Source organism: Cricetulus griseus (genome assembly GCF_003668045.3).
Source record: "Cricetulus griseus strain 17A/GY chromosome 1 unlocalized genomic scaffold, alternate assembly CriGri-PICRH-1.0 chr1_0, whole genome shotgun sequence".
Taxonomy (NCBI): Eukaryota; Metazoa; Chordata; class Mammalia; order Rodentia; family Cricetidae; genus Cricetulus; species Cricetulus griseus.
Genome location: NW_023276806.1, coordinates 256,298,179 through 256,442,014, shown reverse-complemented (window position 1 = coordinate 256,442,014; position 143,836 = coordinate 256,298,179). Strand labels below are relative to the sequence as shown.

The 143,836-nt window shown below is 44.6% G+C and overlaps 2 protein-coding genes across 6 annotated transcripts; one reads left to right on the top strand and one right to left on the bottom strand.

Annotated features, from left to right (window-relative positions):
• Nucleotides 1-37,900: 37,900 nt before the first annotated feature.
• On the top strand, nt 37,901-120,012 carry Ubr2 (ubiquitin protein ligase E3 component n-recognin 2). Of its 5 annotated transcripts, none has more exons than XM_027389151.2 (47): nt 37,901-38,033; nt 46,555-46,814; nt 53,875-53,953; nt 56,053-56,166; nt 58,541-58,671; nt 60,242-60,380; nt 61,088-61,150; nt 62,708-62,828; nt 64,016-64,123; nt 65,019-65,107; nt 66,352-66,450; nt 71,337-71,500; nt 71,589-71,688; nt 73,398-73,526; nt 74,382-74,565; nt 77,400-77,461; nt 78,214-78,324; nt 80,033-80,098; nt 82,139-82,261; nt 82,362-82,425; nt 82,984-83,108; nt 83,786-83,838; nt 86,109-86,211; nt 87,049-87,097; nt 88,381-88,535; nt 90,139-90,241; nt 92,916-93,025; nt 93,128-93,208; nt 93,826-94,004; nt 94,638-94,837; nt 95,827-95,920; nt 96,725-96,886; nt 99,574-99,677; nt 101,713-101,791; nt 104,141-104,289; nt 105,417-105,472; nt 105,632-105,728; nt 105,849-105,916; nt 107,179-107,314; nt 108,039-108,129; nt 109,802-109,932; nt 110,889-110,997; nt 112,205-112,261; nt 113,182-113,259; nt 114,680-114,850; nt 115,913-116,014; nt 117,772-117,913. In XM_027389151.2, exons 1-47 carry the CDS (start codon nt 37,956-37,958, stop codon nt 117,911-117,913), a joined length of 5,268 nt encoding a protein of 1,755 aa, XP_027244952.1. In that variant the 5' UTR covers nt 37,901-37,955. The 5 variants fall into 5 exon arrangements, with proteins under 5 accessions (XP_027244952.1, XP_027244953.1, XP_027244951.1 ...); XM_027389152.2 differs by lacking the exon at nt 66,352-66,450 and adding an exon at nt 66,183-66,281; XM_027389150.2 differs by having other exon boundaries at nt 37,941-38,114; nt 108,042-108,129; nt 117,772-120,012.
• A 4,809-nt stretch (nt 120,013-124,821) lies between these two features.
• Nucleotides 124,822-138,080, bottom strand: Prph2 (peripherin 2). The gene is made up of 3 exons (XM_027389107.1): nt 137,500-138,080; nt 128,365-128,611; nt 124,822-125,037 (listed from the first exon to the last, which is right to left on the bottom strand). Exons 1-3 carry the CDS (start codon nt 138,078-138,080, stop codon nt 124,822-124,824), a joined length of 1,044 nt encoding a protein of 347 aa, XP_027244908.1.
• Nucleotides 138,081-143,836: the final 5,756 nt, after the last annotated feature.

Here is a 143,836-nt window from a genome sequence, read left to right as displayed (position 1 = left end):
GTTTTGCAGGTGACTGCCTGGCTACTGTGGGAACACTTTCACTACCATCCCAAGTCCAGAGGTGATGCTTCTCCATCGCAACTAACAAAAATAACAAGCTTGGTCAGCTTCACCTGGCTTTGACTGCTAAAGCAGGGTGCAGCCTTTAAAAATGCTTGCATCACATGAGGGTAAGGCACTTGTGTTGAAGAAGCAGCGGGAAGCTGTCCAACTCAGAGTGGAGAAGAGGAGTAAATGGTCTCTTGGTGCTGTTCAGTATTCAACCTGAGAGGCCACGTTGGGGAATTCTTCCTCATGCAAACCCCAGGAAGGAAAATACCCCATGAGTCTACCTTTGGACCACAGCAAAAATGTTCTGGTTTGGGGGAGGCGATATTTATTTTATTTTATTTGGCTTTTTTAAGATAAGGTCTGTCTACATAGCCCTGCTTGTCCTGGAACTCACTATGTAGCCCAAGCTGGCCTCAAACTCACAGAGCTCTATCTGCCTGCCTCTGTCTCCAGAGGGCTGGGATTAAAGACATGCACTACCATGCCCAGCTTAAAGAGCTTTTTGCTCAATTTCTTTGCAGCCTTCCTTCATGGTGTATTGTATTTTTCAATGATATTACCTGTTCCATACTTGCTTTCACTGAATAATTCATTATGAATATTTAAATTTTAATTCTTTCTTTCTTTCTTTTTTTTTTTTTTTTTTTTTTGAGGTAAGGTCTCAAGTAACCAGAGCTGGCTCCAAACTCATTTTGTAGCAAGGGATGACTGATTCTTACACCTCCTGCCACCCTCCCCCAAGGGTTGAAATTTCAGGTGTAATAAACAGGAGGCCCAGCATGAGAGTGAATATAAGGGTAGTGAACCAGGGGGACTTAGCGAACCATCCCTGTTGAGACTCAAATAGCTGTTGCCTCTGGTTAAGTCTTTCTCTAAGTTTGGCCATGCTGTCTCTAACTATTCCTGTGTGGTCTGCATAAAAGCAGCATTTTTCCTTGAGGGCAGCACATAGTCCCCCTTCTTGTAGAAATAATAAATCTAGCCCTCGTCTGTTCTGCAGGACTACCTCAGAGAGTGATGTTAAGGATTTCTCGAGTGCACTGACTGACTCTTCTAGGACCTGGATATCTGTGTGCATGGCTTGTTGTAGAAGCTTAAAATGATTAATTCCCTGTAAGGCAACTGTACCGGTCCCTATGCCAGCTGCTATGCCCCCCATTGTTACTCCTTCTTATAATAGGGCCACGGTTAAGGACATTGGCTCCCTCTGATGTCGGGTTGATTTCTTTAGTACGCTATAAACATACTCAGGTTGGTGATATTTTTTACTTTGAGTCTAATTTTAAAGATGCCTCCCACCCCCCCCCCAATCTGGTCCCAACAGGTACCAGTGAAGGCCCCAAGCATATCCCTTCTGCCATTCTGTTGCTTTCTTACCCTCATCCGTAAAGGAAATAAGGAGAGGCATAGAGGTGGTACCGGTGGAGCCCTTTTGCCATCCTCTGGTTACCTGAATCTTGTCCCATGAGGATGAAGGCTTCCAGTGAGCATCCCCTGTCGTTTCGCATCCCCATGCAAGGGAGTTCCTTTTGACTTAGCATTTTAACCAGGGAAAATGGACGGCGAAATTCTTTTCCAAACTGCTTCCTGCTGACTTTGGGACGAAGTTAGGGACCCCAGAAGGTTGAAATGCTAGTCAAAAGCAAAAAGGAATTTAGGCAATGGGGAATCCATCAGGGGCTTCTGGTTAGCAGACACTGTTGCAGAGATAGGGGGTGTCGACATTAGCAGACTGGTTCACATCCATAGCAAGTCCAGGGCTCGCAGTCTACTTAGAACAGCCTGTAGTCAGCAACTGATACTCAGATGTCTGTCAGAAGCAGAAACCTGTTTAAGACATATTTAAACTAGGAACAGAGGTTAAAACTTATTTACTGAAGCCCACAGTGCAGAAAAAGCAGATATCTGGATATCTGTTCAAACAGCAAGAACATATTTATAACTTTGAGTCATAGCAAAAACTTCAGATTTGGGCTATAAGCATGTACATTTCTCCTCTGTCCAGAGAGCCGGGTATGGATTGGACAGAGGTGCCTTTGGCCTGATGAAAAGCCCTTTAAGTTTGTACTTAGATGACAACCAAAATAAACTTAAAAATTTTGAGCTCATGCCTGAACAGTATATAGTCACTATTTTATCAGTTAACATACTGACTAGTCTATAGTGGATCTGACTGCCTGATGCTGTCAAGCTGACAACCAGTAATATTTCAGAGATCTGAGAAGGGTATATTTTATCCGAATCTACTGAAAAGTGACAGAAGCCAGTCTATATACAGTTAGCCACACCCAAGTTTCTCCATTACCGCTGGAGGCAGCTGTCTCAAAGACCAGCAATCTTTGCCAGGCCTATACTGTGAGAGTTTTTTTTCCTCTCTGTGGAAGAGGGACATGGAAAAGACTGACCTTGTTTTGTCTAGGCAAAGGGGTACAATCAATTTTCCAGTGTCCAGCAGCTTTGTCCACAGTCTCGGCCAGGTTCTGGCAGGCGGCAGGTTTCACATCTGAGCATCTCGCTCACTGGTCCAGGTGCGGAACTGAGGTGCCTCGTAATCTTCTTTGGAGACTTTGGGTCACTGTCAGGATCTGGCAGTCTGTCTGATATTATAAACTTTAAAGATAACAATTTAAATGCCATATTCTGAAGATCTCTGAAGCATTAGAGGTCTGGTTGTCTGTTTTAATTACTTGCCTTAAGCACACATTAAGCATACAGGTGGCTAGGTAAGGTCTTATTTCTGTGAATAATTTTTAGTCTGACTGTAACTGGTTTTAACTTAGTAAGATGTTTGAAACAGCACAGCTGAACTTAAAACTGCATAGAGCTACCTTATATTCCTTAAACAGTAGCTTAACTTCTTTCTGAGGCAGGGTTTTTCTGTGACTTTGGAGCCTGTCCTGGAATTTGATCTGCCAGACCAGGCAGGCCTTGAACTCATAAAGATCCATCTGCCTCTTACTCCTGAGTGGTGGGATTAAAGGCATGTGTCACCAATGTTCTAAACTTAAGGCGTGTGTTACCTACACCCTGAGCTTAAAGGTGTGTGTTACCAACATCCTAAACTTACTTCTAAAACATAAACTGTAATATCTTATAATAGATCAGCATCTTTCATAAAACAAAAACTTTACATTGTCAGGCTTTGCTCAAAAACAATTCTAAATTGAAGCTCTTTAAGTACAAACATTAATAAAAACAAACATTAAAAAAACTGGTTTTAAAAAGAAATTTAAATTCCCTTAAGGTCTTTCTGTAATATATAGAAGCATTAACATTTTAAATCTTAATTGAAAAACTTGTTTCTAAGATGGTACCTCTAATTTCCATGCGGTCACCTTTAGTCAAGATGGCGGTTTAAGTATTCTTTTTTTAACTTTAGCAAAATGGCGACCAGTCAAGTCATGTGACCATTTTGCCATGTGCTGGCTACCGGGAAACAGAACATTTTAAAACAAGTATATATAATTTACTTGAGAAATAAACAGGACTTTTTAAAACAGAATTAGCTTAATATGGTTAAAATTTTAGCTTATATTATTATTTTTAAAAATTTATTATTTGTTGACATGAGAAACCATAGCCCAGTTTATATTTTTCTTTGACTTATAACAACCTTTTTTTCTGACTTTTAACAACTTTCCTCTGACCTTTTATGACTTGCTTTAACCCTCTATAACTTTCTGTAACAATCTTCTCTGCTATGACTTGCTTTAACTCTCTATAACCTTTTAGTTCATTTCTCTAACTCTCTTAGACATTTTTAGACAAGTTTTCTTTTTTCCTTTTCCTCTTTATTACTTAAGTCTCTTATATATTTTTTTTCATTTCTCAGTCAACATAAAAATTTTATTAAAGTCTTTTTACAGTTCTTAATAACTTTAAGGCCGTTTAGATGTCCGGATCAGGCCAGATAAGTTTATATGCTCGAGCTCCATGTGCTCAAGGCAGAGAGACCTGGGGTAGGGGTGCTGCTGGTAACCCCAGACCCTTGGCCAATCCAGGGGTGGGAAAAAGACTCCTGCGCCCCCCCTGCATACCATGTGTGTGGAGCACAGAAAGATGGGTAGCAGATGGTGGCCTTGTAGCCATGTTCCCTATGACCTCTTAGTCGGTGAGCCATTGGTGAAGGGTCAGGTGGGGGAGCCAGGGCCGCCTCCGCCGAGGCGGCAGGGGCGGCGGTGCCAGATATTGCGGGGACTCCTTAGTCAATTCTCCCGGGGGGAGTACCTCAGGTGTCTTCTTTTCTACCTGAAATATAGTTTGGGGGTTAAAGGTACCATCCCTCGGCCAGCCCACGTCAAAGGCTGGTCATTTTGAGGAACAAAGAGTAATCCATTTGCGTTTATGCACATCAACTACAAAACAAAGACCAAACAACACAGAACAGGCTTTCGCAGCGCGGTTTCGACAGAGAGTCGAAAGTAAGATTTGAGAGGGGGTCGAAGAAGGGGGCCCTCCTTCTTCGTCCCCGGTAAGGATTGCAAATCCCTCAAGCCGAGGACCCTCTCCAAAGAGACTGGGAAGATGTCCAGTCATAGATCTCAGCTCAAAAACAAAAGTACAAAGGTGAGCTCTCAGCTCAAAAACGAAAGTACAAAGGTGAGCCCACTAAGGCCTCAATCGCTACCAGGACGTCTCCTGGAGCCGCAGTCGGGAGTCCGAACCCGTCAGTTCCTCCTCGGAGCCGCCAAATACAAATGTACGCAGCTGTGTACTACAAACGCAAGCGCAGTTCATAAAACGGATTCAGACAGACAGACAAGACAAGACAAGACAGCGGATCCGCACAACGCTTACCTCCCAAACGTGGGTCAGTGGTCCCTGGGCGGGTCTCGATCCCGGACGAGCCCCCAAATGAAAGACCCCAGAAGGTGTACTTTCGCAGAAGGAGACCCATACCCAGGAATCAGCGAGACCACGGACTTGGATGCAAACCGCAAGAGGTTTTATTGGTTACGCGGGTACCCGGGGCGACTTAGCTTCTGTGGGGCCAAGCACGCCGAGCCAAGGGAGAGAGGTCCTTATATAGCAAAAAGCACGGTGCAGAAGCGAAAAGCATAGTTACAGGGATTCTATTGGACAATTTAATGAGGTACAGAGCATTTTCTCAAGGTCTGATAATTAGGCGAAGCGGCCTTGGCTCTATCTCATCTTGGGTACAACAGACTCAGCAGTTCCTCCCTCCGCGTCCAGATGGCTGACCTTGGGACGGAGCATTCCCTATCGGGCGGGAGCTCGGGGGCGGGGGCCCTGGGCCGGCCTGCCTGGTGCTCTCCCTCCTGCCGCCTCGCGGGCTCCTCGCTCGGCCCCAGCCCCGGGGTGCGATGCCAGGCGGGCGGCCCAGGGGCGCGAGCCCCGCCGGGGTGAAGGCTTGGGAGGGAGCTGGTGGCTGGGCGTGCGGCGGCGGGGGTGGGGATCGGGGAAGCGCAGGAGCGGAGGCATCTTCTGCCACCCGCCGACCGGGGGAGGAGACAAACTTGAGAAAGAGAGAGCTAAGGGGCGGGGGTCTTTCAAGGGGTGCCCCCCAACATCTGCAATCGCAGCTGCAGCAGGGACAGCGGGATGAGGGGAAGCAGGGCGGCGGGAGCGCCCCGTTTCCTCCTCGGCCAACTCTCCTCCTGCCCCCACCCGATCCCCATCCTCCCCAGCCCATCCCGCCTGCTCCAGAGAGAACACCCAGCACCGGCACAGGCGGGGAAGACAAAGAGGCAGCGGGTCTTTCAACTCAATCTTTCTGCTCCCTCATGACCTCTGCATCCTTCCTCTTCTTCCCTTCTCATTCTCGTAGCTCCCTCCGCCCTCTTCCCATGCTCTCAATTTGCTCAGGGGATCGTGTCCCTTTCCTCTTCTCCAGGGGACAAAGTATGTCTCTTTTAGGGTCCTCCTTGTTTACTAGCTTCTCTGGTAGTGTGGATTGTAGACTCTATGTCTAAAATCCACATATGAGTGAGTACATATCATGTTTGTCTTTTTGTTGCACCAATTTCTTTGCATCTTGAGGCCCTCTTCTGTCCCTGCCCCAATGTGTGCCTCCTGGGCTAAGTTCTCAAAGGAGAGCTTGGGGAGCTCCCCAGCACCCTGTAGCCTCTAACAGCCTCAAGTTTGTTCATCGACAAGATGTTCTAGAAGGAATCATTTCCAGTTCTGCCTTTCCCTCCCTCCCTGCATAAGGATTTGCCCTTAGAGTTCGTGGAATGTAAATATCTTCCTTATTTATTTATTTTAGGTTTAACCACGTGATCTGCTTTAGCCAGTGCAGCATTTACGGTCCTGGCATGAACACAGACCTGGACTGGACCAGACTGGCTAGTCTGGTTTGGCCTCTGGCTGCTGTTTCCACTCGGTCAGGCCCATGAAGCTGATCTGAGCCGGTCCTCAAGCCTGAGACAGAGTACTATCAACCTGGGAGAAAGAAAACAAACGCAAGCAGGTGGAGCTTGCCTGCCTGCCATTTGGCAGCCACAGCCATCTAAGAACAGGAGTCTGAAGTCTGAGGGCAGGGCGCTCAGAAGAGGTGGACAGGCAGCGGTGCTTCCCTCCCCTTTCCCCTCCCCTCCCCCACTCTCCCCTCCCCTTCCCTCTCCTCTTCCTTTCTCCCTGGCTCTTGTTTTCTCCCTTGCTCCCCCGCCCCACACTCCCGCTTTCCTGTATCTACTCACTTACTATGTGCTCTGTCACAGTCCTTGCTACCCTCCCCCAGGGAACAGGCTAGCCTTGCCCCAGCCTCTCCTCCAGCTCTGCAGAGTCCTGTATTACCCCACCCCCACCCCCCAGCCCCAACACACACACACACACACACACACACACACACACACACACACACACACACACAGTTGGAAGAGTTGATTTACATCCTACCTGGACTCTGATAAAAATCCTCATAACCGGAGGGACAGACAGCTCTATGGTCAAGAATACAGCTGCTGCTTTCCCAGAGGACCAGGGTTCCATTCCCAGCACCTATATGGGGGCTCACAACTGTCTGTAACTCTAGTTCCAGAGGATCCAACGCCCTCTTCTGACCTCCTTGGGGTCCAGGCAAGCGCATTGTACATTTACATCATGCAGGTAAAACACCTATACACATTAAACAGCATAATAAATCAATCATTGTATTAAGTCCTCATAGCTGTTCTGCGAGTGTACTGTTGTCCACACAGTGAGGAAAGTGAGATTCAGGACAGCAATCTGACAGGGTCACACACCATGAAGCTCTGTAGCTGTGAGGTAAGCAAGTCATGCTCACTGGGCTCTGCTGGGGTGGCTCTCCCTAAAGCAGCACTCATTTGTCAGTGCCTTTGCTGGTGGCGTTTAGATGGCTTTTCTGTTTGTTATCATGGATTTTTGCTTTGCTTGGTTTTCTTTTCTCTTATGAATACTGCAAGGATGAGCCTGCTTTGGATGCAGATTCGTATATGGGGTGAAGACATTTTCTAAAAATACAAAGTATGAATTTTCTGGTTTTAAAAGATGTGTTTATTGTATATGCATGACCGTTTGCCCGAATGCATGTAAAGACATCACATGTGTGCAATGACTGCAGAGGCCAGAAGAGAGTGTTGGATACACTGGTACTGGAGTTAGAGAGCCTATTGACAAGCTGGGAACTGAACCCGGGTCCTCTGGAAGAGCAGCAAGTGCTCTCAACACCTGAGATGTCTCTCCAACACTTATTTTTGCTTTTTAAGAATGTGTCTCATGGGCTGGAGAGATGGCTCAGCGGTTAAGAGCACCAACTGTTCTTCCAGAGGTCCTGAGTTCAATTCCCAGCAACCACATGGTGGCTCATAACCATCCGTCATGAGATCTGGTGCCCTCTTCTGGTGTGCAGATCTGCTGGTGTGCAGATATACATGGAAGCAGAATGTTGTATACATAATAAATAAATAAGGTCTTTTAGAAAAAAAAATGTGTCTCATGTATCCCAGGCTAGTCTTGAACATCCTATCAAGTCCAAAGATGACCTTGAACTTCTGATCTTCCTTCCTCTCCTTCTGTGTGCTGGAATTACAGGTGTATAATAGCACACCAGGGAAACCTTTCTTTCTTTTCCCTTTCCCTTTTCTTTCTTTCTTCTTCTTCTTCTTCTTCTTCTTCTTCTTCTTCTTCTTCTTCTTCTTCTTCTTCTTCTTCTTTTTCCGAGACAGAGTTTCTCTGTAGCTTTGGAGGCTGTCCTGGAACTAGCTCTTGTAGACCAGGCTGGTCTCAAACTCACAGAGATCTGCCTGCCTCTGCCTCCTGAGTGCTGGGATTAAAGGTGTGTACCACCACCGCCCGGCTCCCTTTCCCTTTTCTTTCTTGCTTTCTTTTATTTTTTTCTTTGAGTCACTATGTAACCAGGCAAGGTGCATGCTTTTAGTACCAGCTCTGGGGAGCTAATGGCAGGTGGATCTCTGAGTTCAAGGTCAACCTGGTCTACATAGCAAGTTCTAGGACAGCCAGGACTACACAGAGAAACTCTGTCTTGAAAAACCATAAATAAGCAAATAAAATAAAAAGCCACTGTGTGTATACTGTATGTGTGTTTGTTCTAGCCCCTGTGTATACATGTGGAGGTCAGAGGTCAATGTCAAATGTCTTTCTCTATAGCATCTGCTTTAGCTTTCAGACTGAGTCTCTCACTGAGTCTGGAGCTAGCCATCAAGTCCCTGAGATCCACTTATATCTGTGCTCCCCTCTCCCCATGCTGGGGTTACTTACAGATGTGATGTGCCTTGGGCTTTTACATGGGTGCTGGGGATCCAAACCCAGGTCCTCATGGGTGCACAGAAGCAGTAGGCTCTTTATTAACTGAGGCGTCTTCCGCCTCTAACCCTTATCATTTTAAAATGTTGCATCCTTCTGTATAGGAAACAGACCTGGTTCAATATACAAAAACCCATGTATTACAGAAGTAAATATCATAGGACATGAATATCTCTGTGATTCAGTGGTCTCAAAACCCCTGGCCCAGAGGCTGGACAGAGGGCTCAGCAGCTAAGAGTGCTTGCTGCTCTCACAGAGGACCTGAGTTCAGTTCCCAGAATCTATGTTGGGTAGCCTCTAACTGTAATTCCAAATCAAGGGGATATGACACATTCTTCTGGCCTCTTTGATTAAGCACACACAACTCTTTTAAAAAATGAACCCAAATCTGGAAAGTTCTCTTTAATAACCATAATCATTATTGATATTTTGTTAGAAAACCTATAAATGTGTGTTCTACATACATATCAAAGTAAAAAAGACAATTTTTTTTTCAAGACTGGGTTTCTCTGTGTAGCCCTGGCTGTCCTGAAACTTGCTCTGTAGACCAGGCTGGCCTTGAACTCACAGACATCCACCTGTCTCTGCCTCCTGAGTGCTGGGATTAAAGGTGTGCACTACCACTACCGGGCTGACAAAAATCACTTTAATGGAAGATCAACCTGTAGAAGAATAAACACAGGGTCAAATTGTATACAGTTTGGTGACAATCATTAGACATTGTCAAGGCGTTTTCTGTAGTCATTAAACACCCTTCTACAACATTTAGGGACAGAATCCACGACTGCTTCCTAGCCTACGAATGCCGGTTACTATCATTTATTTAGCTGGTTCTCTAGAGCTAAATGCTCAGTTATTTCAGTTATGTCTTACTTTTAACTCTAACAGCTAAGACGCCTCTGGACATAGTGAGAGAGGAGACACTTGCACGATCTGATGGTTCCCTAAAGCACATTTTTGTTAATTTCAGCATAGCTGACTGGCTCAAGTCTGTGCACATTGATAAGGTCCTTGTTCCCAGTGACAGCCTTACTTACTCCCATGGATCCCACCAGTACAGGGCATTACTGCTGACATTAAACTTTAAGGGGAGGGCCTGAAGAGATGCTCAGAAGTGAAGAGGACCAGGGTGCATTCCCAGCACCCACACGGTAGCTGGCAATCCTCTGTAACTCCAGCTCCAGAAAGGTTGATGCCATCTTCTGGCCTCCTTGAGTACTGCATGCACACAGTACATATACACACATACAAGCAAAAATCCATACACATAATTAAAATAAAAACAATTTAAGAGAAGCAGAACTTTTTTTATTAACTTGTTTATATTTGCCCACTTAAAACACAGTATTTTTCTGTCATTTGTACTTCTATGGCTTGTACCAACGTCTTTTTTTTTTGTCATGACCTATTAGGCTTCCTCTAGATTTCTATCATATAAACAGCAAAGGTTTTCCCCATGTCTCGTTTTAATTATACTTTTTACAAATAGATTTTTTAGTAGTCAAAGTTTACCCCTATGCTATCTACCTTTTGTGCTATATTTAGAAAGATGTTTTTCACAAGAACATCACATAACTATCTGCAGGCCTGTTTGCCCACACATGAGTCATGAAAAAGAATATTAAGCTAATTTGTTTTCTAGTTTCAACTTCGTCATAGGTTTTTTTTTTTCTTCCTTTTTTTCCAGGGTGGATATGTTAACTTTAATTTTCTGAGTAATGAAGTAGCCATCTGAGGCAGTAATTGGGAAGTATAAGAACCACGTTTGTACCCCAAAAACTTTCAAGGCAGTGATAGGGAAGGTTGTGGTTTCTTTGTGACTCTGCTGACCATTAGTGCATTGGGAATTACACATAGCTAGTCACTAAGTACATCTGTGGTGTAGACTAACCTAGAAATGATGATTTTTTTTAAAAACAGCTTCATTGGGGGGAGGGGTCAGTCACCTGAAATTCTTTCCCTTTTTTTCTGTCAAGCACCCTGCTGTCTTTTCATTGTTGTTTGTTTTGTTTATGAGATGGGAGTCTATATCAGTTACTTTTCTGCTGCTGTGGCAAAATTCTATGACCAAAAGTAACCTAAGGCAGTTTCTTCTGGCTCAAGCTTCCAAGGTTCCCGAGAGCTAGATGACCGTAATGGTGGGGAGGCAGGGGAGCAGGAGCCTGAGGCTACATCTTAGCCACATGCTGGAAGCAGAGAGATCAATCAGGACATGGAGTGAGGCTATGAATCCTCCAAGCTCTCCCCCAGTGATGTGCAAGGCTCCACCCCCCAAAGGTTCCTCACCAAGGGCTCCAACAGAGGACCAAGTGTTGAGATACATGGACCTATGGCATGGGCAGGGGGTGGGATGGGGGATGCTCAAACCACCAGAGGCTTACACTGTGCTGCCCAAGCTGGTCTCAAATTCCTGGGCTCAAAGCGGTGCTCTTGTCTCAGCCTCCTAAGCAGCCCGGTGACAGGAACATGCCACCAAGTCCAACTGCCCTACTATCTTGCCAAAACTAGGTCTTTTCTTTTTTTTTTTTTCTAGCTGTGGGACTTTCAGACTAAAAATGGGAAGCCTGCCAATTGGGACAAAGGAGTCACTGTGTCATCAGGCTCCCCTGACCTTTTGTGGGAGACAAGTACAGTTCACACAGGCATTGTGGTCTGACAGGGGAGTTGCAGTTGGTGGTCTGGTGAGGAGATGTGTGTGCAGAATTTTCCTTGAGGGACCCAGTATGCTAGGACCATGAAGAGAGCTTAGTCTGGGCACTCGGGAGTTGGTTCAGCCAGTGAAGTGTTTGCCAGGCAAGCATGAGGACCTGAATTTGAAGTCTCAGTACACACATCGAGAGCAAGGTACTGCTTATAACCCCAGTCTCTCAGGGGTACGGCAGAGACAGGAGGATCCTTGGGGTTCACTGGCCAGCCAGTCAAGCCAGGTGAACTCCAGGTTCAGTGACGGAACCGGTCTGAAACCATAAGAAGGTAGGAGGCTGATGGGATGGTTTGGTGTACAAAGGTGCTTGCTACCGACTCTGATCGCTTGAGTTGAATCCCTGAAACCCAAGTGGTGGAAGAGAACACTGATTCCCAAGTTCTCCTGGGACCTCCGAAGTTCTCCAGGGTACAGTGGCATGTGGGGCCTACAAACACATAAGCATCTTCACTTCCACGTGCGTACACGCACACATGCACACACACACACACACACACACACACACACACACACACACCAAATGAATGGATAAATGAACATCTGTCCACACGAATAAGAGCACGTATGCATGTATGCTGCTCAAACTGAAGAGTGGAGGGACTTGAACTAGACTGAAGAACGGAAGGACTGGTATGGATTGGGATTCCAGATCTGAGGAATCAGAGAGGTACAACATAAAGAGATGATTGACAGCACCTGGCTCCCAGCCTGCCACAACAGAGCCCAGGAACCACAGAGGGAGGGGTGCCTGGCAACCAGAATCAGGATTACATAGGGCATCTCCTTGGGGTGTCAACTATGAAGTGTCCCAGAGTGAACAATTCAATTAGGAATGGGAGAAAGCACTAAGAGGCTCTCTCCTCAAGCCTCATCGTGGGCAACCAACAGGGTTCTGAGGATAAGGCAATTGTCACCAAGTTGTCACCAAGCCTGACTACCTTAGTTCAATTCTTAGGACCCACACGGTAGAAGGAGAGAACCAACTACCACAAGTCCTGCTCTGAACTCCATATTCATGTACACTAAATAAATAAATAAAATTTTTAAAGATTAAAGCACTCCCAAAACAACGTGAAAAATCATAATGCCGCTCTCTACCTTAAGTAGCCTGCGCACCTGCGCTAAATTTAGTATGAGGGCAATCTAGAGAAGCAGCTCCCACTGACTTCTGCCACTTCCTCCTACTGGGCATTGTTCTTTCATTTCCTGAAATATCTTACTTTGCATTTCTAAACAAAAATACCACCCTAAAGATGCATTGAGATAAAATTAGGTCATGAAGAAAAATGTAAAGACGAAAACAAAAATTCCTAGGACCGCTCTCAGTTTAACTGACTGTTGACATTTCTGTGTTCGCCCCCGCTCACTGGGACCCACTGACTTTTTCTGTCTGGAAATTGAACTGTGTGTGCTTTCTTTGGGGGAGGGTGAGTTCTGAGGGTTTCACAGCAGCCCCACCCAGCCTGGCAGTTCCTGTGAAATCTTCCTACCCCAGCCTCCATGTGCTGGGGCCTCAGGTGTGGCTACCATGCCCAACTCCGAATGCATTTTCTGGATGGTGTGTTTTGTTTTATTTTTTGTTTTGTCTTGAAACAGGATCTCAAAGTAACACAGTCTGGCCTCAGACTCACTATGCAGCCAAAGTTAGTCTTGAACTCCTACACCCTCTGGTCTCAGTCTCTCAAGCTAGGGTTACAAATGTGACGTCATGCCTGGCTGGCTGAATGTGTTTTCAAACTGAGTGAGTCAGTCAGTCATTTGGTTGGTGGTTAGTTAATTAGTTGAAACACAATCTCCCATAGCTCTGCCTGCTCTCAAACTTCCTCAGTACCTGAGGATGACCTTGAACTCCTGATGTTCCTGCTTCCACCTCAAAAGTGCTGGAAGACAGCACCACCACGTCCCCTGCGCATAACATCTTTTTTTTTAACTTAACACTTGATGAAAAATTTTCCACCTCAAAAACTAGCATCTATATCAGCAGTTGCAGTCTTTACATGCTGTGATCATTTGTGTTTCATTACCTAGCCTTTCCTGAGAGCAGGCGCTCTGGGCATGCCTCAGGGATCATCTTGATTGTGTTAGCCTGTGTGAGAAGATGCTTCTTAACTACGGGTGGGCCTGTTCCCTAGACGGTGGATCCTGGACTGCACAATGAAGACAGGAAGCTGAGTGGTGGCTGCATGCATGCTCTATTTCTTGGCTGTGCATGGGATGTGACCAGCTGCTTTGAGCTCCTGATGCCTTGCTTGACACCCTCTACGGTGGTCTGCACCTTGAACTGTAAGCCAGAATGAGGCCTTTCTCCCTTGCATTTCTTTTGTCAGAGTATTTTATCACAGCAACAGGAAAAAGAGGCTGGGATACATATTGTTTCACTTATTTTATTTCATTTATTTGACAATCTATCAAAATAGTGGCATTGCAATTGCTTTAAGTTCCATTAGGTTCCAAATTATGTAGCTGCCTTATCCCTTCCTTCAGTAAATATAACTAAAAGGACTGTGTCTGTGTTTATCTTTTAAAGATTTGTTGTTTTATTAATGTGTATGTGAGCTTGAACATTCCTCTGTGTGTACAGGTGCCTACAGAGGCCAGAACGAGGCATCAGATCCCCTGGGGATGGAGTTACACACAGTTTGTGGTTGTCATATGTGAGTGCTGGAAACCAAACCCTGGTCCTCTGGAAGAGCACTCTTACCTGATAAGCCCTTATAAGGGGTCACATCCGAATACCAAAGCCACACCCTAAGGCCATTACCTCAAGTCTATTGGTGGAACAAGATGCCACTACATTGTGACACATTTAGAGATTAAAAGGAAGGTCCTCAGGCCTGGTGTGGTGGTGCACGCCTTTAATTCCAGCACTTGGGAGGCAGAGGCAGGAATATCTCTATGAGTTTAAGGCCAGCCTGGTCTACAGAGTGAGTTCCAAGATAGCCAGGGCTACAACAGAGAGAAACTCATTTTGGGAAAAGAAAAAGAAAAAGAAAAAGAGGCAGGTACTGGAGTCCATTTGCCTGAGTTAAAATACTTTCCTTTTCAGCTCTTTCCTATCTCCAGCCATTAATTTTCTTCTAAAGACAGGAGTGACAATGATGTCTACTGGGTTAGATTGTCACAGGACTTTATTTGCATACCCAAAAGCCTTACCAATTTTCATTCATTCAGGGTAAAAATCAAGTTCCCTGGGGGATCTCATAGGATTTAACTATCTCTTACATAAAGTTTTGAAAATAGTAATGCATGCTTGTCCTTTGCTCAGTAGGCTACCAGGTATAATTTATATACTTTATGACACTATGAGGATTTATTCTCCCAAACTGTTTCCATCCCCCTAGTGGCTAAGAGGCTGATTGACAGTCTGTAACTCTATGAGAGAATTGATCTCATTGACCTTGGCCAGTAAATCTAACACTGTTAGACAACAAACTTTGTCCTTTCACAAAAAGGAAACTGAGGGCTCATTCATTCTCTCAATCCTTCTTCGTGTGTGTGTGTGTGTGTGTGTGTGTGTGTGTGTGTGTGTGTGTGTGTGATTGGTTTTATAACTGAAGCAGAGTGTATAACCAAGGATGACCTTGAACCTCTGATCAACACCTCAATCAGAACTGAACCTTGGAGTATGGCACAATCAGAGCTTCTGTAAAGATCCAGATTGAGCTGGACAGGCGTCCAACTCACCATCAAGATTTTTCAAAATCCTCAGGAGATTGACGTGGTCAGCAGAAGCCAAGGCCCCACTAGGCTATAGGAAACAAGTTGAGGTGCTTTTAAACTTCTTTGGGTTTTGTTTGGTTTTGAGCAGGACCTTTCTATGTAGCCCTGGGTGTCCTGGTACTTAGCATATATCCCAGGCTAGCCTCAAACTCAAATCAATCCCCCTGCCTCAACATCCCTAGTGTTGGAATTAAAGGTGAGAGCCACCACACCTTGATCTTCAACTCATTTTAAGTACCACACTTTGGCTCTCAAGATGGCTCAGTGTTGCCAAGCCTGTCGATGGGTTTCGTCTCTGGGATCCCACATGGTGGGAAGAGAGAACCAACTCCTTCACGGTGTCTTCTTGTGTTCACAGCAGTACCATGACACATGAATGCCACACACACTAAATAAATAAGTAAAACATTTTTCTTAAGTTCTCATGCCCTAAGCATATGGAAAGGTTAGTATATACATTTTCCTACCATAATCCTGTTTTTTTTTTTTCAGTTCAAGGATCCATCATGACCTCTTTTCCATATTAAAAAAGTGATCACTGTAAAAGATGCTCATTGTAAAAGAATTTTGATTGACCACATGCAATTGAATTTTAACTTTCTATTTATTTCATTTTATGTGTATGGGTGTTTTCCCTGCATGGATATCTGTGCACCACTCCCCTGCTTGGTGCCAGAGGAGGCCAGAAGAGGGTGCTGAATCCCATGGGGTTGGAGTTACAAATGGTGGTGATCTGTCAGGTGGATGCTCGAAATTGAATCCTCTGGAAGAAATTGAAACCCCACATAGATCAAGGATGGGCTCCCCAAAGGAATTTCTGCCATGTTCTCTCTGACCTCTAAGAAGTCCCCACCTGAGGTAGGGGACTAGATCTAAGCATAGCAAGAGAAGAAAAAATGTAGAAGCTTGGAGTGGTGGTGCACACCTGTAATCCTAGGCTGAGGCCAGCGATTCAGGTATTCAAATTGTTGGAAAAGATAATCTCCGTGTTGCACAAAGGAACACATGGACAAAGGGAAGTAATTCAGCAATACAATTACTTTTTGCAAAGAGGTTTTATCAGAACCCAAGCTGAGCTAACCAGCAGCACCCTTGGCCAAATTGGCGTCAGTCTTCAATCACTGACTGGGTGGTAAACCTGTCTCATCCCATTGCTGGGAGCTCAGTGTCACAGTCTGATATTGACATATTGGTGCAAAGGGGAAGCAGGGGTGAGGGAGGGAGGGTGCTCAGAAAATATGGGCCCTTGCCAATCTAACTACCTTTAATAGAAGAAGAAGAAGAAGAAAAAAAAGCTCCTCACAAAGGCCAGCCTGGGCTACATGGAGACTCTGTCTCAACCAAACAAAAAAAGAAAAGGGAAAAAAATAAGGACAGATTAGACCTAATTCCACTAAACACATGCACAGGAAGTTATTAGTGTGTTATCATTTTACAGATAAGTGAATCCCAGAGAGCTGATTATAAAACAGTGGTTCTTATTATATTTACATTAGTAACAGTAGCAAAATGACATTATGAAGTTGCAATGAAATAGTGTTATGGCTGGAGTCACCACAACATGAGGAACTGTATTAAAGAGTCACAGCATTAGGAATGTTGAGGACACTGTTACAAAGTTTCCCCTTGAGAGTCTGTTAATCTCTTGGTTTGGGGTCACTAAGAATCCAATTTAGCCTTTGATCTATGTGTGTCTGTATTCATGAGTTACTGTGTTCATGTGTGCCATGGTACATGTGTTCACCTTCCACACAGAGACAGTCTCTTTCTCCAGGGCATTCATCAGACCAGTTAGCCTGGGAGGTTCTGGGCATTCTCCTATCTCCACTTTGCACTTCACTATAGGCATATGCTGGCCATGTGTGGCTTTACAAGGTTGGTTTTTGTTTGTTTTCTGTTTTTTGTTTGTTTGTTTGTTTGTTTAATCAAACTCGGGTCTTCAAAAAAAAAAAAGGTGATGCATCCAGCAGCATGAGGAAGCTTATAAAACAGTAATAACAATAAGCTATTTGTAATAAATTGTTGGAGGCTAGACCCTGCCAGAAACTCTTTGCCCAATGTGTCTTTAATTTTTGACATTGGCCTTATAAGGTATATATTGTTAACCAGAGCCATGCCATTTTGAAAAGCTCAGCCATTGACTTGTTTTTACAGAATCTTGCTCTCTCCATCCCTGTAGACGAATATACCTATAGACTCCAAGCTAACAGACTCCTATATCTGCCACCCATAAATCAGGCTGAGTGACCGCACACATATTATGAATGACCTGTTGATCACGTGGCACAGAACTTACCTGTTCCTCTAAGACGTCTAAGAAGGGACCCTCACCCTGATAGGTGGGCTCCATCTCTCTTGAGCCATTCTGCTGTCTGTCTAACCATCAATGGTGTTAACAACTCTTTTCGTAAGTCTCTTGCCCAAGTAACAATCCACCTCAGTGTTCTTTTGAGCCCCAAAGCCAAACCCTTCCAGGTATTATGGATGTTGGCAGTCTATAGACATGCCAAGGCCCCAGATCTCTCACTTGTTTGACGAGCACACACAGTTCATCAGAAGTGTGATGGGCAGAAATGATGCTTATACTATGTCTGTGACGTTCTGAGTCCATTTTCGTGGTCACATGAACTACACAGATTCTCAACATTCCTGACTGCTTTCTACCTCGTGGCTGTATTATCTCATCTCCATAGTGCTCATCCTGCTTGCTCTGCGTGTCTGCCTCCTTTTTCCCAGCATCCTCTCTGCCCAGAAATCCTGCCTAGCTATTGGCAGTTAAGCTTTTTATTAAACCAGTCAGAGTGACACATCTTTATACAGGGTAAAGGAATATCCCACAACATCTAAGCCTATTTAAAATATGAACATGTTGCTAGGGGGTGGTGGCAGTACACACCTTTAATCTCAGCACTTGGGAGGCAGAGGCAGGTGAGTCTCTGTGAGTTTGAGGCCAGCCTGGTCTACAGAGTGAGTCCAGGACAGCCAGGGCTACACAGAGAAACTGTGTTTCAAACAAACAAACAAACAAAAATATGAACATGTCTCAAACCCTCCTCATTACATGGATCTATAACCTGGATAATGATGGTGAAGTGGCATCAGCTTCCTTAGGGACACATAGCTAGAAGAGGAGTCCCATCTATACCAAACTCTTTCTAGAACCTTTTACTCCAGTGTTTCCTCCAGCAGTACATTGACTATGAGACACCCTTAGGTACTAGATGAGACAGCCAGACCAGGCAGCTACAATACATTAAACATCATCTCCACAGAGAAGGGCAAGTCATTAAACCAACACAGTGCTTTGCTGTTTCTTGGTGAGTGGCAACTCCAGTCCTTGGCCAGTGATACATAGTGGACTCCCATCATTCCTTAGGGAAAACACCACCAAAAAAACGAGAGAGACCCAGCACTGCAAGAGCAGTTCCAGGCCTTTGGATAAAGGAGTGGCAGAAATTCCATTGACTTTGTCCTGTTTTCTCAGCCTTGTCTGGTGGCTGACTGGAGGAAAACATGGTCTGTGGAGCTAAATTCTCATCCAAACAACACAAATCACTTCCTCCTCCTCCTTTTCCTTTTCCTTCTCCTCCTTTTCCGGCTCCCCAAAGCTTCTAGTAGGTTTTGCCTCTTTCTTTCTATAGTTTTTCCTTGGGTGCCTGCTGGGCAGTGGCTTCCAATGATACCATCAGGTGGCTTTGTTCACAGGGAGACATCCCCCTTCCTGCTGGGACTGGATGTGGTGGAGGGCCAATCAGATCTGTTGATCAGATCCATCTAAATCCTGGGCACTAGAACTTATTGGATCCCTTGCCAAATAATAACAATGATGTCAAACTTTCAAAAACATAAGAGAGAAAGCAAGCTTTCTGAATTTTTAAAACAAAGCCACTATTACATTGATGCCCAATGTGTAACAATGGCATCAAAAAGAAAACTTCAGAGCCAGAAATAGTGGTGGCGTACATCTTTTATCCCAGCACCTGAGAGGCTGAGGCAGGTGGATCTCTGTGAGTTCAAGATCAACGTGGCTTACATAGTGAGTTCCAGGACAGCCAGAGCTACATACAGATGAGACCCTGTCTTGAAAAAAAAACAGCCTAAAAGGCAAACTACATATGAATTTCACTCCTGAATATGGAATTTTTAAAAAACCATAGGGAAGGGGCCATGATTGTAGGTCAGTTGGTAGAGTTCTTGCCTGGCATGCACAAAGCCCTGGATTCCATCTCTGGACAGACTAGCTAGATGTCTCAGCCTGATGACTGAGTTTGATCCCCAGGACACACACAGCAGAATAAGAGAACTGACTCCTGCGAATTTTCCTCAGACTTCTACTAGTGCCCCAGTGCACATGAGCACACATGCCTTTACACACACACACACACACACACACACACACACACACACACACACACACACAAATAACCCAATGTAATAATAGCAACTGCAAAATACTGGAAGCAAAGTCAAAAAAATAAACAAAACTATAAGGGTTTTTAAAAGGTCTTTGGGAGCCGAGTGGTGATGGTGCACGCCTTTAATCACAGCACTCAGGAGGCAGAGGCAGGCAGATCTCTGTGAGTTCGAGACCAGCCTGGTCTACAAGAGCTAGTTCCAGGATAAGCTCCAAAGCCACGGAGAAACCCTGTCTCAAAAAACAAAACAAAACAAAACAAAACAAAACAAAACAAAAAGTCAGCATCCCTTTGTAACAAAAATGTCTAAAGGAGAAGGGTGCACCCTTCCTATAGTGGTGCAGACAACCGAGCCAGCATCATTCATGAGTGAACAGCTAATGAGGTGGGGAAAGACAGGGCAACCCACATCACAGCTCTCCTCCATGATGTACAAAGGGACCAGACCGCAGTTTGAGAAGCAGGAAGCAGAAAAGCATCTAACTTAGCAAAGAGCTCCCGATTAATTTTTTTTTCTTTACCTCCATCAGATTGGCAGGTAAGCAACTCTGTGGGACATTTTCTTGACTAATTATTGATATAGGAAGGTCCAGACATACAGGTCAGTAGCAAAGCACTTGCCTAGCATACATGCGGCCCTGGGCCCAATCCTCAGTTCTGCAACAGAACAAACAAAAAGGAAGTAAGTTTTCATATTTGAAGTGTATTACTGTGAAAGTTTGGGCACAGGAGAATAAGAAAATGTGGGGCCCAAGAGAAGGCTCAGATAGTAAAATGCCTGTCATGCAACAAAGTGGCCTGAGTTTGGAACCCAGGCAGGGTGGCATGCCTCTCTAACTCCAAGGCTAGCTGTGGGTGGAGACTGGCACATGCCCAAAGCTTAGTTAATGGGAGCCAGGTTCTGTGAGAGACCCTGTCTCAAAAACTAAGCTGGAGAGCTGCATGGATAGTTTAGAGCTCTGTTGCTCCTCCTGAAGACTCAGGTTGGGGTCCCAGCATGCATGTCAGGTGGCATCCAACAGCCTGCAACTCTAGTTCCATTGCATATACGCATTAAATAAATAAATAAATATTTCTAAAAGAAAGTTTGTTTTAAATAAGGAAACAAGGTGGAATGTGACCAAGAAAAGCACCCAAAATTAACCTCTACCCTTCACAAACACATATATGCATGTGTTCCTGCACACACATGTTTGCACACCCATAGGAACATGCATGTACAAAAAAATGTATATACAATGCACACACACACACAGTAAGAAACTGTACCATATTATCCAATAACAAAATGAACAAACAAAATTAATATCTGTCCTATAAGTAAATGACTTGGAACTGAAAAAAAATAGGATCCTTAGATGGCAGCAAGTTAAGAATCAAGCTAAGTTGTAGAAAGTTATATTTAAAAATAGGCCAGTGAGATGGCTCAGCTCACTAATGGCGCTTACTGTGCAAGCCTAGGACCTGAGTTCAAATCTCAGAAGCCACATAAAGGTAAAAGGAGGGAATCAACTCCACAAAGTTGTCCTCAGGCCTCCACACATAGGCAAGGCGGGCACACACACACACACACACACACACACACACACACACACACACACACACACACACAAACACGGAATACACAGAATAATAATTTTAATTTGTACTAGAGAAACCCCTAAAAACTTGGGAATTGGTTGACAGCTACCTGTGGGAGTGAAGGGGAGGAAATAAAGAGAAAGGGCACAAATAGTTTATGAAGCAGGTAGAGGGCCAGGCACGCAGGCCTCTGTAAGTCCAGAGTTCGGTCCTCAACACAAAACAGAACGAAACCTGCAAGTAATTAAAATCTTGGGCGTCACCACCCTCCCCCTAGTAAAAGAGTTTAAGTTTGTCTCTGTGAAGGGTAGGATAGAAGGTGGGGTGGTGTCTGGGCATGAGTCACACTGTAGGGCAGGGTTGCTAAGTGAACAGCTGGGTGAGACCTCCAGAGACAGAACCCCATCCCCCCTCCACCCCTGAGCAGCTCACTGGGGAGCTGACCTTTAAGAAGTAGACACCAGGGCAAGCAGGGAGAACCTGATCAAAATACAGTCTATTTGATTCTCAAAGAATAAATCAAACACCTTTTAAAAAAAAGTAGGCACCTACCCAGTGCAACTACCCAGTCAGAGCACCAAACTAATCCTCCCCAAGATGCCAATTTCTACCAATGCCAGCTGGGCATCAGAAGAAAACTTCCAACATGGCATATGAAAATCAGAATGTGCCAACTGGGAGCAAATAAAAACACGAAGGAAGTGAATAATGCAAGGAGAAAAAATACTAAAAGAAATGAAACAAAACCATTGAATGAGACTCTCTAGAGGAAAGGGAGAATATGATATATCTCCACCCCCCCTCTTGCTCTGTGTGTGTGTGTGTGTGTGTGTGTGTTCATGAGAAAGAGAGAGAGAGAGAGAGAGAGAGAGAGAGAGAGAGAGAGAGAGAGAAAGAGAGGGAGAGAGAGAGAGAAGTTGTTTCTTTCCCTCCATGATGTTGGTCTTGGGGATTGAACCTGGGTCCTCAGGCAAGCACCTTTACCAGCTTAGCCATCTTGCTGGCCCTTGGGTGGGAGTGGGGAAATGCAGAAGTATCATAAGGCATTGACTTGTGCAGTTTTAGAAGCTAAGAAGGCCAGTTTCACAGCTTGAAGTTGCTAAGACAACAAATGCTTTCTTGCTCAGACATTTTGTCTGTCAGGCACACCATGGATTCAAAATGCCCTGCCCACATCAGGGAAGGCAAATTGCATTATGTTAGCCTCACCTTGTCTGCAGGAGACCCCAGTGAATGCCTGGTGCCCTAGTGGTACCACATGCTATACAGTATACCTTTCCTATCCATGCATACTGATAACATTTAATTTACAAATTAGACTTATCATAAGATTGACAATCAGCATTTAAAAATGAGGCTGGAGAGATGGCATCAGTTATAAGCTCTTACAGAGGACCTGGGTTCAGTTCCCAGCACCCACTTGACAGCTCACAACCACCTTTAACTTCAGTTCCAGGGAACCTGATGCCTTCTTTTGGACTCCAGAGACCTCTGAGGGCACCAGGCACACACATGGCACACATTCATACATGCAGGCAAACACCCATACACATAAAATGAAAATAAGGAAATCTTAAAAAGAAAGAAAACTAAGAGAGGTTAGGTAACTCTTCCAAAGTCACCTAGCTACAAAAGGAGAAACCACTTATATATGTACATGAATGGTACATATACATGATTGGTATATGCAAAGACATACTCCATACTCCAAAGCCTTCAACAGTGGTTATGTCTGTAAAATGATAACAAAGGTCTAAATAGTGGGTCTCAACCTTCCTAATGTTGTGACTTTTTTTTTTTTACAAGCAGACCAAAATAAACAGATTGATTTATGGCATAATGGACATGTATTTGATACAGTACTTCTCACAAAGGAGCTGTTACTCCATTAATATAAAGCTATTTTTAACAAGTATTTTATTCATTTTAGTATTAGATATGTTAAGTACGTTTCAGTTAAACTTTTTCTTAGACATAAAAGTTTCAAATTTTGACTATCTAATATCTAAGTACAATGTCACCTAGGGAGATAAAATATAACAAAAACAAAAAATACAGAGAAAAAGATTCCCCCAGAATTCAAGAGGCAGTGATTAATACAGCAACAATGTTTGTTGATTTACTAGATTCTGAACAAATACTTCCTTCTTCCAATTTCACAGGCTTTAACAATTTAGAAAGTACGAAATAATACTTAGGCAAATTTAAGCCCTCTTTGACCCCCTTCCTAAGCAGCAAATACAAATTATAGGCCATGTTACTAATGTGCTCTCTGTTGTAAAGAGCCCCCATTCCCACCCCACCCCTCATACTCCCATCTTATAAGAAACATCTAAGAATGTGAAACCATCCTCTTCTTGCTGGGAACAGGAGAGATCAAACCTTGGGTCTGGCCTCAATAGCACAACGGTTTTCAGTGTGGTCTGGGTGAAGTCTAGTTCCGAAGAGTCCTTCGGAGTCATATTGCATTCTTTTTTTTTTTTAAAGATTTTATTTATTTATTTATTTATTTATTATGTATACAACATTCTGCCTCCATGTATGCCTGCAGGCCAGAAGAGGGCACCAGATCTCATTACAGATGGCTGTGAGCCACCATGTGATTGCTGTGAATTGAACTCAGGACCTCTGGAAGAGCAGTCAGTTCTCTTAACCTCTGAGCCATCTGTCCAACCTTGCATTCTTGTATATATCCCCAAGCAAGCACAAATGCCCTTGATGCTGAGAACCACACCTAATAAGAGCACAATGGCATCTCGGGCTTCTACTGCTTCAACACTAGGCACCATCAGAAGCAGTGAAGTGAGGACTAAGATCAGTTGTGTTGAAACCAGATCCATCATGTTGGGATCTGGAGGGCTGAACTTTCCTAGAAACTAAACAAGGGCGTAGGTAAAATTCCATCCAATGTGCAAACAGTCCCTCTTTGGAGCTCAGGGTCCCGAGGCTAAGAGGTTACCCATGGCACCCCTGACGGGAAAGCAGTCATTACAGAAATCAATGTTGTGACTCTTTAAATACAGTTCCTCATGCTGTGGTGACAGCCAACCATAAAATTATCTCATTGCTACTTCATAATGTCATTTTGCTACTGTTATGAATCATAGTGTAAATATCTGATATGCAACCCCTATAAAAGGGTCATTTGGCCCCAGGGGGTCCTGACCCCCCAAGTTGAGAACCACTGGTCTAAAGTCTTTTAGATTGAGTCTTGTCTTCCAGTTCAGATTACCAGATGAAATATGGGACACTTGCTTAAATTTGAACTTCTTTTCTTCTCTGTTTTTTTGTTTTTATTTTTGTTTTGAGACATGGTAGTTCTGATTGGCTGGAACTCACTGTGCCTTAATTCACAGAGATCTGCCTGCCTCCTGAGTACTGGGGTTAAAGCTGTCACACCCTGCAAGCTTGAATTTGAACAGAACAAATTGATTTTTAGTATTTACTGAGCATTTAATTTTTTTTAAAAGTAAGGCTGGGCACAATGGCACACACCTTTAATCCCAGTACTTGGGAGGCAGGGGCAGGTGAATTCCACAATAGCCTTGTCTATGTAGTTTCAGTCCAGTCAGGGCTACACAGTGAGACCCTGTCTCAAACAAGGAAAATGAAATGAAATGTACAGTTTGGTGTCTGAAATTCACATTTAACTGAGTGTGCATATTTGTATTTGCTAAGTCAGACAGCCTTATTTTATTTAGTCCACCTTCCATCGGCAAGGCAAGCAATTCCTTGGTTCTACCACAATGAAATACCTATTTTCCAGGAATTCTGCCACCACCTGATAAGGCTATATGGCCTGATTCAGACATTCAAGTTACTCTACGAAGTGGTGATATATTAACCAGGGGTAATTCGACAACTATGCCTGAACCTCTGTTTTTGGCTTTTTTTTTTTTTTTTTTTTTTTTTTACCTTATCTTATTGAATGAAAAGGAAGCTCCATCAATTGAAAGAAAACGCAGTGGTGAACACACTAGTTTGTCTCAGGCTGGTGCGCAGAAGAATTCAACCTGCGCCAGGCAGGATTTTCTCTCTCAACCCCCTACTACTGAAAAGCAAGCACGGATCTCAACCAGCATCCTGGCTTCTGGCATGGCCTCGGGAGCGGAAGGACTTGGTTTCTGGCCGTCTGCCCTGAGGATGTCATTTTGAATGTCACTTCCTAGATGCTTATGAATCCTAAAATAACAAAGCGACACAGAGTCCTTCTGGGTCCCCAGCTGTGCCACCGGGTCACAGTTAAACAAACGCAAGCTCTATTGTTAAAGAAAGACTGCGGGCATAAGAAAGCTGAGCCCCACAGAAAGTCGGTCCTGCACCAAGGCCAGCCCTGGACGGGAGCGCCCCCTGCAGGCCCCCAGTAGTATCGCGGAGGATACGCGTCTGAGGATGGCTCCAAGGTCATTTGAAACTCTCCTGGCCAGCAGTCAGTCTCTGCCTGAAGGGCTACTTTGAGAAAAGGGTGAGAGATGACATTACAGTGAGCAAAATCAATGGCAGAGGACCCATTGATTTGAACTCGGGCTCTACAGAGGAAACGGGACCTTCTGCTTGTGTTTCAGTTCCCAGGCAAGGCTGACGGTCAGTCCACTGGATGGGAGGCTGGCATTTTGCCTGCATAGAGTAAAATTCTATGGATGGAATAGATGAATAACTCTGACAGAATCAAGTATGAATGGTGTGAAACCCTAAAGTCTCTGTCAGGAATTCCATGTACAAAGGCATACTGGTTCTGCAGGATAAGACAGGCAGGTGGACACGAACAGAGTAACAGGAGGAAGGACCCTGTCTCTGCATGAGTCCAAAGTGCCTATTTAACATCCACATGTTACTTACATGGTGCCAGGGATGAATCCCAGGACCCTGTGCTTGTGAGGCAATGCTGGCTACATCCCTGCTGGGTTCCACACAGCACTTTCATTTTAAATATTTATTTATTGCGTGTTCACAAATGTGTGAGCATGGTGCACACAGGCCACAGGGCCAGTGTGGAGGTCAAAGAACAACTCTCAGGTCTCTCCAGTTACCTTGCAGGTTTAGGGGATAAAAAGTCATCAGACATGTATGAAAGCACCTCTCCATGCTGAGTCAGCCCAGCCCTGTGGGGTTAGCCTTTCCCTAGTCCTGTATCTGCTGGTAAGTGTTTCACTAGTTGCTAACACATAGATTGTATTTAACTGCTGTCCAGTTTCACAGCTACGATGACTTAAGAATAGATTTATGGCCAGGCAGTGATGGCACATGCCTTTATTCCTAGCATGTGGGAGGCAGAGACAGGAGGATTTTAGTGAGTTCGAGGCCAGCCTGGTCTACAGAGTGAGTTCCAGGACAGTCAGAGCTACACAGAGAAACTCTGTCTTGAAAAAAAAAAAAAAGAACAGATTTATAACCTAACTTTTTTAGGATCCTTTCAGGGTTGGGACGGTGGCATCTGCCTGTCAAGTGTAAGGATCTGAGTTTGAATCCCAATAACTTCTATAAAAATCTGGACACATATATACAGGTGTAACCACAGCTCTCCTACAAACCTGGACACACACATACATGTGTAACCACAGCTCTCCTACAGAAAGGTGGCTGTGGAAACAAGAGAATTCCTAGAGGATTCTGGGCCAGGTGGCTCAGCATATCCCATGACTAACTTGTTTGATTCAGCCTCAAGCAAGGTGACATGTGAGTCAAGGCAAACTTCTAAGGTTGTCTCCTCTGAACCCCATGCACAGGCCATGACACAAACTCATCCACATTCACACACAATCAAAATTAAAACTGCACTTCAAATTTGCCTATCCTCCCAGGTAAAAGAAAAGACTATGTCCCTCATATTGCAGCTGAGAATTCCCCCAACTTAGGAATACAAGGCCTAAAATTCTCTAACAACTCATTCATTTGCTTCCTAAGACAGGGTCTCACATAACACAAGCTACCCTCTATCTCCCCAAGTACCTGAGACTGGCCCCAAACACCTGGACTTCCTGCTTCTACCACGCAGGTATGCACCACCATGCCCAGCAGAAGTCATATGCTCATAAAAGAACGGCTCCCATGGTGGCAAGATGGCTCACTGGGTAAGGATGCTGCATGCCAACTCCAACTGAGTATGATCCTTGGGACCCACATGGTGGAAGGAGAGAATTGACTCCCATGTGTTACCCCTCTAACCTCCATGTGTACGTGGTGGCACAATGCTCTCTCAGCCATAGATAAATAAATAGTTTTAAATGTAATATAAAAATATCTATTGTCCCTCATCGCATAACTCTACAGCAGCAGGACCAAAGGTAAGTACAGATAGTTGGGAACAGGTACAAGTGTCACGAATAAATGGGCTAAACCCTGGGTATATCTGAGCTACCACCTACAAAATGACCTGATAGATGCTGCTGAGGAATTTTCAACCCTCCTTGATAAACAGAGGCTGGGGCAAGGAACAAGAAGAGACTTATAAACCAGGAAAGGGCAAGTGAACTCGTGAGTCTAATGACACACCTCCATTCTTTAATTTGTTAACTCATTTTTATTTACTTGTACTGGTGGATAATGCCTCTGAGCATGCATGCCATGTGTGCACTGGGGCCTGTGGAAGCCACAAGAGGGTGTCAGATGCCCTGGAGATGGAGTTATAGGCATTTGTGGGTGCTGGGAACACAACCCCAGTCCTAGGCAACAGCAGCAAGCACTAAGCTGTCTCTGGCCCCTTTTGGGGTTTTATAAAATGCTACAAATAACATAAGGATAACTACTGAGTAATCTGGAACAAAAATGCATGTTTTTACAATCTATTAGAGAGCTTAAAGTAAAAAATAGAAGCACTTTTAAAATAAGCAGATAAAAGCAAACTACATATCTGAGAATCAAATCATGAAAGAGGAAGGACAAAGAGGTATTTGGTTAATTTTTCTTTTCCCTGAATGGCTGCTCTGGTCCTAGTCTCCCAGTCCCTCCCTTCTACTCCCACCCCCTCCATTCCCTTCCATTCTTCACTATCCCTTTCTCCTCTCCTTTTCCCCATTCCCTTTATCCTTTCCTCTCTTCCCCTCCCTTTTCCTTGACAGGGTCTCATATAGCCCAGGCTGACCTCAAACTCTCTATGTAGCCAAGGATGACCATCAACTCCTGGTCCTCCTGCCACCACCTCCTGATTGCCAGGATTACAGGCATGCACCACCAATCTGGCTTCATCCTGAGGCCCTCATGATGGCTTCAGTTGGTCAAAGTGAAGTCCTCAACAGGGAGGTATTAATCCCTACAGTGGGAGGCAGCACAAGGCATAAACAAAATGGCTTTTTATGTGTCAGCTGTGGGCAGACTGAACACATGAGATTCAGGAAGACAGAGAGAATCACATTCATTTCAGACCTAAACTCTACTATAGATGGGTTTGACTATTGTTGCAACTGGAAAAAGTAATTAATGGATTGAATTAAATGTCAATCGTAACTGATTAAGGAGAATGTTGGGTTTTTAAAAACTAATCATTTAAAATTTCCCAAACCTTGAAGATACATTTTCAGGTAGAAATGGTCCACTTAGTAGGGGTTTGGGAGATGGCTCGGTGGATAAAATGCTTGCTTTGCAAATGTGAGGACCAGAATTCGGATCCCCAGCCTGCCCGGAATTCAGCACTGTTGATGTGAAGACAGTGGAACCCATAGTGCAAGGTGCCTAGCGAAATTAGCAGGGTTCCCAATTCCGATAGTGAGCCTGCCTCAGTAAACAGTAGAGAAGGATCAAGGAAGACACTCGAGATCAGCATCTGGTCTCACACACATGCACACTCACACCCCACACATAGACACATGCCCATTCCCATTCCACAATACACACATGAAATTAGGCCACAAATATATACACGCCTAAAGAAACAACAAGAGGAAGGGAGGGAAGGAAGGATGGACGGAGGGAAGGAGGTTCTACTTGGTTCTAGCACCAGTGGATGGAAATGAACTCTTATTAAATCACATCACTGTGAAAACCCAGAATTGTAAGGATGAAAAGAAGAACCTGTAGATTTCCTGAGGCAGAAAACCAGGTCGGCAATAAAACATCAGACATAAAAATAGCTGTGGATGTCTTGATAGTAGTACCAGAAGCTATGAGAATCCTGGAGTGCTTTTTGATACAGCCATTCTTGGGAAACCACTGCAAAAATGCTTGAAGAAAATTATGGTGGATCCAAGAATGAACACAATGTTAGAGATAAATAACTGATAAATAGCCCCAGCACAAGAGGGAATTTCTTTTTGTTTTATTGTAAATTTTTTAAAAATTATGAGTGTTTTGCCTGCATGTATGCCTGTACTTCCAGACCAGCAGAGGGAGCTAATCCCCTGGGACTGGAGTTACAGGTGGTTGTGAGCCACCATGTGGGTGCTGGGAATCAAACCCAGGACCTCTGGAAGAGCAGCCAGTGCTCTTAAGGGGACAAAGGCAAAGCATTCCAGAGTTACAGCTTGCTTTTATCCTTTGCTATACTGAAAATGAATTTGGTAATTATCTGAAAAAGAAATTTTATTCAATATTATGCTTATCACATGCAATACCAGAAGGAGTTGATGAATTCCACAATAAAGATAAATACATAAAGCCAGGCATAGAGGTACATGCCTTTGATACCACCACTTGGGAGGCAGAGGTAGGCAGATCTCTGAGTTTGAGGACAGCCTGGTCTAAAAAACAAGTTCCAGGACAGCCAGGGCTACAGAGAGAAACCCTGTCTTGAAAAGAAAAGATAACTACATAATGGTGTGTCTGTCATAGATTACTATGGAACTATAAGGAGCATTGTTTGTTTAAAAAAAATCAACATGGGGGCTGGAGAGATGGCTCAGAGGTTAAGAGCACTGGCTGCTCTTCCAGAGATCCTGAGTTCAATTCCAGCAACTACATGGTGGCTCACAACCATCTATAATGAGATCTGGTGCCCTCTTCTGGCCTGCATAGATATATGCAGACAGAACACTGTATACATAATAAATAAATCTTTAAAATAAAATCAACATGGGTTTCTGGTTTATTGACTTATGTTTGATTTTTATTTACTTATTTTGAGACAAGGTCTTGTGTAATCCAGACTGGCTTCAAACTCATTGTGTACCTAAGAATGACCTTGAACTTCTGATCTTTCTGTCTCCATGTCCAAGTGCACCATCATGCCCAATGAGACACTGGGCTCTCCAACTGACTGAGCCATTTTCCTCATCTGAACCGAGTTTTTCTACTCCTGGCTGTGACTTCTGGATTCAGATTGCTAAACTGGCTGCTTTTCATCCATCTGCTTTCCACCTCCTCAAATTTTGATGTAGACCTCCAGCCCCTCCCCAACCCTGTCATGAGGCATTCAATTCAAGCTATTAACTGACAGTTAGAGCTTAGGGTTAAATGCTTATACGGAAACTGAAGACAAGACATGTGTCTAAGAAACACTGAGATTGAGGCTGACCTCCTACACAAACCCCAGGCAGCAGAGGAATGTAGCACCATTAAAAGGCAACACTGGAGAAAAGTATTCACTGAGAGCAGACAAGGCTTTGCCTTGACTCTGAACATAAAGGATTCCTTTACGAATTTCCTCCTGTGACTGGAAACATGCATTGTGGGATATTTGTACACTGTGTGAAATATATTGCTGTGATTGGTTTAATAAAGAGCTGAATGGCCAATAGCTAGAAAGAGGCTAGGTGGGACTTCTGGGGACAGAGAGGACTCTGGGAAGAAGGGCAGAGTCACCAGCCAGATGGAGAAGAAACAGGAAATGCAAGATGAACGAAAGGTAACGTCACATGACAGAATGTAGATCAATGTAAATGAGTTAATTTAGGTTATAAGAGCTAGTTATGAACAGGCCTAAGCTATAGGCCGAGCTTTCATAATTAATAAGAAGTTTCCATGTCATTATTTGCAGCTGGTGGCAGAAAAGAAAGTCCATCTAAAGATGTCTCCATGATTGAGAGTAATTCCTGCTCTTTTAGATGGTCCAGGTTCATTTTCAAGAACCCACATCAGTTGGCTCATAACCCAAGGGGTTCAGAACCCTCTTTTGGCCTCCAAGGGCACCCACACACACGTGCCATACACGCACAGAGATCTGCACATATGCACATAAATAAAATAACTTAGAAAAATAGTAAAATGAGCTGGGCGTTGGTGGCACATGCCTTTAACCCCAGCACACAGGAGGCAGAGACCGGCAGAGAGGCCAGCCTGGTCTACAGAGTGAGTTCCAGGACAGGACAGGTTCCAAAGCAATACAGAGAAACCTTGTCTCAAAAAACAAACAAAAAAAAACAAAACAACAACAACAAAAAACCCAGAACCTTAAATAATTTTAGGGGAGCAATGCTGTTCAATTGAATACTGTGAGGGAAACACAAGTCAAGAAACTGACATTGTTAGACCCCCGAAAACTCAAGTATCCGGGGTCCCAGGCCACGTTCTCGGTCACCCCAATCACCAGGCAGATTCGAGAGCTTGCTGCAAACTGCATGAGGCTTTATTGTAATTTAACGAGCTAACCCCATGTTAGCTCGGGTCTTTCACCCACCCGCCATGGCGGACAGCTAGAAAAGATGGCTCCTACGGGCTCCCAAAAGATCTTATAGGGCAGCGTAAGGGGAGTGTCTAGGGGTACGCACAGGCTCACGATTGGTGTGCTTCCAGGCTTGGAGGGCTTGCCCTGTGTTGATTGGTCAGCTGGTTGTTATGGCCCACAGGCCCTCCCAGGGTGGTTGTTATGCTCTCTGCGTCATTGCTGTGAGCTTGTCCGTAAAGCACACCCAGGGTCGTAAAGCATAGCGCCACCAGCTAACTTCTGATTGGTTCCTTGTCACAAGACAGGAATCTGACTTTCTAGTGTCTAGGGCAAGGTCATAGAAGCACATGTTCAACCGTTATGGCTGCCAAAAGGGAAGCCGGTTCCTTCAACATCAAAATTGGTCTAGAGTATATGATTCTCTGAGGGTACCAAGGTAGATTCTCAACCCATAATTTGTCCAGAATGTCTATCCTTAAAGAGCAAAGAAAAAACTAATTTGAAGATACATGCTTTGAAAACAGGTTTCCAAAAGTCGCCACCTAAATACACTTCTTAGAAAGGAAGCATGGAGTCATTAAAAGTTAAAACTCAAAACGTAGCTCACCTGCAGAGGGAATTTACTATCTAGACGATTCTTCCAGGGCTACAGATGTGGCTCACTGGTTAAAACTGCTGAGCAAACCTAGTTACCTGAATTTGATGCTCCAAACCCACATAAAGGTGAAGAGAAAGGGGCTGGAGAAATGGCTTTGAGTCAAGAGTGCTTGCTGCTCTTGCAGGGGACCTGAGCTTAGTTCCCAAAGCCCATACTGGGTAGTTCACAACCATCTATATCCAAATCTGGGGGACCTGATGCCCTCTTCTGCTCTCCAAGGACATCTGCACACATGTGGGCAAAACCTCCCCATATATATATATATATATATATATATATATATATATATATAATCAAATATATATAAAATCAAAATAATAAAATAAGATTTTTATTAAAAGGTGGAAGAAGGGAACCAATTTCACAGACTTACTCTCTGATATCCACTCATGTGCTTGGCATGCACCCCCACACCCCACATCATACGTATATACACACAGGATGAAGGAGGAGGAGGAGGAGAGGGAGAAGGTGGAGGAGGAGGAGGGGGGAAGAGGAGGTGGAGGAGGAGGAGGTGGTGGTCCTGCAGAAGAGAAACAGAACTCAAACATAAAAGCTGCAAGAGGAAATAGAATCAAAGGTGACATTAGGAGACATAGTGGCTTTGAAGAGTTCTTTGGCCATACACCTCCTAGTCCAGACAACAAATGTCATCAACTACTAAGGAAATTATGTCATATGGGTCAGCTGCTCTGCCCACAGTACAACACAAGGATAAATCAACAACAAAAGGCATCCACAGAGCTACACACATTTGGAGACTTAAGCATATTTCAAAAAACAAATAATGATAAGATTGGAGAGTGTTCATAAATGAGTGATAAGGAAAATTCAGCCAGCCAAATATGTGAATTATTGTTAAAACAATACATGGGGGATTACAGACAGGTCATGGTGGTGCTCACCTAGAATCTCAACACCCAGGAAGCAGAGGAAGAGGACTGTTGCAAGGTCAAGGCCAGCCTGATCTTCATAGTAAATGCTTAGGCTTCATAGAGACCCTGCTTCAAAAAAAGTTATATATGAATTTATATGCATATTATATATGAAATTAGATATTAATATGTGTTGCTTCATAAATCTGTGGGTCTCAATATTTGTCCCTAGTCTAAGAAATAGCTAGAGCCATAGAAATGCAATCTACAAGTTCAAGTAGTACCCACTGAATCAGAAGTTCTGATATCTCATTCCCAGGCTCTAGAAGTCCATATTGTACAAGACATGGCTCATGGACAATCTTCAGAACCACTGTCTTAAGATATTCATAATGAAAAGGGAAATACTGATGTACTGGGTGGTTTTGTGTGTCAACTTGACACAAGCTAGAGTCATCAAAGGAAGGAGACTCAGCTGAGGAAATGCCTCCTTGAGATCCAGCTGTAAGGCATTTTCTCATTTAGTGATCAATAGGGGAAAGCCCAGGCTATGGTGGTGCCATCCTTGGGCTGCTGGTCCTGGGTTCTCTAAGAAGGCAGGTTGAACAAGCCATGGGAAGCAAGCTAGTTAGCAGTCCTCCATGGCCACTGTATCAGCTCCTGTCTCTGGGATCTTGCCCTATTTGAGTTCCTGACTCCCTTCAATGATGAATGGCAATGTTCAAGTGTAAGCCTAATAAACCTTTTCTTTTCCAACTTGTTTATGGGCATGGTGTTTTATCACAGCAACAGAAACCCTAACTAAGAATAATTGGTAACCCATCCAGCTCAAGAATTTTTAAAAAGAACATCTGTATACTTTTCTTTACTTCTAATTCCATGGCTGGCTGTGTAGCTGGGTGGCTGGCCCCTGAAGTCCTCTTCTCCATCTTTTCTTGCTCCTTCTATTTATTCTCTCTGCCTGCCAGCCCCATCCTATCCTTTCTCCTGCCTAGCTATTGGCTGTCCAGCTCTTTATTAGACCAATCAGGTGTTTTAGACAGGCAAAGAATCACAACTTCACAGAGTTAAACAAATGCAACATAAACAATACATCCTTGCATCATTAAACAAATGTTCTACAGCATAAACAAATGTACCTCATCTTAAAATAATATTCCACAACAGGTTTCACTATATAGCCCTGGCTATCCTGGAACTGTATATACAGACTGTACTTTAACACACAGGAATCCCCTTGCTTCTGCCCACAGAGTCCTGGGATTAAAGGTGTGTGCCATTAAGCCTGGAAATATCTTTTAAGACTTTGAATAATACAATAGTAGGAAAACCAGAAACAAAACAAAACCATAAATTGTCCTAACCTTTGTCTGGCTCAGAACTGTAAATATGTAAATTAAGAAGGTTAGCATGCCTGATAGGTATGCAAATAATTCTGTAGCATCCATTCTTTTCTCAAGATTTATTTACTTTTTTTTATTTACTTGTACAACTGTTTTGTCTGCTTAGAATGTACATGCACCGTGTGTGCACCTGTTGCGTTAGGAGGCAAGAAGGCATTAGATGCCCAGGGACTGGAGCTATGGATGGTTGTGAACCACCATATTGGTGCTGGGAATCAAACCTGGGTCCTCTGCAAGAGCAACAAACACTCTTAACCACTGAGCTCTCACAAGTTCTTCATATTTCTTTTATTAAAAGCATAACTTTATGATTTGTGTGGTTATGCCATGCCATGTATGAAGGTCAGAGGACAGATACTGAGTTATTTCTCTCCTTTCACCACAGTCTCTAATGGTGACACTCCAGTTGTCAAGTTTGTATGGCAAGCTCCTCTACCCAGTGAGGCATCTTATAAGCCCAGTAGTAATATTTTTGTTTTATTTTAGCTAGGAAATCAAACCTAGGACCTAGTACATGGTAGGCAAGATCCATCCCCTGTCCAACAGCAGATATTTTTATATGTGTGAAAAAGTTTTATCTCTACTTAAAAAGTAACATTTTGGGGCTGTGGACATGCTTGCTTATGGAGGGTGTAAGGATTCAGGCAATATGTTGGCCTGCCCCTGTCACCTGGCAGAATGCACTCAGGCAGTACCCTACTCAGAATGAACAAAGAACCCATTTGAAAGAAAGAACCCCGCAGCTGAAGCTCTCTCTTTCCTGCTGTTCCCCTGGGCAGACAGGTCTTTTTCTGTCTCACTCTTCTCTTCTGTCTCTGCATCTCTTTACCTCTTTTCTCTTTCCTCCTGCCTCCCCTTTCCCTTTTTAATAAAACTTCTCACTAAGCTGTCTGCCTGGGATATTTTTTGTATCTCTGCCTTGGTCACCCTCGACTGCCATGGAATCCACAAGGTCCGCCATGAGCTTTGTCATAACAGAGGGGCCTTAACAATCTGAGTAATTTGGGGCTAGTCTTTCTCTTTGTTGAGGGTTATGAGTTTAAGGCAGAGTTCCAAAGAATGAGTGCCACCTTAGGTACTTTTCTGTTGCTGTGATAAGGTGCCATGACCAAGGCAACTTACAGAGGAAAGCGTTGATTGCAGCTCACCATGTCAGAGAGCAAGCCGACACCATGGTGCGGGAATGTGGAGGCAAGTTGTCAGGCACAGCGCTGGAGCAGAGCCGAGAGCCTGCATCTGATCCACAAGCAGCAGGCAGAGGTAAGAGCTAACTGGAAATAGAAAGGGCTTTTGAAACCTGAAAGCCCTACCCTAATGACACACCTGCTCCAAACAGTTCCACCAACTAGGGACCAGGCATTCCAATATATAAGCCCTTATAGGGTCCACTCTCATTCAAAACACCTGAGATACTCTTCCAGGGCCCAGCTCCTGATGGTAGTTAATGCTTTTTCATTCCCTAGCATCCAAGGCATCCACCATTTTCTTCATCCCTCGCAGGCATGAAGTCATGCTGATGAGGCATTTGTGCTTCTCCCTTTAGCTAGCAGGCTATTAAGACAATGGACCCCAAGGAATAGGAGTTAGGTGTCTGGTATCAACCAGAGCCAGAAAGAGATTTCTAACAGTTTCTACAGCTTGCTTGTGTGCCTTGCAGGAGACTGGAATCAAGACAATGATAGATCAGCGATGGATTGGACCTCACCTTGACCAGGACTGCCTTCTACTAACACCTCAACAAGGTGATGAACTTCAGGGGCCAGGAGGATAGGTCACTGGGCTTTTTTGTCCCTCTTCCTAACGTAGCTATATCGAAAAGTCTCCTTCTTTGCTTTTTCATTATTGTGTGCCTCTTTAACTGTCCTATTGAGGACAAATAACCAAGTCTCACTTGTTAGGGCTGCCAGGCTGCAAGATCTAATCTTAACAACTCCAATAACAAAAACATCAGCCTTTTCCTACAGGGCAACTGGAGTCTGGTCACCTGGGAGAGCCTAAACTTCTCCACGATGATCATTTAAAAGGTATTCAAATGCACGTCACAAATTACAGTCAGTACATACCAGCCTCTGATCAACCTGCTTTTAGAAAAAACGATGGCTACACCCTCTAGTTCAGTCAGTATAATCTTGCAGCAACCTAGCTGGAAAATACCCAGTACCTCTTCTGCTGCCTTGTGGACTGACTGCCATTGGACCCTGAAGCTTTTTGTTGTTGTTGTTTTTGGTTTTTTCCTTTCAACCTTGGAAAACCTGGAAAAAACAATAGCAGGGGCAGCTCATCTCCCTGGCTCTCCCTCCGCGCAGCCGCAGGACGCAGGCGGTCTGGACGCGGAAGTAAGTGCGCGCTTCCAGGGCTGTTCTGCTCCCGGAACCCCGGCAGTGGGTCTTTAAGTGTGCTCGTTAGACTATTTTTCTTTTGCATCAAAGCTTAAAAAACAAAAACAAAAAACTCAGTCAGTGGTCATAAACTAAACTACTTTCGAAGTTTAAAAATATATGTCTTCAAACTTTTCTAGACCCCGGTACTAAATACACCTCGATGACTAGTGCAAGGGTGACAAGGCATTAGAACCTCAGGATAGAACGCGCGGTTCATTCATTCTTTTGACAATTGAGGGCTTGTCAGACATCAGACTTTTGACTGACAGCTGAGTGTCTGTCGCGCCAGGAACTGTTAGTGGTGCTGGGGAGATCAAAATATGACAAGAATAATTGGGATTAGGAGACTAAAACGACGGTTCACACGTTATTTCGCTCTTCTGGCGTTGAAGTCCCTCTCGCGGATTCTATGTTGTCGTCTTCCAGGCTTCCGCCAGAGGATGGACTACAACTCCCATGATGCTCGCGCGCCGAGTCATTTTAGAGGCTTCACTTCGCTCCCTGGCCGTGCTGGGAACGACTACAGTACCCAGAATGCTCTGCTCCTCCGCCTGGGTGTTTTTGCCCCTCTCTTGGCGTTGAACGCGGTAGTGGCCAGCGGGAGTGCCAGGCCTGGGGTTCTCGGTGTCCTTCCCCGGGTCACGGGCGAGGCGGCGACTTGACTTCTGGGCGCTGAGCCCGGGCGCGCGCGCAAGCGGCCGCCGTCCTCGCTGCAGGTTCGCGTCCCGCTTTGCTCCTTGCGCGGCTCGGCTCGCGGCCGCCGGGACGGCCCGGGACTGACGGCCCCAGGACAGGGGCGACCGTCGCGGCTGTGGGAGCAGAAGCGAAGCCGAGGCCCGGGGAGAGGCGACAGCGGCGAGAGCGCCCGGGGAGGGGAAAGGAGAGAAGATGGCGTCGGAGCTGGAGTCCGAGGTGCAGGCCATCGACCGCAGTTTGCTGGAATGTTCTGCCGAGGAGATCGCAGGGGTGAGAGCGGGAGCCCGGGAGGGCTATGTCCGGCCCTCGCAGGCCGCGCCCCGGGGGAGGAACGGAGTCCTGGAAATCCCGGTGCGTGCCACTGACTTCGGGTAACAGCCGCGCTGGCCCTGTCCTGGGGGATAAGGACCCAGGAGGCCAACGAGCCTGCTCCCAGCCTTCCGTGCTCAGAGGTCCCCAGGCCCCTTTATACCTGGCGACTCCACCACGGCGCTTTCATTATCCCTCTTCTTCATCCTCCATTAAATCTACAACACTTGGGCCTTTGCCCTTTATGCCGGCTGTGGACGAGCGGCTTCCTAGCGTTGTCGTATAGTCGCCCTACTTTATCTTGTGATTCCTTTTCTTGGGATAGCAGAGCAGTGTCTGCTCTTAGGCATGTTGTCCTCACCAACTTTGTTGCTGGGACTGCCGGGGGCACCCAGGCTGCAAACATTACAGACCCACATTGGCCCCTCAGTGCTTTTTGAAAAAGTTGTTTTGCTCTTGTTTTGTTTAGTCAGATGGCAACATTAGTGCCTGTGTGCAAGGTAGTGTCTTGACACCTTTGCTGATCATGGCGACTGGGAGATTTTTTTTTAAAATACAGTCATTTTTCTAGAAGTTGGGAAAAGTTGGACGAGAGCAAAACGTTATATAACTTTGAGAAAGCAGCTTTGGTTAACAGATGCAAGCTCATTAATGATAAAAGTTGATCACAGTGTGTCAGCAGCCCTTAGGCCCTAAACTTAAGCCATTCAAACTCAGTAAGGACTAAAAATGTAATATGAACAATGCTGTTATAAGCAGCAAAATTATAAAAACAACAACTCCAGCAAACTCAGTGTCATCTTTTGCCAGTGAGGGCAGGGGACACCTCTCAGAACAGATTGTCCACAGTGACTATGAATGGTTCAAACAATTGGAGCCGTCTCGAAGGCCTCCAGTTGAAAAAGCTCTTAGGAAATGAGTGGCTCTTCAACACGTCAGCACACTGCATGACGGTATTTGGGATGTGAGGCTGTTGACTATTTGGAGTGAACTGGTGAGACTATGGATGTTCAGGTGGAAGTCGGTGAGAGGATAAAGGTGATAAACTTTTTAAAAATACATTGTTGCCTGGAGTCTTTCTAAGTTTTATATATTTTTTATTTTTGTAAGACTAAGGTGTGCAGCCTGTTTTCATGTTTTTTTCTGTGTGAAATTGCACAACCCAAGGATTTTCAGCCCCCGTTTGCCTTCGGTTTATCAAAAATTGGAAAAGGAAATGAAAGCCCTGTTATAAGAAAATTAGGAAATAAATAATAGTGACTTGGTATCCTTTTCTGATTGTTGTCAAATCTGTTTATGTCAAAGTAGTGGGGATTTGGTTTTTTTTTTTTTTTCTTCCACTGCATTTTTTGCATCAGCTGGCTAATGACATTAGCTGTGTTACTCCATTCTAGAAATGATGAGAGTACCTTCAGTTTGTTGCGGTTCCTGAGGAGCCATTTATAAAACCAGTGCCAGAGGCTGTTGTTCTCAGCTCTTAAGTGGTGAAATTTTCAAGCAGATGGAGTGGGGAAAATAAGGAAAATTCAATAAAACCTTTTTATTTATTTATTTCTGTGTGTGTGTGTGTGTGTGTGTGTGTGTGTGTTTGTGTATCAGGGTGTGTGTGTATGAGTGCAAATGTCTGCACCCTGACTGCAGGTATTGGATCCCCAAGAACTAGTGTTACAGATGCCCACTGTGGGTGCTGGTTGAAGAGTAGTACGTGCCCCTAACTGCTGAGCCGTCTCCATCCCCAACAGACCCTTATTACCTTGTGCTTACCTGAGTTTGTGAAGATATCTCTCTGAATCCTGTTACTTTTTGCTCAGTTTCCTTTTAGTCTGTAGGAAGTGTAGTCCGAAGGTCAAAAGAAGTCCTTCAAGTAGAGCAGATGCACACTAGAATCAATGCCACACTCCCCAGCTGTATAATTTTTCCTAGCCTTACATCTAGAAGGGTTTACTGGGTGTATTATGTTAGGATGCCAAATACTTAACATTCATTGTTCTTTCAACCTTAGGCTCCAACTAAAAATTAACATGACATTTTCTCTTAGGTTAATAGTAAATTTTAGTCAGGTATGGTGGTACATTCCTTTAATTCCAGCACTTCTGAGGCAGAGGCAGGCACATATCAGTTTGAGACCAGCATGATTTGAATAGAGTTCCAGGCCAGCCAGGGCTATGTAATAAGAGCCTCTCTCTCTCTCTCTCTCTCTCTCTCTCTCTCTCTCTCTCTCTCTCTCTCTCTCTCACACACACACACACACACACACAATTAAATTAAATAAGTTTTAGAGAAGGTTAAACAGAAATAGTAATTATTGTAGAATTTAGACCTCTGTAATTGGTAATTTTCTAAGATCAATTCCATTTGAACTTAATAAGTACTGATGTCTTTTGTTACATTATTTTGAAATGGGCTTGCTGTGTGTCCCAGGCTAGTCTTGAATTCACAACCTTCCTGCCTTAGCCTCTTGCATGCTGGACTTGCAGGCATGTGATTCCACACCTGGCCTGTGAGTACCCAGTCTTGACACATTTTTGCCACCGTGTATTGGGCAGAAGAAGGACTTTGCTATTGCATCCATTTCAATTAAGCTGACTCTACACTGTGATTTTGGAGGATCATCGAAGCCAGCTAGTATCAGTCTTCCCTTTCTTGGTAGAACTGATTCAAGTATGATTAGTCCAGTAGGTTCTGATAGGTGATTATCATTTAGGAAGTACACGTACTGTTCTTGCACCCTCCCCCCAGCATAAAATAAATCTAAGCTGGTGTGTAATCCTAGCACTCCGAAGGTAAGGCAGCAGGATCACTTGGGAGTGCCAGTCCAGCCTGTGCTACATAGGAGATCCTTGTCTCCAAAAACAAAACGAAAAGAAATTTGGATCTGGGGAGATGGCTCATTCAGTCAAATGCTTCTTCATGCTGGCATGAGAACTTGTGTTCTCTGCCCAGCACCCACATAGAAAGCCAGGCACAGCAATGTGTGGCTGGGGAGCAGGAGACAAGAGGACCCCTGGGGCTTGCTAGTGTGTGTGTGTGTGTGTGTGTGTGTGTGTGTGTGTGTGTGTGTGTGTGTGAAGAGTGGATGACGTTCATGCCAGGCACTCTTGAGGAGGTCATAGGACATCATGTGGAGTCTATTCTTTCCTTCCTTCTTTATGTGGGCTCCGGAGATTAAACACAAGTCACCAAGCTTGCCAGGCAAGCTCCTTTAACACTAGGCCACCCTGCCAGCACTCATTATAGACACTTTGTGAGGAGTTTTGTGGGTGTGTTGATTATTTCTAGCTTTAACATTGTGGACAGTCTTACGGGCATCAGCACACACTGTGGTTCCGGGGTTTGAGGTGCATTTCTAGAGTTGTATGACCATGACTTTCCTTTTATAATGAGCACGTCCCCCTCCATTTCTCCCAGATCTCCAAGCTTTACAAACTGCTAATCCATTTTCTGTCTCCATAGATTCGTTTATTCTGAATGTTTCATATAAATGCGACCATACAATATATTTTATGGTTTTTCTTCCTTCTTTTCACAGATGTTTATCAATGTTGTAGAGTGCATTGATACTTCATTCCTTTTTTATTACAATAGCCCCTTGTACAGATGGGTATAGCACATGAATGGATATAGTTTTATCATGAATGGATAGATATTTGGGCTTTGATGCTTTTTGGATATCCGGAACGAGCTACTGTGAATATTTGTGTGGAGTTTTGTGTGTGCCCACTTTGATTTCTCCTGGCCATGTCCCTAGTGTGGAGCTGCTGGGTCATATGGTAATAACTCTTTTGAGGAACTGCCAGCCTGTATCCAAAGTGGCTGCAGCGTTTTATATTCCATCAGCAGTGCGGGAGGGCTCTTAGCTTTCACATTCTTGCCAGCGCTTGTGTGTGTTTTTGATGATTGTCATTATGTTAGGTATGAAGTACTTTCTCATGAGTTGGATTTCCATTTCTTAACTTGATCATGATGCTGAACACTTGTCATGAGCTTATTGCCCATTTCTGTATCTTTCTACCTACTATCTTAATGCAGTTTTCCTCTAATTCCACACTCCATTTTACTAGTAGGGATTGCTATTTATAACTACCTCACATGTTGCATAGCCTTGTTTGAAAGCAAACCAGATGTACTTGAAGGATGCAGTTTTAATTGGCAATAGAACACTTAGATGCAGTAGGAAAGAGATTCTTTTGTTTTTGTGTTTCTATTTTATATATTTTCTCAACCCCAAGGTTTAAATTTAACAGTCAATAGAAGGAAAGCTGGAAATGTTGTCATAGCATGTTTACTTTAGTGGAATGAGGTGACAGTTTCTTTACTTACTCAATGGGGGACTTATAAGGTAGTAAATGCTCCAGTCCATGTATCTGAAATAAGGACAAATTAAAGTACAGCCAAGTTGGAAATCCCAATAATGTTTTAAGAGGAAGACTTGGTTTTTTTTCAGCAAGTGAGAACTGATATGAAAAGCTGTTGATTTTATTATTTTGAGAAATGTGTGAGCAATCATTGTGAGAAACAATCCTAAGCTTTTCTTGCTTTATATAATGATACATGTTAAGTTTAATCAGATTAAGATGCCTGTAATAGAGACCAAAAATATTAGGTGGCTTTAATTTTTCACACAACAGCAATAAACTTTGGCATTTGTTTACATATTCTGGCAGTATTGAGTACCCAGGGCCTTATGAGTTCTGCACTGCTAAACTAGATCACCAGCCCCAGTGGTCTACTTCTAAGTGATGGGGAACATATGGCAGCCTTTTTAGCTATGTTTTGAAGTAATAGCACACAATAAAATGATATTTAAAATTAGATACTTGTTTTACTAATGACATGCTTCATGTAAGGATAATAGCCTTAACCTTTTTCCTTTCCTTTAAGATTTATTTTTAATTTTTAGTTATTTATATGTATTGTGTGCGTGTGTCTGTGCACATGTGTGCAGGTGCCCTCAAGAGGCCGAAAGAGGTCATCAGATCCCCTGGATCTAGAATTACAGGTGGTTGAAAGCTGCTGGGACTGAAGTCAGGTTCTCTGCAGCCACAGCACCTTCTCCAGCTGAAGCTGCTTTTTTACTGCAGAAACTTTGTCAACAGATTTGATGCATCCACTGATGGAGCCACAATAAATACTGCGTAATTTCTTCTAAGAACCTTCTTATTCTTGATTACAATTCTGCAGAAGTGAGGTTTTAGAAGAGATGAGAGCAAATTTTTTCTTTATTCTTTTACAACAGAGCCCCATGTGGCCCATATTGACTTTTACTCGTAAGTGTTGGAAGGTGACCTCGAACTTCTGATACTCCTGCCTCCACATCCCAAGTACTGGAATCACAGGCATGTGTTCCCATTCCCCTACCTATTTCACCAACTTAAACTGAGTTTTTTAAAATTCAAGTTCTCATTCACAGCCCCCTCTTTTGACACAGGATTTTTTCAGCCCAAACTGGCCTCCTCAAACTCACAGAGATCCACCTGCCTCTGCCTCCCAAGCACTGGGATATTAGTGTGCCACTACCACCCAACTGAAAAAAATGCTTTTAAGTAAAACCTTTCATAATGTTTTCAGTTAAAATTGTATTCAGATTTCTTACTTGTTCATTCATAAAAATGCATAGGATAATTTGGTAACTTTTATTCTTATCTTGGCTTACCTGACAATGGGTAAACAATTAGATGTTACCCTTGGGTGTGGCCAATAAAGGTGCATTTAAAAATTTGTTGAGTCAGATGTGGTGGTGCATGCTTTTAATACTAGCACTCATAAGGCAGAAGCAAGAGGATCTCTGAGAGCTCAAGGCCAGCCTGGTGTATATAGAGAGTTCCAGAACATTCAGGTCTATGTAGAGAGACTCTGTTTCAAAAGCAAACAAACAACAAAAAACTCTCAGTAAGTAAGATTCCAGTGCTTGCCCTTTTAGTAACTATGGAGCCTAAAGTGTGTGTGTACGTGTACATTTGGTGTTCCTGCATGTATAAAATTTGATTTATAGCTCCTCTTTAAAGGAAAAGTCCTTAACATGTGGGATTGTCTCCTAAGAAATTTTGTCATTTAAAAATAATTTAGTCCCTTCCTGTTTATATAAAGCAAACATGAAGGTCATGTTTGGAAATTCACTTTTACTGAAGCGGTATTTTGTAGTTATGGCCTTTCTTTCAGTACCAAGCTTTATGAACCAAGTGTTTAGATTTTTAGCAAGTTCTCTGGAACATGAGATTGACTAAAAAGTTAATATATGCCACCTCACAAATATTTAAAATGTTGTTTTTAGAAGGAAATGTGTGGGCTGATAATAGCTAAGTGAAGGCCTAACGTGTATTTATTTGCTGTGTAATATCATTTTTCCTGGATGTATATATGTGTAACTATGTGTATGCCTTGGTGCTCTTGGAGTTCAGAAGAGGGCATCACATACCTTGGAATTAGAGTGATGGGTGGTTGTGAACCACCATGTGGGTGCTGGATATTGACTCCTTCAGGTGCTAGGCATTGCTTGATCATAGTCCCTTAAATTCTTGATCTTCTTGCTTCTGGTTACGGGTTCATGGATGGGCACCATGCCCAGCTTGAATTGGAGTTAACCCCCCCCCCCTTTTTGAGACAGGGTTTCTCTGCATAGCCCTAGCTGTCTGCCCGCTTCTGCCTTCTGAGTGCTGGGATTAAAGATGTCCAGCCTCATACCCGGAAAATAAGTCTTTTTTTTTTTTTTTTTTTTTTTTTTCAAACAAGACTCTGATAGCAGCCTAAGTAAACACTGGGTTTGTGAATTGTGTTAGCAGTTCAGTTAACTGTGTTTTAGTAGAAGTGGGTCATTTTATTTCATGTTTTGAGGTTTATAATCTTTTTCTTGGCTTAGAACCACTACGGCACAAAGAAGTTTTAAAAGAGCAGTGGGCACATGGGCAGAGGAGGCAGGATTTGGCAGAAGGCCAGGGAGAGACAGCAAGAGAGAGGAAAGACAAGGGAGTGCTTCAAAGGGCCTTTCCTAGGGCTCAGTGGGTTTGGTCTTAGACTTAACTGACCCATGCAGTTGGTCTGGACTTCCCCCTCTGCTCTCTTTCCGTGTGGGTCATCTTTCTGGAATGTAAGTATGAGTAAGAACATACTTGCAGTCACTCACCAGTCTACCCAGGGGCTCACTGCTTCACACCTGACAAAGAGGAAGGGAGGTGGGAAATGGACTAGAAGACACCTCCCAGGAGGCAAAGCAAGTTCCCTCAGGAGAGTGACTAGAAAGAGCCTCAGGCAGAGGAAGTAAGCCAAGAGGACTTTGCAGCCATTCCAGGGCTTGACCTTAAACATAATGGGAGCTATATGACATGTTCAAATTGATATTTGTCAGAAATTACTCAAGTTGTGAGGTTAGAGAAGTTTACAGAGGGACAAGGCTGGTGGAGCCCCTAGGAAGGACATGACTATGCCATTCCTGGGGATGGGATGAGGAGTTCTGTAGAGAGAGAGGAATGAATGCCTGTCTGATGGTGAAGACAAATGACAATGTTGAGTGAAGCAGAAGGAAGACTTTCAGGTTTGTGTATCAGGTACATGTTAAAGTAGAGAAATAGAGTAACAGATTTTGATGTTGGTGGGAGGATTGTGAGTTCAATTTTGGGCATTTTGAGTTGGTACTTGTGAGATATCCAGATGTATAAGTAGTTGGAAGCAGAAGTTGAGGCACAGAGCTGGGCAGTGATGGTGCACGCCTTTAATCCCAGCACTTGAGAGGCAGAGGCAGATGGATCTCGGAGTTTGAGGCCAGCCTGGTCTACAGAGCAAGTTCCAGGACAGCTAGGGCTACACAGAGAAACACTGTCTCCAAAAAAAAAAGTTTGAGCCACAGAAAAGGGAGGTGTTTGGTTAGTGGAAGGCAAAGAGGAAAGGATTTATAGAGAGAAGCTGGTCAGAGAAGGAAGCTAATAGGCCAGGCTCTTGCAGGATGGCGCGTGTGCACAGGCACGCGCACACACACACACACACACACACACACACACACACACACACACACACACACACACACACACACACACACACACCCCTACTTCATCTGTCCATCCATCCCTGACATGAAAATCCCTGTCAAAATTGGAATAACATTTTTTTGAGCAAAGTATTAGAAGTCAAAGGAATACAACAACTGGGGTCTGAATAAGGGGGGGGAGAGAGAGAGAGAGAGAGAGAGAGAGAGAGAGAGAGAGAGAGAGAGAGAGAGAGAGAGATGGCAGGGGCACATACATCAAGCCAAAAATGACAACTTTGTAGAGGCTGTTTACTCCTTCTACCTTTATGGGGGTCCTGGGGTTGAAATCAAGTCATTAGGCAAGCACTTTTCCTCATCTTGCTGGCCCAAATTAAAATGTTAATGTATAACAATATAAGCAAAATATGATTGTTATTGTATTTTTACCAAAAAGGAAGTTGGGTGTTATTGTTCAAATTAGCAGACAGTTGACCTTATTTAAAAAATTGTTTTCTTTTTCTAAAGAAATGGCTGCAAGCAACTGACCTCACCAGAGAAGTATACCAGCATTTAGCCCACTGTGTTCCCAAAATCTACTGCCGGGGTCCCAACCCTTTCCCACAGAAGGAAGACACACTTGCACAGCACATCCTGTTGGGACCAATGGAGTGGTACATCTGTGGTGAAGACCCTGCCCTGGGATTTCCAAAGCTTGAACAGGCAAACAAGCCTTCTCATCTCTGTGGCCGAGTGTTTAAAGTTGGGGAGCCCACATACTCTTGCAGGTAAAATCTGACAGTTCTCCTCTGAAACCTTCAGATTATTATTTCCAAATTATGAAATTATACATTTAAAAAGTCTACAGTTTAATGAAGTGATGTGGGGGCAGATATTCATTCATGGACTGATGTTGCAGACAAGAAGCAGCCTGTCCCCAGCACCGGAGAAGCCCCTCAGTAGCTCCCATCTCTTTCCTGGCCACAGAGCCTCCTTACTCTTCCCGATCTTGTTCACAATGATTCTTTTTGATGCTCGCATTGTTCCGGAGTTGACTGAGGAACCCCATCACACTGGCTCCTTTGTCCCTCTCTTCTGCCTTCATTGGCTTTGGGGTGCTGCTTCCCTTTCTGGCATGATGAGATGCCCACAGCTTTCTGTATTTGCTATGACCTATATGGAGAATCAGTCATTTCTCCAAGGAGTTTCTTTTTAATTGGGAATGGTAGAAAGTAGGATATGTTTGCTATATGGGCTTACTAATAGAAGATGACCTTAAAAAATTGGTGAAATTGAGTCTGTGAGAGAAGAAGAAAGAACCTACCCTGATCCCTTCTGACTTCCATGCTTATTATCACTGTTTAGCACTTGTGTGCTTTCAGAGATTCTCTGTGCTTAATAGGCGTCATGCATGCATGTCTATGCACACATGCACAGGCTGTCTTAACCGTAAGTACACACACACAGCATGTCTATGCACACATGCACAGGCTGTCTTAACCATAAGCACGCACACACAGCATGTCTATGCACACGCACACATGCACAGACTGTCTTAACCGTAAGTACGTACATACAGCATGTCTATGCACACGCACACATGCACAGACTGTCTTAACCGTAAGTACGCACACACAGCATGTCTACGCAAACATGCACAGGCTGTCTTAACCGTAAGTGTGCACACACATGGGCTGCTGAGGTGGCTGCTGTCCTCAGCGGGTAATGGCATCTGCTGCTAAGCCTCATGACCAGAGTTTGATCCTAGAGACCAATGGTAGAAGGAGAGACCTCCGTACACACTTCATGGCACTCAGAAGGCCATATACATGTGCCCATGCACATAAAATACATTTTTTTAACAAAAAGAAATACGTAAGTCCGATGTGGTGGCACACACCTCTAATCTCAGCACTTGGAATGCAGAGGCAGGCAGATCTGTGAATTCGAGGACAGCCCCATCTACAGAGTGAGTTTCAGGACAGCCAGGACTACAAAGAGAGACCATGTCTCGAAAGAAAAGAAATATATACATAGAATTAAATTTTCTGTTTGACAAAAACTTAGTGTCTTTCCATTCAGTTTATACAGTATTCCATTGCAGGAACATACTGTTAATAGAGACATTCCATTTTTAAAAAACATTTTGCTGTAAAATTAAAATTAAGCTAATTAAGGTGTCTGGGTTTCCGTGTTAGTTTTTCTTTATTAGCATGGCCAGAATATCAATTCTGATTGTACTATACAGTGAAGCACTGTAGCATGAATTTTAATTGGTCTTAATAATAAAAACTCAGAGTCAGATATAGGGGCAAATGCTGAAAGATCAGAGAAACAAAGGAGCCGGCCACAGCCACTTCTTACCTAGCCAACTCCTCCACCTGGAAAGGGGCAAGCTCCTGTCTGCACCCACCTTATATTTCTTTCTCCACCCAGCCATATCACTTCCTGTTTCCTCCTGTCTAGTGCTGGGATTAAAGGTGTGTGCCACTACTACCTGGCCTCTAGATAGTTAACTAGTGTGGCTAGCTCCCCACTCTGATTGCCAGGCAAGCTTCATTTGTTAGGGCACAAACAAAATATCACCACAGAACACTGTTAGATCTTTTCTTTGGTATTAAAAAGATCTCTTTGGGTGTGCTGCTGCTGATGCATGGAGAATAGATCTGGTTCAACTCGTGATTTACAAATAAGGAAGCTGCATTCCAATGGCTCCAGCAGTGTCCTTTGTACCCAAAAGATACAATTCCAATCACACATTTGTAGGTCTTTAAATCTTCAGTCTGAATATTACTCTCGGTCTTTACTTAATTTTTTTCATGATTTTGACACTTTTGAAGATTACAAACTAGTTAATTTTGAAAATATCCTTCAAATTGGGTTCATCTGGTAAATGGACCTTGTATCTTTGGCCAGATTGCCACAGAGATGAGGAATCCAGCCCTATTGTGTAGTCTGTGGTCCCATTGACCACTGGGTTACAGTGCTGTCTGCAAGCTGTTTCCATCATAAAGTCACATTTCCCCATGTCATTAACAATTTCGTGGGAAAGCACTGTGACACTATTAGCTATCCTTTTCTCTATCAAACTTTGAGTTCCTTTGTTTTTTAATATTTTCACAGTGTAGGACTTGAACTTGAGATGCTTTGATCCATGTCCATAGATGTGGTACCATTTCTTTCACTTGCACACTGTGTCCTAGCCTCACACAATAGGAGCCTTTGATGCCACCTGCTGTTTTTTATGCTGCTGGCGTTCTCAAAGCACTTAGTTTTTGGCACAAGATTTCTGACATTGGTTGCACAGGCCTTTAATCCCAGCACTCAGGAGACAGAGGCAAGCAGATCTCTGTGAGTTTGAGGCCAGCCTGATCTACAAAATGAGTTTCAGGACAGCCAAGGCTACACAGGGAAACCCTGTCGGTGGCGGGGCAGGGGAAGATGACACCCACAGTCTGGGAGCAGCGAGTTGGATGCTGGTGCTCAGCTTGCCTTGTCTTCATTCAGTTCAGGACCCCATCATATGCAATTGTGCCTGCATTCAAGATGGGTCTTCCCACCTCATTTGAACCTCTCTGGAAACATCCTCATAGATATACTCAAAGATATATATCTGCTGGGATTCCAAATCCAGTCAAAACAGTGAAGATGACCAGCATATTTCCATCCCACACTCACTGTACCTGCTGCTTCTGTTTTATCACCCCAAACTAACTGAACCTCAGCTGTGCTCGGACTTCATCCTGGGGCTTACCTTGGGATCTCCTTGCCTTGGTTTCTTACTGCTCCCTTGTTGTTTGTCCCCCCTGTGTTTTGTCTCATCTTGATTGTTCTCAGTGCCCATGATGGTAGGCTAGTTGAGTATATGTTATCCTCCCAGAGCCAGTAGAAGTTCCAGCTGTATCTGAACTCAGGCTGCTTGTTTGCTGAGCACTATCCCCTGACCAGACAAATCCCATCAGTGGGATTCATGTTTAATCTTTCCATGGCCTCTGAGATAGTATCCTTCAGGAACCTTGGGGGGTCAGTGAACTTAAAACAACAGGAAAACCCAGACTCTGTTTCTGTTTCCTCTTCTGTGTGCTTACAATACAGATGTCAGATGTGTGGAGAGTCCCCTCCACCTCAGGCAAGCAGTCAGTCATTTAGGGAGATAGGTCGGGTCTCACAGGTTGAGGTCTCAGTCCTACAGGACTGCCCCCTTCCACCCCATCTCAGATGACTCACAGCCCTGAAGCCCCTGTATTTAGGATGGATTTATGTGTAGTTGGAATTCCCATGGCTCTCTCCTTGGGCTTGATTAATGTGCCACAGGGAATTGTAGTTCTTGGGCTATTATAAAGCATATTGCAAAGGATACAGATGAAGGGATATGCAAGGCAAAATCAGAGAGAACCTTGTGTGCCTTCTGGCATGCCTCCCCCAAGGTGTTCAACATTCTGGAAGCTCTCTGTGCTGTGTCCTTTCTGGTTTTTATGGAGCATGGGTGAAGGTCAAGCAGTCATGTGGAAATGTGACTGGACAAAAAATGTAAGACCAAATGCTCATAATAGACCAAAAGGGAAAATCCCTGAGGCTTGTCTGAATGGATTCTTCTTGGCCTTGAATGTTCCTTTAGGTGGTATGGGGCAGGGCCACTTCTGGAGTCTCCATTAGGATCCTCTTAGGAGCTACTCTCGAGAGTTTCTGTATGGCCGTGTTCAGGACAGAGAGGCTGCAGTGACGAGAATGTGTTTTTAGTTCTGGGGACCTGGCTTAGAGAAGGGGAAAGGTGAGAGGAAGGCCGGAGAAGGTCAGAAGGAGCTTGCTTTCTGAGGCCTATAGCACCTCAGGGTTATTCCAGCCATTAGGAAGCACGAGCTAGAACATGGACAAAGCCAAAGTATCTGTGTCATGTCACACCAGGCCTCTGACTGGAAAGCCCTTTCTTTTGTTCTCACATACCAGTGTGTTAGGAGTCTTTCACTCATATATAATAAAATGTAGGGAAATGGGCTGGGTTTTCTTTTCATGCAGCTAAATTTAAATGCTTAGACATGTACTCTGTTGTTAAAAATATATAATGGAGATTGGCTCAGCAGTTAAGAGCACATACTGCTCTTACAGAGGACCCAGCATCCACACTGGTCAGCTTGAAGCTACAGGTAACCCCAGTTCTAGCAGGTCTAGCTCACCTCTGCCCTCTGCAGGTACTTGCACTCAGTGCACACACCCACATGCATCAAATTTTAAATGCTGAAAATATTTAAAAACATATGATCTGCTGGCAAGACGGTTAAGCAGTTAGGGGTGTTCATCACCAAGTCTGATAACCTGAGCTAAATCCCAAAACCCACATGGTGGAAGGAGAGAGAGAGAACTGACAACTGCCAAGTTGCTCTCTGACCGCCTTCCATATGTGTACTGTGGTAGATAGGCATGCGCGCTCGCGAGCGCATGCACACACACACACATAAATAAATAATATTACATGAGTTGATGGTAATAAAAGTTTTGCTTTTGAATATTCTTTTTGTTTTGTTTGTTTGTTTGTTTGTTTGTGAACTTTTTCTTGTGGGCACTGAAACTCAGAAGTGTGACAACTGCTCTTGAGAACTGTTGTCCCTAGTAAAGACTGGGGAGTTCCTGAGATAGAGGAAGCAAAACAAGACCTCTCTCCAGTTTCCTAGGTTCTTTGTCACCTCCTAGAGAAAGAGTTCTGAGGCCAAAGGAATTTGGATTGCATTCATTACAGAGCACAAGTAGGGCATGCAGACTTCTAGAGAGAATTGTGTGACAGCTTGTCTTATGGGCAGACTAAATGGAGGAGAGGATTATTCACAAGTTAAGGGTTCACTCTCTTTCTATCCTTATATGGAGTTTTCAGGTATGTCCAGTACATGATGGGAGCAGCTAGTTTTGCAAGTCTGAAGATACGGAGTTGTCATTGTAATGAAGCAAGGATAGCAGTCATCTCCGTTGGTCCCAGCCCCTTTGGGTAGTGCAGTGGTTTAGTGTTGCAGCAGTCCAGGGTGGCATGCTGTAACGTAACTCTGAAGTTGCATCAGCAGCTAACCTCCATGCAATTTGACTCTTAGTAGAAAATCAAGTTGTAGTGTGGTATTACTCTCTCTTACCACAAAGTACATACAAAGGTCAGTGTATAGACAGCATACTTGGGCCACAGAAGGAACTGTTGGTAACTTAGAACCACGGACTTGGCCTGAGTCCATATCTCTGTTATCCCAAGGTGGACTGGTCTGTGAGCTGCTGTTTTCCAGTTGCAGATATGAAATATTTATCTAGTGCCTCAAACATAACAAATACTGTCAGTCAGATACCTGTGCTACTGTTCAAAATACAGGGGACAGCTGAAAGGTGACATTTTATTGCTCTTTAAGTTCCTTTACTATTACTACTAGTTATATATTTACAGTTCTTGTTTAGTGGTATTTATTTGTCAACCTTTTGAGAATGCTCTTCAGATTTAAGTTTAGAAAATTCTTCCACTCTGGGTTTTGCAGCCTCAGATATTTACTCTGGAACCCAGTTGGTCATAGGGTAGTGTTACGATAAATCTTTCCGCCAAAAGCCACTGAGCCCCACTGCCACATGTGCGCTTTACGCCAGCCGCCCACCTGAGTTAGGCCCAAATGAATACACAGACTTGTATTAGGTTCAAAGCTGCTTGGCCAATGACTAGGGTTCCTCATCTGTTAGCTCAGTCTTAATTATCATAAACCTATATATTTTATAAGACTTATCTTATCGGACCCCTTATTGGCATCCCTCCTTGCCGGTGGATCACATCATGCTGCTGGAGGAGGCGAACGGGAAAAGAGGCCCTTCCTGTTTCTCCTTCACTTAAATATGAGTCTCCTTGCTATGTTACTTCCTGCCTGGATCATCACTTCTCTACTACATTTCCCAGAATCTTCTTTGACTTCTAGTCCCGTCTAACTTGCTGTCTCATTGGCCAAACAGTATTTTATTAACAATCAATAAGATAAACATACACAGTACATTCCCCATCAGGGTAGTTGTTGACATAATATACAAGACATCCTCAATGACATGGTGGTGCATGCATTTACTCCCAGCACTCGGGAGGCAGAGACAGGCAGTTCTCTGTGAGTTTGAGACCAGCCAGGGCTACACAGAGAAATCCTATCTTGAAAAAAACAACAAAAAGGCAACTTCAGATAAACAAGGTGTCTGTGAATCTTAGGAAAATTTGTCACTCCATTCTTTGGGAATTTTTTTTTTTTAATTTTATTTTACTACACATAACCAAATCAGCAAACTGTCAGAGCTGTCTTGGATTTATTATGGGTACTAAACAGGGTGGCCTTTATCCACTAGAGATGAGACTAAGAGATACATCTGGACAGGAAGATCCAGAGGAGATAGATGTTAACCTAAGAACACCAAGGAGTCAAAGAAAACTTCAGCTTTAATCCCAGCACTCAGGAGGCAGAGGCAGGCAGATCTCTGTGAGTTTGAGGACAGCCTGGTCTACAGAGTGAGTTCCAGGAAAGCCTGAGCTACATAGTGAGACTCTGTCTCAAAATAAACAAAAAAGTGGTATCATCTTAACAAGGAAGAACTCAGCACTCCAGCCCAACCTTCATTTTAGATGCTGTTTCAACAGAAGGCTGTAAGCTGTGACTGATCACATCTTCCCAAACCTGTGGAGACGTGGGCCATTCTGGTCAAGTGTGGCCTGGAAGCCTCCATCCTACACTCCAGTGTGAGCTGACTTCACTAAGCAAAGATCTACAGATTTGGGGACTTGTAGAAGGGTTCTGATGTTGTGGGAGAGTATTAATTTTTGACACTCATTCATTCTCTTTTTCTTTAACTTGACAGAGACTGTGCAGTTGACCCCACCTGTGTTTTATGCATGGAGTGCTTTTTGGGAAGTATCCACAGAGACCATCGATACCGGGTCAGTAATGTACAAATGGCAACCACACGCAGTATTGTATACTGCGTACCTTTTGTCTCATTAAAAATCTAATGGGGGAGGGCTGGAGAGATGGCTCAGGAGTTAAGAGCACTGGCTGCTCTTTCAGAGGTCATGAGTTCAATTCCCAGCAATCCCATGGTGGTGACTCACAAACCATCTATAATAGGATCTGATGCCCTCCTGTGACATGCAGGCATACATGCAGACAGAGCACTCATACCTAAAAAAAATACATAAACAAAATTTAGGAAAAACAAATCCATTGGATGTGAAGGCGATCTGGCTGCAGTGTCTGTCACCCCATTGATTAGCGTGGCTGAGTTGGCTGGCCTGGCTGGCTAAGTGGGCGCTCTCTTCCTCCCTCACTGCTTCACTTGTGCCCCTGCTCAGTTGAGGAGAAGGGCCTTCCCCAAATTCAGGGCCAGTCTTCAGTGAAGGCAACTGAGCCCCTTGCTGGAACCTTCAAACCAGTTCTCATTTTAAAACCTTAAAGATTTAACAGTAAAGGGGAGAGGATGGTTTTCAAATTGTGGGATTTTGTTTTTGTTTTTAGGATATGTAGCTTGTTAGTACAGCACTTTCCAAGCATGGACAAAACCTTGGATTCTATCCTAGGGGGAGAGGTAGAGGTGTTCAGGGTAGAAAAGAGTTAACGAGCCTATGCTTCTTAGAACCCAGATTTAAGAAAGATAACATGGAAATCAGGTCTTCTGTGTTAGCTGTCAACTAGTTTGGTCTGGTATTTTAAATGATTATTATTATTTGTTTTTTGTTTTTTTAGACAGGGTTTCTCTGTGTAGCTTTGGAGCCTATCCAGAGCACTTGGCTCTGGAGGCCAGGGTGGCCTCAAACTCACAGAGATCTGCCTGCCTGTGCCTGGGATTAAAGGTGTGCGCCACCAACGCCAGGCTTAAATGATTATTAAAGAGGCCTATACTGCTGTGTCATTTAGGGTCCACCTCCAGACCCTAAGATTCTTGATAGTTTTAATTGGGGCTGTCCCCAAATCTGCCCTTGTTCCTCTGCTGGAAGTGAGGGGTGGAGCAGCAGTAGTCAATGATGGACAATTGTTAAGAGGAACCTAGTACTCTCACTAGAGTGGACTAAAGGAGGAGCTTCAGTCCTGTTCTTAATTCTGGAGCGCAGCTGGGTCAGGGCTTTTCCAGGTTTGTTTGTTTTTTTTTTTTCCCTCTGCCCAGGTCTTGATAATAATGAACAGAAAGGCCTATATAGATAGTCTTTGTAAACCAGCTTGAGACTCCCAGGTACCCTTCAGCTGCTCTCTCTGGTGTTTGGTAACAAGAGCACATATGTACACCAAGCTCTTTCCCAAGTGGCGGCCTACCCATGTTTCTTGGCCCACATCTGCATCTCCCGGGAATACTGGAATGTGCAGGGTGACATTAGTTATGCTGGGATACAGGGCATGCAAATGCTTACTTTGGGCAGAATAGAGTCAGATTTCGTCTACATGTAGTGCATCTGAATTAACCCATTCCTGACTCTTGTCAGATTCTTTTAAAAGAATTCTGGTATGCCAATTATTAGCTTGTAGGTTCTATCTTGCCCAACTTAGTAACTAGTTGCTGTAGCTTAAGGAAGTATAACTAATTCTTGAAGTCTCCAGGTGATAACAAAGTTTCAATGAGCACTTTTTACCAACCCTTTGAAAGAACAGAATTTTAGGAGTTGTTAATGAAGAACAATTGTTTCCTTGAACCTACTGTGTTACAGCATCATTAGCATAGATGCGAGGTCCCTGGCAAAACCCCAGGGCTCTTCTGCCATCCTCTATCTTCCTAATTCAGAAAGCAGATTGGCAGGCAGAGCCTTTCTGAAATACCTGAACTCTCCCACTACAACAAAGTAGCTCATTTGCTTTAGAAATCAGTCAAAAGCTTACAGGCTTGCTAGCTAGCAACATTGACAGCCCCTTTTATTTGTTATTATTTTCCCTTCAAAGAAGGGGACACTTAAGCAGTTTTCTGTCCTTAGCACTTGATATTCTTACTTAGCACTTGATATTCTTATTAGACAATCCAGTGAATATTTACCAGATGCTGTCTCCTTTTTTCAAGATGACGACGTCAGGAGGCGGAGGCTTCTGTGACTGTGGTGACACTGAAGCGTGGAAAGAGGGTCCTTACTGTCAGAAACACGGACTTAACAGCTCTGAAGTTGTGGAAGAAGAGGTTAAAAACCCCAAAGTTGTATTTAAGTGTATATTGTATGCATGTGTACGTGTGTGTGTGTGTGTGTGTGTGTGTGTGTGTGTGTGTGTGTGTGTGTATGGGTACGCACACACCAAAGATTAATGTTGGCTGTTTTCCTCTGTTGCTTCGCACCTTACTTTTTGAAACAGGGTCTCAGTGAGCTCCAGGGGATACTCCTGTCTCCCTCTCCCTCCCTAGTGAGGGATTCTGTTCCCACAGAGAACCCTGTCCAATACATGCTGTTTACATGGACACTGGGACAACTCAGTCCCTCACACTTGTGGCAATGCTGGCTAGCTAGACTAGCAGGGATTGTCTAGCTTGAGCTTCAGCAAGAGACCCTGCCTCAATACCAAGGAAAAATTGATTGAAAGTGACTTTCTGGGCTCTACACATGTACATATGTACATGATCATTCCTACACACATACATAAATACACCACGCACACATTCACACAAAGAAAAAAGTAAAATAGTTTGGATAAAAACAAAAGAGTAGTATTTTGCCATGCAAAAGTGATGTGAAATCTAAATTTCATTATCCATAAATATTTCTTAAACATAGTCACGCATCATTGCTTTAAAGATACTTTTTTAAAAGTGTGTATGGGTGTTTGCCTGCTTGTGTGTCTTTGTACTTTGTGGCTACAGTGTCCTCAGAGGCCAGAAGAGATTATCCAATCCCTGCAGCACTGAAGTCATAGGTGGTTGTGAGCTGCCATGCAGATGCTGGGAATCTAATCTGGGTCCTGTGGAAGCGCAGCCAAAGCTGTAACGCTGAGCCACCTCTCCCGGCCAGCAGGCTTCGATTTTTTGTGCATCGTGTGTAATTTCTTTCCCACTGTAGCAGCAGAGTTGTAGAGCAGAGCCTGACAGCACAACCTGCATCAGGCAGGGTTCTCTACAGGAACAGAATTGACAAGCACAGATATTTTACAAAGGGGCATTTATTACAGTCAAGGCTTGTACGGTAGGAACTGGCTCATGCAGCAGTGGCCATCTGTATTCCAGAGACACAGAGCAGTCTACAGAGCTGGGTGCCTCAGCATTCCTAGTTGGCACTGCAGCCCTGGAAGTTCCTGGAGAGTCACTAATGCTCAGTTCACTTTGGGAAGCCAATTTTCCCAGAGCTGGAGTTGGATGGAAGCAGCTTTAGCTGCATTTGCTCAGAAGTGAAGGCAGACAGACATTGGCCTGGGACGTCTTTGCAGCTGGCTCCTCATCAGAAGGTGCTGCTGACTTTGAGTGTGGGTCCTCCTCCTCAGTTTACCCCGGTGATAACATAGACAGACCCAGACCTGTGTCTCCTGGACAGTGCCAGACTCCCTCAGCCTACCAGTCATTGCAGGGCTCCAGAAATGGCTCAGCAGTTAAGAGCACCTGCTGCTCTTCTGGAGGACGCAGGTTTGATCCCCAGCATTTACGTGGTGCCTCACAACAATTTGTAACTCCTATTCCAGGGAATCTGACAGCCTCTCCTGGCCCCCTGAGAGCCTGGGCAAGCATGTGCTGCAAGAAACACTTGTAGGCAAAACATCCATACTAGTAAAATAAAAATAACTTTTAAAAGATCAACTATTGAGCAGGCATATAAACCATTGGATACATTGTGTTATGCCTGGTTTCCCTTCACTAAGTAGTAGTCGCATCTCCCATCACTGTGACAATTAAGAAAAGCCCCATCAAAATGTCACATGGCCCCTTGGCAGGAGGAGTGACAGGGAGGTAGTGGGTATCGGGTCCCTCTCTTAGTTGAGAAACAGTGTACTTTGTGACACCTCCTGTGTTCATTTAAGAGACTTCTCCCAGGTCCCAGATGGGAAATGGCATGTTTTCTCCCGTGTGACTCTGATGTCTGTCCTTGTTTTGTTTCGTAGGGTGTTTTTGTTTTTTTGCATTTATTTAGAGTGTGTGCACACATGCATACCACAGACTCATGTGACAGTCTGAGCGTCTTACAGGAGCTGGTTCTCCCCATCCACTGGGTAGGCCCAGGGGTCAGATTTGGCAAACACCTTCACTCAGTTCTGCACATCAGAGCTTCCCAGGCAAGGCTGGGAAGATGGTTTGGTGTCAGAATTTAGAGATTGCAGTGTGCCATTCCAAAATGTTTAGTTATGTTCTTTAGGCATTTGAGTGTCTGAATGTTTTGACTCAGCTAATTTAAAATTGAAGAAATCATTGGAAGAAAACATTTTCAGAAGTTTAATTTTATATTTTGTAACATACGCAGGATTGAATCCATTATGAAATGAAACCTGTCACCCTTCTTGTGTTTTGAGAATTGGAGTTGGGAGGCAAAAGAAGGTAATTAGTGTGCACTAAGGGAGTTGTGTTTTCTGTTCTCCCTCAGGATCCGCTTGTGCACCTATCAGAAGATGTGATAGCAAGAACTTACAACATCTTTGCTATTATGTTTCGTTACGCAGTAGATATACTGACCTGGGAAAAAGAAAGTGAATTGCCTGCAGATTTAGAGATGGAGTAAGTATCGCCTATTCCTTCTGTATATGGGACCTGCTAAATTTTAACATCATTCACACAGCTAGGAGAGAACGTAGTCTTTTCTTTTAAAATCACTATTAAATGTATTCATCCATTTATTTGTGTGTAGAGAGGAAGATCTGCAGTAGTTGGTTCTAGCTACCAAGTAGGTCCTGGAGCCTGAATTCAGGTTGTCAGAGAGAGCAGCAAGTGTCCTTACCTGCTTAGCCACTGTGCTATCCCAGCAATTTAAAAAAAAAAAAAAAAAATTGGATTTTAGCGGAAGTGTGACCTTGGTATTACACCCTTGGAGTCTGTATGAAGATTTTCCTAGGATGATTAGTTTGTTAGCAGTGTTAGACCATGTAGGGTTAGCAAGATGGCTCAGCAAGTGAAGTCCTTGCCAGCAAGCCTGTCAGCTTGAGTTCTAGCCCTAAAAACCCCACATCTTCCTGACATCTTTGTCCTTAAACTCCCTATATAAACAGGATGCCCTCAAACTCACAGGCCTGCCTCTTCTTCCAAGTGCTGGGGCTAAAGGTGTGTGCACCACACCCACTAACCTTCTCCTTTTTGATCTAACAAAACTGGAAAGATGGTAGGGTGAGCTCTTTTATATAAGTGGGTTTGGGGGCTTTATGAAATGATCAAATGCAATTTTAGCCATTTTGCTTCTAATTATAAAATGTATTCAACACTGGGCTGTTTTACTGTACATCTGCAGTTTTTATTTAGACTACTGAGGTCATAGACTGGTGAGCAGACAGCTGGAATGAACCGCAGCTGTGTTCAAAAGACTGGCTGCTGGTTGCTGCTTCCATGCTCATTTCACACGGCCTCCTCTTTTCTGAAAAGTCACTTCCTGCTTGTTGGACCTTTGTTCCCCTGAGGGTGACTGTGTGCTGGAGATTGGAGACTAGGAGGTTACCAGACTTATTAGGCATCAGTTACCAAAGGTGACTTCTTTGCTTTTTAAATGTGTTCCAGATAATTGGGGTTGTGCCTAATGTCCTTTCCTTCCTTCTTCCCTCCCTCCCTTCTTCCCTCTCTCCTTCCCTCCCTCCCACCTTCCCTCCCTTCCTTCCTCCCTTCCACAGTCCTTCCCTCCTTTTTTCTTTCTTTTCCTGTTTGTTTTTTGTTGAGACAGGGTTTCTCTGTGTAACCCTGGCTATCTTGGCACTCTCTCTGTAGACCAAGCTGGCCTTGAACTCACAGAGATCTGCCTGCCTCTGCCTCCTGATTGCTGCAATTAAAGGCGTTCACACCATAGCCTGGTTTTTGTTTTGTCTTGTGTTTTATTATTTGGTTGGTTGGGTTTTTTTGTTTTGTTTTTTTGTTTTGACTTTATTTTCATTTAACTGGCCAGGGCCAGCACAGGGAATGTGACGAGCTTCTCTGGTAATATTTGCCATATCAGTTACCATCTGGCTACAAACCTGTACCATTCAGAGCCCTTTGGCCAGCACTTGAGTTAGTTTCATTTCTTCTGGTTTCTCATGCCTACACATTGCCTGCCTTGATGGCCACACCCCATCTTTACGCTGCATTAATGTCAATGTTTTCTCTCCAGAGAGAAGAGTGACACCTACTATTGCATGCTGTTTAATGATGAGGTTCACACCTATGAACAAGTCATTTATACTCTCCAGAAAGCTGTTAACTGTACACAGAAGGAAGCCATTGGCTTTGCAACTACAGTTGATAGAGATGTAAGTAATTTATCATAAAAAATTTAACAGATGGGGTCTTACTCTGTAGTCCCGACTGGCTGGAACTTGCTGTGTTGACCAGACTGACCTCAAACTTATAGAGATCTGTATACCTCTATTTCCCAAGGTCTGGGGTTAAAGAAATTGAGTTTTTATTACAGAGAAGCCAGCATAGAAAAATTAGTTAAGAGTATATGTGTCTAGGCTATTTTTTTCATTTTCATTTGAATATTGGCCCACATACATACATACATGTTTCTTTTCTTTTTTTTTTTTTTTTGAACTAAGCTGTTACCAGGTAAAACATTCTGCCTAGTCATTAAAAATACTGGGCCATGAGAGTGGACGGTATAGAAAGAAGCCTGCTAGAATAGTCAGGATAGCATTAAAGAAAAATTTTAGTTTTTTTGTTTTTGTTTTTCCAGACAGGGTTTCTCTGTGTAACAGCTCTGACTGTCCTGGACCTCACTCTGTAGACCAGGCTAGCCTTGAACTTAGAGATCCTCCTGCCTCTGTCTCCCAAGTGCTGGGATTAACAGCGTGCATCACCACTGACTGGCAAAACTTTAGTTTTTCACTGATGATTAGTTCAGATGTTATAAATATTAAAGACTGACTCAAGTTGTATGTTCAAGCATAGTTACTGGTTTATAGATTACTCATGCTGGATATAGTGCTTTTACAGTTAGTTTTAAATGTCTTTACAGGGGCGTAGGTCTGTTCGATATGGAGATTTCCAATACTGTGATCAAGCAAAATCAGTCATTGTGGTAAGTGATTTAAAAACATGTCTGTTATTTTATCAGCTTAAGAATAACTGTATCTCAGCATTTATAAGACATGTGTGCCTCTAGGAACCCATTGTCACCTAAGTGTGCTCAAAGATCATGATTCTCTCCAAGGTCTCTCAAAGCTTCATAAGATTGCTGATGGGAAAGAAATTATATACATTTTTGGCCACATCAAATTTTTACCTAACAAAGTATTCCATACCTAAAGTCAAAAGACAGATGGCAGATTTGAAAAAAACATTTCTGACACAGATGTATATGATGTGTACAGAAAAAATATGCAAATCCATCCATGTTAAAAGTAGGTTATGGATGTAGGATATGCAAGTAAAGTTATATGTTTAGGAAGTATTGCTAGACTCCAGTAGACATTTCTCTAACAAAGAGAAACAACCAATAAGAACTTGGAAACACGAACTACACCCTATCTGGGGAAATCAGGGTATCTCACTCCTGCTGGAATGACTTCTAAACAAAAAAATAGAGTCACCAGGGCTGTGGGGTAATTGACATCCTTGTGGAGTGCTGATGGAAATGTAAAGGACAGGAGCCACTATAGGAAGCTCCAAAGCAGTTCCCCTAGAAATTAACAATAGAATTACCTGTGAGCCAGGAGTTTTGCTTCTGGGTGTGCACGTAAAAGAGAAGTTCCCAGAACCCAGTGCCTTTTAACATGTACAGTGGAATGTTATTCCACATTTAAAAATGAAGATCATTTTGTGGGTGCTCCGGTGTGTATCCCTCTTGACTGATGTTCAGTGAGCAAGTAATGGATGAGTACGTGTGTGATTCTACGTATATGAGGGACCGGAGAGCAGAGTGACGGCTGGGGAGGGGACAGGCACATGTTCAGTGGGTAGAAGGTTTCAGCTTTCAAAATGGAGAGAGAGAGATGGCTCAGGACTTAAGAGGACTGGCTCCTCTTGTAGAGGACCCAGGTTCAAATCCCAGCACCTACATGGCAGCTCATAACTGTCTATTATGCTAGTCCAGGGGATCTGATGCTCTCTTCCATCCTCCACAGGCACTGTGCACATGTGGTATGCAGACATACACGTGGGCAAAACACCTATACTCATAAAATTAAAAAGTAAAACCTTAAAAATAAATAAAAAAGAATGCATCCACTAGCTGGGCTTGGTGGCACCAATACCAGCAGCAAGCATAGGCAAGAGGATCTCTGAGTTCAGGACCAGCCTGGCCTATATACTGAGTGCCAGGACAGTCAGGGCTATATAGAAAAACGGGGGTGGGGGGGGTGGGGGGGTGTGTTCTGAATATTGGTTTTACAACAGTGTGAACACTGAACAGTACTGATGTGTGGGACTCACATGGTAGGGCCTCTTACTGTTGTCATTGAATCTTTAGGTTCTGTCTAAAAAATAACCTGAGTCAGTACATTAAAAACAAAATAGTGCTTTATTATAGACACATGAAAGTCGTGTGGACAGTATAATTGTATTAAGAATGCCGGCATCTTCTGCCTCTTAAACAGCTGTTTTAAGTTAGTCTTCTCTCCTCCCTGTTTCCTTTAAGAGGAACACCAGCAGACAGACCAAGCCGCTCAAAGTTCAAGTAATGCACTCGTCTGTCGCTGCTCATCAGAATTTTGGTTTGAAAGCTCTGTCTTGGCTGGGAAGTGTTATTGGATATTCAGGTAGGTTTACAATGTCAAGACTATTTCTAAATGACTTGACAAAAGCAACTGTTTTCACTGACACATCCTGTGGAACCCTTCACAAACAAAGCTGCCAAATGCTGCCAAAATAAATGTTAATGATAATACAATTTAAATAAAATTAATTTAAATAATTTAAATGTTTGGCCTCCTACGCCTTTTGTACAAGATATCTGAAAAGCATGTACATTCCAGTGAACATACCAATTTGTTTGTTAGTTTTGGTTTTCCTTTTCTTGGCTTACAAAGAAGGCAATTTGTAATGTCTCATAATTATGAACTCATGTCCAAAGCCAAAAATGCAAGTTGGGTTGTAGCAGTAAAGGGTAAATTAGGGATAGATTTATGCTGTCATATAGTCAAGACATTTTAATGTTACTGTAAGGAAGATCCCTTAACATTTGTATTGAAGGCTGTTAGAAAAACACCACACTGTGAACTGATGATAAAAATACAGATAGTTCCTGGTAGTGGTCATGCACACTTTAATCCCAGCACTCAGGAGGTAGAGCCAGGAGGATCTCTGTGAGCTTAAGGCCAGCCTGGTCTTCAAAGCAAGTTTCAGGACAGCCAGGGTTGTTACACAGAGAAACCCTGTCTCGGAAAAAAAATACAGACAAGATACGCCATATGTGTATATGCTGGGAGAGCTATCTAAAGTGTGACATTTAGAAGATGCTGGATTCTGTCTTCCAGGCCTCTCATACAGGGCTGTAGTGGATTTCATTTTGATGGAAAATATATAACGTAGCACTAACAACCCATATAGATACATATTACAGTGTAGGGGTCATGTATTGTTCTGTTAGCAATTTTGTGTTATAGCTGCCTTACACATGATAGTGTTTTTGACTAATTTTACCACACCTGTGTAAATGCCTAGAGAACAACATCACACCAGCAGGGTTGGGGTTTCTTTTTCTCTGATTCAAATCTTTAGAGAGGAGAAGCCTGTGGCCTTTCTTACACACATTAACTTCAACATCCTGCAATTAGAGTTGTTTGTGATTTGAGATTTCTAACTTTTTCTCCTCTTTGTAAAAATAAAATAGTTAATATCCTCAGATGTGTGGCACTCCGTTGGAGCCCACACTGAAGTGTTGTCTCCCCTTGGTCTTTGAAGCTTGTAGTTTCCATCTCACAACCACCCTTCCTTCTGTTTAAAGATGGCCTCCGCCGGATTCTGTGTCAGGTTGGATTACAAGAAGGACCAGATGGTGAAAACTCCTCTCTGGTAGACAGACTGATGCTGAATGATTCCAAATTATGGAAAGGTGAGTGACTTGCTTATTGCTTGTAAGAGTTGGGGTGTCAAAGTTGGGTGTTTTTTTTAATCTGGAAATATTGTTAATAAATATATTTATGCTTTTTAAAATTATCCCTAGCAAATATACACAAACTTTAGCACTGTAATCTTACTGTTTGAAAAAAAAATTTATAGGGTAGTCCTATGACCTAGATTAAACAATCTTTAAATTTCATTATAGTATCACATTTAGAATTAGGCAAGGTAGCACATGCCTGTATTCCCAGCACTCAGGAGATCAAGGCAGGAGGATTGGGATTTCAACAGCAACCTCAGCTACAGGCTAGCATGCACTATATAACAAGGCCCTGTTTCAAAACAGCAAGGGGGCAGGCCTAGTTTTTCCACACATTTTATTTTTAAAGCAATGCAGGATGAGAGAGAGAGCTCAGTAGTTAAGAGGACACACACTCTAGCAGAGGACCCAAGTTCTGCCCCCACCACACACATCAGTTGGCAAATGCCCCCCTTAACTCCAGTTCCAAAGGATCTGGCGTTTCTGCTCTCCATGGTTACCCGGACACAGATGCGAACACACAGACACACATGTGGATAATTAAAGAAGTAAAATCCTTTTTAAAAAAACAATAAAAGGATTAGCCAGGCAGTGGTGGCGCACACCTTTAATCCCAGCACTTGGGAGGCAGAGGCAGACAGATCTCTGCGAGTTCAAGGCCAGCCTGGTCTCCAGATTGAGTTCCAGGATAGGCTCCAGAATTTCTCTACTGTGTTGAAAAAAACTAAAAACAATAATAAATAAATAAAAGGCTCAATTACAAATGTTTTGTGTGAACAAAGCATAGGTTTTGTTCCTGTGGCTGTGGAAGTGGGCCCTGGCTTCTCATGCCCTGCTCTTTCCGTAGGTGCGAGGAGTGTTTATCATCAGTTGTTCATGAGCAGCCTGCTCATGGACCTCAAGTACAAGAAGCTGTTTGCTGTACGATTTGCAAAAGTAAGTAGGGTTTGTTTCCTTCCATTTTGATGATAAACAAATAGGTTATGTAAGAGATAACTGTAGTATTGTGGGCTCCAAAAATATTAATTAGTGTTTAACAGTGAGATGTGAAGTTCTCTGTTTAATTCTAAAAAACTTCAGAGTATTTTTACCTTTTGCCAATAAAGGTGTAGAAACAAGACTCCCTGCCCCACCCCCCATAATACATGAATAAGCAGTGGTTGCTGGGCAGTGGTGATGCCAGCACTTGGGAGACAGAGGCAATCGGATCTCTGAGTTTGAGCCCAGCCTGGTCTATAGAGCAAGTTCTAGGACATCTCAGGCTACACAGAAACTTTGTCTCGAAAAGCCAAGAAAAAAACAAAAGAAAGAAAAGGAAAAAGAAAAAGGGTAGCAACATAAATATGTAGTGATTGGGATTGGAAATGATGATAACTTAACCTGGTGCCATTATGAATGGGTTTAGTCCTGTTTAAATTCATGGAGGCAACGTGCCTCTGTTGGTATGGTTTGGGAATGGTGAATTCCAGTTAGCTGCCAGAGTTGGCTAAGTTTGCTTTCAACAGCACATGATGACACCAAGTACTTAATTTATGTATGCCCCTAGTAGGAATTTTTAACCAGGGAAGCACATGATAGTCATTTGGAGAGCTCTTTCAGAGCTCCATATTTGTGTCCTATTCCCAAGTCTATTGATGGTGACCTTGCAGGAGTCATGTGATTCTGATGTGTGTTCTGAAGCAAGGAAAGGCTGGTTTGGCTGGTTTGGGGACACACACACACACACACACACACACACACACACACACACACACAGGTGACAATGGCACCTTAGGGTTTTGGGCGGTCTGACTCCCTGTTTGGGCTGCTAAACTGCCACTGTGCTCCAAAAGAACCTATTGGCACAGCTTTCTGCAGCAAATCAGTGTTGACACAGAATCTAATTGGTCACAGTGATCTTTGAGTTTTGTCCTAGCAGTGTCTCCTGTTGCCGTCTCCAGCACTGACTGTTCAGTATAACCCTTAACCGTTTGGTCACTGGATTAGAGGAATCTTCCCCCTTGTTGTTTAGAATTACCAGCAGTTGCAGAGAGATTTTATGGAGGATGATCACGAGCGAGCAGTGTCGGTGACTGCTCTATCTGTCCAGTTCTTCACCGCACCTACTCTGGTGAGTAGTGTCTGCCTCTCCCTTGTAACTCATAGCTGGCACTCCTTGCCTTTTTTTGCCTTCTTAATAGAACTATGAGCGTTTGCAGAGTGATTATGTGACAGATGACCACGACAGAGAGTTTTCAGTCGCAGACCTCTCGGTTCAGATATTCACAGTTCCTTCACTTGTAAGTACTGAAAGACTAGAGAATGCTCTTGTTTCCATTAACAGAAGTAAAGCCTCAAAATCATAGAGGTAAGACCTGTGTGCTCCTGGATAGGCTGATACTTCAGATTTCAGACAGCACCAAGCACACACATTATACCTTTGACTATTTGGCTTACACTTCCACATTGTGGTCCAGCAGTGGAGGAAGTCAGTGCAGGAACCTGGAAGCAGGAGTTGATGGAGGGGCCATAGAAGGACCGTGCTTACTGACTTGCTCAGCTTACTTTCTTATAGAACCCAGAACCATGTGCCCAGGGATGGCACCACCCACCATGGGTTGGCCCTCACACATCATCCACTAATTAAGAAAATGTTCCACAGGCTTCCTACAGCTCAGTCTTACAGGCATTTTCTTAATTGAGGCTCCCTCCTCTCAGATGACTCTAGCTTGTTTCAAGTTGATATAAAACTAAAACCAGCCAGGACAGTCCTGAAGCCTCCGTTAATTATGTATTATCAAGTAGGGTAAAAGTCGTACTTGGTTGAACAAATTTACTAGCATTTATTAGACAAGGCTTTTAAAAGTGAAATGGTGAACAAAACAGATGGAACTTGAATAAATAATTAAAGTGCTCTGCCTGGGTTCGGTTCCCAGCACCCACAAGGTGGCTGGAAACTGTCTTTGACTCCGAGGCTGATGGTGCCTTCTGGCCTCCTCACGCCCCAGGCTGGAGAACAGTGCTGCAAGGACATATGTAGATTGTGCAGTAAGCAGCAGTCCACATGAAATTTGCTTTCTGAGAGACAGAACAAGGACATGGGCCTTTGCCAGAGTCCAGAGGCTTCGCTTAGGAAGGCACCTTATGTGGAAACTGGAAGGGGCTGTGTGCAGAGTGTGCTGTGGGAGGGGCTTTGCATGTGGGACCAGGAGCTCCATGTGCTTGGAGCAAGGCTGCAGAGCTTTAAAAACAGTTTGTACTTACTTTCCTAACAACTACATTTTCTAGAGGTGTGGGGAAGTTCATTTCTTATTGTTAAGAAATGTGTTCTAGCGCACGCCTTTAATTCCAGCACTCAGGAGGCAGAGGCAGGTGGATCTCAGTGAGTTCAGTGCCAGCCTGGTCTACAAAGCAAGTTCCAGGACTGCTAGGACTGTTACACAGAGAAACCCTGTCACAAAAAAAAAGGAAATAAAAAAAGAAATGTATTCTAGTAGAGAACACCTTTAGTAATCTGCCATTAATGAATGCTACCACAGGCCAGGTCAAAGAACTGTGCTCATCTTTTTTTTTTTTTTTTTTTTAAAGATTTATTTATTTATTATGTATACAGCATTCTGTCTGCATATATACCTGCAGGCCAGAAGAGGGTGCCAGATCTCATTACAGATGGCTGTGAGCCTCCATGTGGTTACTGGGAAATGAACTCAGGACCTCTGGAAGAGCAGCCAGTGCTCTTAACTGCTGAGCCATCTCTTCAGCCCCACTGTGTGCTCATCTTAATGGCACAAGAGGCACCCGAACCATTGTATTTTGACTTATGTGTGTGCATGTCTGTATATGAGTACATGTGAGTGTGTGTATGTTGTGCGGTACCAGGGCTCTCACTCGGGGCTCTCACTCGGGGCCTCACACATGCTAGGTAAGCTCTCTCTACCATTGAGCTATAGCTGCAGCCCTACATTTGTGGTTTTTAAAAGACTGTGTTATCTGTAAGATGGGGAATAGGTTGGAGGAAGACAGTAAAGGGAATCTGATGAGCTTAACTAGAACTTAATGCAGCGAAGCCATTTGAAATGTGATGCCCAGCTGCTAAGCCTTATACCTGAGTATAACCCTGAGGCCCACACGGTAGAAGGAGAAGAGAACCGAACCCTGCAGGTTGTCCTCTAATCTCCTGTGCACATCGTGAATTCTAATTCACTAATTCACATTAGTGAATTAGAATTTACAATAGAAGAAGTTGAAGCAGCAATCCAGAGAAGACTATGTGCTGAGCCGAGGTGTTCCCAGTAGATGTAGGGATTTTGAGGGCTGCCTTTAGTCATATCTATAGACCTGGCTAAGGGTCTTGAAGGACACTGGCTTTCATGACTACTGAGAGTTTGCTAATTTATCTACATTTCCAATTACATTGACTTATATGGTCTAGCAGTTTTTTCTATTTAATACTTTTCAAATCTGTGGTTTTGTTAGTCTCTCTCTCTCTCTCTCTCTCTCTCTCTCTCTCTCTCTCTCTCTCTCTCTCTTTTGAAATGGTCTCTGTAGCCCAAGCTGACCCTACTGGGAGCAAAAGAACACTGAGATAGGTTTTTTGAGAAGCTTCATTGGTAATTCTTAAACACATTCCTGGCTAAAAATAATATGTGCTAGATAGTAGCAAGAATACAAATGTTCTATAGCAATGCGACCTTTGTCACCAGAATTACCTTCCAGTTACTCAACCTTCATTTCAGAGCAGATCAATAATTAGAGAGCTGGGGGAGATGGCTTAGTTGGTAAAGTGATTGATTTTTAAGCACGAGGACCTGAGTTTGATTCCCAGCACCCACATAAAAAAGCCAGGAGTGAGCTGGGCAGGTGGGGACAGGAGGATCCTGGGGCTCACTGGCCTGCAATCCTAGCCTGCTTAGGAGGTTGCAGGTCAGTGGGGGAACTTGACTCAAAAAGTGGATGGTGCTTGAGAAATGATACAGGAAGTTCCCTCTGACCTCCTATGTACACACACACACACACACAGACACACACACACACACAGACACACACACACACAGACACACACACACACAGATGCACAGAAACTAGCAGGTAGAATGGTAGAATTCAAGTTATGAGAGTGCCAGAGTCACTGTCTTTTTTTTTTTTTTTTTTTTTTTTTTTTTTTGAGACAGGGTTTCACTGTGTAACCCTGACTGTCCCAGGACTCACTGTGTAGCCCAGGCTGGCCTCAAACTCACAGATCTGCCTGCCTCTGCCTCCTGAGTTCTAGGATTAAAGGTGTGTGCCACCACTGCCCAGCTTAGTTTATTTTCTTTTTTTATAATTTATTTTTATTTTATATGAATTGGTATTTTGCCTTCTGTGTGAGGGTGCTGGATCCTCCATAACTGGAGTCACAGACAGTTGAGAGCTGCCATATGTGTGCTGGGAATTGAACCTGGGACCTCTGGAAGAGCAGTCAGTGCTCTTAACCTCTGAGCCATCTCTCCAGCTCCCCAGTTTATTTTCTTAACTGTCGCAGTCAGCATCCTCCTGATCAGATCTGTAGTGTTGAGTTTAACCAGAGCATGTACCCGAAACATTACTTTTATTCCGTCTTACAGGATCTTTAGCCTATTGTGAATATGTTGTTAAATTGTTAAATGTGTAGTGATCTGGCAGTGCAAATTTTAATGTGAATTATAAAAAAAAAAAACTGAGTTAGGAAGTGATAATATTTTATAAAGCAAGTTGGATTGTAGGCAATGCATCAAGTGATGGTGTCTGTGATAACAGTTGCTGTGGCTGTGTAATCATTTTTTAATGATGACAGTTGTCTTGAAAGGCTAGCAACAATTTAGGCAAAGTCCCAATGTAAGGACCGAAAGCATTCTGTGACCTTGGAGAATGTGTCTCCTACTATTTTAGACCCAACCTTCTCTAACATTAACCTCAACTACCAGTGCCTTGGCTGTGAGATGCCTGCTCCCAGTGTTGTGCCCTCTAAGCCTCCAATCCCACGCTGGTGCTGAACAACTGTTCTAGCCCAGAGGGATTGCCTCAGCTTTCCTTACCTTCCTAATCAGTACAGCAAACAGGAAAAGAGAGTCCTTTCCCGTAACCTGTCTGCACTTGTAATTGTCGATGGAGAATTCTTTGTCATTCTTACACCTTTCATTCCCCTAGTTAGAAAGTCTGAGTCTACTTGGACTCCCACAGTTTTACTTTAATCCAGAAGATGGAAATGAAACAGATTGGCTGGCGTGAGAAGGCTCACATACTGGATGGACATAGGGATTAGTAAGCTTTTTATGGCAGGAAGTTGGTGATATTATCAAAACTTAGACTGTACTCCCTCTCAGTGGTTCCACTTGCAGGAAGTTATTTTTGCCAGTTTACATAGTAGATATTTGTGACATCTTTTGTAGTAGCACAGACCTAAAAACAATGCAAATAACAGCAGCCCAGACCTGGCTAAATATGATAGGAAAGTATGCCTGATGATGCTTAAAAGAATGAGAGAAATTGTATGAACTGCTACAGGATACTCTCTAAGTTTTTTATCAAATAAAAACTAAAAATCGGAATGATAGTTGATAGTATGTTCTCTGTGGGGGAAAGAGATAACTGAGATTGTATATATCCATACTTACCTTTAATGCATACTGAGTCTTCTGTTGCATACACACACTTGTGGGTAGGTAGGTATTAATCAAAAGCTCTGGAAAAATGCACAAATCTCCTTCCTAACAGTTTGTTTGAATGGCATACCTCAGGAGCTATGAGACCTTTCACTTCCCAGAGTCAGAAAAGCAAAAACAAATGTCAGCTAGTAAAACAAAGAGGAGGTACAGTTTCATACTGCACTTTAGAAAATCAGTGATACAGACCTCTGGACCCTGAAATACATACCCATAATCGCTGTAGAGTGTGTATACGTGTCTCAGTTAAGGAGAAGTGACATCATTGCCCCATCTCCTGGCCTTGGTGGACACTACACACCCATGCTGCACATACATACATGTGGACAAATGCTCATACACACACAATATAGCTCATTTTTTCGAAGGGTCTGGTAGTACACTTGGGAGCTGAGATACCTGTGCTGAGAAAGTTTAAAGTGTGGGTGCTAAAGTGGTGGTAATGGCTCTTGGTTCCCTGGGGCACAGGTCTTGATGAGCAGACGTTGTGATAAACTCTGTTTTAGGCTCGCATGCTCATCACGGAAGAGAACCTGATGACTGTTATCATTAAGGCCTTCATGGACCATTTGAAACAGAGAGATGCCCAGGGCAGATTCCAGTTTGAACGCTACACTGCCCTCCAAGCCTTCAAGTTCAGGAGAGTTCAGAGCCTCATCTTAGATCTCAAGTGAGTGTTTTCTTCATATCCAAACAAATTGCAGCTTGGAAAATGCCAGTGTTCCTGTGTTGACTGCCGCTGTTGTCTGTCTGTGTAGGTATGTACTGATTAGCAAACCAACCGAGTGGTCAGACGGGCTGAGGCAGAAGTTCTTAGAAGGCTTTGATGCCTTTTTGGAATTGCTGAAATGCATGCAGGTATGTACGAACGGAACGCATTTCTGTGCAGACACATTTCTGTATGCTTCCCCACCCCCATTTCGGTGCACTTCCAAAAAATCGGTTGGGTCAAGAAATTCTTCTATTATTGAGACTCCTTGAGTAGATCCCAGCTAAAGATGTTTCCATGGACCAGTGAGGTGGCTCAATACAGAAAAGAGCTTATTAAAAAAAAAAAAAAAAAAAGAGGAGGGAAGGAAGCACTTATTTCAGGAGCCAGAGGTGTGAGTTCTGGCCCCAGAACCCACGGCAAATATAAGATTTTTTTTTTTAAGGTGTTTTTTGGGGGGCTGGAGAGATGGCTTAGCACTGGCTATTCTTCCAGAGGGCCCAGGTTCTGTTCCTACCATCCATCCACATAACAGCTCTAAACTGGCTATTAACTCCAATTCCAGGGGATCAAGTGCCCTCTTCTGGTCACCACGGGCACTGCATGCACATGGTGCACCAATGTGTGCATTTTTAGAGTCCTTTTCTGTGGTTGTTTTGTTAATGTACTTACTCGGAAATACACTTAAGATCGTTTAGAAACTGTAGTTGTTTTCGGGTGCTTGATGGCAAACTCAGTACCTTGTACCCAGACGGTAGGCAGGCATTCTACCACAAAGCGTAGCTCCGAAAACCTCCCAGCCTCTGGTGGGTTTTTTGTTTTTTGTTTTTGTTTTTTTGTGGTTTGGTTTTGGGGTGTGTGTGTGTGTGTGTGTGTGTGTGTGTGTGTGTGTGTGTGTTTGCTGGTGAATGGATGCTATAGCACACCTGTGAAGGCAATCAGATCGCCTTCCCCAGTGTGGATCTCAGAGTGACTCTGCTCTTCAGGCTAACATCAGGCTCTGCTGCCCATTGAGCCTCTCCCTGGCCCCTGTGTTGTTTTTGTTGTTTCCACAATTCCTTTTCCTCTTAGTTGGATCTGTACATAGTACAGTCTAGACTGCTTTCCTGACCAGTCTCTTTGTAAAGTACTTGCAAATCAGAATCTAGAAGTAGAAAGAAATCAGTGTGTAAGCAGTTTGAAGACAGAAGACAGAAGACCTCTCTAAAACACTTAGGCAAGAGCTGTTTTTAAAAGGCCATTCCCTTTGGGAAATGTCAGAGGTGCTCTGTATTCTCTGTTAGTAAATGGTTCTTATACACCAGGATAGCTTACTTGGTTTCTAAAAAAAATTGCATTCTTTTGTGTCAAAGGGTATTTGTCTGTTTTCATTCTGGCCCTTGAACACTGAGCTACACATTAGTAAATAAGTATAAAGCCTGTCTTCTAATATGACTGTCAAGTATATTTCTGAGTTGAGTAACACATTACAAGCCTGTCAAGGGGCTGAGGATGGAACTGTGCTGAAGCAGGTGCTTAATGTGTGTGGGTTCAGCCACCACTGGCACACAAACCCTGGCATGCTGTGCTGACACAAACCTATAATCCTAGCATTCGGGAAACCGAGGCAGGGGGATCATGCGCTTTGGGCTAGCCAGTCTGCCTAAGGAGACCCTGTGTCAAACGTACATGCATACATACATACATACATACATACATACATACATACATACATACATACATGGATTTTAGGGGGATTTATTGAATTTCTTAGTTTTTCTCCTGACAATTCCTGTTTAAAATTCTACATTATTTGAATAGTCTCTGTAATCAATTTTTGTTTCTTATGTATGCTAACAGACTCTTTCCACTTTCTAAGGGAATGGACCCGATCACCCGCCAAGTAGGGCAGCACATTGAAATGGAGCCGGAGTGGGAAGCGGCCTTCACACTGCAGATGAAGCTGACACACGTGATTTCAATGGTGCAGGACTGGTGCGCTTTGGATGTGAGTCCCTGCCTGTGGTGGGGCTGTGAGAAAGAGTAGGGCAGACAGAGCCTAAATGGAAATGAGGGATTTAAGGAGATATCTGTGCAGCTTAGCTCAGAAGCAGCACGTGTCCCTCCACCTGTGTGTTCAGTGCAGAGTCACAAGCTCCCATGCTGAAGTAGGAGAGGCTTATGTACTATGTTCATGTCCCATAATCCTCCTTTACTGATAAGAACCTGTAGAAGTCCAGGTCAGAGAAGCGTCCGTGAGACTTGAACAATGTATGGAAACCTGCTGGGTAGAGAAAAAAAGATTTCTGGGTCCGAGACCGACTGCATCACTCTGTGTGATGAGACCTGTGGTCGTCTAGGGATGGGCAGGACTGCCTGATGTGGGGACCTTGGGGTCATCTCACTCATCAGCCTTGGGAGGCTGATATTAGGGTCTACCTAACAGTGACGTGGCCCAGTAGTGTTTGTAAAATTACTCTTTGTGGATGGGACAAGAGTTGAAGCTGGGAGTTTAACAGAGAGATGGTTGCCAATGACTGAATTACTGGAGAGTGAGAGAATAGCTAGTTTTGAGGGAAATCGAAAAGAGAAAGTTGTCACTTTGATAGTAGACTAGACAGCATGGGCTGAGGTAAAGGACATTACTGGTAATGTCTAGATTCCCACAGCTTTATTGATAAGTGATGTCATCACTGGACAGAGGAGATGGCAGAAAGGGACCCATGCTGGCAGGGAGGACTGAGTTTGGTTTGGTCCTTATTATTTCTTGAGGTTCTTACTTGTCATGGAACTTGAGGTGCTAAGTTAATGTTGTAGCAACTTAGTCTTTTGAGTAACTTACATTACAAACCCTCTTTTTTAGGAAAAAGTGTTAATTGAAGCTTACAAGAAATGCCTGGCTGTGTTGATGCAGTGTCATGGTGGTTTTACTGATGGCGAACAGCCCATCACACTCAGCATTTGTGGACACTCAGTGGAAACTATCAGATACTGTGTTTCCCAAGAGAAAGTTAGCATTCACCTCCCAATCTCTCGCTTGCTTGCAGGTAAAGCATCGCCCCTAAAAATAGAACCCAAAAGTTCTCTCAAGTGACTATTTGTGATGTTTATAAATACCTCCTGTGTGCTGGGCATTGTCCTGAGGGTTTTACATGTGTTCACCAATCTGGTCATTCTGCTATGAAGTAGAAGTCACTAAACTTCGTGGGAGGACTAAGGCATAGAGAGTCCTTAGTGTCAGAGCAAGAAGCCAAGCTGGCATTGAGGTATTTGGGCATCACCTCCCGTACACGGTGCTGCAGGCCTTATTCCAACATCACTGCACACTTACATCTTAGTGACTGAGCTCACAGTCTTGTGACAGGGCACACTAAACAGTCACTTTAAGCCACCACTAATAAACTGAAGCCACCACAGCTTTTCTCTCTAAGCTCATTGAGCAATAACCTTTTAAGTAGGTTACAAGTGAATGCCTTATTGATCTCAGGCTGTTTTATAAGCCACTTACAGTCACTGCACTACCTAAAACAGACACCTAGCAGCAGGTGTGATTATGTACCTAATTCTCCTGTTGGGTCCCTTGAAGCATTGCTTCGAGATCTCTTGACTCTAGATATCTTATCCTACTCAAACGGTGTTCCCTTTAGCTTATTTTTTTTTAAGCAACCTTATTTATTTATTTACTTATTTTGGTTGGTTTTTTTTTTTTTCAAGACAGTGTTTCTCTGTATTGTTTTGGAGCCTGTCCTGGAACTGGCTTGGTAGACCAGGCTGGCTTCGAACTCACAGAGATCTGCCAGCCAGCCTCTGCCTCCTGAGTGCTGCATTTAAAGGAGTGCACCACCAACACCTGGCCACAACCTTTTATTTTTAATAATTTATTTTTTTATTTTATGTGCATTGGTGTTTTGCCTGCATGTGTGTCTGTGTGAGGGTGTCAGATCCCTTGGAACTGGAGTTACCATGTGGGTACTGGGAATTGAACCCAGGTCCTCTGGAAGAGCAGCCGGTGTTCCTAACCACTGAGCCATCTCTCCAGCCCCTCCTTTAGTTCATTCTTAAGTCAGAAAGTAGTAACTTTCTGTTATCCATCATAGAGCCTGTAATTAATGATTGTGATTCGGTAACTTTTTAAATGTGATATGAAGATGTGCTTTGTTTTATTTTTGTATTTCTTCGTGAGAGACTATGGAGAATCCATACCATGGCTTTCTTACATGTACATTGAAGAGGTTATTTACTACTGATTCAACCCCTTTGATAGATCATAGCCTTGTTGAGGTTATCCATTCCTCATGGGAGTATTAACAGTTGTGTCTTCCAAGGAATTGGTCCATTTCATCTAAGTTATTAAATTATTAATCAAGCTGTTGATCACTTTCATGTCATGGGGTCAGTAGTGATGACCCCTTTTCTTCTGAAAGTGCGTGTTTTAAGCAACATCACGTTCTCTGGCTGATAGCCTGCCCTCCATATCCTGCCCGTCTCTAGGATGTCATCAGGTTGTAGGCAGAGATTGCTTACACTGAAGCTTTTATTTGTAAAAATTTGACCAGTGAAATAGTACAACAAGCTGTAGACACTGGTTAACACCTGTGATTCCAGGTCTCAAGAAAAGAGTTTCCGTGAGTTCAAGGCCAGCCTGCACTACAGAGTGAAACCCTGTCCCTAAGTATCAAGAGAAAGGAATGGAGGAAGGGAAAGAATGAATGAAGAAGGAACGTACAGAGGAGATAAAGTTCTGGTTATAGGAGAAATTGCTCTCGTCCTATAACTTGCTATAGCTGCCCTCTAGTCAAGTGTTAGAGTTTCTTCAGTGACTTACTTACCACTTTATCCTTCCAAAACCTGATTATCTGGGTAGAAGCTGATGCTAATAATTATCCACAGCTAAAAAGCTAATACTCTAGAAATATACTATTTCCTGCCCAAGTTTTCACCTGCCTGAAGTCTGTGCTGTAAATATCTGGGAGTATTCATCTCCCAGTATTAGATGAGCCCTGCCCTGGATGTTTGTGGTCAGAATAGAGAGCAAAATAAACAGTCCGGATAGCTGGCTCTGGTGGTGCATGCTTGTGACCCCAGCACTTGGGAGGCAGAGGCAGGAGGGCTGAGCACAAGTTTGGGACCAGCCAGCGCTACATAGCAAGAGCCTTTCTCAAAATAAAACAAACAAAACACAGTTCACAGACCAGGTGCAGACAGTGCTGGTGGTCCTTCTGCATAACTATTAACAGGTTGCTAGAAATAGCCAGCAGTGAAGGAAGCCTCTCGAAGGCTTGAACAAGGCCTATAGATACTGATGAGCACAGACTGGCAAGGGAATGACCTAAATGGTAGCCTTTGAAATGGCCTATGGTTGAACTAGAATGTTCCTCTCATGGGTCGGAAGTAAATTGGTTTTGACTCTAAATGGTAAATTCTAGGAACTTAATTCTGAGGTCAGGGTCAGCATAGACCATGAGTACAATCCAGGGCCAGTTTCTCTGTTCAGTTGCCAGAAGGATCTCAACTTCTAGATTTGTTGAAAAGCTTCATTTATAGATACACTGCATTTTATAACTTAATTTGGGGGGGGGTTGTTTTTGTTTTTCTGGGTTTTATGAGACAGGGTTTCTCTATGGCTCTGGAGTCTGTCCCAGAACTAACTCCTGTACACCAGGCTGGTCTCGGACTCACAGAGATCCGCCTGCCTCTGCCTCCCAAGTGTTGGGATTAAAGGCATGCGCCACCACTGCCTGGCTATAACTTAATTTGCAATCCACTACATTCCCAAAGATTGTTTTAAAAGTTAAGTGGTAAAGTTGGGTGATCAGTGAGTCTAATAAACACTAGTTTTATCTATAGAAATTTGTTTTTGTTTGTTTTTTCTTCTGTGCAGGTTTGCATGTATTATTAAGCAAAAGTGAAGTGGCATATAAATTTCCTGAGCTCCTACCTCTAGTAAGTGGCTTTGACATTAAAATGAATATCTGGTCATTATGTTTGTTGTGTTTGAGACCAAATTGGAACAACTTTTATTAGTTTGGGTTCTCCAGAGAAACAGAACCAACAAGGATGTGTCAAGTTTGTGTGTGTACACATGGTAGGAGCAGGGTTAAGCAGCTGTTTTAAGATCTTGCCTCATGCATTTATGAGGTTGGAAATGAGTCTGTGAGCATCCTGGCACAATGGCGAGCCCAGAGGACAGTTGGCATTGTAGTCACAAGTGCAGAACTCCTTCTTCAAAGACCACATCTTGGGGGGGGGGGGTGCTCAGTGTGTGAAATGGTTTGTATCAGCAGAATCAACACAACCAGATGCATCTAGAATCCTGACAAAGACAGAATCCAGGGATGTTCACAGGTCACAGCAGCTGTGAGAGCCTGCCCTAAAATGGCAGAAGGCAAGAACTGGTATCCGAGGTTTCCTCCCGCCTCCACACATGCACCACGACGTGTGTACCCCAACACAGAGAAGCCTTACTTCTTACAGCCTCCATCTAGATTGACGAGGCCCACCAACTTTATAGGGGATAATTTATTTTCAACTTTTACTAAGATATTACTCATGAAGAATGCTTCTCAGCCACAGCTAGACTGGGCTAACCATAAATAACTTAGCTAAATTGACACAAAGACAAATTATTTTGTAAGCTTTCCTGTCAACCACCTTTCCTTATGCAAATTGAACAAGTTTTTTTTTTTAACTCACAGAGTGAACTGAGCCCACCCATGTTGATAGAGCATCCTCTTAGATGTCTTGTCTTATGTGCCCAAGTGCATGCTGGGATGTGGAGAAGAAATGGCTTCTCGTTAGTAAACCAGGTAAGTGGGTTTTGTTTGTTTTTTAATTCTGTGATGTTTTGATTCCATTCATTAGCTTTTATTAGCTTGTACAGTTTTAAATAGACTTAATCATTGAAGGTTTGGGATCCGGGGCCTAGAGAAATAGTTCAGCGTTAAGAGTGCTTGCTGTTCTTGTGGAGGACCCTGGTTCAATTCCCAGCACCTCTATAACTCCAGCTCCAAGGACTCTGACACTGTCTTTTGACCTATGAGGGTATCCATGCACGGCACAGAAGCTCGAGTGCACTCAAAAAAACATTTTTTTTTTTGGAAGGATTTAATGTCTGTATTAAATTGTTAGAAAAATTAAATACAAGGTGATCTAAGGTTTCTTATGTCTTTATATTTCATCAGGGAAAGTGAAAATGAGTAGCAGTGGTCTTAACATTTCTTTGAAACAATGTTTAGGATAAAGTTGAATAGAAAAAAACTAAAATTTGTTTCACTTACTTAAATTAGGTTAAACACCAGATGTGTGGGCAGTGAGATAGCTCAGTGGTTAAGAGCACTTGAAGCTAAACCTGATGGCCTGAGTTTAGTCCCTGGCGTCCACGTTGGCCTAGTTTGCTTCTTACTACCATGATAAATACCATGACCAAAAGTAGCTTTGGGGTGGGTGTTATTTCATCTTACAGTTGATTGTAGAGGTAAGTTAGGGCAAGAACACTGCTTAGCTTCTTTTTATACAGCCCAAGGCCACTTGCCAACCAGGGCATGTTCACAGTGGCTGGGCCTTCCCACGTGGATCATAGAGGGAATGCCCCATAGATCATAAATAGAGGGAATGCCCCGCAGAGCAGCCTACAGGCCAGTCTCACAGAGACATTTCCTCAGCTTAGGCTCCCTCTGCCCATTTGACCTTAGCTTTTGTCAAGTCAACAAGAAAACTAACCTGCCACATGCGTGGCAAAAGAAGACAGCCAACTCCTGCATATGTCCTCTGACCACCACTCCCATTATTGGTGTATGTACCTGCACACACACACACACACACACACACACACACAAAATAAGTGCAGTGTAAGATAGATGAGATAGGCTTTTGCCTTTAAGCAAGTATTCAGAAGTCAGAGGCATAAAGATCTCTGTGAATTCCAGGCTCGCCTGGTCTGTCTATATAGTGAGTTCCAGCTTAGAATTCCAGGTTAGCCAGGGCTACATAGTGAGACTCTGTCTCAAAAAAAAAGTAGGAAGTAACATTAAGATACAAATCTCTTATTTGATTATAAAGTTGAATGAGGTGTGTGTGTGTGTGAGTGTGAGTGTGTGTGTGTATCTGTATGTGTTAGTGTGTGTGTGTGGTGTGGAGATCACTGCATAGCTTTGTGGAGTTGGTCTCTCCTCTCCACCTTTACATGAGTTCTGGGGAGCAAACCCAGGTCATCATGTCACCATGTCAACCACCCTAATTCCCCTCATCCCCAATTTCAGAAACCCTAAACTCTCCTAAAGCAGTCTTTTGTTGTTGGAAGACCCAGAAAACTGTAACAACCGTTAATGGATGTCTCCAGTTGGTTCATTTGTGCTAAGATGGTGTTAGCTAAAAACCCACACCAGATCCACATGAACAGAGGCACACACTTGTCCTTACACAAACACATGCTTTTTCTTTTAGTGGAGGAATGATCAGGAAGCCATACCCATCATAGTTTATTTATCTAATGAAATTAATTAATTATGTTTGTAGATCTATTACTACCATAATGTGAAATGCAGACGAGAGATGTTCGACAAGGACATAGTGATGCTTCAGGTAATGAATTAAAAGCCCTGACTTCAGGACATGGGGAGTCTTGGTCTTGCTTTCACTGAGCCAGTCACTTACCACTCATTCCCATATTTCTGACTCCTGCCTGCCCTGTGTACTAACACTCCCCACTCGAGGCCAACTGCCTGCACAATGCTTCCACCTGATTTCCAGAGCTATGTCAGGTTTGGCCTGCCAGATGTGGCTTCATTTGTTCCTGTCTGTCAGACTGCCTTGGGGAATCCACCCAGTTGTTAAAATCAGAAGTCTTGGCTGGGAAGATAGCCCAGTACTTAAGAGCTTTTGCTGCTCTTCCAGAGAACCCGAGCTCTGTTCCCAGCATCCACCTCAGGCCCCTGACAACCACCTGGAACTCCAGCTCTACGGGATCTGATGCTTTTCTGGTCTCTGTAGGCACAACACTCACATGTCACACACACACACACACAAACACATAAACATAAACTTTTTAAATAAAATAGATTGGCTTGGTGGCACACCCCTTTAATCCCAACACTTGGGAGGCAGAGACAGCAGATCCTTGTGATTTCGAGACATAATAACAATGACAGCAACAACAGGAATGTGACAGTGCTGTGGAGATGGCCCAGCGCTGGCTGTTCTTCCAGAGGACTCTAGTTCAGTTCCCACCTATTGAGATCCAGTTTGATTTAGATTTTTTTAAAGAGAAGGTGGGAGATTGTAGACAGATTTTTCTTCGCCCCCCCCCCCAACTCACAAAAAACAACCGGAGACTTATTAATTAATTACAAAAGCTTAGTCTATAGCTTAGGCTTGTCCCACTAGTTCTTTTTTTTTTTTTTTTTTTTTAGAGAATACTTTATTAGTTTTTGTAGTCAAACCCATGTAGATAAGACCTTACATATTTAATACAGTGCATTACCCCTGTACAAATGGAAAAAAATTAAGGTCAACATTTCTAGACCAATATGGCTGTTAATTTCTGTACAATGCCAACTCAACACGGTAAACTGGGATACTTTTTTCCAAAGTTGACAGCACAGCTAAAGTTTCCAAAAATTCAAATTATATATGTGTATATATATATATATTTATATTTATATAAAAAGATCAATAATAGCAGTATGTTATGCATCAATAGCAGCAACAGCTTTTCCAGGTTCTGCAGTCATTTGAACAAAATTGTAGAGACATCCAGCATACTCCATTTAAAAAAAAAAGTAAACAAAATCCCAGAAAACAGCACAGTTCTGTTACCCTTGTGGTACCTGGCATGATTTTTTTTTTTTTTTTAATTAGCTTCTCAATCATCATCTGGAAGGAAACCATTCTGAGCAACATCATTAAAAACAGCTCTGATAAAGTTCAGTCACTACTATGTATCATAAAGCAGGTCCACATATGAGAGCCCACTAGTTCTTAAAACTGAAATTAGTCAATTTCTACTGATCTACGTGTTGCCACGTGACTAGAGACTTCCTCCTCTCCTCCTGCAGTCTTGCCTTCTCTCTGTGTCCAGCTGGTGACCCAGCCTTTCTCTTCCCAGAGCTGTCTGTTCAGAAGTCCCTGCTATATCTCCTCCTTAGCTCTGGGTCCTTCAGCTTTTAGTTAAACCAGTCAGTGACACATATGCATGCACACAGTGTAAAGGAATATTTCACAGGAGTAGATCTCAGGAATGGTGTACATATTTACAAACTAGAAGCTTAGTTGAGATATCTCTCAGTTCCTAGCAAGCAGAGAGCCCTGGTAGGAAAATGCAACCAAACTCATACAAGTATCCTATGAAACGACAGGAATAGAGGCTGGGATAGCCCATGCAGTTCTCATGGGGGTTTAGGCTTTAGGGGGCATTGTTTGTGTGGATTGTTTGACCAACTTAGATTCCTGTCCCCCCTTGTCAGCCACACCATATAGGGTCTATGGCTAAGCAGGTACCCATCTTTTCTTAGAATTGGTGGTCAGATAAGCTGTCTTTTCTTGTGTGGACTAAAACATCTCTCACTAACAATGAATGTCCCTCTGACCTTCCTCTTCTCCTTTCTCTCAAACAAACAAAAAAAGACAGGTGTCTCCATGATGGATCCAAATCACTTCCTGATGATCATGCTCAGCCGCTTTGAACTCTATCAGATCTTCAGCACGCCTGACTATGGGAAAAGATTCAGTTCTGAGGTCACCCATAAGGTAAGACCCGGTGTCACTACACTGTGTGTGCTGAAGAAGCCTCTGCTGTAAGAGATGGTTTGCTTGTGTTTCTCACCTCTGAACTTGTACCTTCCTGCAGGACATGGTTCAGCAGAACAACACTCTAATAGAAGAGATGCTATACCTCATCATCATGCTTGTCGGTGAGTTCAGACCGGCTCACGTGTCTGCAAATGGTGGATGGGGAGAAGCTCCTGAGCGGTGCTCCATTAGTCTTGCAAGGTCCCTGGGTTTAGGAGAAGGGACTGAAAAGGATGCAATGGCTGAAGCAGAATAAACTGAAAGACTATTTGGGGGACAGGCGGTGGGGCTTACACTGTCTAGTAACAGTGTGGTGAGCAGAGCTGCTGGTGCTTAAACCCTCGCCAGAGAGCGTTTCTTCTCTCTGTGGCTCTTGGTATGAATGGCTTCGGGGCCTTGGCTCACAGATGTCTTCAGGACCTGCCCCTATTTTCCCAGTTCTTTATCCCTTCTGCTGTGTCATTCACCCTTCTTGCCACCAGAGGAGGATAGGGTGAAAGCCTTGCCTACCTTCTCATCCTTCTCCAGAGCAGCCAGCAACCCTCAAGTCGGCGTCACACTCCCAACAAACCACTCATTACTTTCCCACAGCAAAGTGACTCAGACAGAGAAGTGTGCTCTGTTGCAGGAACTAGAAGTGTGTATCACATAAGTATCACGGGTCCTTTTCATTTGGACAGGAGAAAGATTCAGTCCTGGGGTTGGACAGGTGAGCGCCACAGATGAAATTAAGCGGGAGATTATCCATCAGCTGAGCATCAAACCCATGGCGCACAGCGAGCTGGTGAAGTCTCTACCTGAAGATGTAAGTGCCTACAGCTTTTAAAAAAAAAGCTAGTCAGCTTCCCCACCCATCGGTGTGTGCAAGTTAATCTCTGTGCACTTCGTACAAGTTACAGTTCTAAGATATGGGTAACTCCAGTTAGTGGAGTGACTATGAGTAATTTGAAGAAGAAAACATTGGGAATTCTCACTAGCAAGCAGAGCAGGGTTAGAGATAGAACACTGCTGAAGAGCCTGGTTTCAGAACTAAGTTTTTGTCCATCTTAAGGTCTTTTTTTTTTTCCTTAAGTTTGGTTTTTAAGACATGAGTTTCTATGTGTAGCCCAGGCTGGCCTCTGCCTCCCCAGTGCTGGAATTAAAGGTGTGTGCCACCACAACCTAGTGGAGAGTCTTTTTTTTTTTTTTTTTTTTTTCTAATAATGATCTGTCTTGTTAGCCCCCTCTTCGACATATTCTGCCAAAGTTGAAATAGATCAGACCTTTTCCCCACAGCCTGGGTCTCTGCGGTTCCAGGCATTATTGATTCATTTGATTGCCTTGCTCAGTCACATCATCCTGACACAGTGGTTCCTCGGGAAGAACTCTGCTTTCTCTGATGTGGCGGTGGGGATGCTCCTGCCGTGGGCTGGCTGGCACACTGCTCAGAGTGCTGCAGCTCCTGTCCACACTGCTGAGCATGCTTCTTTCTTGCTACTTTAGGAGAACAAGGAGACTGGCATGGAAAGCGTCATCGAAACCGTTGCCCATTTCAAGTGAGTTTATGCCATATTTTATGAAGTTTAAATTTTTAAACATTTACTTATTGTGTGTGTACCTGCGCTCACTACAACATGCATAACAGAAGTTGAAGGGCAACCTGAGGAAGCCCATTCTCTTCTAGGATAGGCATTCTGGGCACTGAACACAGGTCATCAGGCTTGGCTGTAAATGCCTTTTCCCACTGAGCCATCTTCCGGCCTCCATAATCACTTTCCTTAATGTGTTTCTTTTGATAAAACTAAGGGTGAACTGTCACTTTGAGAGTGGCAGTCCTTTTCAAGTTTTAATTCTGGACTGGGCTTCTCATTAGTGCTTCTTAGGATGAGGCCTCACTCAGCGAGTAAATACCAGCAGAGGGGTCTCCTTGCCCCAGACTAAGTATTCAGAGTTGTTGGTTTCAAACAATAGTGATTAAGATTAAGCAGTGATTTAAGCAAGTTCATCCAAGTGGCTTTGTTTCCATTTGAAGGTGCTACCTAACTGAGGGTTAAAGCCGCCTCTGAGGGATGCCTCCCAGTGCCCATGTGCTCGCCAGGCTACTGGCTGTTTTGGCTTTTTGTTGAGGCAGTTTATCTTTTCAGAAGAGGTTGGAGGCTGTGCCTGCATGCCTGTGCCTGTAGAGGTCAGAGATGTCGGACTCCGTGGAGCCACAGTTATAGGCAGTCATGAGCCACCTGATCTTGGTGTTGGGCACTGTCCTAGGGAAGAGCAGCAATTGCTCTTACTGCTAAGTCATCTCCATCCCCAGTGCAATTTTTTCATCCTGCTTTTTTCTTGTTCCACCCTTAGCTGCATTGTCTTTATTGAAATATTCTCAAGACAGTATATATGAAACAAATAATCAGTGTGCTTTTTTAGAGAACTTACAGGAAAGTATCACTATCTCCCAGCCATCCAGCTGTGCCTGAGTCTTATTCCTAGTTCTCCTGTATTTGTAGTGTTTGATGTTGTAGCTAAGGAGGTACAGACTTTGAACAGAAATGGGTTTGTTTCGTGTTTTTAGTCTATAATTCGGGTCCTATGCTTGCAAAGCAAGCACTCACCTTGCCCTCCATCACCCCCCTCTGTTGCCTCTTTTAAAGGTAAACACAATGGGGTGTGGTGGTTCTGTATATAGTGTACCTTGTCAGCTCGTGGAGCCCCCTTCATCCTGCTTCTCCATCGTCATCGTACGAATTCGCCTCCTCTGCTGATAGATGTTTATTGCCCAGATGTTCCTAGGACCAACAACAGGCAGTGTGCATCGTGGGCATCTTTATCGTGACTAGCAGAGTGTTCCTTTGAAGAACTGCTAGATCCAAAGGAAAGCAAGGCTTATGTCCTGATGAATACCTCCAGGTTACCTCCCCAGCAGTCCATCAGTTTACACTCCCGCTAGTCCCTGCACTTGGTCAACACTTGAATGTGTATACACCTGCTTACTTTGGGGGAGGGGAGATGTTGTTGCTATGGACTGAACGCCGGACTGCTGACCACTTTACCACTGAGCTCCTCCCCAGCCTGGTCCACTTTTATAATCTGTATAGTAAATTGGTGGACTTGTTGCCTTACTTCCATTTACATTATGCAGCCAATGAGGTAAAGTATCTTGTCGTGTTTATTGACCATTTTTAGATCATGACACCTTTGTGTAAACTTCTTCCCAGCCATTCATCCCCATCTTAGTATTCTAGCATATTTTTATATATTAGATACATTGGCTCTCACTTTATTAAATACTTTCTCCTTGTTGCTTGATTTTTAGCTGTAGAGTGTTATTTCACTCAGGTGTTTTAATGGAATTTGTCCTATAAAGTTTCTTAGAACGTATTACATATTAAAACAGAAAAGTTAACACCATGCATAGTGGTGTTCAGAGGCTTAGAAATGCTGCATTCAGGCTGGAGAGATGGCTCAGAGGTTAAGAGCACTGACTGCTCTTCCAGAAGTCCTGAGTTCAATTCCCAGCAACTACATGATGACTCACAACCATCTACAATTCAATCTGGTGCCCTCTTCTGGCATGTAGGTAGAATAGTGTATATGTAGTAAATAAATAAATCTTAAAAAAAAAAGAAAGAAAGAAAGAAAGAAATGCTGCATTCACTTTTGTAGTTAGAACCACTTCAAAGTAAAGGTGCTGGATACGATGGCTCCAGCGAGGGCTTTGGGTGTGTAGTGTTATGTCCACCCACAGAGCAGTAAGTGTGAGAGCTCCAGTCTTACTCGAACGTCTAAGGTTCTTGGTATGTGTGACTTCGCTAATAATATTCTTCCCCCATAGGAAACCTGGGCTGACAGGACGAGGCATGTATGAGCTGAAGCCAGAGTGTGCCAAGGAGTTCAACCTGTATTTCTACCACTTCTCCAGGGCAGAGCAGTCCAAGGTAAGGGGGAGCTCAAGGCTGAAGGAAGTGCTCAATGTGTTTTCCCTGTGAAGATCAAGTTTATGCTGCCCCTCACACACTGGAAAGGGATCCCAGAGGACACAAATAGCATTGCCATAGGTATGACACAGAAGGCCTTCACCACGTTGTCTGTGTGTAGGTGAATAAGATCAAATGCACATACACACACCTAACTTGATTTGCTATTTATCTATCTGCGCTGGGGTCAAACCCAGGACTTTGCATGTGCCAGGAAGCACTCTGCCATTGAGATACTTCCATCCCCAGTTCATTTTTCTTGACTTCTGAATACAGATTTTCAGCTTGTATCAGGTTCGACTAGCCAACTTGACACACATTCAGACTTGGTACAGTTTGATATGAGTTTTGGCTTTTATGCAATTTTCCTAGTCATTTCAAAGACTTGCATGTTTGCGGTCTTCATTGAACATACTTTTTCAATAGATGGTGTTAAAAATAAAAATGATTGTTAACTTCTCATTTTGTTTTGATACATTTCATAGCATTCAAGCCTAATTTAAGTTTCTAGTTTGTACCTGTTTTCCCTGAATCTTAAAGAACACATTTGAGGATTCTTTTAACAGACAAAAAGAATTAACCTTGATATATGAGTATTGGGGGGAGTACTAATGAGGTAGAAACCATCTACCCAATCCACACACATTGGCTCCTGCTTGGAATCTAGGCAGAAGGATGAGTTCAAGGCCAGCCTGGACAATGGGCACCTATTCTTAACTGATGTGGGGGGGGCGCATAAAAACAGATGCTAATGTTATGTATTGTAATTCTTGTTCCTATTATATTGTCTTCCATTAGGCAGAAGAAGCCCAACGGAAATTGAAAAGACAAAACAGGGAAGATACAGGTACTTAATTTTCTTTCCAAAAGTCTGCATCAGTCTCTTACTAACAAAAACTGCTTTCCGTTGGCCACAATGATCAGCCTTGGTAGGGTGGGAGACTTAAAAATAGCTTTTCACGTGAACTTTCTCCTGTTCAGAGGAAGAATGAATACAGTAGTGGCAAGATGTTCTGCACATTTGAAGATGTTACTCCCTCCCCAAACATCTGGAAATAGCTGAGATGGCCTGCTGTGCCCATCTGTGCCTGCGTGTGTCACACTCTAGCACTTCCCCTATGCTCCGGGGCTCCAGTGTTGCTGCTTGTGCTTTGATAAGGGTTTCAGGGTAGGGAAGTTGGGCCAAAGAACAGTTTTCTAGCCCTCTGTCTACCTCCCAGCCATCTCACAGATAGGGATGAAAGATGACCTATGAAAGCATAGCACATGAGACCTTAGTTCACATCTCCAGAAGACATAGGTATATGGGTGGATGGGCTGGAGAGATGGCTCAGCAGTTAGGAGCACTGCTGCTCCTCCGGAAGACCACATGGCAGTTAACAACTGTCTATAACTCCAATTCCAGAGAATCTGACAGCCTCACACAGACACACATGCAGGCAAAACACCAGTGTACATAATAAATAAATAAATAAATAAATAAATAAATAAATAAATAAAATAAATAAGGGAAAAAACTGAGTATGTTTTGGTGGTCCACCTTACATCTCAGCAAGCAGGAGGCTGGCAAAGACAGGGCGACCCCCTAGCAAACTAGCTAGCTAGACTAGGCAGACATCAATCGATCCTGCCTTGGAGTGATCAAGGAAGACACCCAACATCAACTTCTAGCCTCCACACACTTGTGCACCTCTGTTTATACATGTACCACACACAAGAAAACACACAACAGGGGAGACAGAAGTCTGTGCTAGGTTGCTGTGTGGTCAACGGTTTTATAGAGATCTTGAGACACTGCTGGAGATAAGAAGGTTTTTTTTATTGTATATTCTATATGTATTCTATATTTTTTTTATATATTTTTTTAATATATAGCTGTCATTGTGCATTTGGTTGACATTGAGAATGTAAAATACAGCTAAAAGATATGTGCCAATAATTGTCCTTTAATGAAGACCATCAAAAGTACCTAACAAGCCAGTGGTTCACACCTTTATCCCATACAGAGATGGCAAAGGCATGGAGAATCTTTGAGTTTGAGGCCAGCCTGGTCTACATAGCAAGTTCCAGGACAGCCAGGGCTACACAGAGAGGAATGATTCCTTTAAATGTTTTCTACTTCATTCCTAGCACTTCCTCCTCCGGCTTTGCCTCCGTTCTGCCCCTTATTTGCAAGTCTGGTTAACCTTCTGCAATCTGATGTCATGTTATACATCATGGGAACAATACTGCAGTGGGCTGTAGAGCACCATGGATCTGCCTGGTCGGAGTCTATGCTACAACGGGTAGGTTTGTGTATATTTTAGTTTTCTGTAGCTGAATAAAGTCTGTCTAAGTAAACAGAAAAATGAGGACCATATGATAATTTAGTACCTTCTCCTTTTGTCTCTTATGAACCATGTGCCTTCTGATCTTTTTACACCAGGTGGTTATGGTTAACTGGGTCCCTTAACCAGCCTGTCTTCGTCCTTTGATCCCAGCCTTTGCACAGTCTGGGTTGCTAACTGAGTATAGATGCTTTCACACATGCTCATCAGTGTCTGTATTTCACAGTTAAAGACACTGGGACGTGGATACCTCGGATCCTGTAACTAAAAGGTGGCCAGTGCAGAGCCAGCTTTACTGTACAGCTTTAATGTCAGTCTTCAGTTATCAGATCCACACAGGCTTGATGAGCAGCTACTGCTTTATCCATTGTGTTGGTGGGGAAGCTGCAATGTGAAAGTAGGAAAACCAAGAATTCAAATGAAGGCAAGCCTTCCTCTGGCAGCTGCCATTCTTGGACTGTCTCAGCAGGCTTAAGTATGTCATTGGTTAAGATGTGTGTAAACTTCACCCTTGCCCTTTATAAGCATGTATGTAAGATGTAAACACAAGCAGCTGTGGTACCCTGGAGACAGCTGCTGTTATGTGAGAAAATAGCCATGGGGGCTAATGAAGCAAGAATGAACAGTGCTCATCCTACTACAGATCTGTCACTCAGGCCTATCAAGTTCTTGCAAGGCAGCCAGTTGCCCTGTGTGGAGGGAAAGCTAGAGTACCTCACAGCCATCCCCTTCAAACACATAGTCAGGATATTTGTAAGACGGTGGGAAAACCTGTAAACACTAATAAATTGTGACATTCAACACAAAAGTATCTATTTCAAATGGTTAAGATTTAGTCTTTAGGGGCCTGGGGAGATGGCTCAAGAGGTTAAGAGCCCTGGCTGCTCTGGGAAAACTAGGGTTCAGCTCCCAGCACCCACTTGCTGACTCACAGCCATCTGGAACTCCATTTCCAAGAGATCTGACATGCTCTTCTGGCCTTGAGCACCAGGCATGTGGCATACAGGCATACACCCAGACACATGTAATTAAATTACATTAAAATATTTTGGAAAGAAAATTTAGCCAGGCGGTGGTGGACGCCCGCCTTTAATCCCAGCACTCTGGAGGCAGAGGCAAAGAAAATTTGGTCCTTGAAGATGAGAAGTTGGCATTATCAGGATGAGTGTGTATTAGATGCCTGAAATCTTAAATTTGGCCACCTGGTTAGTTTTGTTTTGTTTTGTTTTGTTTTCAAGGCTGTAGTATAGGTAAGAGACATAGCTGGAAATTATGTATATGCTTGTATTGCTTGTCATAGCAGTAGGTGGAGAGAACCCTAAGAATTCACACTTGAGATCTCTTCCTAGCTGAAATGGGAAATTTTGTTTTTCTTTGCCGGGAATTCTCTGTTAGGATAGGAGCTTGACCCCTTGGACTGAATAAACAATTGAGATTTGTTCTTATCATGTTTAGTCTCTGGTTTGTCATTTTTCAATAGTAAATATTTTTATTCTTTTTTAAATACTTGTGCTTTGGATTTTCTAGTTTTATTTTCTAAATGTGAGAATTTTTGCTTAAGGTGCTGCATTTGATCGGGATGGCCCTCCAAGAAGAAAAGCATCATTTGGAAAATGCCGTGGAAGGGCATGTAGAGACATTCACCTTCACTCAGAAGATCTCAAGTAGGTGTAGTCTTTCTGTTTTCCCTTCTCTCACTGAGTGACCAATTTTAAAGAATGCCTCATAACTGCTATTACTTGACACATTCGAAATGGCTTGTACTGAATTCAGGTGTTGAAGGCTGCCTTGTCCATCTGTGAAATGATACTGTATTAGAGCCCAGTAAAAAAACCTCCTTGGGACTTCATACTAGAGATACTGAATCTGGGCAGTAGTATCACTAGGTCCTAACAAAAATAGTTAAGAGTCTGTGATGCTTGAGTACTCAAATGTTAATTCACCAAGAACAGAAAATAATGTGGAGTTGTTAGCTTGAAAAATGGTGTAACAGATCACATCTCAGCCTTTGAGAGTTATGTGAACTTGGCACAAGGATCCTAGAAAAGTCACTTACTATGTGGTCCCTATATGAAGTTGGTAACACACATATTTACCTCTAGGATATGCTTACACTTGAATAAACACAGAGAATATCAGCATTTCAGTTTATGTGATTGCTCTCGGCTACAAAAATATGGTGGGTGTGTCTGCTGTGTTCACAATCAGAAAACTAGCCAGACAACATTGGATTCTAGCTTTATATAAAGTAATTTGACTTTCTTTGTTGTTGCTATTGTTGTTCATTTTTGAGTAATGTGACTTTTAAAAAGGCCAGGGACATGTTGTTTTATGACTTTTTATTTTAAAATTTTTCTAGCAATCCTGAGTTCAATCCTCAGTAATACATACATACAATAACAATTTTTTTCAAGATGTATATACATTGACATATCAGCTGTTGTGTGATATACATACACACACATATCATATACATATTATATATGTGTATGTATAAAAGAAGCTGAAAGACTTAGGTAGGAATACCTGTAAATACACCCCCAGAGCTCACCAGTTAATACTTGGTATATTTGTTTTTATATTTCTGTCTGTTTATTAATGGAGGCAGAAGCTCACTATATAAGCTTGGCTGGCTTTGTGTAAACCAGGCTGATTGTGTAGACCAGAGTCTTTGTGTAGACCAGGCTGACTTGAAACTCACAAAGACCTGCCTGCTTTTGCATTCTGAGTGCTGGTGTTTAAGGAGTGTACCACCATCCCTGGTTTAATATTTCACTTGTTTTGTTGTTTTTTGAGACAGGCTATGTAGTTTGTTAGCTATCCTGGAGCTTGCTATGTAGACCTGGCTGGCCTCAAACTCACAGAGATCCTTCTGCCTCTGCTTTCCAAGTGCTGGGATTAAAGGCATGCACCACCACCTCCCAGCTAATACTTCAATTCTTAAAGAAAAATTTTTGTTTCATTTTTAGAATAGACACTCATTCTGTTACTCTTGAATGTTGCAACTTTGAATCTATTGTTTAGTATTTAAAAAAAAAAAACTTACAGATTTTGTATAGTCATTTATATTTTTGGATCAGATTGTGCCATTTTCTTCCCATGGTAGCCCACACATTCAGTTTCTGTGTCTCTTTCTGTTCCCAGAGATAATCAGGATCAACTTGTGCTTCTCCTGTCTAGCTCATCATCAGCCATTTGCTTTGGTGTTTATGGGTGAACTCGTGGTGCTGTGGTGGGAATGTGGGATTCCTGGGTTGAAAGGCTTGTTCATTTGAAGTGAATACAAAGGGTAGGATCAAGAGGTGGTCCTGTGTGGGGGACATTCAAGCACACTGTGAACCCCGAGTTAGCATTTGCATTAATTAAGTTACCTTTAGATCGGGAGGCTGAGTTAGCAACAACAGAAAGTAATCATAGAGCATCAGAAGGCATTCTGAAGAGATAGAGATAGGGAGGGATTTTGAGTGGCATGACTTTTTGTTGTTGTTGTTGTTGTTGGAGCCAAAGGATGTGCATTTTGGGAGAGGCCAGCAAAGAGAAGGTTAGCTAGGTGCTACTCAACCTCTCTGAGTTAGCAGGTTTTCACCCCAGCCTTTGAATCTCAAGCCTTATTTATAAATAGAATGATAGAAATTGAGTTAAAGCTACCTTTAATAACAGCATCAGAGCCAATGCCTGTGGGAACAGAATTCCTGACAGGCTGCTCCTGAGTGGCCAGCCCACTGCCAGAGAAGCAGTAATTGCAGAGTCGAAATTGCTGGCTAAAATAGCGGTAGATTAAGGTGCAGCCCCTGCACCGAAGATAAGCAGCAGTCATGTTTGTTGGGACATCTCCGGTGTCCTTCTTTGCTCCCATGCATGTAAATAAGAGCAGAGGGAAAAGCCACCTCTGCCCCTGCTGATGTGCTTTGCTCTTCATAGTCACCAGCCTTTCTGCATTCTGTCTCTACTGGCATTTTTTCATTTGTTCACATCCTGCCTTCTGCCTTCTTTGGCTATGGTGCTTTTTTCCAATAACCACACAAAACACCTCTCTGAGTCCTCGCTATAAGGCGTCAGTTTCCAGGGAGTGGATCCCAAAAGCTAGGTAGCCAGCTAATCTAGCTTATCACTGAACTCCAGGCCCAGTGAGAGATCCTGTGTCAAAAAATAAGGTGAGAACAACAGAGGAAGGCAGCTGGCCTCCAGCCTCCACATTCACTCACAGACACAGACACAAGACAGTGAGTGTAGTCAAATGATAGGCAGCAGGTGTTATAAGCAGTTACATTTCTCTTCTGCAGGAATAAATGCTACATAGTAGTGACTGTTATGGTGCCTTCTGTTTCTCTTTCTTAGAACCTGGTGATGCACCAAATAACTCCCCAAGCATTCTAGCTATGCTGGAGACATTGCAGAACGCTCCCTCCCTTGAAGTCCACAAAGACATGATTAGATGGTTGTTAAAGGTAATACTTCTACATTGCTGTGCACCTTGTGAGAAATATTAAATACTTGTTATTTGTAATAACATTTCTTAACTTCAGGATAACAGATTTTTTTTTTTCCAGATGTTTAATGCAATTAAGAAGATAAGAGAGAGTTCATCCACTAGCCCTGTGGCAGAGACGGAAGGAACCATAATGGAAGAGGTAAAAAAATGCAAGCTAAGCCAGGCGGTGGTGGTACACACCTTTAATCTCAGCACTTGGGAGGCAGAGGCAGGAGGGTCTCATAGTTCTAGGCTAGCCTGGTCTATAGATGGAGTTCCAGGACGGCCAAGGATATGCAGAGAAACCCTGTCTAGAAAGAAAGAAAGAAAAAAAACAACAACAACAACACAAGCAAATAAAAGCAAGCTCTAGCATTTGGCAAGCAGAAGCAAGTACATCTCTGAGTTCAAGTCAACCCAATCTATGTAACTAGTTCCAGGCCAGCCAGGGCTGTTACATACTGACACCATGTCACCAAAGAGGAGGTGGGGAGTAACTAATAGTACAAAAAACCTTTAGCAGGTTTGTATGAACAAATTAAGTTTCTCTGCACTAAGTCAGTTGATATTATTCACCAAGGTTAGAGTCCAAAAGATGTATATATAAACTTGGAGCAGTTTTCTAGTTTGTCTTTTCCTTTAGTCTTAGATTGACTCTTGCATTTAAATAAGAGAGTGGAGTGGGTCTTAGTTAATGCCCACAGTCCAGATGCTTTGCTTAGGGCAAAAGACTGTCCATAGCCTCCAAGAATCTATCTGAATGGAGCATCATTCCAGAGCTCAAGAGACAAAGACAAAGCGGAGAGGAAAAGGAAAGCAGAGATTGCTAGACTGCGCCGGGAGAAGATCATGGCCCAGATGTCTGAAATGCAGCGGCACTTTATTGATGAGAACAAAGAGCTGTTCCAGCAGACAGTGGAGCTGGACGCCTCTGTCTCGGCCACTCTTGATGACAGGTAGACAAAATAATGGCTTGTAAGACTCTTGACCATTGGTTCTTCCTTTTGCTTTTAATCCTAAGCTAATCAAGTAGAAGTGGTGGGTGACTTTGTGGCCTCCATTAAATGGTGCTCACCTCTAGGCCAGGGAAATAGTTCAAGGCCAGCCATTAAACTGTGCTCCCAACAAACAGGGGTCTGAGTTTGCTCCAGAACTCACGGGGAAAAAAGCCAGGTGCCTGATACACGCTTGTAATCCCAGTGCTGGGAGGTAGAAACAGGCAGGTCCCTGGGGCAGTGGCCAGACAGCCTAAGCAAGCCCCAGACCAGTGAAAGATCCTGTCACCCACACACATGTTTGCGCACACACAAAAAGAAATCTCTAGCTCTGGGTAATTGGTGTATCTGCCTAGAGTGTTGTTTTCTATAGAGAACCTTTGACATTCAGGAAAGAACAGAAACTGTAGGCTGGTATGAGCTGCAGTCAGATTGATCTGAAGATTAAAGACAGTTCTAAGCACATGAACAGCTCCTACCACTTCATATTATGAAAACCAGGGGTTCAGCATGTACCTTTCTAGAGTCTATCATTTAATGATTATAGAGAAACTTTTAGTCTCATTCAATATAGTCATAACCTTTTTATTGCAGGCCTCTCGTTTCGGATACAGCACTTACAGCATTGGGCCCGGCACAGACACAGGTCCCTGAACAGAGACAGTTTGTCACCTGTATATTGTGTCAAGAGGAGCAAGAAGTTACTGTGGAAAGCAGGGCAATGGTCTTGGCAGCATTTGTTCAGAGATCAACTGTACTGTCAAAAGACAGAACCAAATTCATTCAGGATCCAGGTAAGCTCTAGCTTTTCTGTTAGATTGTAACCAGCTTCCCTGACAAAACACAAGCAGCCTCCATGCATCAGGGTTCACATCTATAAACCCTGCACCCCGGGAACTGAGCATAGCTCATTATAGATGGTTGTGAGCCACCATGTGGTTGCTGGGAATTGAACTCCAGACCTCTAGAAGACTAGCCAGTACTCTTAACCTGTACGCCATCTTTCCAGCACCCCCAAAAAGACTGTGTCTTAACACATTCCTTACTCTGAGTGTAGGGTCTGATGGGGAATTGGAATCTCTCAAAACTCATGGATGTTCAGGTCCCTCTGTGAGATGGTACAGTGATGGGGAGGGAGCTCAGGGGCTGAGCACTTGCTAGCCGGGAGTGGGGACTTGGCTTTCATCAACAGCCCTGAGGAGGGAAACCCTGCTCAAATGTGGTGAATCTGCCTAGGTACTTGATCTCTAGGCTATAGTTGAATGCCAGGCTACAGAGAATGCCAGGGACATAAGGCAGGTATGTCAGCACCTATGGAGGGCGTCCTTTGGACATTTTCGTCTGCCCATCTTCTGTGGACACAACAGATGGAGAGCCAGTTACCCAGTGTATTTTCAGCCTCACATTACAGGCCTGTGTGACTTCCATAGGTGATGCTAATTACAAGAGTCTCCATTTTTGTTAGTTTGTTTTTCCAGACAAGGTTTCTCTGTGTAGCTTTGGAACCTGTATTGGAACTCACACTGTAGACCAGACTGGCCTTGAACTCACAGAGATCTGCTTGCCTCTGCCTCTGGGGTTCTGCAGTCAAAGTTGTGTGCCACCACTGCCCGGCTTAAGAGCCTCAATTTTTAAGTTACCAGAGTCTTGCATAAATTGGTGGTATCTAAAGTCAGAGTAAATTAGCATTTCCTCACCCAGGTCTCACAAATCTTAAGGATACATGTTGACATAGCAAAGTTAAATTCTTAGAGTTTCGTTTTTTATTTGTTTTGTAATGCAGAAAAATATGATCCGTTATTCATGCACCCTGATCTGTCTTGCGGAACACACACTGGCAGCTGTGGGCACGTTATGCATGCCCATTGTTGGCAAAGGTAATTTATATTCTTATATTACTTGAGAGAAGCCATCTGAAGGCTCAGAATTGACTTTTAAAGCAAAGGAAATTTCATTCTGGGGATGGAGATAGAAAGAATTAAAGACACCAGCAAACTTCCTATACATTTGACTAATAAATAAATACTTGCTTTGTAATGAATGTAAAGGAACAATAAGAAACTTGAGAGTGCCGGGTACATTTTAATCTAGCTTTGCATCAGAATCTCCTTCATCACTCCAGAGAAGAGAACAGATCTCCATTAGGTAGCAAGCTGGAAGGATAGAAGGGTTCAGCACAGCAGGGTAAACTGTCTGATATAGGCTATATGCGCAATGCATTCTTCGTTCAGGACCAGGGTGAGCAGCTCTGGATTCCCAAGGTGTTAGTATGTGCTTTGAGGTTCCCGAGTAGTGACTGTCTACCTAGAGAGGGCCCTCCCCATGCTCTGCCCTGGGGCTCCATGTTCTTCTCAGCACTGTATTTCCAGACTGTGCTTAATGTTAGTGTGGCCACCCCAGACAAGGGACCACCAGCCCTGAGAAAATGGCCAGACACTGAGAGCACCAAGAAGTGTGTCTTCCCGCTCTTGAGATGATCAATCAGGTTTTGTTGTTGTTTATAATGTTTCTGTGTTAGGATTCCAACTCCACTGTGAAGAGTGAAATAACTCAGACAGAAGTCATACTGCCTGTGTTTAAAACAATTCAGTTCAAGTTTTTGTTTTCAAGAAAGATGACTTAGAATGTTGATGCTCGCACCTCCTGCTGACATAAACACCCCCTGTTCTCTGATTGTGAAGGTATTTTGATTCCGTTCAAGCTAAAGAGCAGCGAAGGCAGCAGCGACTGCGCTTGCACACTAGCTATGATGTAGAGAATGGGGAGTTCCTGTGCCCCCTCTGTGAGTGCCTGAGCAACACCGTGATCCCCCTGCTGCTCCCGCCAAGGAGTGCTTTCAGCAGGTAAGCACTTCCCAGCACAGTGCAGGCACCACAGATTTGCTTTGTAAAGGACCAAGGTGGGAGACTGGCTCTGGGCAGCTGCATGATGCGGCCCAGATAACCCTGTCATTTCTTCTAGCAGATCTGTGGGGTTTGACTGTGACTTGTAAAAGGGAACAAGCTGAATTATAACTTTTTTATTCACCCTAAGTGCTACTGAAGATTTAAACTGCTTATTCATGAAAATGTGATGTCTTCCTTATTTCTAGAGAGCAGTTTAAAGATGCTGCCTCACACTTCCTTCCCAAGCACACTTGGTCTCTTAGTGGGTGTGGTAGCATTTGAGAGGCAGAGGAGAATGGGTCTGTTCCCAGGGCATACATGGGTACACACACATAAAATTAAAAGTGAATAAGTGCTGGAGAGATGGTCTAGCCAGTAAGACACTGCTGCTCTTCTAGAGAACCCCTTCAAGTAAATCTTTAAAATCTAATGTCAGTTTGTTTTGTTTTGTTTTGTTTTAATTAAGGTTTACTTTTTTTTTTTTTTTTAAAGATTGTATTTATTATGTATACAGTCTTCTGCCTGCAGGCCAGCAGAGAGCACAAGATCTTATTCAAGGTGGTTGTGAGCCACCATGTGGCTGCTGGGAATTGAACGCAGGACCTCTGGAAGAACAGTCAGTGCTCTTAACCTCTGAGCCATCTCTCCAGCCCCTAATGTCAATTTTATGAATATAAATTACCTGTTTCTGTGCAGTTCTTTGGATTCAGTTCTGAGCAGAGGCTGATTTTTCTGTTGAGTTTAGGGACTCAGAGTTTGGCTTTGTCTTTGGTGCCATGACCTGAGCAAGTGGGAGCTCACTGACTCCAGACTGACAGCTGGAGAACCTGCATAAGACCAAACCAGGCCCCCTGAATGTGGGTGTCAGTTGGGAGACCTGGGCAGTAGTGTGGCCTCTGGCAGTGGAACCAATATTTATCCCTAGTGCATGATTGGGCTTTTTAGAGCCCGCTCCCTATGGAGGAATGCTCTCTCAGACAAGATGCGGGGGCGGGGGGGGGGCGGCCTGCTAGGTCCTTTCCCAAATTGATGTGCCAGACCTTGACGATCCTCCTGGGAGGCCTCACCCTCTCTGAGGAGTAGATGGGGGTGGGATGGGGAGATAGTCGGGGAGTGGGAGGGCGGGAAGGCGAGGGAACTGGGATTGGTATGTGAAATAAGATTGCTTTAAAAATAAAAAGCCGAGGGGTTGATGGTGCACACCTTTAATCCCAGCACTTGGGAGGAAGAGGCAGGTGGATCTCTGAGAGTTCAAGGCCAGCCTGGTCTACAGAGTGAGTTCCAGGACAGCCTCCCAAACAATCCAGAGAAACCCTGTCTCAAAAAACAATAAATAAATAAATAAATAAATAAATAAATAAATAAATGTTTTTTTTAAAAAAAGTTTATAATTGTTGTCAGGTCCCCATTTAATCTGCTTTTTAATCGCAAAGGAGCGTCATGGTACTAAGTTACTCTGTATTTGAACTAGGAAGTGTCAACTGCCTCTGAGGGAAATTACATTGGTTGATTTTACCTGTGACTTTGACTATGTTTTTGGTTTCTTTCCCATAATTGTTAGTGATGACCTAGATGTCACTGAAGAACGTTACGGAACAGTCTTTGAACTGTTCTGACATAATTGAGTCAAGTGTCAGCTCTGGCCCTGAGGACCCAGCTCAGGCTGCATAGCTCACTCTCCTGTGCATCACATGAGCACAGTCAAATGTGGGAGGATTTGGAGCATCCGGTAGGATGCTGTGAGCATCTTACAGTATAAGGGCTTTGCTAAGTTTGTCACTAAGCATGTGGGAATGTTTGTGGTGGTAGTGATTGTGAAGTGTAAGAAATTCTGCACTATTCCAGTACTAAAAATAAGTGGCACTTTCAATAATGTTACCATCATCGATCAAAATATAACTTCATTTCCTTTGGCCAGTATCTGTTCTGAGTTTTTTGCTTTCATTGCTGGCATTTAACCCATAATCTCATACCTGTAGGCATCCCCGGTACATTATGTGAAAGTCAAAGGACTGCCTTTGGAAGTCTCTTCTGCCCTGCACCCACATGGGTCTAGCAGCAAGCCCCTTGCTGCCTCAGCCATCTCGCAGGACTCAGATTTTTTTCCTTTTGGTTTGGTTTTTTTTGTTGTTGTTTTGGTTTTTTTGGTTGGTTTGTTTGTTTGTTTGTTTGTTAGAAAAAGCCCACATTTCATGAATACAATGCTCCTGGATGGCCTTCTAGCACCCCAGAGAGGAGATGGGAAAGGGAGACCGGAAAAACCGATTTTTTTTGTTTTTAATACAACAAATTTTGGTTTTTATTTTATGTGTATAGTGTCTAGCCTATATGTGTGTCTATGTCTCTCCCACGGGTGTGCTTGATGCCCACAGCGGCCAGAAAAGAGTATGGGGTTCTCTGGAATGATGGGTGGTTGTGAACCACCATGTGGGTGCTGGGAATCAAACCAAATGTTCTTCATTAACCTCTGAGCCATCTCCCTACCCTATAACCTTAGTTCTCAAATATTTGAAATGTGTCTAAAATGCATATATTATTTAACAAAGCTTTTGTAAGCTTTTTCCCTGCTCATCACCCAACAGCTTTTTTGTATCTTAATTAAACTAGTCAATAATGAATTAAGTGTTCTCTGCGATCTCTTCTAGGAGGTTGAATTTTTCAGACCAACCAGATCTGACCCAGTGGATTAGAACAATATCTCAGCAGATAAAAGCATTGCAAGTGCTTAGGAAAGAGGACAATGCCCCTGGTAAGTACTGGGAAAGTGTGTGTGTGTGTGTGTGTGTGTGTGTGTGTGTGTGTGTGTGAGTGAGTGAGTGTGTGTGTGTGTGTGTGTGTGTGTGAGTGTGGGGAGGGCAGGTATGTGAGTGTGAATGTGTGTGAGAGTGTGTGTATGAGAGTTTGTGAGTGTGTGAGTGCTTGTGTGTGTAAGAGTGCATTTGTCAGAGTGTGTATGTGAGAGAGTGCTGTGTGTGTGTGACTGTATGAGAGTGTTTTTGAAAGAGTATGCTTGTGTGAATATGTGTATCTGTGAGTGTGTGTGTGAGAGACAGAGCGTGTGTGTGTGTGTGTGTGTGTGTGTGTGTGTGTGAGAAAGAGAGAGAGAGAGAGAGAGAGAGAGAGACCATGCACAAACTGTGGTGCACATATGGAGGTCAGAAGAAACTTTAGGAGTTGGTTCTCTCCCACCATGTGGGTTATAGGGATCCAACTTCAGCCTTGGCAGCCTTTACCCCCTGAGCCATCTCACCAGCCCTGGTAACCTGTTTTCTTTTTCCTCTAGAGTATAAGTTGACTGGCAAATGTGTCTTCAAACAAAATCACTTTCAAGATTTTAAAATGAGAGTCTAGAGAAATGTCTCGATGATTCAGAGCACTTGCTGCTCTGACAAAGGCCCTGAGTTCAGTTCCCAGCACCCACACCACAGGTTCACAATGCCTGTGACCGCAGGGTGTCCAAGACCCTCTTCTAGCCTCTGGCACCTGCGTGCACATCTGCATTCACTCATACACATACACACACAGAAATAAAAAGAAAATCCTTTTAAAATATATGTAATAGGAACTGTGCTGTTGTTCTGGGATTTTGTTTTTTACTTTTTTTTTTTTTTAATGGAGAGTGCTGGATAGCTCTAAAATTTTATTTAAATGACTGCAGAACCTGGAAAAGCTGTTGCTGCTATTGATGCATAACATACTGCCATTATTGGTATATATATATGTATGTATGTATGTATGTATGTATGTATGTAATAGAGGCTGGAGAGATAGCTCAGTAGTTAAGAGTCCTGGTTGCTCTCTTAAAATATCTATGTTCAATTACCAGGACCTACGCAGTGGCTGTTTGTAATTCCAGTTGCAGGAAATCTTAATTCACTCTTGTAACCTCAAGTGAGCACCAGATACACATGGTGAACAAACTAGGCCAAACATACATATAAAATAAATCTTTAAAGAAATATAAATAGGCTGGGCATAGTGGCGCACGCCTTCAGTCCCAGTAGAGACAGAGAGAGGCAGAGGCAGGCAGGTCTATGTGAGTTTAAGGTCAGGCAGGTATAGTGACATGGTGAGACCCTATCTCAAAAATTAAATAAAGTATATAAATAAATAATAAAATCTCTTTCTATATATTTAAAAATGAAACCTCCCATTTTAGAATTTGATATAAGCTAGTTATGGTGGCACACATCACAGGATCTCAGCACTGGGGACACTAAGGCAGAAGGATCATAAAAGGCCATCCTGGGCTAGACCCAGGCTCAGGAAAACAATAAAGGTAAATAACCTGATTCATTCCACTTGTCTATGTTGCAGTAAAGTACACTTGATTCCTCATTTTGTGAACACACAAGCTCATGTTTCTAATGGCACTTCTCTCTCTACTCGTGACAGATTCCCTGCATGGGGAGACTGAGTGTTGAGGAGATAGCGTTAGTTCCCATAGCCGGACCAACATTTCCTAGACCCTGCTCTGCACTCAGACCCTGTGGGAAAGTGTTGTGGGTAGGAGTCTATCATTAGTTTTCAACACACAGAACACCATCCTCTTGCCTTTGTGCTGATTAGTGGCTGTCTATGAGGCTAGCTCGAGCAACTATAGATAGTGCACTGGTCAGCACAGAAATACTTGTTAGTTTTTGTGTGGACATTTTGGCAGTTTGTAGTAATTGGAATTTTTTTCAGGTTTTATTTGTTTGTTCGTTAGTTCATTTGCCTATGTGGTTGAAATACATAAAGATTGTGTTCTGCTGAATAATTACATAAAATACCTATTTCTGCAGACACTCCCTCTACAGAGAACATAGAAGACATGAGTGACATTCAGGTCCCAGAAGGCTTCAGACCTGATTTTCATCCTAAGTGAGTATAACATACTCTTCCCTTTAAATCTAGCTCATTTGAAAAGTTACATGAGCTGCTGGTAGAGTGTAGAATGTTATCAGTGCCCATCTGGAATTCTGCAGTTCACATACTACATGAAGTTAATTGTAATAGTCTAGCAAATATGTAAGAGTGTGTAGATCAGTGGTTCTCAACCTGTGGGTCTCAACCCCTTAGGGGATCAAATGACTTTTTCACAGGGGACAAATATCCTGATATCAGATATTTACAATACGCACATAACAGTAGCAAAATTACAGTTATGAAGTAGCGATGAGAAAATTTGGTTTGGGGTCCCCACAACATGAGGAACTGTATTAAAGGATTGCAGCATTAGGAAGGGAGAACCACTGGTGTAGAGATTTACTCTGGTCAGCGCCTGCTGCTCCACAGTGTAAACAGCTGCTGTGTCCCTGTCTCCCTAACAAATGATCACAATGTCTAAATCCAGACTACTCGGCTTGTCCACCAGGTCTCAGACTTCTTTCTAATTTCCACCTTTCCCTTAGACCCACCAAACTCTTAGTCACCGGGTTCTCAACCAGATTAGCCTGCCTTCTTGTGCCCAGGAGCCTGTTACAAAGTCCAACTCGGGGTCCAGAACCAGGCTGCTTGGCACCACTGCTCCTTCTCTGTGTGACTGAGCAGATTCCTTAGCCTGCCTCTGCCTCGTTCCCTTCACTGTAGGGGGGCGGAGGTTTCAGTTTGGTCAGGGCGAGGGGACATAAGAATGTAATACATGTGGAATCTGCCTGTTGTGTCCTGAGTGGCCTGGAAGACCTAATTTGGGGAAGGCCTCAGGCCTCTGCTTGCTGTGCTTCCACTGGTCCTTTTGTTAAGATGCCCGTACTCTCCATAATCTTTCTGATGCCTTTTCTGTGACCCTATGCTGGATATTGAACTCGGGGCCTAGGAATACCAGGCATGTATCTGACCACCGAGCTGTGTATCTCCGGCCCTATTTTCACATTTCCAATTCAGTAATACCTTATTGTCAGATAAGATCATTTGGGGGGGTGGTCAATCAATGGTCCGCTTTTGCATTGTGTGTGTCTTCTAAATAATACTCTGTATATTGTAAGGACTTCCATCCTGTAGCAGTTGGTCTCCTGTAGTGCACAGCTCCTTGTCTTCCTAAGCTTGCTTCTGTGTCTGTTGTGGTTGTTCCTCAGTGGTGCGGTGGTTCTGACCAGGCCTGGCGCTTGCTTTTCCACACTCTCAGACCTGTCAGATATCATCTGTCCTTGAGGCCTTGCTCCAGCACATAGCCCCAGCCTTCTGCACCAGTCAGGACAGGGCACAGCTATCCTTGCAATTGTCCATGGCTGTGTTCCTTTGTTTGTTTGTTTTGTTGGTTTTTAAGACAGGGTCTCACAGTGTAGCCCTGGCTGGTTACATACTCATAGTGGCATCTCACCTTTGGGAGTGGCCATGCACTACCATGTGGGGTTCTGTGTATCTTTGAGGGGGAAAAAAAGATGTCATTCCGACTCCCATTCTTTGCCATATAACTAGTCTGAATTCTTGGCATCTTCCCTTGTCTGGAATGTTCTGATGTCCCTTCGTTTTATGTGACTTCTTTGTCATTGGGCAGTTTTTGCAACACTTCCCATCTGGTGTCTTTCGCTGCTGAGTTTCTATGTGGTGTCTTGAGTTTGTCCCTTGGGGGCTTCTGTTCTTTGATGTGGTCTTCTGTTTGCTTATATTGGCCTTCTTAGACACCCTAGTCTCAACAGGTTTTGGTTTGGCTTCTCCTGCCCACCAGCTCATCTACTCTAGGAACTGAACTCAAAGTGTTGCTCACATACTCTAACTAAGCTATTTCCAAGTCCATGTTTAATTTCTACTCACTAACTTAAGTGAATGTTTATGACACTTTCCTTCTGTCTGGTCCTTGGGTAGCCACTAAACAGTAAGCTGTAGACATTCGGGTCTACAGCTGGGCAGGTCAGAGCTTTCTGAGTCTCACAGCAAGGTCAGTAGTCACCACCAGCTTTTGACCCAGAGACTCCAGATGTCAGTGTGTGGGACAGCTTTTCTCCAAGGTTCTGTCCTGGAAACACCAATGTCTGGCTGTGGGGGAACATCCTGAGGTCAGCCAGAAGTTCCATGGTTCCGACAGTAGGTGGACCTGGTTGCCTGCCTTGGGCCCTGAGTCTTCCCTCTGCTCATGCACAGAACATAACTCCCCTCAGCCAGGCAATGGCACACAGCCATCTCTGGAGATGTTTAATGGTTTGATTGCAGCACAGGACAGAGCGGCTGAGAGATGGAGCCATTTTATCCATGTGTGCAACTTTTGAACTAAACCTGTGCATCTTTACACAGGAACCCATATTCTGATAGTATAAAAGAAATGCTAACAACATTCGGAACAGCTACTTACAAGGTGGGACTGAAGGTTCATCCCAATGAGGAGGACCCCCGTGTGCCCATCATGTGCTGGGGGAGCTGCGCATACACCATCCAGAGCATAGGTAAGACACTCACCGAGGTGGTGATTAGAAATGTGATTAGAGCTGGGTGTGGTGGCACACTCCTTAATCCCAAGGCAGAGGCAGGCAGATTTCTGAGTTTGAAGCCAGCCTGGTTTATTGAGTTCTAGGCCAGCCAGGGCTTCAAACTGAAACCCCTACTGTGAAAAACAAAAACAGGCTGCAGTAGTGCCACTAATCCTAGCACTAAAGAGGCAGGGGCAAATAGATCTCTGTGAGTTCCAGGACAGCCAGGGCTACACAGAGAAACCCTATCTTGAAAAAAAGCAAAACAAGAAAAAAGAATGTTGTTTAGAAGATGCAGCTTTCTAGGGACCAGGCACAGATGTGGTACACAGACAGACAAACATTCATCCTCAGTCTTTTTTTAATGATGTTTAGTGTAAGGAAGTATAAAGGAGAAATAAAAGAAAATAGCAAAGAATTGTATACCAGGAAAATGCTGGTTTGTTTCACAATTTGTAAATAAATACAGCAACAGAAAACAAATTTAGGTGGTGGTTATGGGAACTTCTAGTTGAGGGACCCAGTAGGGTTTTTTTCCTAATTTTATGTGTATGGTTATTTGCCTGCATGTATGTTTGTACTATGTGTGACCCTGGCGCTTGCAGAGGCCAGAATTGGGCATCAGATCCCCTAGAACTAGAGTTACAGATAGTTGTGAGCTACCAAGTGGGTGCTGGGAACCAAACCCAAGTCCTCTGCAAGAACAGCAACTGCAATGGACAGTGGTGACATGCCTTTTATCCCAACACTTGTAAGTCAGTGGCAGGCAGATCTCTGGTCTACAGAGTAAATTCTTTTTCTTTTATCCAAAGTGAGTTCTTGCAAAATGACTTAAAGATGGTAATACCTAGCTGGGCAGAGTGGTACCTTTAATCACAGCTCTCAGAGATAGGCTGATCTCTGAGTTTGAGGACAGCCAGGGCTACACAAAGAAACACTGTCTCAAAAAACAAAAACAAAAAAATGCTAAAACCTGAAAAAATTGCATTCTCTTCAGAAATAATAGAACTTATTAAAAAATGTACAAAGAAAGTTAACTTTTAAGAAAATAACAAAATATACATGGCATTCAATTTACCTTCTTCACCATCTTTAATCTTTAGAAAGAATTTTGAGTGATGAAGAGAAGCCCCTGTTCGGACCTCTGCCTTGTAGACTGGTAAGAGCACTCATTCCTCTCAGTAGTGCCTGTTTTCTTTAAAAATGCAAAAGAACTTGTTTTGGGGGCTAGTGGTACTTGCTTCTTGTTTGTTCCATTGTTTATTTATAGAAGGCCCTGCTCTTTTCTCTGGTAACTGTAAGGACTTCTTTATTTCAGGACGACTGTCTCAGGTCTTTAACACGGTTTGCAGCAGCACATTGGACAGTGGCATCACTTCCTGTGGTGCAAGGACACTTCTGTAAACTCTTTGCGTGTAAGTGTCCCGTGTCTGTGACCATCTGTTCTGACATGGTCTTTGGAAATTTTCTTGATAGGAGTCTGATGGCTCCATTACAGTGAGTGTTTTCTCTAATGTGTCTTCTTCCATCTCTAGCCTTGGTGCCTAATGACAGCTATGAAGACCTCCCGTGTATATTAGACATCGACATGTTTCATTTACTGGTGAGTGTTTACAATTAGCTTTGCATCCTCTTCACCACACTGGACTTGATGAGTCAGTAGCCAGGAAGACCAAGAGGAGGCAGTGTCACCATGGATTTCTACACATCCACATCTAGTTAGGTTCTGAGGAAACTTGGTGTGGATGTCTGGTTGTCCTTCCTCTCTTGTTTGGCTTTGTGGCTGAGATCTGTAATAGAACTGTCTGCTTTTGACCCACTAAGAGGTCAAATAACGATGGCTGCATCAGTGATGCTGACATCTCACAGTCCGTTTAGTTGTTTTGTGAATTGTAGGAAATCTGAACGGATCCAGCCTGCAGTCACAAATACTTGATGGCAGACCTGCCTCTCTCTCCTATTTTGTACTTTTTATTTTTTAAGAAAGATTGTATTTATTTATTATGTATACAACATTCTGCTTCCATGTATATCTGCACACCAGAAGAGGGCACCAGATCTCATAACGGATGGTTGTGAGCCACCATGTGGTTGCTGGGAATTGAACTCAGGACCTCTGGAAGAACAGCCAGTGCTCTTAACCTCTGAGCCATGTCTCCAGCCCCCCCCGCCCCCTGGTTTAAAATAGGGTATATTCGTTGTATGAAATAGTAGCTTTTCCTATGAAATTTGATCATATTCACCACCACTTCCCTCTGTTGTCCCTACTACTTCCTGGGCCCCTCATTTTCCTTTTTCCTTTTTATCTTTTTCTTTCTTTCTTTTTTTTTTTTTTTAAATCTAGATACCACAGATGAAAACATGCTTTATTTGTCTTTCTGGTCCGACATACTTCATTTAGTATGATACCTGGTTCCGTCCCTTTCCTTATTTGTAGCATCACTTCATTCTTAATGACTGAATAATACTGCCTTGTGTGTTTTCTTTTTTTACTTTTACATATATAATATATATTTCTTTGGTGGGTGTATACCACAAGCTCAAACATGGAGGTCATGTTCTCTGATCTCCACACCCTTGGGTGCATACACAAAAAAATAAATGTTAAGAAAATAAAGGGATTTCACATACATCATTACCCCATGGTCTGTTTGTAGGGAATCCACTGGATAAATGAAATGATAGTGACTGACTCTCTAGGCCCCTTCAGCTCCAGTTCATTGAGCCAGTTCTAGTGGGTTTTCAGACATTGCCCTTCTTCCCTTTTAAGTTTAAAGGGAGGGCTAAACTGGGAAAAGATCCCAAAAGAGCACAGATGTGTAGCCATGAAGAGAGGCCTATGCTGATTATCTGTTTTGTGTCTAGGTGGGCCTGGTGCTTGCGTTCCCGGCTCTGCAGTGTCAGGATTTTTCAGGAAGCAGCGTCGGCACTGGAGACCTGCACATTTTTCATCTGGTTACCATGGCACACATTGTACAGATCTTACTTACCTCATGTACAGGTTTGTCAGCTTCTTGAACTTGCGTTTTTCAGTTTAAAACAAACATGTTTGGGAGAGAGCAGTATATAAATCACAGTCAGGTTACTTGCTCTTTCTGTTTGCCTTCCTGTAAAAACTTTTAGGTTTCTTTCTCTTGTGAAACTCCCCTGTAGTATGAATGTTTTGCTTTTTTCAGTTTAGTTCATTAATCTGTGAATGGCATAAATTAAGCCCCACTGAATGTTGTTTCAGAATGCCAGTTTTGTTTTAACTCACATGTTTCGTTAGTATCCCAGCAAGTTCATTCTTAAGCTATGTTTCCATTCAAGCATCCTGTTACTCAAACATTGCAAGACAGTGTGTTAGTTCTTAGTCCCCACTGGATGGTGGCTGCCTGACAGTGTGTTAGTTCATAGTCCCCACTGGATGGTGGCTGCATGATGGTGTGTTAGCTATAGTCCCCACTGGATAGTGGCTGCACGACAGTGTTAATTATAGTCCCCACTGGATGGTGCCTGCAAGACAGTATATCGGTTAATACTGTCCACAGTGTGATGGTTGGCTCAGTGGTCAGATGGAGAACAGTACTGTGTGCACACTTGGAAATTTAAATCCTAGTTACTTATAAGAGTATTTCCTGTTGTATATGAGTGTGTGAATATGTTTGGGTGCTTGGCTCGTGTACTTACAAGCCTTTTGAGCCACACAAAGGAATGGAGACCCCTACTATGTCTCTGTCTTTCAGAAGAGAATGGCATGGATCAAGAAAATCCCACTGGGGAAGAAGAATTAGCTGTTCTGTCTTTGCACAAAACACTTCACCAGTGTACTGGAAGGTGAGACCCCAGTCTTCCATGGGAGGTACTTCCCACGTGCCCGTGGGAGAAATTGCTGTATATTGCTGTGTTAAAAATCTAGGAGTGACTGCTCATATCCTTGACACAACTGAGTCTCAGAGAGGGATAGTCATGTCTGGAGCCTCACGTTTACTTGGTGGTAAGCCCTACAGTTGCTCAGTCAGATGCCAACTAGTAGGCGGTTGCACTCTGAAGATGCTCTCCTAAAATATGAGTTATCTTCTCAGCAATTTCAAAATGTAAATTGGAAGCCAGGTGGTAGGTGGCGCATGCCTTTAATCCCAGCACTCGGGAGGCAGAGGCAGAGGCAGGCGGATCTCTGTGAGTTTTAGGCCAGCCTGGTCTACAGTGCTACACAGAGAAACCCTGTCTCGGAAAAAAAAAAATCAAATGCAAATCGGATTAGCATAGTGTGTTTGCAAGATGATCCGGGAGAGACTGAAACACAGTGAGATTACTTGAACAGCACATACTGGTGTCACTGTGCCTTGAAATAGCAGTCTCACTTAGATCCTAGTAATGTGTATTGGGGCCTTGGGAATGTTTGTGCTGGGCTGGAGAGATGGTGCCAGCAGGAAAGTGCTGGATGCGTGAATTCGATGGGCTGGGTAAAAAGCCCTGTGGGTGGTGGAGACAGGAGGGTCACTGGGACTTGCTGGCCTCCAGCACAACTTCAGCATCAGGAAAAGACCCTGCTTTAAAGGAGTAAGTGGAGAGTGGTGGAGAGCAGGCACCCAGTGTCCTCTTCTGGCCTCTGAGTACACACACACACACACACACACACACACACACACTTAAATACACCATCTGTGTATATACACACATTATAGAAAAGGTCTTTGAATTATCCCATTTGAAAGCCCACTTGAATGAAGTAATATAACGTACAGAAGAACTTACAGGGATTTACAGATACACCCTGGTGTTATTTATGCCAGCAAGGAGCTGAAAGTGATCCAGATGTTTGTGTAGGGGCATAGTTTGATGTCACTTGTGATCAGTGTGTTCAAAAATACAATGGCTGGATTAAAAATTACAGTATGTAATATTTTCTAAATAGCATGGTAGTTAAACTGCATATAGTTGCAGCTGTGTAAGACAAATTAGTGTGGAAGCAATATACTAGAATAATACCTGGTGGTGTAAGATTCTGTAATAACTGCTAGGATTTGTTTTCTGTTTTGCTTTTGTTTGTTTGTTTGTTTGTTTGTTTGTTGGGGGGGTTGGAGGGTTTTTTGTTTTTTAGTTTTTGCTTTTGTGTGGATGTGTGGTTTTTCCAGACAGGGAAACAGTCCTGGCTATCCTGGCATCTGCTTTGTAGACCAGGCTGGCCTCAAACTCACTGAAATCCTCCTGCCTCTGCCTCCTGAGTGCTGGGATTAAAGGCATGCACCACCACACCTGGTTTGGGTTTTCATTTTATAATTTTTCTGTATAGGTGGCTGTATTACTTTTGTAAATATTAATAATATTAGAGGCCCTGTCACTATTTGTTTGACATCCCATAATAGTTATGGCAATCATTAACTGGCCTTTGACCCACTGCTCCTAACCATAAGTAATGTCATCAGTTCCGAATGTCAGTCTTTTTCCACACCGTGCTTTATTGCCGTGATCTTTTCTTAATGTTTTTCCTGTTTTCTCTCCTCAGTGCCTTGGAAGAAGCACCCTCCGGCTGGCACCTTTGGAGGAACGTCCGTGCCGGCATCACACCTTTCCTCAAGTGCTCAGCTTTGTTTTTCCATTACCTAAATGGAGTTCCAGCCCCACCAGACCTTCAGGGTAACTTTGGTTTCTTTCAAATGTAGGAAATAGTCATAGTCTACTCCGGCCATTTAGAATAAAGATGAGGCTGGCACACTCTGATTTCAGCACTGAGAGGCAGGTGTAGGTAGCTCTTTGAGTTCAAGACTAGCATAGTCTACATAGTAAGTTTCAAGACAGCCGTTATTACATAGATAGACCTTGTCTCAAAAATAAAAATTAATAATAGTAAAAATAAAATAAGTAGAATAAAAATGAGTTAGAAAATGTAAAGTGGGGCTGGAGAGATGGCTCAGAGATTAAGAGCACTGGCTGCTCTTCCAGAGGTCCTGAGTTCAATTCCCAGCAACCACATGGTGACTCACAACCATCCGTTATGAGATCTGGTGCCCTCCTCTGGCCTGCAGGCATACATGGAAATAGAGCATTCACGCATAGTATAAATAAAGAAAAAAAAAGAAAGAAAAGAGAATGTAAAATGGCTGGGGACAGAGCTCAGTGTGATGCTTGCCTGGCATGCCCAGGCCTGGGTTACTAAACAGGTACATCTGGCTAATGAGAGGCTTGTAGAGTGCTGATGTACATCTTTGCATACATGCTCTGCCTCTGAATCCCAGAAAGGTACTGACTGGGAACCTCTGTTAAATGAGCATTCGCACAGCATGTTAGGTCAGAAATACCTGTTTTGTGTCAGTTGATATGTTTCTCACAGCAAGGTTCAATTTATATATTACTCATAAGCTAGGTGCAGGAGACATAGGCAGACAGATCTCTAAGTTCCAGGCCAGCCTGGTCTACATAGTGAGTTCGTGGACAGCCAGAGCTACACAGAGAAATCCTGTCTCAGAAGGAGGGAGGAAGGAAAGAAAGAAAGGAAGGCAGAAAGAAAGAAAAGAGCAAGCTCTCGAGCTGTCTTTCACTTCTACCTGGGATGTAACTGTGGGCGTTTGTGCCTCTTTTCTTCCCCTTTGCAGTTTCTGGAACAAGCCATTTTGAACATTTATGTAACTACCTTTCCCTACCAACCAACCTCATTCGTCTTTTTCAAGAGAACAGCGAGATCATGAACTCTCTGATTGAAAGGTAATGCTTGGACATTTAAGCATTATTCCAGAATGGTTTATGAAATGAGCCTTAGCTTTTCACCTTTCAAAGTTCTTCAGTGGAAAACTACTGAAGCTGGTAGAATTGAACACATAATTCAAGCTGTGAGAATTAGGGTGTTTTGCCAAGTGTGGGGGTGCATACTTTAACCCCAGTACTCAGGAGGCAGAGGCAGATCTCTGAGTGTAAGGCCAGCCTGGCCTGCATATGGAGTTCCAGACTACCCATGGCTACACAGTGAGACCCTGCCTCAAAAACAAATACATAAATGTTTAAGAGAAAGAATGAGGAGTTCGTCTAAAGACTTGGCTTTAGGGTAAGATTACTGCCAGCCTAGTAGGTAAGTTTGCATGGAGGGGAAGGGGAAATACTATGAGGAAATGTCTATTTCCTGAATGGAATTGTTTCCATGATTGTTTGTTGTTTTGTTTGCTGATATGGGAGCTCCGCATAAAGTCCAGGCTGGCCTCAAACTTCAGACCTCCTGCCTTGGCCTCCTGAGGGCCAGGATTTCAAGGTGCACATCACCACACCAGTCCTATTTCATAGATTTTTAAAGCTGGCACCCACCTGTAGTCCCAGCACTTGGGAGGTGGAGGCGAGGGCTTGCTCTAAATTCAAGGCCAATCTATGTTTATATAATTAGTTCAAAGTTGGCCATGGGTCACATCCTGAGACCCTGTCTCAAGCAGTTAAGATGAGACAATAGCATGTGACTGCAGGAATCTAAATGGTCCTATTCAGGAGGTAGAGTAGAGGTTATTGGGGTGGACAGTGTTTAATACGGCTAGATTTCAGTTAGGGCAGATGAGACAGATCTGGAAATGGGTAGTAGTGATGCCTGGACAAGTTGAACATGCTTAGTGCCAGAGACTATCAAATTAATAATGGTTAAAATGGTCAGTCTTTCCTGTGTTTTATCACATTTTTTTTAATGTCTGAAAAGCCAGTTATGATGGCATTTGCCTGTAATCCTAGCACTCAGGAGGCCAAGGCAGGAGGATCTGAAATTTGAGGCCAGCCTGGACTTTATAGGGGACCCCATATCAGCAGACAAAACAACACAGCAACACAGACAACTGTGGGAACAGAACCCATAACAAACCAGTCAAAGGCCAGCTAGGCCACATAGCGAGACCCTGTCTCAGAAAATAAAATTATTTCCCCTCTTCTGTTTGCCTTAAAGTTGGTGCCAGAACAGTGAAGTTAAAAGCTACCTGAAAGGTGAAAGAGGTGCAATAAGGTGAGCTAAAGGGACTCGGGTATTTGGTGTGGGATGGGCAGTAAGAAGCCACAGGGTGTGTGAGTGCTGGGTTCCTTCGGTGCCTTGGCCTCGGCATCCAGGACTTCACTTCCAGGTGCCTCAACACCTGTCAATCCCCTGCTGGAGTTGGACGAGAACGTAAATACAGTGCATAGAATAGAAGGCAGAAGTGGTTTGTTTTGTTTGTTTACATTTTTATTTGTGTATGGATGTGGGCGCACATGTGCCACAGCCTAGTGTGGCAGTCACAGAACAGCTTGGAGGCATTAGTATTCTCCTTCCACCATGTGGATTCCAGGGCATGAACAGGCTTCCCATAAGCACCTCTGCCCTCTGATCTATCTCACCAGTGTTGGATAGAGCTACTGGAACGCTGCCAAGGGCGAGTCATTTTAGGCAGGCTCTGCACTCTTTCTAATGTCTCTACTGCAGACAACTTCCCCTGGGTAGGTTTTCCTGCCCAAAAGATTTGAATGACCTTTAAGAGGAGGCAGTGGTGTACCCTTCTTTGCCAGGAAGTCTCCAGCTGGAACATAATCTTTGGCAGTTTAGATAGTTCTCTAAATGGCCTTTCAGGTTCAGAATATCTTATCTCTACCACCGACAGAATTTCACTCAGATCTACTTTTGTAGAGTAGTCCTGAGTTTAGATCCCTAGTCCTCCAAGCCCTGGTTACAGGGAGGGATTGTCTCCAGGCCTGCTTATGGTGGATGGCTTCCTAGCAACTAGATAGCAAGTGAGAGCATCTTCAGTTGCCTTCTCAGGCTTACACCGTGGCAGGCCATCAGTTGCTCACTTCAGCCTCCTTTGATTTACTTTGACTAAGCCAAGAATTAACCTGTCATCTTTCTAACATGACAGTGAATTCACTGAGCTCTTCACATTTCTAATTTCTTAGCTACCCGAGAGGATCTAACAAACTGATTGACCTTCCGGAGGACTACAGCAGCCTTATTAACCAAGCATCCAATTTCTCGTAAGTTCCTCTCTTGGTGCCCTGCCCCTCAGATCCTTCCACAGACCATCAGAGGGGGTTGGTGGTTTTGTTTTGTTTGGGGAAGAGAAATCAACAGTCCTTTCCATAACATGATTAGTGTCGCTTGCCATGTTTCAGAGTTGGGCATGGGATGAGAAGTGGGAGATGGCAAGAACAAAGGATTTCTGAATAATAATTGCACTTTAATAAGAGCCTTTGAGATTCTTAAATTTCTAAACACTTGATGCACAACCAGTAAACAGAATACACTTGGGGCTGGAGAGATGGCTCAGAGGTTAAGAGCACTGGCTGCTTGCTCTTCCAGAGGACCTGAATTCAATTCCCAGTAGCCACATGGTGGCTCACAACCATCCGTAATGAGATCTGGTGCCCTCTTCTGGCCTTCAGGGACACATGCAGACAAGAACACTGTATACATAATAAATAAATAAATCTTTAAAAAAAAAAAAAGAATACACTTGTAGGCCGGGGAGATGGCTCAGCAGTTAAGAGCCCTGGCTGTTCTTCCAGAGGTCCTGAGTTCAATTCCCAGCACCCACATGGTGTGACTCACAAACATCTATAGTGGGGTCTGATGCCTTCTTCTGGCACAACAGTGAACATGCAGATAGAGCACTCATACATAAATTAATTTTTTTTAAAGAAAATCATAAGAAATAGAGCATTGCCAGGACAGTTGATGTCCTAGGTATCTCTCTGTGCCTCCTCCTCTTGCTCCTGTAGACTGTGTTGTTCTGAGTGCCATGCCAAACCTCTACCTTAGTTTAGTCTATTGATAAAGCACTGACCAAAGCAAGTGGAGAGGAGAAAGGGTTTATCTGGCTCCACGGTTACACTGTGTCATTGAGGGAAGCCAAGGCAGAAGCTGAGTCAGAGACCATGGAAGAAGGCTGATTATTGTCTTGCTCAGCCTGCTTCTTATACAACCCAGGACCACCTCCCAGGAGATGCCAGTGCCCATGGGGGCTGTGTGCCCTCCCACATCAATTAGCAATCAAGAAAATGTCCCACAGGCCCTTCTGGTGGAAGCAGTGTCTCAGTTGAAGTTTCTTCTCTCGCCTTCCTTATGTGTCTGAGATACTAATAACATGGGCAACTGTTGTTAATTCACACATTTTCACTTAAGTAGCTGTGTATGTCTGCAGTGTTTTACACACTGTGAGATGTGTCAGTGACTGTACATATCCTTTTCCCTGCCATGCAGTAGCACAGTCTCACTTTTCACACAGTGCTCTCAATTACTGTCCTCAGCTGTTGCTCCCGTGGGTGTCTTTGGTACATGTTTTTGTGTGTATTCCAGTGTCCTAACACAGGATAGCTAACACTGAAAATTATCTTCCAGGGTGCTGTAGCCACACCCTTCATAGCAGTGATGTGTTACTGTGTCTTTGTCTTGGAGGTGCCCCAAGTCAGGTGGTGACAAAAGCAGAGCCCCAACTCTGTGCCTCGTGTGTGGTAGTCTCCTCTGCTCTCAGAGCTACTGCTGCCAAGCTGAGCTGGAGGGGGAGGATGTCGGAGCCTGCACAGCACACACCTACTCCTGTGGCTCCGGGGCTGGCATCTTCCTGAGGTAAGGTCCTGAGGGGCTTGTTCCCTGAGCACTGGTGCTCCTGGGGCAGACACAAGAAAATAGCACTACGGGGATATTTGAAGCCACTGTGTTCACTGTATGAGGACTATAAAGGTTTAGGATTCTCACATTTCCTGTATGGCTCCTGCCAACTTGTTGGTTCTTCCACAAGTGCCAGATCCCAGATGGACAGCCCAGCTCCCAGCTGACAGCTCTGCTCCTCTTTGGCCCCCATAAATGTGAAAGTACCCTGTCCTGGGTATCTTCCCTAAACCCTTAAGAATACCCTTCCAGGGACTGGGCACAAGAGCGCTGGCTGCTCTTTGAGAAGATCTGAGTCTGATTCTCAGTATCCATGTGGTAGCTCACAACTGCCTGTAACTCCAGTGCCACGGACGCCTTCTTCTGGCCTCTGTGGGCTCACACACTTACATGTGAAACACAAACTAATACATCTTAAACACCATTGACCGGCAGAGGCAGGAGGATCTCTGTGTGTTGGAGGCCAGCCTGGTCTACAGACTGAGTTCCAGGACAGCCAGAGCTACACACAGAAACCCCGTCTCAAAACAATGAAAAGAGAAAGAGAGCATTAGCTTTTTCTTCTGTAGTGCCAGGTGCTGTTAGATAGTCCCTGCACAGTCACAGGCTGCTCTGGGTGTTGTACTCAAACAAGAAACACTTAGTAACTTGTGTGTAATTTTCCAAATGAGTATTTTTCTCATAATTGTAGTGAAAAGATCGCTAGTATTTCATGTTTAGAAGTTAACTGTCTTTCTCACACTTAACAGTTTTAAATTCTACTATTGGAATCCTCGATTCTCACTCCAAAGTCACTGTATGCATTTGTAGTATGTCATTACCATATAAATTATAGCCATCTTAGTTCCACTGAAGACTTGGACAGACAGCTTGTTAATGTCAGGTGTCTTTCTGTAGTTGCTCTTCTCTTCTAACCTTGGGCTTGCATTTATTTCTTTATTTTCTTTCATAAACCATTTGAAGTTGAATCACCACCTTGGTACCTATATAAATGCACAATGATGAATGCTTTCTCCACAGAGTACGAGAATGTCAGGTGCTATTTTTAGCTGGCAAAACCAAAGGATGTTTTTATTCTCCTCCCTACCTTGATGACTACGGGGAGACGGACCAGGGACTCAGGTAAGGCCCAGCCTTGGAGGTTAGGGAGGCTGACCCTCAGCCTTAAAGCTCTTACCTTCATAATGAGCACAGTGAGCCAGGAGGCCCTGCAGTCAGCCATGCTGACAGCCAGGCACTGGTTCTGCTGGAGGTGACTTTGTTACCTGTGGACTCGTTTCCAAGGAGGGCACCTGAGAATGCCATGAGAGGGTGGGCAGTTGGCCCATTGGTAAAGTGTTTGCCATGCAATCATGAGAGCCTAGGTTTGGTCCCCAGAAGCCATGTAAAAGCTAGGTATGGGACTGCACACTCATGATCCCGGTGCGGAGGAGGTGGAGGCGGGAGGGTTCCTAGGGCTTATTGGCCAGCTAACGTCACTCAGTCAGTAAGTGGCAGACAAAAAGTGACTGAGGAGGAAGACACCTAGGTTGGCTTCTGGTCTCTGTGCATGTGCAAACAGGTGTAAGCACACCAACATATGTGATTATCCACTCACATGTAAACAGAAAAAAATTCAATTCTTTTTAAAATGCCTGAGGAGATGGCTCAGTGGGTAAATACTTACCTCAAAAGCCTCGGACTTGTGTTCAGATTCCCCAGCACTCTGTGACCCTAGTGCAGAGGGAGGGCAGATGGCCAAAATGGTGAGCTCTGCATTCAGTGAGAAGACCTTATCCAAGGCAGTGGTGCACGCCTTTAATCTCAGCACTCAGGAGGCCGTGGCAGGCAGATCTCTTAAGTTTGTGGTCAGCCTGGTCTGCAGAGAGAATTGTTCCAGGACAGCCAGGGCTACCCAGAGAAATCCTGTCTTGAAAAAACAAAAAATAGATGATAAATAAAAACTTCAAAAATTGCTGTGAGGAACAAGGATAAATAGGAGAAAAGAAAAGCCTGCAGCCTTGTCCCACTCATAGCATCCCCAGCATCAGCAGCACAGGCCCAGCCCTGTCTGACTTGTGAGGGACTCTCCAGGGGAGACCGATTACATCTTGATGACAGAAGAACAGATTGACACAGCGGACACTGCTGCCCTTAAGGCAGTTGCTTGTGCTGTGAGCACCACTCACAAAGTTCCACTGCAAGCCATGATAGTCTTTTCTTTGCCCCAGAGAGGATAGAAGAGCTAATGTTGTTGTACTTCCTGGGCTTGAACAACCAAGGCTGTGCCATATGCCACCTGGTGACAGTTCATCCCATAGCCCTGAAGATAAGCACCCTACAGGAAGGGTCCCAGTTCCACAGTGGAGGTAGCCATCTCAGGACTCTGGGCCCACTTGGGAGCTCAGGGAAGCCTGCACGCTGTTAACTTGGACCCAGCAGTTGCACACATTTGGTTGCTTTACTGAGGATTCTAGGCGACAGCTCCCACCTTTACTCCCGTCTCTCTTCCACTCTGTCCTCTGCCTCACTGTCTTGTTTACCCATCACCCACAGAATAAAGAGTTTTAGCCTCTTAACCTGGACCTTGTGGGCCCCAGCCCTATTCCCTGACCTCAGTCTGGCTGGGTGGTACTGAGGTGCCGTCTCTGTTCAGCACGTATTCTCGGCAAGTCTGCAGAGAGAGAGAGAGAGAGAGAGAGAGAGAGAGAGAGAGAGAGAGAGAGAGAGAGAGAGAGAGAGAGAGAGAGAAGTGTAGTGTGTATATGTGCCTGCACATGAGCAGAGTGGACAGAAAGGGCAGGCTCTGAAACGTGTTCGATGCACTTTCCTGGTGCAGGAGGGTTGGGACATGAGGTGTGCATAAACAGTGCATGTGAGTGACATGTGTCTCTTTCTAGACGAGGAAATCCTTTACATTTATGCCAAGAGCGGTTTCGAAAGATCCAGAAGCTATGGCAGCAACACAGTATCACGGAGGAAATTGGACATGCGCAGGAGGCCAACCAGACCCTGGTTGGGATCGACTGGCAACATTTATAATCACTCCTCTACCAAAAACTTGAACTTGGAGTTTTGTAACACAGCTGGCTTTTCCAGAAAGACAACAGAAAATAAGTTCGGCTGAATCTATTTTGAAATAAATTCTTTATTTAAGCTTTTCTTCCCAGTTTTATTTTTCTAGTTTCTGGCTCCAGGGACTGATGAAAATCATTTTCTGCCAGATTTCATTGATGTGTCCCTCAGATGTTCCTGGGCTGAGATCCTTTTTTTATTTTTATTTTTATTTTTTTTTTTTGAGACCGGGGCCTAGCTCCTTTGGAAGCTGCCTGCTTCAGTTGCCAGTAGCCTGAGCCATTCCACATCACTGATTGTGTTGAACTTGTTGGCTGTTGAGCAGAGGCCTAAAGGAGCCCTGGGGCCCATTGGTGCCTCAGCCTGAGATGGGGTTTACCTCTGGGACTGGACCTCACCTCCAAAAGCAAAGCAGTTGAATTTGAAGCTGGGATTCCCTTCTCTGCATGGCCTAGAAGGCTGGGGACACTAACAGGAAAGCCTGTGGGGGGGGGAGCAGCTGACTTTTCACAGCTGTAGATGGTTGGTTTTTCTATAGTTTTATCGAGACTTTTGGCTTACTCAATTAAAGGGCTTTTGAAATGGAAAGGACCTCCTAGCTTTGCAGACAGAAACTCTCTGCTCTGAGGTCAGCAGAGCGAGTGTGTGCAGCCTCAACCAGACAGCAGCAGACAGGTGAGAGCTCGGCTAAGTGTAAGGCTACAAGTCTGTAATCCCAGCACCTGGGAGGCTGAGGCAGGAAGACCAGGGTTCAAGGCCAGCTTCAGCCGCATTAGGAGCTTGAGGTTAGCCTGGATGACTTGAGACCTGGTCTCCAACTAAACAAAATGGAGGAGCACTGGCTTCTTGCCCCCGCCCACACCTGGATTAGATGTGTTGCTGCTTGCTGCTTGTCTGCCAGCTGGCTCAGACATTCCTCAGACAGTGTGCACACAAGCTCTGTTCTTTCTAGGTTTTATTCTAAGAGGTGCCTTTCTAGAACCATAGCCAGTTGGTGCCGCAGTTACAACTCTGGCACACTGCACACCTACTCTTTCATTCAGCAGACGTGCAGAGAGCACACATATACACGGTGACAGCAGATTCAACAAAGGGATGAACTCCGGTCTCCATGTGGCCACATGAACAGAAAGAGGCTATTGACTTTTCTGACCCATCTAACAACCTTTTCACTTAGCCTTTCAAATTGCAACCACAAGTTCTGTTCCACTCAGCTGCATCTATGTTACAGTATCCCAGGAGGGTCAGAACTCTAGACCAGAGGCTAAAAGAAATGCAGCCAGCAGTCTCCAGGATCATGTGAGGAGCCGCCTCCCCTCCGAAGGATGGACTTCACTTAGCTCTGTTGCTTGTCACAATCTCAAGAGTAAGGTTACGCAACAGGAGCCCAAGGTAAAGTCGTTCATGCTTCCCCTTCCCTGGTCTTGACACGGTCTCAGTGGGCTGTGGATGATACAACTGATGCTTATTTTGACCTTCGACACGTGTCTTCAGATTTTAAGTTTGGCTTCTCTTGGCTTTTCACCTTCCATTCACTATTCTTAAATTTAAAATTATGAGACCTCTCTGGGCATGAGCCTAGTGCGAGACACTTGCCTAGCATGAGTGAAGTCCTGGGTTCAATCCTGGACCAACCGAAGAGGGAAAACAATCATGAGTACAGCTTGTTTCATCTGAGTGGGCTATAAACATCTTCAGGGTCATCCCAGCACTTCTGGGTTCACGCCTGGCTCCCAGCAGCCTGGGATTAGCAGAGGTTGGCCCTGTGATTCCCTCTCCAGAATGGCAGTCTGGATCTGCAGTGAATCCTGCAGAGCTGCAGCCTCCACTCTGTGTTGCAGTTTTAAGGTGGCTTCTCATCCCGATCAACACATCTGACTTCTATTTGTTGCGCATGTTTTTTGTTGTAGAAATGTTTATATAACATGCTTTCCATATCAGGGAAAATCATATGTTTAATAAATTGGCTATAATTTTAATATCTGTGGACAACTTGTAAAATTTGGAATGTATCATATGTAAAAAGTTTAAAGATACTCAAATAAAGGCTTTAGGTGTTGACATTACTTCTCCGTTTTGTTTTATACGTACAACACCCCAGCAAAGCTCCCCATGTCACCTTGCTGCAAAAGTGGGACATTGATATTAGCCTGAATTTAAGAGGCTTAAACTATTAGTGTCAGTTATGGCCACTAGCCAAGCCACACTGACCTTCCTGGGAAGCATGGACATTATCTCAGCTGATTAGGTTCCCTGCTCATTGTCTGTGAGAGCTAGAATTCTGCAGGGCCGTTTCTGACCTCAGCTCAGTAGGAAGCGGGTCTGTGTACAAGGACCTTGCCTTGTGTAAACCTTGCTTGGCCTTGCTGCTTGCTTCTGTGTGGGTCCCTATTCTCACACTTAGCAGACACCTGGTGCAAGGAGGAGACCTACTCAGAGCAAAGTTCTTCTGTGGTCCCAGAATCCTCTTACCAGGACACTGCCCCAACATCTGGCTCCCCATGGGGACACTGCCCAACATCAGACTCTCCACATTGGGCTTCCCACCTGGTCATTAATGCTGCTGCCAGCTGACTCCTGCCCCAGGCCAGCTGCCTCTCACTCATTACTGGGTTTCTCTGTGTCCTAGAACTGGTTTATAGAAACCAAGCTGGCCTTCAACTCACAGACTCACCTGCCTCTGGCCACCAAGTGTTGAGATTAAAGGTGTGAGTCACCACTGCCCAGCTGCTCTATCCCCAGACTTTTTTTTTTTTTTTCCAGACAGGGTTTCTCTGTGTAACAGCCCTAGCAGTCCTGGAACTAGCTCTGTAGACTAAGCTGGCCTTGAACTCACAGAGATCCATCTGCCTCTGCCTCCCAAGTGCTGGGACTAAAGATATGTGCCACCACTGCCCAGCCTCTATCCCTTCTTACCAGGTGGTGTAGGTCACCACCGCCCAGCTGTCCATCCCCATATGTTTATTGCGGCATACTTTACAAACAGTGAGAACAACCCTTTCTAGAATACGGGGTTGTTTTTTACATTTTGACAAATGCTCATAGCTGTTTCACAACCACCACACTGAGAATTAGAACAGTCCTGTCTCCCAGAACATTCCTTCATGCCCCACATCTCCTCTCCCTGCCCTGAATGGTGGCTCGCTCTTGTCCTGCACCCCTTCCAGAGTGTTAGGTGACTGGAGTCACATCAGGTGCCTCCCAGCCTGCTGCTTTGCCTACCAATACATTTTAAAGCTGGAGAGCATAGCTTAGTTACCTAGTGCCATGAAAACTGCTGTGTGTAACACCTACAAACCAGCACTTGGGTGGAAATATCAGGAGTTCAATGTCATCTCAGGTACACAGTGAATTTGAGGCCTGGAATATATTAAATACAGTTTCTAAAATAAAAGTATTAAAAGGAAGAGTGTATTCGAGTCACACATGCCTCTGGTTGCTAGTGGTGTTCCACTGCAGATGTTAATGCAGTCACCAACTGAACGATCTTGGGTGACTGTTGGTGAGCACCTGTGCTTACAAACACTCCTATGTAGGGTTTTGTATGGACCCAGGTTCTAATGTCCTTTAGTGAATGGCTGAGTTGTCCCCTCTGCAGCCAATCCATGTCCACTGAGAAGTGGGAAGCATCCCCATCCCACCCTTGCATGGTCTTCATACTGTCCACAGGTTCAGCTCTGCCGCTGTCACCAAGAACGCTCCACAATGTGGGTGAGAGGCCTTAATTGCTCCTGCTAATCTGTAAACCTGCTGGCTTAGCATGACAGGTGCCCAGGTGAGGAGGGCTGGGAGCCTGCCGAGCAGCAGCTAGATAATCTTATTAGCCCATATTGAGGTTACTTGGGGTTTATTTGTTGATGACTTAGTCTTGAGCTTGAAGCATGCCAAAGGGAGTTGTAGGTTCTTACTTGAGCTGAGACTACAAACTCCCAGGATTGCTGGGTATTCAGCACAAGAAGCCACCAAGTGGTATTTCACTAGAGAATGTTTTGAAAACAGAAGGCTAGCTAGGTCAAGATAGTGATGCAGGGCTTCAATCTCAACACTCAGGAGGCAGAGGCTAACAGATCTCTGAATTCAAGGCCAGTCTGGTCTACAGAACAAGTCCCGGGCCAATAAGGGTTAACACAGTGAGACTGTGTCTCAAAAACTAAAATAAAGAGGCTGGGTTCAAGGCTAGCCTGGTCTACATACATAGCACAGTCCAGACCAACTTGGGCTACAGAGACCCAATCTCAAACAGAAGTTCGGGTTGAGATGGGACTCAGTGGTAAAAAGCCCTCAGCCAGGACACATAGCCGGGTGTCGAACCCATCACACCATTGAAGCAGAAAGTCTCTGGTTTTGTCTTTACCAATGACCCTGCCTGGGGCTGGGTTGACACACCTGTCAGTGAGTTTACAAAGCCTGAGGAACCTGGTACCAGAGTGGTTTCTAGGCACTGGTAGGTCACCAAAAGGAATGGGCTAGGTTTTCCTGACAACCGTGCGACTACCTAGGACTGTTTCCAGTACTATTATTCCTGTCTTCTCTGAACCATACCTGCCCATAACCTGGTCCCAAGGAGGCTTATAGTTACCTATATAAGAAAACATTTTTATTTATTTATTTTTAGAAATACAGAATGGAGAAAAAAGACTTAAGAGCAGGCTCAAGACAGAATTTCTCTGGGCATCAGTGGCGCACGCCTTTAATCCCAGCACTTGGGAGGCAGGGGCAGGCGGAGTTTGAGGCCAGCCTGGTCTACAGAGTGAGTTCCAGGACAGGCTCCAAAGCCACAGAGAAACCCCATCTCAAAAAAAATAGAGAGAGAGAGAGAGAAGAGAGAGAGAGAGAGAGAGAGAGAGAGAGAGAGAGAGGATTTCTCTGTGTAGCCCTGGCTGTCCTCAAACTCAGTCTTTAGACCAGGTTGGCCTCAAACTCAGAAATCTGCCTGCCTCTGCCTCCTGATTGCTGGGATTAGAGACATATACCTCTACTGTCTGACTAAAACTTGATTTTTTTCGGGGGGAAGTTGAGACAGGGTTTCTCTGTGGCTTTGGAGCCTATCCTGGAACTCTCTCTCTATAGACCAGGCTGGCCTCAAACTGGTAGAGATCCACCTGCCTCTATCTCCCAGGTGCTAGGATTAAAGGTGTGTGCCACCAACACCCAGCTAAACACTTGATTTTATTAAAAGTTACTGTTTATGTAACCGTGTGAGGGTGCCATGTGTGGGCTGTCCACAGAGGCAGAAAAAGGCCTCAGATCTCTTGGAGCTGGAGTTCAAAGTGTTAGTGAGTACCTGTGGATGCTGGAAGCAGAACCTGTGTCCTCGGCAAGAACAGCAAGCACTCTTAATCACTGAGTCAATCTCTCTAGCCCCCACCCCCTCCCCTGTGTATAAGACACAGTCTCATGTAGCCCAGGCTAGCCTTGGAACTTACTTTGTAGTAGAAGATGACTCCTGATCCTCTGGCCACTGCTTCCCAAATGCCAGGACCATAGGCATGCACTGTCAGGCCTGGTCTCTGCCCCTTTAAACTGGCTAGAACTGGACATCCTGCAGTGTGTGCTGTTGAATGGACTGAGACAGTCACTTAACAAAAGTGATTTTCACATAATATAGCTTTTAATATCTCTTAATACGACTGTTGACAACATAGGTACATGTGGGTCCTAACGTAGCTCCCACATTGGTTCCCAGTCCTCCTGAGGGATGGCGGGAAACTCAGGGTCTTCAGCGCAGTACCTGTCCTCTGGGCCATCCTTTGCTCTGAGAGACTCAGGACAACACTAGGTCCGAAATTTGATGGGTGAATCAGCATCTCTGACTGGGTCTTCTCCCTGAGAGAGGTTAGAGCTACACAGTGCACTCTAGCAGCAGCTGGGCCCTGTGGTGATGCGGGCACCCCCAGCCTGGGTGCCAGCAAAAATCATGCCTACCTCTCTTTCCCTGAGACCTTGCCTGTCTTTCCCAGAAGGAATGGCAACTTCCCACACATGCTAGTTTGGAAAGAAAGCCTGTCTCCAAGAATCTCCCTTGATAACAGAAGCATTTCCACACTGTTTTGTGGGAGGAAAAACAAGTTCCCAGAAGCCCTTGCTTTCCTCTTGAAGTGCAGTCCACAAGGACTGTCATGGCCACTTGAGCCCATGTCCCCAGGCCCACCAGGAGGTAAGGCCTGGTCCCCAAGTGGTAGACTCTTGTTTGATCATCACTGTCTTCCACAGAAGTACAGCAAGCTCACCCTGTTCTGTTTCAGACAAGCCATAGGCAGTGGCTCACCCAGCGCTTTGTAGGTGGAAGGGTTGTTGCAACACGCCAGCACCCATGATTAAAGCTGGAGTAAGTGACTGAGGGTATGGGAATGGGAGGCTAAAAGGAAATCCTCACCTCTTCACCATCTGTGAATTCCTACGTGGAGGTGACCCTTGCAGAGTCCATTGCTCTTATAAAAACATAATTGCCCCTCCCCATAATCTAACATAAGAAACTAACCTTGTCATTAAAGAAAAGACAACATGGCCCTTAGATTTTTTTCACCCTGTGTTTATGTATCGTGACGATTTGGATGCAGATAAAAGAGACAGACACTACAGGGGAGGGGCCTTGGTGCAGCCAGTCACCTGTGGGAGAGCTGGACTCATACTTGGACCGGCCGGCCCCTGTGAGACTGGACATCCACTGGGAGGGCTCGTTCCCTCACATCTGGAGGCAGCCATTTCACAAATGTCTGTCGCATGCCCTAAGATCCCTGAACTTCAAGGCCCACTGTCAAGGAGAGTCAGTAGGTGCCCAGCTTTCTTGGGAAATTTGGACTTTCAGCTGGACAAGGGGGTATGCACATTTCCTGGAGTCCACTAAGTGTGAGGAGGGGAGCGGCCCCAGGCCATCAGCCAGCTTCTGGAGCCTGGCCTGCCTCGGCACCCTCAGCCTCCACCTGATTGCCCTTGCCCAGCTTCTTGATGCTCTCCAGAAAGGCCTTCCAGGTCTCCGGCACACTTTTCTCCAGCAGCCAGCCCTCACTCTCGCACTCAGCAGGGTCCTCGGGGTTGGACACACTCTCCAGCGCTGTGTGCAGGTAGCGGAGTCCAGCAGTGATGCTCACCTGGTGGGGAGAGCCGAGACTTAGAGCAGACGTGGGCTTAGCTAGGATCTGGGCTGCTAGGAAAATGTAGTGCCAGCCATACACATCCCCTTGGGTGTGGGGCTAAAACTGATGGTGGCACCGAGCCTGGGTTGGTAAAGGCCTGACCCATCCCACCCTGGTCTCCTGTTGTGAGCCCCAAGCCTCCCTCTCCAGCTCCACCCGCCACAGCTGTTTAGAACATGTAAGATTCTTTGCCTAGATCACCATGGCTCTCCACAGTCGCCTGTTACTCCAGAGCCAATCCTGAGTGAGAGCCCTCCTGCCGCTTCCCTTCCCTCCATCCTGCCTCCCACCTCGCTGCACACACCAGTCCTTTGCTCCATGCCCCCCCCCTTTCCCAATGTGTTTCTTGGCCCACAAGAATGTCAGTAGTGTCCCTGGATAGGATCACAAAGTCACCTGCTGGCCTGGCAAGATGGCTTGATGGGTAGAGATTTGCTGCCCAGAATCAACCTAAGGTTGACTTCACATAGGGAAAGAGACAACTGACTCCCACAGTTTGTCCTCTGACCTCCAGAAGTGTGCTATGGCACACATATGCCCAAACATGTACACACACACACACACACAAATATAATTTTTAAAAAGTCACTCCCAAGTCAAGCTCAGTGGCTCAAGTCTTTAATCCCAGCCCTCAGGAGGCAGATGCAGATAGATCTCTGTGAGTTTAAGACCTGCCTGGTCTACCAGAACAGCCAGGGCTGTGTAGAGAGATCCTGTCTCAGGGGGAAAAAAAGGAGTCATTTCAGAGACTGGAAGATGACTGGGCAGTCAAGACTACTTGCTCTTGCAGAGGACCCAGATTTGGTTCCCAGCACCCACAGGGTCGCTCACAACACCTGTAACTCCAGTACCAGGGGATCCGACCCCCTCTTCTGATCTCCACTGGCACCATGCATGCAAACAAGACATACATGTAAAATAAATCTGAAAAAATGAAGTCTACAAACCCTTTGGTGTGGGGGTCATCTCTTACCCTCACCCGTGTGGTGATGATGGATGGATGTTTGTCACCAGCTGTGGTGATGGATAGATGTTTGTCACCAGCTGTGGTGATGGATGGATGTTTGTCACCAGCTGTGGTGATGGACGAAGGTTTGTCACCAGCTGTGGTGATGGAGGTTTGTCACCAGCGGCTTGCATTTCTTCCCTAGCATCCACTGTGGCAGACTCTGGTGCCAAAAGTGCCTGAATCGACATCAGCATCCCAGCCTGTATTTACGTGGCTGTGAGACTAGGAGACAATGGCTGCATCTCTGGCTTCTAGATTTCCAGAGGAGGTGGCAACTGCCAGCCCATGTTTGTGGAGTGTACCCTATGTGTCACCTGACAGGAAAAGCTGCCAGCTGGCTGGTGACTGGCTTGGTAGGTACTCTTTTTTCTTTCCTTTTATATTACATTCACTACTTACCTCTGTGCAAGTTCAAGCTCCCTATGCGCTCCAGGCTGCTCCCAAAGAGTAGGACTGTCCCCCCACCCCATACATCTGGTTTGCCCAGCACCCCAGCCCCAGAGCACAGCAAGTGGTGGTGGCACCTCACCCAACATCTGACAATGGGTGCACTGGGGAGAATTTAATTGTAGGAGTATCTAATGATAGTGACTGGTCAATTTTAGCTGTTATTGTCTGCTGAAAGCTTACTAGTGTGTTTTACAATGGAAAAAGTGACCTTCTGAGGGAAGCCTGCTACACCGTGACTCTGCATCTACCCTTTTGTTCATATGTTTGGTCATCTCCTGACTGGATTGTGGTGCACGAGAGGTGGAGGCCAGGGTTGCAAGGCTGCCAGCAACTCCAGCAGCCCAGTGCCTATAGTAGCTTTGCTCACTACAAGTTGGGGTGTTCGGACTCCCTGTTCCCCATGAGCTGGTCTTTGTGAGCTGGTGTGCATCAACAGTGATCTGGGAGGAGGCCAGGTGCCCCACTACAGTCTTCAAGGACAGGCTTCATCATGGGTTTTAGACGGTGGTGACTGTCACCTGGTGAAAAACTGCCCCCTCATGCTACTCATTCCAAAGACCACCTCAAGGTGTCAGCTAATAAATGGTCACAAGCTGCTGCCTTGCACGTGGTCCAGCCATGTTGTCTGTTCACAGGGTGACTTAGAAGACCTGTGTAGATACCTGTGTAGTCTGTGGACTACAAGAGAAATTCAAGGAACCTTCTCTGATAGAAAGAAACTGTCTCAGCTAATGTTTCTGTCTTGATACATTTTGATTTTGGAGCCTGGGTTTTCTGCTGCAAGAATTGCTCCATGCAGGCACCCCAAGTCACCCCTGAGGAGCTTGTGGCCCATTCAGCACCTAGAACAGCTCCCAGCTCTGTGTGTTGGAAAATTCCCTTCCAAGGATGAATTGGACAAGGGAGGGGTGTGGTGGTGGGGGAGGGTGCTGAGTTTCAAGCTCCAGAGCTTCAGAAAGAGGAACTAAACTTTGCAGATGACATAAGGCAGACACATTACACACTGAATAAACTCGAAGCACAAGTCCACACAGGCACCATTGACTGAAGGTCCCAGTGCTCACATCACTGTATATGAAAGCCTACCGGTAGTCCCGAGAGGTAATGCTGCTGTCCCCGTAACATTACCATAGCGATTCAAGGCCTTAGACACAAAAAGTGGAAGCAGAAGAGGAACCCCCAAGTCGGGCTAAGTGAAAAGCCAAACATAAAAGGTTGCATAGTGCAAGGTTCACGTATACTAAGTGTCCAGATTGGTAAATCCACAGACACAGAATACAGATGGATAGCTTCGTGGACTGCAAGTGCTGAGAGTTTCCGTGGGGGCGGGGGGGAAGACTATGAAATGTTTTAGAACTAGATTGAGGTGGCAGAGAGATGCTACTGTGAATACACTAAGTGGCTTGAATTTTTTGCGGGGTGTAGTAGCACTTAGAAGGCAGAGGTAGACAGATCTTTGTGAGTTTGAGGTCAGCCTGGTCTACATGGAGAATTCCCGGACAGTCAGGGCTATATATTGAAAGACCTATCTCAAAAAGAAAAAGGGAGAGGAAGGAAGGGAGGCAAAAAGGTTCATTTTATGTTGATTTTACCTAAATGTTTTTTGTAAGCAAGGATGCCAAGCAAGGTGGCACACACTGTGGCCCCTTTTAAGTGGAGACTGAGGCTGGAGGTAGTAAATTCAAGGCCAGCATGGACAACAAACAGCAGGGCTAGCCTTGGGTATGTATCAAGTTCAAGGCCAGCCTAAATTACATGAGGTTTGTTCCCCATGTTAAACCCAAGTCAGGCAGGCTCCCTCTCCCTGTCCTCTGTGGACCTACCTCAAAGAGCCAGACTAGGAGTGTGACCACACCCATGGAGTTCATGAGGCTACTGTAGTAACTCAGCAGGGCAGCTCTGCAGCCCCGCAGCCAGAGGTTGAGCTCCTCAGTCTGGTGGTCATAGCTGTAGTGTGCCGAGTTGTTGGTGAGCTGGTACTGGATGCAGGGCCGTGGTGAGCTGGGGTTGCAGCAGCTGAAAGGGACGCCGTCCACCAGGTACCGCCCATCCACGTTGCTCTTGATGCGACTGGAAGAGAAACAGCTTGGTTCAGGTTTCCAGAAGCAGCAGGTCTTCCCACCCACCGAGAACTTGCATTTTCATTCATGTACTGCCCATGAACACCCACCACGTGCCAGCCTCTGTAATAGGAGCTACCGATAGAGCAGTGAGCAGTGACCCTATCCCTGCAGAGGGCGAAGTAAACAGAGATCACAGCAATTTACCCAACTACTACCCTAGGTTGCCAAGCAGGTCCCCAGCTTGCAGGGACTTCCTGGATCCATGCCAGGCCGGTAGGAATTAAGGCCCTAGGATTGAGGTAACTGCTGCTTTTGATAGAATTTAGCTCCCCACCCCTTCACCAGCCATCTCTCCCCGTCACAGGTCACTCATCACCAAGGCCCTTTCTAGAAAACTGTTTCTGGAAGGCCTGCTCTGGCCAGGACCTGTGCAGAGGCGCCCCCTCCCCCCCCAACCCCCAGGCTGGGACAGGCATAGGCCTCACCCCTGTAAACTCACAGCAGTGGACTCTCCCTGCTCCCTTTGAAAAACAAGACTGTGTCCTCAGCTGGCTCCCCAAGCTGCCCAACAAGGCTTGCAGCCTCTGCATATTTGTATCAGTTTATTTCTTTAGGGAATGCTGTGTCTTCACAGGGACCCAAAATCCAAGAGGAATCTTCCCACCCCCTCAGATTGTATGTGTTACCTGGTCAGGAGTGACAATATTCTTCCAGCAGGGCACTTAAGATGTGTGTACTTATGACCAGGAGGTAGTGGCACACGCCTTTAATCCCAGCACCCGGGAGGCAGAGGCAGGTGGATCTCTGTGAGCTCAAGGCCAGCCTGGTCTATAAAGCTACACAGAGAAACCCCATCTCTGGGGGGGGGGGGGATGTGTGTACTTGGCTGGGCTGGTGGAGCACCTGTACTCCCAGCCTTCGGGAAGGGGAGGCAGGAGGATCACCCTGATCATCCCCAGCAACACACTGCATTCAGGGTCAGTTCAGGTCACATAAGACTCTATCTCCAAAGGTAAATACATGATACAGGCTAAAGAGGCCTCTCTCTCACTTTGTGAAGCACTTGACCGTAGAGGTGGAAGGACCCGAACTCCATCTGCTGACTTTGGCTTGGGCTTTAGGGAACCAGGCAGACGGACTCTGGAAGTCACTGGCTAGCCGGTATAGCCTGCTCGGCCAGCACCCAAGGACACCTACAGCCGTCCTCAACCCTCCACACACCCATGCGTCCTCACGTACAATACGCGTGAGCACACATGAGCCCATTTACCGTCATACACACTCATAAGATAAATCAAGCCCGCCTTAGCACTGTCACCTGTAAAAGCCCATGTGGGGCTGGCAGGATGGCTCAGTGGGTAAAGGGGCTTGCCATACTTAATGACCTGGGTCTGAACTCCAGGACCACACAGCTGGAGAAGAAAACCCGCTTCCACATGTTGTCTTCTAACCTCCACATATACACGCCTGTTTACACAACACACACACACACACACACACACACCAATAATAATAAATTGTTTTTAAAAAACTGAAAACCCCCCCATGGTAGCCTTATATCTGCCAATAGAGAGTGTCTTGGATTTTTATTTGTTTGTTTTCTTGTTTCAGTGAGCCACATCTGTGGCAGCTTGATGTGGGATGGACCACAGGGTCCATAGGTTTGTTCGTGTGGAATACAGATGGCAAATCTATAGAAGAAGTGCCCTGCGTGTGAGGATCTTGCCCTATCCCCATCATCGTTCTCCTTTGAGAGGCTATATCACATGTCCCTGTGAGACAACCTACACCTCCCATCCATGCCCATACCCACATCCACGCCCACCCCCACCCCCACATCCACCCCACCCCACCCCCCACATCCACGCCCACCCCCACCCCCACATCCACGCCCACGCCCACATCCACGCCCATGCCCACATCCACATCCACGCCCACGCCCACATCCACGCCCATGCCCACATCCACACCAGTCCAAGCTTTGACTGGTTTTGTTTTGTTTTAAGGGAATTAATTCATCAGCATTTTACTTGAGAGGATACGGTTCTCTTACATTTATTATTGAGTGCACACACACATATCATGGCATCATGCAGAGGTCAGAGGACAACTTGGGGAGCTGGTACCCCACCCTCACCACTAAGACATCTTACTTGTCCTACTCAACTTATCTGGATTTACATTTTTCTCTTTCCAAGAGAAGCTGAGCACCCTTTGCTGTAGATCCAACTGTGGGGCCTTTTCTGGGAGCTGCTTTCCACACATCAGGATTAGGGCTTTGGGAAGGCAGTACTTGGTGCCACACGTCCTTCAGTCCTGACATCTATCCATGGACAGGGCGCACTGCCTAAAGAGTAGGCCGCACTAGGGGCATGAAGCAGGGGGAGAGGGGACCACTGGCGTTGACTCCTGCCCTGCAGAGAGAGACCAGCTTCATCTCTTCAGACAAGTTCCTTAATCCTGGCCTACCTCAGCTTTCTCAGCTGTAAAATGGGGCAACGTGAGGATTTTGTGCTTAAAGAAGGCATGGCAACAGGACATACAAAGTGCTCGAAGGGTACCTCACTGGGCAGAGGCCAAGCAAGAGCCATCCCGAGTACCTGGGGAGCCTACATCAGGCTATGAAATGAACAGACCAGAGCACATCACAAGGACACAGTCTCTTGTGAGTTAGTGGCAGTCATGCTTGGCCTTTGAGGGTAGCTGCAGGGAAGATCTTCTCCAAGGCAGGCATGTGCAGGCTCGCTGCCCTGCAGGAGGCAAGGACTGCATCACTCTGGGCTGCCACTAAAGCCATCTCCCTGATGGCTCATTGTGCACGGGACAGCATGAGCCAGACCTTGCTGGGTGTCTGCCGATCTCCTGGAGCTAGAGCTCAGTGCCTGGCCCATGAGACACTGGGTCACTGCTGATGAGGGTGCTCTCAGTGGGCAGGAAGACAGGCTGGAGGGTATTGTCAGGGCCTTCTGATGTCTCTGAGCTGGGGCGAAGCCTGCACACCCTCCTCAAGTACAGCACAAAGGCATCTGAAATGAGAGTCAGACCGGTAGTCTGACCGGTAGTCTACTGAGGCCGGCAGAGGCCCCCATCTGTGGCCCTGGGCACACTGAGCAGAATTTAGTCTCTGAGATGATTTCTCGCTCCAAGCACCCAGGACACTCGGGCGTCCACCCTCAGGTGCTGTTCGTCCTGCTTCTGACTTGCAGGCTGTCACTTGAGCCCTCTCTCACGGCACAAATATTCTCTGAAGCCATTTCTAGTATCACCAGGGACATTGTGGGTATGGCAGAGAACAGATCTCAGTGCCACATTATCTGTGTGGCTGGGCCTTTCTGGGCCTGTGTGGTGACTGGAACCCATGAGGCTGGGCTTCTCTGGGCCTGTGTGGTAACTGGAGCCCTTGAGGCTGGGCTTCTGTGGGCCTATGTGTGGTGACTGGAGCCCATGAGGTTGGGCTTCTCTGGGTCTGTGTGGTGTTGACTGGAGCCCATGAGGCCAGACTTCTCTGGAGTTCATCGCCTCACAGGTAATACAAGTAACACACCATTCCCTTAGCCTTCAGAAAATGTTGGCTTCTCTCTACCTAAGGCCCTTGAAGAGGATCTTGAAAACCACCAGATTGTTCTGGAGAGGAGGAAGTAAAACTCTGGGCAGGGCCGAGTCTCATCTAAAACCACACAGGTAATACAAGACAACCCACTGACTTCCCTATTGCCTTGGAATCTACCCACTGCTCAGGGAGCGTAGTCCTCTTTCCTAGGCTGGCCTTAACTCCCTTTGTAGCTGAAGATGACCTTGAACTTCTGACTCTACTGCCTTTACCTCCCATGTGCAGTAACATTACGGGCATGTATCACCACACCCAGTTTCTGTGGAGCCCAGGGTGGAACCTTTTCTTCCATCTGAGTTCCATCCCAGCCCCACTTCTACCCAGGGGCTTCTACCCAGGGAGAGTTACTACGAAAGATGTGATCCTCCACTCTTCCTGTGTCTCAGGGCCTGCTGCCTAGGACCATCAGTCACCCCACACCACCCCCAGATGTCCCCAAGCTGAAGTAAAGCCTACACACCTACCTCACACAAGAAGTGAGGTCAGGTCAGCAGTCATGGGGCCGAGGCCAGCAGAGACTCGTGAATGTCCCCGTCGCCCCACTGCTCCTTCCTATGCTTCAGTGAGCAAGAGACCCTACTGGACCCCACTGGCCAGGACCATGTCTCCCTCACACTGGGGCTCCTTGACAACATACTCACTTCCTAATGTAGCTCCTCACCACCTGAAGGGAATTAGGTGTGCCATACTCAGGGAAGAAATGGGAGAAACAGGCTAAGCAGAGAAGAAGGAGGAAGAGGGTTGGGAAGGAAGAAACCCTGCTACCAAGCCCATGCTGTGTACCCACTGCCCTAAGAAGTCGCTTGGATCAGCTGTCCTCCATTGCCTCTTACATTCTCACTTTTTAGGTGGGTTGCCAAGCTCAGAGGTGAAGGGAATGCCCCCCATTCCCCGGCTGTCCCTCTGTGCCCTGAGTAGGGCTAAGTCACATCACAATGTGCCAGGTGCCTGTAACCGGCTGCAATGACTTTCATGTCTTTCCCTATTAGTTCATCCATTCACCCCTGAATCAGGAGAGCCTGCAGGATGCCTTGACAAGGCTGATTTGCCTTGGCTGGGGGTGGGGGTAGCCTAGAACACAAGCTTTTCCTTAAGACTCTACAAGACCCAATGACCCCCGAGCAGAGTTCCTTTATAGCCTGGGAAATACTCCGCTATAAATAGCCAGGTCACCACCTAAGGAGCTCTGCGCCACCTGGCTATGTCTTAGGAGGCAAGGGGGGGGGGTGCATAATCTGTGGTTGGAAGGAGGCCAGGCCCTAAGGAAACAAAGTGACACCCTGGATGAGGGCCAAGAGGGCCCAGGAAGTCCCACCTTGAGCTTGGCCCTTTCTCCCCTGTGCTAAACTAGGTTCCTCCTTCAGGACCCAACACCCCAGGCTGATGAAGGAGGCATGAACCTAAAATGAGATAAAAGAAGCACTGGTTGAGAACACATCTGTGTTCCTGAGGACTGGGGTCATTCATGGGCTTGGCTCCTCACTGTGCAGACCTCAGGCAGTGACAGCAGAGTATGTACCCTCTTCCTAGACCCCCAGCTGAGGGGGGACACTGAAACACAGTTATGACCTTCAGGACAGCCTGAAGAAGTGAGGTGGGGAGGTGGGGTCTGGAGGTAGTTCTAGGTTGAGGGGGCTACCTTTTTATTCTCTGGGGTACTGACCTAGAAGCACTGAGATTCAATGACCTCTACACACAGTGGTACATGCACCCCACCACCACCCCCAACAAAGTAAATAAATACATTTTATTTTTAGTTTCTCTTTAAAGTTTTTTGTGGATAGTCAGATGCCCCGCCCCATCTCCAAAAACCAAACAAATAATTTTAAAAATCATAGAAAATAGAAAAAGAAACTCAAGAAAGTTTCTCACCCATAATTGACAGGTGGCTTTACATTTTAGTCTCAGATTGTTCACATTTTCTTTTCTTTTGTCTTTCTTTTTCTTTTCTTTTTGAGACAGTGTTTCTCTGTGTAACCCTGGTTGTCCTGGAACTCACTCTGTAGATCATGCCTCTTACCAGTGCCAATCATATATTGTGTCTGTATAACAATGAAAATTTTCTCCAGGACAATGGAATTAAGATAATTGCATCCCACTAGGCAGTGATGGCTCATGCCCTTAATCCCAGCATTTGAGAAGCAGAGACAGGAAGATCTCTGTGTGTTCAAGACTAACCTGGTCTACATAGTGAGTTCCAAGATAGCTAGGACAGAGAAACCCTTGAAAAAAAAACAAACAAACAAGCAACAAAAGATAATTTCATTTGCATCCCAGCAAGTTGGTATGATACACAGAGGTAAAAATTTTTAAATATTTTTAAACATATTGTTTATTATAGTGGGGCAGAAGCATGCACAGCACTTGTGTGACAGGAACACTTGCTGAGGTGGGTTCTCTCACCATGTGGTATCGAAGTCAAGTTGTCAGGCTTGGCATCAAGTACCTTTACCCACTAAGTTACTCTGCAAGCCCCACTGAAGTAGCTGTGATCGAGTTAAATGTCCACTTGGAAATTAGGGTCCTCTGGCCATTAGGAGTAGGGTGATTGGGTCATTTCTCTAGTCTCAGAGCAAAGGGAATTTGGAATTACAAATAATTCTTCTGTTACTCTTCAAAGGCTTGACTGTGTGGGGGAGACAAGAGTCTGACAAAGAGGACTGGGGTGGCAGCTGATAGGAAGAAGGGAGCAAGGGATAGAGGGAAGAAGGAAGGGAGAGACTGGGGAAGGAATGGGAGGAGGGAGAGAGGGGAGGGAGAAGAAGGGAGGAGGGAGGAAGAGAGGAGGAAAGTAGGAGGGAAGGGGAGGGAGGAAGAAAGGCAGATGGCAGGCGTTGAGAAGGTAGGTCAGTGGTGAGCCACTTGCTTAGCATGCCCAAGACCCTGCATTACCCCAGTACTAAGTGGGAAAAGGAAAGATTCCCTTGGGGAGGACTTATTGCTGTTCTGCTAAATGGACATAGTATTTATGGACAACTCCTAATGACTAATTACACCCATCTATAAGCGAGGTCGCTCTCCATCAGAGAGAGACACTTCTTTTTACAGTAGTTGGAGATTAACACAGAGGCTCACAACTGGTCAGTGGGCAGAGAATACCAGACTGCAGACTGCTCAGCGCTAACCAGGCCCTCCATATCTCAGCCCTCCTCCCAGTGCTCAGGTCTCACCTTGGGAGAGGTGGGCAGAGAGTGCAGGAACCAATGCACCGTTATGGATAACCAGTGCTTTCCAGGCACAACAGGACAGTGCACTTGTGAAATGGTAGCAAATGTTGAGCACATGAATTAGACCTGGCAAAAATCAACCAGGAAAAGTCCCAGCATGGGTGGGGAAGTGATCAGGAACCCCACCTCTAACTGAGGACTGCTGGAAATTGATGGCCGCTGCTGGGGGAAGGGGTCAGTTTTCTTCAGGGATGTGGCCCTGAGAGACGATGTAGATGTCCAGACACCCAAGAACATACTGATAGCACTAACTGAACTCCATTTATTTGAGAGAGAGAGAGACAGACAGACAGACAGACAGACAGAGAGAGAGACAGAGAGAGCACATGAAATTGGGAGGAACTAGTGCTGGGGATTGGCGTTAGAAGGAGATGGAGTAGCCCTGCTCAAAACACATTATACACATGTGAAACATTCAGTCAATTGAAGAGGAGAAAAAAGCAAAGGTTTCTGTGCAGAATCCACATTAGAAAAAGGAAAGAAAGATGGGAAGAGATAAATGAAGCCTTTGTCACCTGCTTTACAAGTGGCCTCTCATATGCCCAAGAGTTCTGCTTGGCCCCTGGCTGCACATCCTCCTGAGGAGGCTTATGCAAATGATGCCTTCCTAGCCTGTCCCCACAGACCTGTCATCTAGGAAGGGCAGAGCTAGTCACAACCCCCTCCTTGGCTGGGGATTTGTGCCTGTAATCTCCTTCCACAGAGAAAATGACATCCCAAGCGGTGACCTTCACTAGGGCTTCCTTCCATCTGAGAAGTGAAGCCTTGTCTAAGCTGACAATGGTCCAGGAACCTCTGGGCTTCAGCACATCCTGCTGCTGGGTGCCCGCCAGTTCAACACCCCTCGAGATGTGCCAGAGTTACTCAGAGGAAAAAGCATCTGGGTGAGCCCTGAAAGGTCAGCCAGGGCATCGCAGAGCATGTCCCTCCCTAGACACCATCCATGGGGAAGAGCAGCCAGAGCAGAGGCTTCTTCTCGCCAGCACCCACCACAGGACTTCATTTTCACACACACCAAGAAAACAGCGAAACAGCTCTGTGGATAAAAGTGCTTACCACGCTTACCTGTGCCTGACGACCTGAGTGTGAATACCAGGTCCACAGTGTGAATACCCAGGTCCACAGTGGATAGAAAGACCCGGCCTGAGTGTGAATGTCAGGTCCACAGTGTGAATGCCAGGTCCACAGTGGAAAGAAAGACCCTGTTTCCTAAGCTGCCCCTGCCCTCTGCACACACACTGCCACACTGTATACACACACGGGGGAAAATGCACTGGACATGGTGGCACATGCCTTAAATCTCCCACTTGAAGGGCAGAAACAAAAGGATTTCTCCTAGTTCAAGACCAGCCTAGTCTACATAAGAAGTTCCAGACAGCCAAACCACATAGCAAGACCCTGACTCAGAGAGAGAGAGAGAGAGAACAAACAGGCATTTAGTTAGCCCCTGTCATATACCAGATAGAGGCAAACCAGAGGGGGTGCTCCATGATCACACATTCCAGCATCTTCCCTTGAAAGGTGGGGAGACACCCACAAGGATCAGCAACCTGCTTGAGGCTACATGCCAGTTGAGAACAAAGTACAGTCCAAAGCTGACTGTACCCCCTCCCTGAACATCCCAGGAAGACAAGGACGGTCTCTTTGCTGACACCTTTAGCCTTTTCAAGTGTTGAAATCTTGGAAAACCAAGGTGCAAACCAGGAAATTTAAGTTCTATGACAGACTCTGCCTCTTTTGACAGAACAAGATAAGTACCAACAACTATCTGAGTCTCAGAGAGCTCTAAAGACCCCACTCTTACTGTATGAAGCTATGGCTCTCCTCCTGGTAACTCCTAAGCACCTTTATTTCACACCACACCTTTCCCTGCTTCGGCCAGATGTGAGGATGAACCAGATGAAGTTGCCATCGTTGAAGACCAGAGGGCCCAGACTGCTGGCAATTTCAATGGTCCAGCATAAACCCCCTCACACAGAGATAAATTCTATACCCAACTGGGCAGGCTGGGGACGTCAAACACCTGGGCCTCCCACCCTGGACCGGGGCGCTACTCACTCTTTGACCTCCTTGGAGGAAAAGTCCAGGTAGCGATTGCTGATCCACTGAATCTCGAACCAGTCCCGGAAGCCGTTGTTGCCGCAGCATTTGAACTCAATCTGAAGCATGTCGATGGTCTTTTTCATGAAGCACCGGCCTGGGGTGTCCGTGTCCCGATAGTACTTCATTCCATTCTTGAGCCCATAAGCCAGGGTGCTCTCCAGGGAGCCCCGCAGCAGAAAGCAGCAGAGAGCCACGAGGAAGAGGACAGCGTTGAAGAGGACACAGACAGCCAGGTACGGCTTCAGCCAGGGCTTCCACTTGGCGTACTTGGCAGGGTCCAGGGCGTCATAGCAGATCTTGCCAGCCAAAGAGTTGAAGACACAGGACAGCACCCCCACCACTATCAGGGAGTTGGGTATGAAGTGGCTCTCAGAATTATTCATCACTTCGCTCCTCTTGCGGAGTTCAATCTTCAGGAACAGCCCCAAGCTGAAGAGGACGATGCCGGCCAACACGGACAGCCAGTTCATAAGCCAGAGGCCCTGGGCCAACTTGACCCGCTTCTTCTGGTCAAATTTGACTTTGAGTAGCGCCATACTTGCCGAGCGGGGTCCAGGCAGCTTCCCACAGTTCAGTTTCCACACCTAACCTGAGTAAGGTCAGGGGCTAGACCTCTCAGGGCCTTAGGAAGAGGGCCACCGGCCCACGCTGCAGGGAGTTGCCCATCTTGGGGCCTCCCTAGCCCAAGATCCCCACTAACTCAATAATGGCAGCAGGAAGCCGTCTAGGCCTTCGTTCCTGCAGCGACCTTCCCAGCCAAGGAGGGACAGCCCAAACGCTGCGGATTAAAAGTGGGATCCACAATGCAGTTGTTAATCTCTTTAGCCAGGGTCATCCCATTAGAGAATGCCAATTCAAAACATGGCTGGGAGGAGCCTCCAGGAGTGTACTTGCTCAGCTCCTAAGTCCAGAACCCAAAGGACTGAGCTGGCTAGAAAAGCTGGGCAGCTCCTGCAAGCCACAGTAAAATGTCGGATCTGCGACATTACAGTGGGACTGGAGTGGCTCAGTGGTTAAGAACACTGCTCTTGGGGCTGGAGAGACGGCTCAGAGGTTAAGAGCAGTGGCTGCTCTTCCAGAGGTCCTGAGTTCAATTCCCAGCAACCACATGGTGGCTCACAACTATCTGTTATGAGATCTGGTATGCAAATATACATGGAAGCCCAATGTTGTATACATAATAAATAAATAAAATCTTTAAAAAATATTTAAAAAAAAAAAGAACACTGCTCTTACAGAGAACTTGGGTTTGATTTCCAGCACCCACATTTGAAATTAACTCCAGTTCCAAGGGAGCTGATACCCACTTCTGACTTCCATGGGCCAGACACAAGAGCAGTACACATATATATCAGGCAAAACCTATATTCACAAAGAAGTAATCCCAGATGCCATTCTCATCTTGATGGTTGGGTGTTTTTTATTTGTTTGTTTTTGTTTTTTGTTCTTAGACAGGGTTTCACCATGTAGCCCTGGCTAGCCTGGAACTCACTGTGTAGACCAAGCTACCTCAAAAACAGAGATCCCATTGCCTCTGCCTCTTGAGTGCTAGAATTAAAGACATACAATGCCACAAGTGGCAAGTTCAAGGCCAGTGTGAGCTACAAAGTCCCTACCTCAGATGAACAAATAAATAAATAACCAACTTAAATAGCAGTTGCATTAAACATCTGTCATCTCAGTCACAAAGATAGAAATGGGAGGTTTAACCCTGAGGATGGTGGCACATGCTTTTAGTCCCAGCACTTGGGAGGAAGAGGCAGGTGGATCTCTATGAGTTCAAGGCCAGCGTGGTCTACAGAGTGAGTTCCAGGACACCCAGGGCTACACAGAGAATCCCTGTCTGGAAAAAAAAATGGAAGGAAGGAAAGAAGGAAGGAAGGAAGGAAGGAAGGAAGGAAGGAAGGAAGGAAGGAAAGCAGTTTTTGGCCTTAGTGAGTCTGTGACATTTTGTTGCTTTTTGTTTCTGATTTGGAGTTTGTTTTTCTGTCTTGTTTTCCATTGCTAAGACTGGCTCTCTATAGCCCTCAGATTGCTTTGTAGCCCAGGCTGGCCTCAAAATTGAAGAAATCTTCCAGTCTCAGCACCACCAAGCCAGCTTATTGTTTCTTTGGAAACAGAGATTTTTTTGTGTAACAGCCCTGGCTATTTTGGTACTTGTTTTGTAGACCAGGCTAGCCTCGAACTCACAGAGATCCAACTGCCTCTGCCTCCCGAGTGCTGGGATTATAGTTATATGCCACAGCCTGGCTACTTAATGTTATTTCTTTCTTTTTTTCTTTTTTTTTTTTTTTTTTTTTTTTTTTTTTTTTTTGGTTTTTCAAGACAGGGTTTCTCAGTGGCTTTGGAGGCTGTCCTGGAACTAGCTCTTGTAGACCAGGCTGGTCTCGAATTCACAGAGATCCGCCTGCCTCTGCCTCCCGAGTGCTGGGATTAAAGGCATGCGCCACCAACGCTCGGTTGTGTTATTTCTAATTAGTAGGTATTTTAAAAACAGTTTTAGCTTTACAAAAATTTGAACAGAAAATACAGTTAGGCTGGTTGTAGTGGTGCAAGCCTTTAATTTGTTACATGGAGAAAACCCTGTCTTGAGAAGCCACAAGAAAGAGGAGATGGAAGAGGGAGAGAGGGAGGGAGAGAAAGAAAGAAAATACAGTTACTATCCCAATAAGCAATATTTTTTAAGACTTTATTTATTATATATACACTGTTCTGTCTGCATGTTTGCCTGCAGGCCAGAAGAGGGCGTCTGGTCTTATTATAGATCCACGATGTGGTTTCTGGGAATTGAACTCAAGACCTCTAGAACTCAAGTCCTTCAGCCCCCAATCAGTAGTATCTTATATGGCTGTGTTATATTTTTATATTGTTTTATCTGAGACAGGACTTTGCCATGTAGCCCAGGCTAGCCTCAAATTTATCCCTCTTTCTGCCTCAACTGCTGGAGTATACATTTATTTGTTTGTTTATTTATTTATTTATTTATTTATTTTTGAGACAGTATATCTCTGTGTAGCCCTAGCTGTCCTGGAACTCACTCGGTAGACCAGGCTGGCCTCTGCTTCCTGAGTGCTGGGATTAAAGGCTTGTGGCACCACTGTCCCTCATGAGTATACATTTTTGAAAAGATTTTTTTTTAATTTATGTGTATGTGGGTATGGGGAAATGTGCACATGGGTGCAGGTACCCACAGGGGCCAGCAGAGGGCACCTGATCCTCTGGAGCTGAAATTCCAGGCAGTTGTGAGCTGCCTGCCATAGGTGCTGGGAACCAAACTCCAGTCCTCTGCTACAGCAGCAAAGGTACTCTCTCCCACCCCAATTTTCACTTTTTTTTTTTTTTTTTGCTTTTAAGTCAGGGTCTTTCTAGATATTTCTGGCTGTCCTGAAATGTACTGCTTCCCAAGTTCTGAGATTAAAGTTGGGTGTCACCATGCCCAGCAATTTTCACCAGTCTTAAGAGTGTACAATGCAGTCGGGCAGTGATGGTGCACACCTTTAATCCCAGCACTTGGGAGGCAGAGACAGGTGGATCTCTGTGAGTTCGACACCAGCCTGGTCTACAGAGTGAGTTCCAGGATGGCCAGGACTGTTACACACACATACACACACACACACATACTGTCTCCAAAAAAGAAAAAAAGAAAAGAAAAGAAAAGAAAAAATGGTATACAATGCTAGCACATTGCTATTTTAATTTGCAATTTTAATTTCTAATTTGCAGTTGCCTCATATTTATACTGAGGCTCAAGTGTGTGCATGTGTGTTCAGGTGCCTGTGTGTGCACTTTTGTGTGTGTGGGTCAGAGGTGTTGGTCTCTTCCTCCGTCACTCTCCACCTTATTTTTTTGAGATGGAATCTCTCACTGAAAGTGGAGCTCTCCCGTTGACTCCCCTGGCTGGCCAGGAACCCAGATCATACACCACTCGTAGAGCAGGGTGCAGGAGTGAGCCGCTGCCGTCATCCCAGCTTTTATATGAATGCAGTGAGAGGGACAGGGCAGGCAGAACTTTACCTGCTGATCCCCCTCCCAGCCCTGAGCACTTTCTCCATGCTTGTCTCCCGCCTGCCTGAGAATATTGTTTGCTGAAACCTCTGTTTTTTGTTTTTTTTTAATACTTTTTTTTTTAAAGATTTTATTTATTATGTATACAACATTCTGCTTCCATGTATATCTGTATACCAGAAGAGGGCACCAGATCTCGTAAGGGATGGTTTGAGCCACCATATGGATGCTGGGAATTGAACTCAGGTCCTCTGGAAGAGCAGCCAGTGCTCTTAACCTCCGAGGCATCTCTCCAGCCCAAAGCCTCTGTTTTGAGTTGTTGGGTTTTTTTTTTTTTTTTGAAAGATTTATTTATTTGTTTGTTTAATGTGTTTTGCCAGTATATACTCTGCGTGAGGGTGTTGGATCCCCTGGAACTGGAGTTGCAGACAGTTGTGAGCTGCCATGTGGGTGCTGGGAATTGAACCTGGGACCTCTGGAAGAACAGCCAGTACTCTTAACTGCTGAGACATCTCTCCAGCCCTGAAATTATTTTTAATTCAATGATTTTTTATTAACATACTCATATTCACAAAAGCAACATTCTCCAGATCCTGCCTCATGCTATTTTACTTTCAATTTAAAAGAGTTATGGGGCTGGAGAGATGGCTCAGTGGTTAAGAGCACTGGCTGCTCTTCCAGAGGACCCAGGTTGGATTCCCAGAATCCACATGGCAGCTGGGCATTTGATGAATGCCCTCTTCTGGCCTCCTCTGGTACTGAAGGGACCAGCTTCCCTTTTGGCAGCCATAACATGTGCTTCTATGACCTTGTTCTAGACACTAGAAAGTCAGATGCCTGTCTCGTGACAAGGAGCCAATCAGAAGTTAGCTGGTGGCGCTATGCTTTACGACCCTAGGTGTGCTTTACGGACATGCGCACAGCAATGACATAGAGAGCATAGCAACCACCCTGGGAGGGCCTATGGGCTATAACAACCAGTTGACCAATCAACACAGGGCAAGCCCTCCAAGCCTGGAGGCACACCAATCGTGAGCCTGTGCGTACCCCTAGACACTCCCCTTATGCTGCCCTATAAAGATCTGTGCGCAGCGGCTTCAAACTGTCTTTCCTAGCCATCCGCCATGGTGGGTGGGTCAAGGACCCTAGCCAACATGGGGTTAGCTTGTTAAACTACAATAAAGCCTCATGCAATTTGCATTAAGCTTTCGCCTCCATTCTGTGATTGGGGTGGCCTCGGTCCTGGGCTAAGATTCTGGAAACCTGGGCTTTTCGAGGGTCTTACATTACCAGGCATGCACATGGTGCACAGTTAACACATGTGGACAAAACACACACATAAAATAAATAAACAATTATCATTGAATCAAGCTGTCATCCCAAGTTGTGTTTTACTGACAGTGTTAAACCAATTTACACCCAGTTTCCCATTGCCTGTGACTTTTCCAGAGTTTTCTACACCTCTGTCACCTTCAGCTAATCAACATCATCTTCTACATATGGGTCACTTAGAAAAAGCATTTCTACTGCAGTGGTGGCACATGCCTTTAACCCCAGCTCTAGGGAGGCAGAGGCAGGCTGATCTCTGAGGTTGAGGCCGGCCTGGGCTACAGAGTGAGTTCCAGGACATTCATGGCTACACAGAGAAACCCTGTCTGGAAACGCCCCTGTCCCCCTCAAAAATAAAATAAGACTCCAGGACCAAGGGCAATGGGATGGTAATGAGATAAAGGTGCTTGCTGCTATTCCCAACAACCCGAGTTGGATCCCCAGGAGTCTCATGGTAGAAGAGAGCCAACTCCTACAAGTTGTCCTCTGACTTCTACTACATGTGGCGTGAATAGATGCACACACACGCGCACGCATGCACACACACATGCATGCACGCACGCGCACGCACGCACGCGCCCTCACACACACACACACACACACGCATGCGCGCTCACACACACGCCAGCGTTTTGTGTGTTTGTTTGTGTTTTAATTTCCGGGTAACCTGAGCGTTACACTGCATGTCTGTAATCCCAGTGCTACAGAGGATTGTGAGTTTGAGACCAGACCTAGCCAGGCGCTATCTCCATTATCTTTGTTTCCAGATCACTAGGTAAAATCAAACCAAAATCCAGAGGAGGTATAAGAACGAAGCCAGGAAACGAAGGTTGTTTTTCCTCCAACAAAGTCACCTTGGAAAACAGCTCTGGTTCCACGGCTGAAGCGAAGCTTGGGCCGAGTCCGAGGTGGGCTGGGGTATCTAGGACGTCTTGTGTGGCTATCGTCATACGGTTTG

What these genes read in the sequence shown, in the direction of transcription:
- Ubr2 (XM_027389149.2), top strand. Translation starts at nt 37,956, where the DNA reads ATGGCGTCGGAGCTGGAGTCCGAGGTGCAGGCCATCGACCGCAGTTTG. An exon ending in ACAGAGACCATCGATACCGG is followed by an intron (nt 53,954 to 56,052) that starts GTCAGTAATGTA and finishes CCTTTTTTCAAG; the next exon opens with ATGACGACGTCAGGAGGCGG. An exon ending in TCGACATGTTTCATTTACTG is followed by an intron (nt 105,917 to 107,178) that starts GTGAGTGTTTAC and finishes TTTTGTGTCTAG; the next exon opens with GTGGGCCTGGTGCTTGCGTT.
- Prph2 (XM_027389107.1), bottom strand. Translation starts at nt 138,080, where the DNA reads ATGGCGCTACTCAAAGTCAAATTTGACCAGAAGAAGCGGGTCAAGTTG. An exon ending in TCCTCCAAGGAGGTCAAAGA is followed by an intron (nt 128,612 to 137,499) that starts GTGAGTAGCGCC and finishes TTTCTCTTCCAG; the next exon opens with TCGCATCAAGAGCAACGTGG. An exon ending in TCCTAGTCTGGCTCTTTGAG is followed by an intron (nt 125,038 to 128,364) that starts GTAGGTCCACAG and finishes TCTCCCCACCAG; the next exon opens with GTGAGCATCACTGCTGGACT.